Source organism: Pantherophis guttatus, chromosome 1 (genome assembly GCF_059756535.1).
Source record: "Pantherophis guttatus breed Tessera chromosome 1, ASM5975653v1, whole genome shotgun sequence".
NCBI lineage: Eukaryota > Metazoa > Chordata > Lepidosauria > Squamata > Colubridae > Pantherophis > Pantherophis guttatus.
In genome coordinates, this window is record NC_142063.1 from 266,756,757 (window position 1) to 266,900,935 (window position 144,179).

Consider the following 144,179-nt stretch of genomic DNA (forward strand, 5'->3'; position numbering starts at 1 on the left):
TCAGTTGTTAAATGTCTTAGAGATAAGTAATTTGCTACCCTGTCAAAGAGCAAAATTGTCAATTTTCCATGGAAGCAAAGAACAAGCAGAGATCTTCCTATTTGCACAAGGTTCATGCTGTGAATTCAAAGTGCATTCTCATTCCTTGATTATGCACTGTTTGTTAGAGTTATTTTGTGTTAGCTAATGAAGACAGGTTGTTTAAGATCACAATCCAACCCAAAAGTTTAATACTTGTTCTTCATTATGTGATTAAAAGGATGTTGCTTCTTATGTTACTTCACTTAGACTAACAGAGATGGACACGTTAATATTATTCCCAAAGCTGCAGAAGAAGTACTTCAGATTTGAACAAGCACAGCACTTCAGCATTATTCATTAAAACACAAGTGATGCTTTTCAGGATTGAACATGAGCCAGGAAAAAAAAAAGAGTTGCAAATACTTTAAGATCACTTCTGTTTCAAATCTCTTAAGAAAAACTACAGTTTATTTTCAGGCGCACCAAAGGCGTGAATCACTTCTAAATTTTTCTGGGAACTACAAAATTTATACTGCGTTTAGCGAGTCTTCTTAACAATTGAGAAATGTGATTGTAACACTCTCTATGCTACAGCTAGGTATATTTTCTAGGTTTTTTTAAAAAAAATGACGTTGCTTTTACAATGAACTCAAGGAAGAAGTGTTATCTATTATTTATCACTTTGCTAGACTTGTGAGAAATTGGCTTAACTAATTCACTGCATGAAGGGTATGGTCTTAAGAAAAACAACTTGATAATTGGTTATTTCCAATACCAAACAAACATATTGCAGGCTCCCATACTTATTTAACTAGATATTGGACTAAAGTAATCAAGCTAACAACTCCTTAATGATGGAGATGGCCAATGTCTAGAAGCAATATAAATTTTGGTATCTCATCTGGGAATTTTTGGTTTAGCCAGTCATGGATGATCAGACAAGTTCAGCATGCAAAGCCTTTTTTTCTTGTATATCTAAGAGGAATTAATGCACTTTTCTTGTTTTAAGTGATCTCAGTTTCACATGTCATTCAAAAGCAAAGCAGTTGTTTAATTTAAGGATAGTTAGCTAAATAAATCAGCTTCAAAATTCATTGAGATATGCTAAGTTGCAAACAAACCACATGCTGGTTTAGTGAGACATTTGATAGCTTTTCGAAAACTTAATCTACGTTTTATCCACAGTTTCTAGTTTCAGAAAATCTGGCATATTTCAAGTAACAAGGCAAAACATTCAGATCTGCTTATCCCCAAACTCATAAGTTTAAAGCTAGAGGAAAGCAAACAAAGAAATGCTGGAAATCTGACAATCAATCTGTCAATCACAGCTTAGCTGAGTAATGGAAAGATGCTTCATTAACCTGTCTTGAACCAATAAAGAAGCCTTCATTACAATGGGACCTCACGATTACCATGTAAGACCAAGAAAGAGATGGGTCTTCTTTAATGAGCATGAGTACAATCATGCAAGATCCAGAGCAGTGGTGGTTTGCTACCGGTTCACCCCAGTTCAAGAGAACCGGAAGCAGTGGAAGCGAGAGGCTCCGCCTACCCTCCCAGGCGTCATCAAATAAGATTTGCGCATGTGAAGAAGTGGCACACACGCGAGCAAACCGGTAGCAAAGGTAAGTGAAACCCACCCCTGATCCAAAGCATTTTCCCCATTTTGGATCCAAGTACTGCACAGTATACAAGAGAATGGGATCTTTCCTAGAGAAAGATCCATGCTACATTTTTTTTCCTGGAGAATTTTTGAAGCTTTTCTTTGATTCAAGTTTTTTTTTTATTTCTGTACATTCTATTAAACCAAGAATGGGCAACAGATAGCAGTCCAGACACAGACCAGTTTCTATTCACTTTAGCCAGTACAGTACAGTCACATATCAATGCGAACGTATCACACTTTGGGTTTTAATATGATATGCAATATCACCAGTAAACACCCACATTTACAAATTGATAAAGGTGTTTTGTCTGATGTATTCCTCAATAAGGTCTTTATGAGTCAGCTTTTCAACATATTTGTTCCTTCTTTTTTCCCCAAAAAGTAATTACCATACTTTTCAGACTATAAGACGCACTGGTATATAAGACACACCAAGATTTCGAAGAGGTAAGTAAGAAAAGAAAAATTTTGCCCTCCCTGGCCCTCAGGAGCACTCTGCAGGCCTCCCAAACCCTCTGCACGGCCCATTTTTGCAAAAATGGGGCTGGGGGCTGGGGGAGGGCAAGAACACCCCCATTTTAGTGAAAAATGGACCCTTTTTTGCAAAAAACAGGGCACACAGAGGGTTTGGGAGGCCTGCAGAGTGCTCCTGGGGGCTGGGGGAGGGCAAAAATGCCCTGTTTTTGCAAAAATCAGGTGAAAAACTGGCCTGTTTTACGCAAAAATGGAACGAGTGGGGCAGGGCTTCGGGAGGCCAAAAATGGCTGTATTTGGTGTATAAGATGCACCAACATTTCCACCTTCTTTTAGGAGGGGAAAAGGTTCATCCTATACTCTGAAAAATACAGTACTCTCAGATTAAGCTCCATTCAGGTGGCTTCATGAAAACTTTCTTGTAGTATCCTTGTCAAGAATATGGAATTGATGTGTCATGGCTTCCTTCCAGAATGCTCTTTCAAACTCCCAACCCAGCCTAAAGACTTTAGATTTTCTGATGATTCCTTCATCAAGTATATCTTGCTTAGATTAGCCAGGATTGACTGCCTAAACTGTCTATATTATTATATATTTCATAAACATTTATAAATAGTACAAATGTTCCCATTTCTAACAATCTTATTTAAGGAAACCAAAATCCTGGGTAAATCTTCAAATGTCTGATGTTCTCATGGAATACAAGCTCCTAACTTTTGATTAGATTACATCATATACATCATTCAGTACATTTTTCAGCTAAAACCACAGCTAGCATTTCTTTAGTTTTTATTTATTTACTTATTAAATTTATTGACTGCTCATCTTACCACAAAGTAACTCAGGGCAGTTTACGATATTAAAAAGATAACATTTTACAAAACCTACACACAATAGAGACTAAATTATAAAAAGGATAAATACACAACCTTAACTAAAATATGAAGAGGGAGGGAATAGGATGAGCAGGAGCGGAGGTAGGATCTGTTATTGGTTTGTCAATTGCTCCCAATGTGAAGATTCACTGGAGCCCCAAGCCAGCTGGTAGAGGCAGGTCTTTAAGCAATTGTCAGGAGGGTTGAAGCCAACCTCTTTCCAAGGGATAAAATGTTCCAAAGGGTAGGAGCAATGGCAGAGAAAGCTCTTCTCCTGGACCCCTCCTGCTAGAATACCGTGGCTGATGGGGCCATCAGCATGCCTCCTCAGCCAGCACAGGTGGGGCAGGCCAATCCAATGGGATGAGACAATCCCACAAATATGGCTTTATTGTATCCATATAAACTGACCCAATTTATCTTGTTTCTCTAACATTGTCACTGGCAAGGGTTTAAAGCCCTAGAGAGACACATTTAAAGCCCTAAAGAGATTCCTGAGGAGACATGTTCTCCAGCCCTCCTTCTATTGACCGAAACTGCACAACATAACATTGGTTGTTCTCATTGTTGAAAGAATAAAGATCGGCTTCTGCCTCAGATAACCTGCTTCAACAGACCCTGTTTGAAGCCATGGCAGTCAGTTCACTTTCCCCTCTAGCAATAGATTATACATACCTTGACCGTGTCACAATAAGGAGGAAAATATTTGTTCAACACCAATAGAGCTAAGCATGACTTAAGCCTGTTTCACCGACAGGCTTGAGGACAAGGTGAAGGCAACGTCATGGAGAGCAGCAGGACAGAAGAAAAGTATGGTCCATTGCCAAGTCATATTTGTCTTGTGGTTAGATTTTCAAGGGGGAAAAGTCCTCTCTTCTGCTGTTCTTAAACCCACACAATGTGGCTTAATGAATGACTCATCCAACCCATTTGATCACAGAGAGACCTCCCCAGGTGGAATGATTCAGACAACATGTTGTCCTCTCTTTTGACATCTCCAGATGACCAAGTCACCCCCACCTACCACTGGAATATCAATAGAAACTAAAGTCACCCACCAACTTTAAAAAGTTGCCTCTTCAGGAAATTCACATCATTCAAACGTGGGCAGTTCCAAACCTAAACAGGTTGTTCTGTTTCAAACTCACTTTTTCCACCAGAAGATTATTAATACTTAAGATCATGGGACAGATCTAACTTTTTCCCTCTCTCCTCCTAATGGTATTCACAGAGGACGCCCCTGACTATGTAGTGGGGAGGGAGCTAGTGATAAGTTTCATTAGAGATAATGATAAAGAGGAAATGTTTAATCCTCTCACCCGGGCAATTTTCCTAATAGCAATAGCACTTAGACTTATATACCACTTCACAATGCTTTATAGCCCTCTCTAAGCAGTTAACAGGGACGTGGTGGCTCAGTGGCTAAGACGCTGAGCTTGTTGATCGAAAGGTTGGCAGTTCAGCGGTTCAAATCCCTAGTGCTGCATAACAGGGTGAGCTCCTGTTATTTGTCCCATCTTCTGCCAACCTAGCAGTTTGAAAGCACGTAAAAAATGCAAGTAGAAAAATAGGGACCGCCTTTGGTGGGAAGGTAACAGCATTCCGTGCGCCTTTGGCGTTTAGTCATGCCAACCACATGACCACGGAGACATCTTTGGACAGCACTGGCTCTCCGGCTTTGAAACGGAGATGAGAACCACCCCTTAGAGTCGGGAACGACTAGCACGTATGTGCGAGGGGAACCTTTACCTTTACCTTTACCTTTAAGCGGTTTACAGAGTCAGCATATTGCCCCCAACAATCTGGGTCCTCATTTTACCAACTTCAGAAGGATGGAAGACTGAGTCAACCTCAGTTATCCATGCATAAATAAACACCCTATAGGGCACAGGTGTCAAACTCGCCAAACTCACCACGTCACATTGATGTCACGTGACATATTGCAACTTTTTTTGTCTCCGCAGAGCTGGGGTGGGCGTAGCCTGCGTGTGATGCATCCAACCAGTGGCCACCAGTTTGACACCCCTGCTATAGGTAATTAATCCAATTGCTTGACTGTATTGTGATGCTAGATATTTCACACATTACATAAAATCTGCTTGGCTATTTGGTGAATCAGTGCCTTGTGTGAAGGCAGCACTTGAACTGGGTACTGGTAGCCTTACTGAGGAAAATCTCATGGATAAGTAGATTTCAAGTTCATGGTATCTATTATTTTTTTACTTTTTATTCTCTAATCAATGGAAGTGTTTCAGACATTTAAAGTGTACAGTGCTGTTCTTGAATATTTGAACAACAAAAATATACATTTACAAAGTTGTGACTCCTTTATTTTTTTTTTTAAAGTAATGCAACTTCTAACTATAGTATTCAGATATATTTCACGATGGAACTTTATAAACTTTGAAGTTTTCCAAATTTAACATTGAAACCTTGTCTTTTTCACTAAAGTAAATAAATTTCCATTTCTGTAAGTGGCAATGGTTTAGTATGTTGTATAAATTTAAATGTTAAGTCACACAATGACAGCATTTATATATGTTTGAAATTCTGTGCGCACACTAAAGAACATATAAGCACATAATTAAAGATTTTCTTTTCCAATTGTGAACTGGGCACTGTGCTTTTAGAAGTTATATCACCTTTACTATATTAATTTTTTCAGAATATATATAAACCATTTCCTTTTTATTTTATTTTCATCTGTCAAACTTCACATTAGTATTTATAAACATTCAGCTATTTTTTTGAAAAGGCATGAATTAGATTTTAAGCACTTTATCTATTTTATAGTCCTGAAAATATCAACAAAGGACCACAATTATTTTTTAATATGTCTGTTATTTGCATTCATGAACTGTTATTAAAATAATAATACAGAAATTTAAATACAGGTAGTCCTTGACTTACAACAGTTCATTTAGTGACTGTTTGAAGTTATAACGGCACTGGAAAAAGCAACTGTTTTTTACAGTTATGACCTTTGAAGCATCCTCATGATCATGTGATCAAAATTCAGAAACTTAGCAGCTGGTTCATACTTATGACCATTGCTGTGTTGCAAGGTCAAATGTTCCTCTTTTGCGACCTTCTGACAAGCAAAATCAATGGGGAAGCCAGATTCACTTAATAACCATGTTGCTTAACAATTGCAGTGATTCACTTAACAACTGTGGCAAGGAAGGTCGTAAAATGGGGAAAATCTTACTTAACAAATGTTTCACTTAACAACAGAAATTTTGGGCTCAATTGTGATAATAACTTGAGGCCTACCTGTACTGCTTTAGGTCCTTCCTATATTTTCCACAAGGTGGCAGTGTCTACTTTATGGAATCCAATAGCTTCCATGTTTAGCTAAGAGAGTTTACAATATTTCTCTGAACAGAAGCAGCAAAGTGATGTATAGAAAACAAGAGCCAGAAGCTAGTTACTAAATACCAAAGCACTGTAAACATTCTAGATTGGGAAAATAGTGACCTCAATTCAACCAACGTTAGTAATTTGAAAGGGGAAGATGTAAGTAGGTAGAGAATCAGAGGGAAAAGTAAAACACTTACACTAGATCAATCCAAATATCTATAATTTCAATCCAGCATCTGACCTTCTCTGGACTCAGAAGCTAAGCAGATCCAGCTTGGTTGGTACTTGAATGGGAAATCACCAGGAATTGTCAGAGCTATAGGTTAATCCGGGAAGCAGAAAAGCATCTCAGAAGACAAAGCAAAGCATTTCCATACTGAAGAAAGAAAAGGATTATTCATTGATTTGATTTGATTTATATGGACCTATCTATGAAGTTATAAGGAAGGAGAAGAAGAGGATGACCAGGAACAAGATGGATGGATTCAGTTACAGTAGTGATAGGTATATATCAGAGGTGGGTTTCAGCAGGTTCTGACCAGTTCTGGAGTACTGGTAGCAGAAATTTTGAGTAGTTCGGAGAACCGGTAGTAAAAATTCTGACTGGCCCCACCCCCATCTATTCTCTGCCTCCTGAGTCTCAGCTGATCGAGAGGAAATGGGGATTTTGCACTAATCTTCCCCTGGAGTGGGGAGGGACTAAATTAGGAGCAATTCATTGTGGGGGAAAATCTATACGGTCACTAAGAGTCAACCTTGATTTAATGGCACGTGATCAATCAATCTTCTATAAAATTATCAAGAGCTGAGGACAGCTAGAAGGAAACTTTATCTTTTGTACAGTTGATGGCTTCTTTGCTCTGAAGGAATTGGTTATGACACTGGTTTACTTACAAACTCTGTGTGGCCAACTTAATTCATAAGATATCCCCATAGAGGTTATTTAAGACAAAACTATACTGAGGCCACCTTTATCAGAGTATTCAAAGATATATTTAGAATTCTGTCATTACATCATAGAAGTTAATTCATATTAACAATTGCTTCCCAACTAAAGGCAGCTACGTTTCTTTTCAGAAACAGCTAAATAATCTTCCCTTCCATCTCCCAAAAATTCATTACCTCCGTTGACATATTTTTCTTGGAAGGGATTGATAAAAATGATTTTCATTTTCTTAAAATATAAAATTGAGATATATAAACATAAGACAGATTCACAATGTACATAAGTTTCAAGCTGTCTTCCTGAACCTAATGCAGGGGTGTTGAACCTTTTTGGACTCAGTGTGTCAAAAATTTGGAAAATACCTAATTTGACTCTGCTGGCATGCTACAGAGAGAGAGAGAAAGAGACTCTCTCTCTCTCTCTCTCTCTCTCTCTCTCTCTCTCTCTCTCTCTCTCTCTCTCACACACACACACACACACACACACACACACACACACACACACACACACACACCAATATCTAAGGAGCTGCCACAAAAAAGAGCAGGTCAAGCTATTCTCCAAAGCACCTGAAGGCAGGACTAGAAGCAATGGATGGAAACTGATCAAGGAGAGAAGCAATCTAAAACTAAGGAGAAATGTCCTAATAGTGAGAACAATTAACCAGTGGAATGACTTGCCTTCAGAAGCTGTGGATCCTTCATCACTGGAGGGCTTTAAGAAGAGATTGGGCAATGATTTGCCTGAAATGGTTTAGGAACTTCTGCTTGAGTAGTGGGTTGAACTAGAGGATGACCAAGCTGTCTCTTCCAATTCTGTTTTTCTGTTACTCTCTTTCAGCCTAACCTATCTCACAAGGGAAAATAGGAGAAGGATGGAAGGTTGTATGTAAACTGCCTTGAGTTGCGATAAAGAATGGTAGGATATAACTACAACACAACAATTTGTAAGGGTAGGGACAAATTTTGGTAAGGTGTTACCATTTAAAATTATTTGGAAATGCCAAGATTCAGTAATATACTGTATGCACACCAAAATACTGTTACAGTGAACAGGCAAAGCTAAAACGCTGGGTGTTTTTTTTCCCCTTCTTTCGTTCATGTTATGCTACAATTTGAGCATGCCTTTGATCACATTTGTCACCAGTATTAGTAAATCACAGCAAGTGTGAATTTGAAGGGATTTGATAGGTCATTTAATAGGCCAATTGTTTAGGTTCTTCTTCTATTTCCTTTTCCTTGGATAACAGCCCAATACATAACAGTTGAATTTTCCTGACTTTCAGAGGTAGTAAGCCTTTGAAGTTGAGTGTGTAAAAATAGTTGACACCTTGGGCTGAATTCTGAGGGTTATGAACCAGCTTGTGTTAACAGCCATTATTAGCTAAGTGAAGTAACCATGTTATCAACTTCATATCTGTGAGGCAAACGTCTTCAGTAAGCACTGTAGGGTCTATTCAAGAGCTGGCTGATTAAGTGTTCCATTTAAAAGCCCTACCACAAGACACAACACCCAGAAAATAAATAACCAGTCTTCAGGACATCCCTCGCTCTATGACTTATGATAATGCTTCCCAAAATAGATTCTAATGGTAAAGCCAAAAGGATTTTGTGAACAAACATGCTGATGTAAGAAGAAAAAATAATTGCCTTGTTATTAAATTCAACTTTGTGTTTATGGAAATATTCAGAGTGGCTTACAAAAGTCATAAGGCAATATTGGGGAAATCTCTATATGGAAAAAGATTGCTTGCAGTGTGGGTACAGCAACTGAAAGTCTGCATTGCGTGTTTACTTAGAATGATGGCTGCTGTCAACAATGTCAGGTGAAGATTTAGGCACCAGTACAGAAATAAGGAGAATTATTCCTGCTCTAGGTTAATTATTTGCATTTAGCAGAAGGAAAGAACAGCATTCCTCGCAGGATTTTCTCTATAACCAATAAGAGAAGCATAGAATTGGGAATGGCATTTGATTGTCTTTCAACTTTTTCAAATCAAGACCTTTGACTCTCTTGCTCCTTTCCAGTGATTTCTGGGTAAGAATTTCAACCAGGACACAGTGAAGAATTCAAAATGGGCAAATTGAAAATGGATCCAGACAAGAGAGAGCCATTCCTAATAAACTGCTCACTGAATAAGTTTTGCATTTACACATTATTATATTGATATCCTTCCTTACTTTCCTCTGGGAATAGAGATTCAACTTGTATTGAATAGGACTGCATATCCTTTAAAATTACAGGTTTGAAAGTTTGGGTGCTTTTACATAATGGACAAGCCATCTTTCAGCCCCATCCAGCACAGAAAAGATAATCCTAGCCTTACATTTGAAGCAGAGACTATTTGCATTTTCCCTCGGCTTTCAAATTATTACATGTCATTTCTGAGAACCACAGATCTGGCCATGGCAACTCGGGTCTTAGTTTCCATCACTATTTCAATGTGGGATTGTCTAAACCTGCAGCCAAGGTTGCTAAATGTCCTTGTAGAAAGAGCTGCTTTGGCTCCTGAATTTTGGAAGCAATTCAGCATGGGGGTAAAACTCTTTAAAGCAATTTATGTTTTGTTCCTACAGTTTCTGAAGGATTGCCTATACATTTTGCCTACAGATTGCATATAACACACATGCACACACAGAGACACAGACACAGACACTCTCTCTCTCTCTCTCTCTCTCTCACACACACACACACACACACACACACACACTTTATTTACCGTTTTGTTTCCAAAGCACCTGATCCCCTCCCCTTCCAAGATTCCACGGCCAACATTTGATGGCCAATATGCTGGTGTTTGATGGCGTGGTATCCTGTTTATTCTTAAATAAAATAAATCGCAACACAGATAATTGTGCAGGACAGCTAATGTGGTTGATCCAGTTCTATCTCCTTGCACCTCACCACCAACCCAACCCCAGCTATCTGAGGCAGTTGCTTCCTTCTGCCTTGTGGCAGTGCCAGGGCTCCACTGGAAAAATCCAAGATGCCCCTCTCTCTCCACCGCTTAGTCAGATCAGAAGCTCTTCAGCATTAGCTACTTCCTTTTCAATCCTTAGAGTTTCACATTCAGCAAGTCATACCCCCCCATTTCTCCAACCATCAGGCGTTCCAGAGTTACCACTACAGAGATTTAATTTCCTTTATGTGAGAGAGTACTGGAAATCTGGAAACTGACTTTATTTACAGCCTCTCAGGCAGAGCATAAGTAGAGGCAAACAGGCATTCCTTCTGTACCGCAGGCAGATGATCCCTAGATAACAAGTGAGGCTCACTGCCAAGACAGCACCCGCCCTCCCCAACAAGTTTACACTAATTCCACCAAGGAGCCCTCCATTCTCTCTCTCGTCCTGCCCATTCCAGCTCCAAATTCTTTCTCACGCATACAGGCTGTGTCTCTCCCTTCTCCAAAGCCATCATAGCAAGAGAACTGCCTGCATGTGAGACCCTCCTTGTTCATTCAAAAGCACCATTCTTACCCCTATGGTATAAAGTGACCTTTAGCAAAAGGAAATTTCTCCATGGTCAAGATCTGGCCACTGCTAAGGGATGCCGCCTCTTCTAGATAAAATTTATCTTTTCTTTTTAAAAAAAAATAAAGACTCTTCTAGAAAGAGTGCAAAGAAGAGCAATAAAGATAATTAAGGGACTGGAAGCTAAAACATATGAAGAGTGGTTACAGGAATTGGGTACGTCTAGTTTAATAAAGAGAAGAACTAGGAGTGATGTGATGGCAGAGTTCCAATATCTAAGGGGCTGCCACAAAGAGGAGGTGATCAACCTATTTGTCACCTGAAGGCAGGACAAAAATGGATGGAAACTGATCAAAGAGACAACCAAACTAGAACTAAGGAGAAATTTCCTTGCACTCAGAACAATGAATCAGTGGAACAACTTGCCTCCAGAAGTTCCAACACTGGAGTTTTTAAAGAAGAGATTGGATAACCATATGTCTGAAATGGTATAGGGTTGGTTGAGCAGGGTTTGGACTAAAAGACTTCCAAGTCCCTTCCTACTTTGTTATTCTATTATTCTGTTCTGTTATTTGGTAGCAGAACAGCCAAGGGCGTGGACTGAATTATTCATTTATTCATTCATTCTAATTCCAATTTAAAATGCCTTTAAAGTTGATTTTGGAGACGTCTCAGTTTTCTCGTACCCAGTCCTACAGATAAATAGATAGTCTTACTTATATGTATTTCCTAACCACAGGAGATGCAAATGCAGAAAGCAATTTTTTGAATGATCCCCTCACCCATGAAATAAGAACAACTACAAATACAAAAGTTAAATTAATTTCGAAGGCACTGTGGCCAATAATAATAAAATAAAAGTCAATGCAAGAAATGCAAAAATTACAATCATTTCAGGAAAACGTGATCACCAATAACAAAAGTACCTGAATGAAATAATTAATACAGCGTTGAATTGTCCTGTGGCGAGTTGGCCACAGTAAGTTGGTCATGGTGAGTTGTCCTAGACCCCTCTATTATCTTAGAGTTGAAGGTATGGCTACTTCCCCTATTCCCACTGCAGAATTCAGTATTTAAAACCCCAAATGGGGTACATCAAAAAAGGAAGAATTCTTTATTTAACCACTGGTAAATGCCATCTTTTTTATATACCCCAATAAACTGGACTACTCTTCAAAGCATTCCGCACAAATATAATTGACGATGGTCTCCCAGAAGAGCTCCTACAGGCCACCACCTAAAAGCTTGGAAGGAGCTATGGCATTTATCCAGGTTTACACAATCAACAGATTACATTTATCCATATTGCCAAGAACGACAGAGGCTGCTCACATGGAAAATAAATATTTTTGAGAGCAGGCCTAACACTTTCCAGAATGTAGACTAAAGCTGAGAAGGTTGTTTATTCCCAGGCTGTGATTCCAGGTTTTAATCAGCTCTAAGTCCTCTTATCTGAGCCAAGGAGATTTTTACATCATTTTCTCTCTGATCTGCCCTTCCCCCGTTTGTATTTTTCTTTCTTTCTTTCAGACTTTCCAGTTGGTTTTATTTATGTAGACATGCAAGCATGCTAAATTTCAGAGCTTTAATTTGTGGCTTCCTGTCTCCAAGATTGTTCTGAAGTAGTTCTCATGTGGCCATTCTTCCAGTTAAATATTTACACACACATAAACTGCACATAACTTTTACTTAGGGGCAAACACTCAATGTAGCTTTGCTTCACTCTTCAAGTTCTACATGTGGTTCTTATCATGACAACATATTGAAAATATGCGCCTAGCAAACACATTTTAGATATATTTATACAAGCCATTATGTGCTTATCTTTGAGGCATTTACTATATATAGAAAAAAATGGAAGATTAGATTTCCTGTTCTCGTTGCTTGCCTCAAGAGCCCCTTCTGTATATTCATCATGTCCAGCCTCTTGTTTTAGAGTCAAGTCTCCCTTTTCTTTTTTTTCTAGCTGTAGCTACAATCTTCATAGTCAGTTAAGCACCGGTAGTCCTCAACTTCCAACAGTTCATTTAGTGACCATTCAAAGTTACAACAGCACTGAAAAAACTGACTTATGGCCATTTTTCACACTTACAACCATTGCAGCATCCCCATGGTCATGTGATCTTTAGACATTTGTCAATTGGCCTGTAGTTATGACCGTTGCTGGGTCCCAAAGTCATGTGATCCACTTTTGGGACCTTCTTACAAGCAAAGTCAATGGGGAAGCCAGGTTCACTTAACCACTGTGTTATTAATTAACAACTGCAGTGTGCATTTTAATTTTTGTACAGGTAGTCCTCAATCTACAATAGTTTATTTAGTGACCATTTAAAGTTACAACGGCACTGAAAAAAAGGTGACTAATGACCTTTTTTTCACTCTTATGACCATCATAGCAGAGGTGGGTTTCAGCAGGTTCTGACCAGTTCTGGAGAACCAGTAACGGAAATTTTGAATAGTTCAGAGAACCGGTAGTAAAAATTCTGACTCGCCCTGCCCCCATCTATTCTCTGCCTCCGGAGTCCCAGCTGATCGGGAGGAAATGGGGATTTTGCAGTAACCTTCCCCTGGATTGGGGAGGGAATGAAGATTTTATAGTATCCTTCCCCTGCCACGCCCACCAAGCCACACCCACCAAGCCATGCCACGCCCACCAAGCTACACCCACAGAACCGGTAGTAAAAAAAATTTGAAACCCACCACTGCATCATAGTATAGCATTCTGATGGACTCGTGAACAAAATTCAGACGCTTGGCAACTAACTCATATTTATGATGGTTGCAGTGTCCCAGGGCTCATGTGATCACCTTTTGCAACCTTCTGACAGTGGGGAAACCTTTAACAACCAGGTTAGTAACTGAACGACTACAGTGGTTCACTTAACAACTGTGGCAATAAAGGTCATAAAATGAGGCAAAATTCAATTAACAACCGTTTTGCTTAGCAAACAGAAAGTTTGGGCTCGATTGTGATCTTAAGTTGAGGACTTCCTGTATGTTATTGATACACTGACTGCTTATGACACGGCCTTCTGATTAAATCAAGCAAGATAATGAAGAAACCCCTAGAAACACAGATGATTCTTTGCATATTGGAACAATATTTTTGATTCCCTCAAAAAGTATTAGATTACAGATGTTCTCATCTTCACATCAATGCCAGCTAGGTCTAATGAGGGTTAAAATTTATCATACCTATATGGGCAAAGCTGAGTTAGAAACCACTGGAACATTTTTGTCTTAGGGCAGTGTTTCTCAACCTTGGTAGCTTGAAGTTGGGTGGACTTCAACTCCCAGAATCCCCCAGCCAGCGTTGCTGGCTGGGGGATTCTGGGAGTTGAAGTCCACCCAATTTCAAGCTTCCAAGGTTGAGAAACACTGTCCTAAGGTATTATTTATTCATTCAATTTGTACTGAATAGCCATCTATCTCAACAAGTGACTATGGGTGGTGAACAATTGTAAAATAATTTAAAAACAATTTTCATCTTAATTACAGGTGGTCTTCGACTTATGACCACAATTGACCCTAAAATTTATGTTGTTAAGTGAGGCAGTTATTAAGTGAATTTTACCCCATTTTACGACCTTTATTGCCACAGTTGTTAAGTGTGTTGTTCAGTTAGTAACCTCGTTGTTAAGGTTTCCCCACTGACTTTGCTTGTCAGAAGGTCACAAAAGGCAATTACATGAGCCCTGGGACACTGCAACCGTCATAACTATGAATCAGTTGCCAAGGTCTGAATTTTGTTCACGAATCCATCAGGATGCTATGCTATGATGGTCATAAGAGTGAAAAAAAGGTCATTTAGTCACCTTTTTTTCAGTGCTGTTTTAACTTCAAATGGTCACTAAATAAACTGTTGTAGATTGAGAACTACCTGTACATAAAATTAAAATGCACACAGCATTAACCCAACCAGGAGACAGAATCCTTTACACATTTGGGGACCCAGGCATATAACAGGTCTTTAAAATTTTATGAAAAGCCAGCAAGGTTGGGGTCATCCTAACTCTGGGGGAGGATGCTCTGTAGGGCATCCTCCTTTCTGGGCCATGCCAGCTGGGATTTCCTGGTTGATGGGATCCAGAGCATGCCCTTCCTATCAGACTGGATTGGACAGATAACAAACACAGTCCCAAGCCATGAAGAGATATAAAGGTGGCATCCAGCATTTTGAAGTACACCCGGAACCACACTGACAGCCAATACAACTCATGGAGTAATGGGGTTACATGTGCCAAGGAACTGTCACTATTTACTGCCCATGCAACTACATTCTGTTCCAGTTGAAACTTCCAAATGTTCTTTCGCGGGCAGCCATATGTAAAGCATGTTGCAGCAATATAGATTTTCTCTATTTCTACAAGCCTTAGAACAGGGATGTCAAATTGGTGGCCCACAGGCCAGATGCGTTACATGCAGGCCACGCCCACCCCAGCTCCGCGAAGGGGAAAAAAGTCACAAAATGTCATGTGACACCACAAGTTTGACATCGTGCCTTAGAAGGTAAATCTCCAGTTTTACCAGATGCAGCTTCCCAGTAAAGAATGAGCCTTCCAATCAGAAATACGTGGTAGCAACCTAAATATTACCCCAAGTAAAACTCTTCTGACTTGGGGAAATGGCTGTGCACAGAAGCCTGGAAGTCAGGTAGAGGGGATGGTAGGGCAGAAATCCCAGGCAGAGATATGGCAGGTTTGTATATAAATAAATAAATAAATAAAGGTTTGTATTATGCATTTTTGCCAGAGACACTGCTACAACAATCCTTATGTAGGTAGTCCTTGACTTACGACCACAACTGAGCCCCAATTTTTTGTTGCTACAAAAAACATTTGTTAAGTGAGTTTTGCTCCATTTTACGATCTTTTGTGCCATAGTTGTTAAGTGAATGACATGGTTATTGACATGATTGTTAAGTGAATCTGGCTTCCCCATTGACTTTGCTTGTTAAGGAAGTCACAAAAGGTGATCACATGACCTTGGGACCCAGCAACGGTCATAAATACATGCCAGTTGAAAAGTGTTCGAATTTTGTTCACATGACTACGGATATACTGCAACGGTCATAAGTCACTTTTTGCAGTGCCATTGTAACTTTGAACAGTCATTAAATAAACTGTTGTAAGTCCTGGACTGCCTATATAGAAGCTTCCTGCTCCTGATGCATCTTTTTTTCCTACTATAAAACAACTAAAGAGACCCAGAAGTCACACAACATGCAATGTGCTTTTCATGCCTAAAGAAGTGCCTCTGATCACATACTACTAATTCTGTGGTGAAAGGATTTTTCCGGTGACATCACTGGGGAACACCCAGTTGGGGGCTCCTCTGTGTCCCCATTAAGTTGCCCACTGAAGTGGTACCCATTTATCTACATGTGGTCACCCGCTTTCGAACTACTGGGTTGGCAGGAGCTAGATCCTGTGACGGGAGCTCACCCCGCCCCACGGCAGCAACAGATCTCGAACGCAATCCTGTCAATCATCAGCCCAACGTTCTAACCTCATGAGCCACCGCACTCCTCTCTGATCATGTGAAGATGCCTCAGGGTAAGAATACTCATGATGACTCATGGTAAGAATACATTAAATTAACATGTCCACTCAATCCTGTGCAAAGCGTTTATATCAGAACATGTCTTGAAGAGTTCAGGTGCACCTAGCAGAAAGACTGCACAGAACAACTCTGTGTATTTCTACTCATAAGTAAATCATTCATTGTTCAATTGGGCTTCTGTGTAAGGGTATACAGAGGGCTGCAGAGCTGCTCACAGGTGTTCTTTGCACCTTTAATTTGCATTCCTCATTCATCTAGTTTGTTCCTTTTGCACAAAGGAAAAGCCCAAAATACTAAAAGCCATATGCAGGAAAAGTAAAGCGGAGCCAAAAAATGGAGTCCCATTTTATTCAAACTACAGTATGTATCTGTTTTTTTTCCTCACTTGAACTTTACAGAAAAACACACACACACAAATAAGGCTTTGTGCTGCCCTGAATGCGGTCCACAGTTACTGGTCCAAGTAAATATCAGCACCGTGTCTATTTAGGAAACAGAGAAAGAGCTTGTTGAATGGGCAGCCAGTAGCTGATTCTGGTAAAAGCATGAGATCTGCAGATTTATCAGACCAAAATTCTATTAATCTTGTTCAATTCCCTACCAGGGCAGCCTAGACAGTCTGTTTCATTACTGCTAATAAACTACACCACTGCTAAGGTCCTACTGTCATCACTGGAGTTTAAGAGACATAGCATTTGGGATTATAAACTTTGCATTTGTGGTTTGAATTTATGTTATTGCCATACTTATAAAGCTGCCATCACATACCCACTTGCCTGAAAGTAAATCTCTACTGAAATAAGAATATATGTTGTAGATCAGCGACTCCCAACTTTTTGGGCACTAGGGAGCAGTTCCGTGGAGAGAGATTTTTTTCACAGATTGGAGGGGGCATGGTATTGTGTGCTCCTGCATTCTGCAGTAGAGGCTCCACTTGTTTGTGCGGCCCGGTTTCTGGCATCCCATGGACTGTGTCAATACACGGACTTGGGGTTGGTGACCTCTGTTGTAGATAATTCCCTTGCCTGGATATTATATAGACATTACATTAGAATAATCTATATGTGCGGTATGGATGGATGGGTGTATACTTTTTATGCTATCTGAATATGGCTAACTCTAAGCAGCTCACAATAATCAAGAAGCCACCAATACAAGTAAAAGAAATAATAACAAAGAAGAACATCACATCATACAACATTAAATCCACAGTGCCATCATTCTAAGGCTTTGTTTTGTTTTGTTTTGTTTTCATGTTTTTAGATATACAGTATATGTCTTTCCACCTATACCAGTGGTGGGTTGCCCCCTGGTTCGCACCGGTTCTATAGAACCGGTAGTAAAACCGGCAGAAGGCTCCACCCACTGACCCTGACGTCATCAGAATGCTTCTGCACACGTGCGGTCCTGTTGTGAACTGGTAGTAAAAGTAAGTAGAACCCACCCCTGACCTATACCCCTTGTTCTTACTTTGTTTCTCACATATACATAAATTGCACATGCTTCAACTGTTTTATTTAGCAGGGAGAGATAATATTTTCTTGTAAATGGTTAACAAAATGTTGTTCTCCAAGTATTCCCTTAGGTCAAGTTAAGACTATACACCTGATCCCACAGTTAGGAAAACAATGTCAGAGCTAAGGCTTAGATGCAAACAATGTCTGACTTACAAAGAACAAAATACAAACATGTGTGGATGACTTCAGGGAAGAAACGGTAAATTGAAGACAGCTCCACTAAAAGAAAAGTCACTGTTGCAATATTTTCAGGATCAGACTCAATAAGATTATCAAGAGTTAAAGATTTAACTATATATTCTTTTATTTACATTAGGCATTCTATATTCACTGAATATTCACAGATAGAAGCAAGGAAAAGGGTGTAGGTAGCTCCTTATATATACAATGGGTGGAGCTATATGTGGGAGTGGTGAATTATGAATACATTAAGAAGTGAAGAATAAGTTAACCCCTGATACCCTGTTTGTACACTATTTACACATTAGAGAATAAGGCATTTACATCTAACAAATCCCCCTCTAAATGCCGATTCGTCATACAACACCAGTTACACTCAGATTCAGGACAATACAAAACATACAACTTAGAGGTTAAATATTTGTGCTGCTTAGAAGGTAAAGGCTTTGTCAATATATCAGCTAATTGTTCTGAAGTGTCACAATGCACTGCTTTAATAAATCCATCCTGAGATAATTGTCTCACATGTTTAAATTTTATATCTATATGTCTGGACCTTTGTCCAATGGCATCAGATCTAGATATTTCAATGGCTGCTTTATTGTCTTCATGCATGACAAAGGGCAGAGCAGGTTTTTTCCAGACATCTGAAATTAAATCATTAAACCATACAAGGTTATTTGCGGCTTTGGATAAACAAACATATTCCGCTTCTGTCGTTGAAGTGGCCACTAGTTCTTGTTTACCAGTGTACCAGTAAACTGGACAATCATTTAAGAGAAATACATAACCAGATGTACTTTTTCTGCATGAGGTGTCTCCAGCCCAATCTGCATCTGCATAACACGTAAGCTTTGGTTCTTTAATATCATTAGGCTCTAACATTAAACAAAAGTCTAGTGTACTTTTTAGATATCTTAAAATTCTTTTAACAGCTTCCCAGTGATACATTGTTGGTTTGCTGACATGCCTAGATAATAAATTGAGTGGTAAAGCGATATCTGGTCTAGTCCAATTAGATATGTAAAGGAGTGAACCTATGATTGATCTATAGAATGTATTGTCCTTGAACTCGGGAGAAGATTCATCAGAATTTCTTAGAAAGTCAGTTTGCATAGGGGTATCACAAGGTTTGGCATTGTTTAAGTTGCATTTATTTAGAAGTTCTATGATCTTATCTCTCTGGGTAAGTTTGAATCCCCTTTTTGTTTTATTAATTTGGACACCAAGGTATTTGTTTACCTTGCCTAAAGATTTCAATGAGAAATGCTCATTTAGTTTAGTTACAAAAGTTTCTCTTCTTTCTTTATGTTTTCCTATGTATAAAATGTCATCCACATAAATCAATACAAATTCAATGTAATCATCACCCCTCTTGACAAAGAAACAATTATCAGCAGTGGTAGCGTTGAAGTCCATGGTCTCAAGTACTTTTACTAAACAATCATACCACCGTTTACCAGATTGTTTTAGCCCGTATAAACTCTTGTTTAACAACCAAGTCTCATTTCTGTTTGTGTATTGACTATGAGGTGCTCTCACGTATATTTCTTTATCTAATTTTGCGTGTAGGTACGCAGTCTGTATGTCATATTGGAATACATCAAGATTGAGTGCTGATGCTACCACTAGAGCTGTTTTGACACTCTCTGTTCTTACAGTGGGGGAATACGTGTCAGTATAATCCTCCGGATATTTCTGTGCATAACCCTGTGCAACTAATCTAGCTTTGTATAGAGTATTTCCTCCCTCTAAATTCTTAATTTTATATATCCACCTGGTACCAATAATTGTCTTATCTTTAGGTGCAATTGCAGGTGTAAATACATTTAGTCTTTGTAAACTTTCCATCTCTTTCTTCATTGCTAATTCCCATTTTTCTTTTTCTTCGTGAGGAAGTTTTAACACTTCCTCATATGTATTGGGTGTTGTTGGTTCACCCTCCATGTGCATTACATAATCCTTGTATTTATTTGGCATTTGATTTCTGGTGTTTCTAATGATTTTTTCGGGTTTACTATCGTTATCATGCAAATATCTTGCTTCCTTTTTTGTTAGTGTGTCTGTCTTTATTTTGTGTTGGCTATTTGTCCAAGTTTTGGTTTTGTTTTTATATTTGTTGGTATTTTGCTTCTCTATAGTCCCTTTCTCATGAGGTTTTGTATCTTCATGTTTATTTGGGAATATCTCATTAAGATGTAATTTAGACCAGTTAGCTTGTTCATGGAATACAGCTGTTCTGGAGACTATAAATTTGTTGTTACTATCAATGAATCTGTATCCTTTAGTGCCAGTCTCATATCCCATAAATCTGAGTCTTCTGGACACATTTTCTCCCTTTCTTCTTAATTGTTTAGGTATGTGTACGTCTGCTGTGACTCCAAATATATGCATGTGTGCTAATTTTGGTTTTCTATTATACATCACTTCATATGGTGTCTTATTTACAATGCTGGACCATGTTCTATTTTGTGTGTAATTTGAATAATGTAAGGCTTCTGACCAGAATTGTTTGCTTAAGCCAGCATCTTCCAATGTGCATCTAATCATGGTTTGTAATGTGGAATTTTTTCTCTCTGCAATCCCGTTTTGGAACGCAGAAAATGGGCTAGATGTGTAATGTAACATTCCTTTGTCTTTTAACCATTGTGAGAATTCTTTAGACATGAATTCACATCCTCTGTCTGTCATAATTTGTTTTATTTTGATGTTGTGTTGTGTTTCTATGCGTTTGTAAAATTCTTTAAATTTTTGAAATGTTTCATCTTTGTGTTTTAATGTATAAACAAATCCATAACGGCTATAATCGTCCACTATTGTCAGGAAGTAACGTTTTCTATAAGTGATTGATGGAGTTAATGGACCAACTAAGTCCATGTGTACTAAATCAAAAATTTTGTTAGTTGATCTGGTAGATTTTTTTGGCCTGGGACTAGTTTTTAGTTTTGTTGATTTACATACTGAGCATTCCAGATAATTTTCACAATTTTTTATTTTAACACCTTCTGCGTGTTCAGTCATTTTTTGCACTACAGGAAAACTGGCATGTCCTAACTTCCTATGCAATATGTGAGCACACTCATCATGAATTGGTTTACCTATCTTTGGCTTCTTATCGTTGTGTGCATCTGTGTGATCATGAGATATTTTACATTCATCATTGTCACTGTTGCTAACATTCTCATCATCTATTTCAATACAATCTTCCATATTTGAATCAATGTTATGTAACCATTTTTCTTTTGTTATCAGATAAGGTAGGCCTCCTTTAGTCACCACAGTGCCCACATTTATTTTATTCTTTTCCAAAGTTGCCTTTCCTTTTGAAAAGACAATGTTAATGTCAGAATCTCTGCTTAGTTTTATGGCACTTAATATGTTATGAGGTATTTCAGGTATTAGTAATACCCCCTCTATTTTTCCTAGACCAGGCAAGGTTACATTTCCTCTACCTAATACTTGAACCTTTTCTTGGTTAGCTACCTTAATTACAAATTTATCTTCTGCAAATGAAGACAATATACTTTTGTTATTAGTGGTGTGATTAGTTGCTCCAGAATCAATAAGCCAATTATTGTTCTCACTTTGTTGTGTGTTAGTGTTGTCTTGTTTATTTAATCCATTCAGTGAGCCAGACTTTCTATCTTTTGAATTGTCTCTGCCCCCTCTATTCTCTCTGTGATTTGGTGGGTTCCTATATCTATGCCTTTCTATGGAAGGCTGTCTATAATCGTATTTGTTTCTGTATTCTGATCTATATCTTTCTTTTAAGAATTTTGGGCAATCTCTTCTATTGTGTTCCCTGGATCCACAATTATGACATTTAAATGTTCCACTATATTTTTCTTGGAAAGCTACTTTCCTGTATGGTTTATGTTCTGTGTGATTGTTAGAGCGATTCCTTCTAGAATTATCTTCTGTTATCAATTTGTTAGATAGACTTTCTATGGATAAGTATCCTAGATTGATTGTGTCTAAATGTGACATAAAATTGTCCCATGATGGATCAAGTGAGTTGATAATAACACTTTTCATTGTTTGGTCTGAAATCACCTCCCCCCTCAAATGCAATTCAGCTCTTATTTTGTTCAAAGATATTAAATGTTCACTTATGGAAACCCCTGGTTTTATCCTAGATGAAAAGAAGTCTTTAGATATCCTTGTGGTGGTAGCTACACTGTCACTGTGAAACAAATTAAACATGCATTGAATAATTTCTGAAACAGTCAAATTTGGCTTAATGCTGTGATACATTGCAGGAGACACACTAGATATTATTAAGAAAAAAGCTCTATGGTGTAAACAATCTATTTTTAGTGTCCAAGGTCTTTTTGGGGGACTAGTGATAAAAAACAGTAAGTTTTCCTTCATAAAGACAACCTGGAGCTGTTGATACCATTCTTGTAAATTAATGCCATCAACCCTTAGTTTTGGGAAGTCACTGGGTAAATTTCCGACATTATTGGGTCCATTACTTACAACCTGAGGTAGTCCGTGGTCTCGTAAATGCAGAAAATTGCAAAACGGCGTGGGGATGCTCGCTACGAGTCTGCATGATCTTCTTTCCAGTTCATGTCTTCCCGGATCGTCAGCGTAGTTTCGCGCATGCGCGTTACTCATTTCTTCTTCGGCGTCGTCGTGGAAGGTTCTCCTCATTGCGGCTTGCTCGCTCTGTTCTTCTTCAGACGAGTCGGTCTCTGGTTCGGCTTTGGGGGTTCTGACGACGGTGGCTGTTCTTCCTCTTCTATTGAGAGCGTTGGTGCTTGCTTCGGTCTGCGGCGTAGGACGGTATCGGCAGGGCTCTCTGGGTTCTGGCGTCAGCGCTCTAGTAGTCAGGATGGGAGCGGGCAGGTCTTGAGGCATTGGTTTGCTCGCTCGCTTTTTCGGCATCTTTTTAGTAATTTTCAGTTTTGGCCCAAATGCAGCAAAGAGCGTTTTCATCGCTGATTTTATTTGGTGTTTTGTTGGATCTTCCTCACTTTCTGGTTCTGATTCTTCTGAGGTGTTTGAGTCTTCTTTTTCGTTTTCGGTGTCTGATAACATTTTTCGCGCCAGAAATTTTGAATTGAGCTTGCTGATTGGTTCTGCTTCGTTCATCTTGGAGGCTGGTTGAAACCAAGATGGCCGCCATTCAAATTTTCGCGCGGGATCATCGTTTTTCTTCTTTGTAATGATTTTCTCCGCAGTCATATCACTCACAATTTTTGGATCTTTAGGTTTTTCATTGGTGATGTTTTTCTCTCTCGCTGCTCCGCTGTTCTTCAGCATATCTTGGAGGTTCGCGATGAGGCTTTCATCATTCTTCTGGCTTTTTAATAGTTTTAATATCTCTGACCTGAGTTCGTTATTTTCTATTTCGATTTCCTCCTGGTCATCAATTATTTCTTCGTCTTCAGTGGCGTATTCTTCGGATTCCCTCGAAATTGCATTCGTGGATTCGTTGATTATTTCTTGTTCCGTTTCCATTTCTTTGCTGTAGGCCCTGGTGTTGGGCCTATCTTTCTTAGACATTTTAAAGTTTTTTTTTATTGAGTCAATTAACCATCCTCTGCTACCAGATTGTTGCAATATTTTCAGGATCAGACTCAATAAGATTATCAAGAGTTAAAGATTTAACTATATATTCTTTTATTTACATTAGGCATTCTATATTCACTGAATATTCACAGATAGAAGCAAGGAAAAGGGTGTAGGTAGCTCCTTATATATACAATGGGTGGAGCTATATGTGGGAGTGGTGAATTATGAATACATTAAGAAGTGAAGAATAAGTTAACCCCTGATACCCTGTTTGTACACTATTTACACATTAGAGAATAAGGCATTTACATCTAACAGTCACCAACCACAGTTGGTGACATAATTCCTCTCTCTGGACAAGAAAAGGACTAGAAATCACCCACAGGTGCTCCAGATAGTTGCTTCTTTTGAGGGGATCACAAGACAGTGGTACCAAGAAAGTGATTTTGATAATTTTCTATATTGGGTTTACAAAAGAGGCTTGTTAAAACTTTGAAGAATTTTCTGAGAAGGTACAAAGAAAAAATGAAAAGCAATCAAGTTCTAAGACATTATTTGAAGGGACTAAAGATTAAGATTGTAAAGAAAAGGAAGGAATATAAAGTTGGTTTACACTGTTATCTCAGGTAACCTTAATGAAACTTTGTTGATCGGGTCAGAATTGACCTGGTTTTAAGGATTTGTTTATGGATAAGACATAAGATATGGGAAGAAAAGATCATTTATTGTATTTTAGAAGAAAGTGATAAGTTACTAACATTATTTTTACTTGTGATGAATGGGAAAATCGTGTCCTTATAGATTTCTTAATATTGTTAAGTTATGAATTTACAATGATATTGTCCAAAATAGGAGCTACAATTTATGTAGGTATATAGTTCGCTGATGTTTAAATTCTCCTTGAGCTGCTGTTCTAACAGGAGAACTAATTTTGCTGCAAGTCAACTTAATGTTTGCAGCCAGAAATACTTTATCACTCCTCAAAACTCCAGCAGTTCAATACAACAGTGATGAAAAGAAAAACAGCCTTTAATAAATCATTATAATCTCTTGCCAAGTTAAACAAATCCTGGCATGTGTAACATAGCCCTCAACCTTGAAGGCACCTCTCACATGGATGATCAGTGACCTTGTTACTTCACTCCACAAATCTTTTTGAACTGTCAGGTAATCCACAACACACTGTAATAGCCACATTTTGTGTTATTTCCTATGAATATGGCCTTGTATCAAAATATTCTGCTAACCACTTTGGAAAATGATGTTTGCCTAGGCCAAGATTTGAACAGACCATGACATTTTATACAGTGACTATTGTTATGCTGAACATTTATCACGGTGAGGGGGGTGGTGGTGTCTTTTTCTTGCATCAATAATAACTTTGGTTACCATACAAAGATACAAACATGCATTTCTTTCTCATTTCTCTTGCTGAAAGTTGTAGAAATAGCAGTATGTCATTTTACCTTTAGCTATGGAATTCTTATTCCTTCCATATCAATATATGGAATTCTCATTCCTTCCATATTAAGCAAATTACCTCAGAGTTGAATATCCATAGCTGCTCTGGAAATGAGGAAACAGGTGCAGCTAACCATGGCTCTATCCAGGGGTGAGCTTCAAAAATTTTAGCAAGGGTTCTCTGCGTGGCTGCTGGGTGGGCATGGCCATGGTGAGCGTGGCCTAGTCAGCCTCCTGCACCATGGCGGGGGGGTGTTTCCCTTTCCGGGCTCTGGAGGCTTTCCTTGAGATTCTGGGAGGGCAAAAACAGCCTCCCCAGGCTCCAGAGACCCTCTGGAGGCTGGAAATGGGTCCGTTTCTGGCCTTCCTGAACTTCTGGTAGGCCTGTTTTCACCCTCCCCGAGCCTCCACGCATGCCCTGCACTTACCTGCAACCAAAACGGACCGTGTGGGGACTCCTGGTAGGGGTGGCGTGGGTGGGGCAGGACCACCCAGGAGCGGGATTTGTGGATTCTCCAAACTGCACAGAATCTTAGCTAGAGGTTCTCCCGAACCCCTGCAAACCTCCAGCAACCCACCCCTGGCTCTATCTTGCATTTGCTACCAGTTATAAAGTTACTTGGACTCCTTTTCCTTGATAGTATCCATATGCTAGAAACAGGGAACACAATTGGAGTACATCCCAATCTTCCAAAAAAAAGGGGGGGTAGGGTAAAAAATAAGGCCAAGCAGCAACAAGAAAAGAAAGAGCAAATTTTAGGATGAGATTAAATAAACTGAAGAAAAGTGTATAATAATCTAATTCTGCTTAGGGTGGAAAAGCTTTTCTCCACCCAACCTTCAGGGGAAAGCAGATGAAGAACATTGGGTGATGGCGAGTGAAGCCAGAACTTGAAGTGAGCAAGGCCCAAAGAAATCTATCCATACAAAAGCAAATTGTTATAAGAAGATAGTTTGTGCCACTAAATTCACCGAAAAGTCCCGGGGAAAAGTAATCCCATTTCCTTCTAAAATAGGCACATGACAAATGTTTTTTTTTCTTTCTCTTCCTATCTAAACATGAAAGAATGGGCATTTGTTACGTTCCTTTCAAATTCAAGCTGAATTCTCAATCTCGTTCTGCAGACAACACTGTTCTATTTTTAAAGCTAACACAGTAACTTAGGTGTCTCCTGAGTTGCATTACATTCAATATTAAGATTTAGCCTCACCTGTCTGTATTATGGCTATCGTTTGACTGAACAAGCTAGACCATACAAGTAAACAAAAATGGAGCAAACTTGGAGAACTGGTGATTAATTTATTGACTGGTTGGTTGTTTGACTATATTTGTTAAATGCTTCAATCCAATATCCCTGGACTATTTCCATGTCTATTTTAACTTGAGCTGAATAAGGAAGCAGAACACCATGTTGTGTTAAAGGCTACTTTGAGGAAGGCTAAAATATTTCATTTATATTTAGCCATGGTAGATTTTCTACCACTTGTTTCTTTCTTCCAAAATGTTATCTCTGGCATGATTTGCAGGGTGAATCTGACAAAAAGAAAAAGAAAAAGGAAGGCACTGAATTAGGAACATAACTTGACATCACTTGATTTCATACCATTGCTCATCAGGACGCTATGAATATTCAGAGCTGGATAAGAAATTCAGCAATGGAAGTGATGCTTTTCTGACTTTTGACCCTTCTTCCTACACTATATCCAGTGTGATGTATTATGGCTGATGTATGTTTAATTTTAGAGCGAAGCTGGGTAATGTGCAGACATTCAGATGGGAACTGGAATGTATCATCTGGAGGGAAACTTTTTCCTGAATTTGTTTTCAAGGCCTTGCTTCATGCTGATATATAACTGCGAGAAATTTTGAAAAACAATTCAAAGAAGAACAGTTGCAAAGCAAAAACTAATCTCAATTTTATTGTTTAATCTCACAGGCTTGTAATTTATAAACTTTGTTTTAATCTTTGGAGAAGTCTTTGTATTTCATTTGCTTTTTGAGAAAGGTGCAAAGATGGAACTGAATGGATCCATTCAGATAATGTCACTGAAAAAGCTGTGAGCAATCCCTTCCTTTCTAAGCTGGTGATGTCACTGAAAAGACTTCTCTACTATATACAATTGTGCCAGGAAGTAGCTGTCCACCACTCCCAAGTATTAAACTCAACATATGAACTCCAAAAGCCTCTGTGAGGTTGCTAAGGATTTCAAAACATAATTCCAGTCTCCCACATTAGGAAGGAGTTTATTTACAGGAATTTATTTTAAAAACTGGTATGCTTTGTTGACAATTTTATTGTCCAGAAGGTGAAGGATGGAACAAGAGGGTCAGCTGAATTGATTTTAATATTTACCAAGAGGGAAGAAGTGGTAAGAGAAGTGGAAGCAGTAGGAACCTTGGGTGAAGGTGAAGACACCTTTGGGTTTGTGCAGAAGACAACAAAAATCAAGGAAATGGGTGCCCATCAACTGAAGAAGACTGCAAGATGGTAATGGGGAACAGGGCAAAGGCTGAATTGCTTAATTTATGTCTTTTTACAAAAGGAAAAATGGTCCATCCTGTCAGGAACTGCACCATTGGGAGCGAAAGAGAAATGCAGGTCAATATAGGTAAGGGATTGCAAGAGAACACCTAACTGCTTTGAAGGAATTCAAATCTCCCATACTGGATGGAGCCTGTGGTGGTAACAGAACTGCTGGATGTTGTCTTAGGGCAGAGGTCTTCAAACTTGGCTGGCTGGAGAATTCTGGGAGCTGAAGTCCACAAGTCTTAAAGCTGCCAAGTTTGAAGACCTCTGTCTTAGAGCCACGGAGAGAAAGGACCAAACCCAGAGCACAGGGTAAGTGCCAGAAGATTGGAGAAGAGACAATATTGTTCCAAATGGGAAAAAGGAAACTATAGACCATTTAGCAGGATACTAATAGCTTGGAAAATTCTAAAAAGAATCAAGTAGTGGGCTTTCAATTATTTAGAAATAAATAAAGCCATTACTTGAATTAGCATGGGTTTATTAAAAACAACTTGCACCAGACAATGTATCTTTCTTTCATATTGTGACTAGATTAGCTGGCCAAGGAAATGTTGTAAGTGTAGTGTACTTAGACTTCTGTAGGGCATCTGATAAAATAGATTATAGTCTCCATCTTAATAAACTAGATCTATTTGGGATGGTTGGCACTACTACCAGATGGATTTGTGGTTGGCTAAACAATCATAGGCAACACATGGTTCTTAATAGGTCTATGATCACATAGTGGGAAATATACAGTTGAGTTTATTTTATTTTATTTATTTGTCAACAAGTACAAGGAAACAAGTAACAGTATAGACATAGGCATAGACACATGAAAAAAAATTGGCACAAATAAAAGGAAATAAATAAGCAAAATACAGCCATAAACACATAAAATGAGTACATATAAATGGGAACAGTAGGACAGGGACGGTAGGCACGCTGGTGCGCTTATGCACACCCCCTTAGGGACCTCTTAAAAAACATGAAAGGTCTATGGTAGACAGTTTAAGGTAAAAGGAATGGGGGTTAGAGAGACTAACAACCAAATCAGGTAGAGTGTGGTGCAGTGGTTAGAGTGCAGTACTGCAGGCTACTTCTGCTGATCACCGGTTGCCAGGAGTTTGGCAGGTCGAATCTCAGCATGCTCAAGATTGACTCAGCCTTCCATCCTTCTGAGGTCGGTAAAATGAGGACCCAGATTGTTGGGGGCAATATGCTGACTCTGTAAATTGCTTAGAGAGGGCTGTAAAGCACTATGAAGTGGTATATAAGTTTAAGTGCTATTGCTAAGTGCTATTGCTAATAGAAGGGGTGCTCATAACATTGCAGAAGGTACAAAGCCAAGGCGTGTATATTGCTAACAGTTCAGAAAGCTCAAAATTCAGCATGATCTCAAGAGACTTGGTTGCCCTATCCAACAAAGTTCAATGGCGATTCTGCAATTTGGCAGGAAAAACCAGATGCCAAAATACAAGGCATGTGATACGTGACTCAACAGTAACACTTGCCAAATGAATCAGAGTGCCCTTGTAAACCGTAGTTTTAAGTGGAACCCAGTAGTTTGCTACAGCTGCAAAAAGAGCCAATGTAATGGGATTATGGGCATCAGTTCGCTGAACCGGTAGTAATTACCCCTCTTTGGCTCCACCCATGCCCGGCCTGTCGCTGCTCACCTCTTCCAGCTGCTCGATATTCCACAGAATTCAATGTTAAGTGCAGCCGAGAGAATGCTAACTTTTCCCCCTCCATTCAGAACAGAGCTACTGCAGCCTGTCCCCTTAACCTAGTCCCCAGGAGTGGGGGGGGGGCAGAGGGAACCATAAAGGGAGCAGCAGCTCCGTTCTGAATGGAGGGAGAAAAGTTAGCATTCTCTCTGCCACAGAATTCAATGTTAAATGCAGCAGAGAGAATGCTAACTTTTCTTCCTCCATTCACAATGGAGCTGCTGCAGCCTGTCCCTTTTAAGGTAGTCCCCAGGAGGGAGAGGGAGGGGGGAGCAGCTGAAATGGAGCCCCTGCCAGCCACTCCTTGTCGTGAATGACAGGAAAATGGGGAAGGGGATTTTTCTGCCTGTCATCCATTCCTCAATCTCAGCACAGACTGAGGGAAGGATGGTAGGCAGGAATATTCCCCTCCCCATTTTCCTGCCATTCACGACAAGGAGTGGCTGGCAGGGGAGGGGTCGGTGAGGAGCCCCTTGATGTGAGTGATGTTAAGTTGGCCACACCCACCCAGTCACATGACCTCCCCCAACAAGTCACGCCCACAGAACCGCTACCTTGCTTTTATGTTGTCACAATACAAGTAAGGTGCTGAGGAACTAGAAAGAATGCAGAGAAAATGGACAAAGTAATGGGCTTGGAAGCTAAATCCTATGAAGAGAGGTTAAAGGAACTTGATATGTTTAGGCTAAAGAAGAGGAGGCTAAAGGGAGCCATGATAACAATCTTCCAATACATAAAGGGATGTCAGAGCAGAGGGCATGATTTTATTCCACATAAGACTCGTGGGTAAGATTTAAACCAGCTGATGGAAGCTTTATAGGGGACATTCAAACTTGAAATAGGAGGAATTTTCTAACTATTACAGCTATTAGATAGTAGAGCAGCTTGTCTCCTGAAGTTGTGTGTGTTCCATCACCAGAAGTTTTCAAGAGATGTTTGGATAGCTACTTGTCTAAGATATGTGAATTCTTACACTGGGCAGGATGCTGGACTGGAAGACCTCCACAATCTCTTTCAACCCTCTGATTTTATGAAACTTGGTGTTTCTATGAAAGATTCAAATAAATGTAGCTCCGAAGCTGACATTTGAAACCAATTCTGCCTCTTCTGAATATCTTTAAGATTTTTTTTTTTTTAGAAAAAAAACCAATGGAATAAAATGTTTTACAATAGGAAAGGTCCATTTTTACCATCCATTTCCTAATTTGGTAGAAAATCCAAACTGATTCCCTCTCCCCCAGATATTGTACAAATGTTGTTTTAAAACCTTTTTTCAGAGACAAAATGTTAATTCATTTCCATGATTCTGAGGATGCCAACGTACTACTGGTTTTTATACTTTTCTTCTGTAATGAGCTTTTCTATAACCATTAAAAGTAAATGTATCTTCCGTTTTTCTTACGCAGTTTAATAATTCCTTTCTCCCCATTAGGTCAGTTCCAAACTTATTTGCCTAGTGGGCAACATTTAAATAATGGACTTTCTAATCCATATTTTCAGTTCCTGGGCACTCAAAAGGCTATATGTGCACATTTAGAAAAGTTTATTTTTAAACTTATTTTTAAACTTATTTCTTAATATTTAAAACTGACCTTCTTATAGTAATGTATCTGCTATTTCTAAGTTAGTTTGAAATAAGATAAACTAGGTTAAAACAAATATACACTTTTTATATATTTATAGGATCTGGATCCAAACATTTAATTAATGAGACAAATTCAGACTTGAATTCCAAAACAAGGCATTTTTTTAAAAAGATGGAGAAATCATATTCTCCTTCTGCTACCTTTTGCTTGGCAGAGAAAAAGGGAGCAAACCAAAATTAAAAGTGATTACTTTTGATTACTTAACTCAAAAGTTTGGCATGAAAATAATCTCCTCAGGAGAAGGAATAATGAGATGAGTATGCAATTAAATTATCATTTAATGTCTTCCCTTTGGAAAGAATTTACAAAGCAAAGCAGCTCATTAAGGCTCCAACTAAATACTAAGTCAGGTTTAATGGAAAAGCCTGTTTGTTTAACCATCTTGCCGATTAAGAAAATGCCAAGTAAACAGACTCTCATCCAAGTTATATCAACCAAGATTTGCTGCAATTTTAGTTTTGTGGGGCACTTTGGTGGAACTTTTCCAGAATTGTTTTAAAATATCTCTATCTATCTATCTATCTATCTATCTATCTATCTATCTATCTATCTATCTATCTATCTATCTATCTATCTACCTACCTACCTACCTACCTACCTATCATCTATCTATCTATCTATCTATCTTATTCCTGTTTTAGTGTCTCATCTTAGGATATGGACAACCTGGTGCCATAAAATTTGTATTCATATGTGTACTCTGAACTTTACATGTACAAATTAAGTCAAATTAGGAAATTTGCTCCATTTCCACATATATATTTTACTTATACAGTACATGTGTTGCTTCTTTGTTATAACGTATTTCATGCAAAGGAAGCAACAAGGTCACTAGAGCTCCATGCCTTGAGTGGAAATGTTATTTAGGATTTTTCGGAATTCAAGAAACTTCATCTATATTTTTATTGGAGTCAGGTACAAGAGCTAGAAGCATGCTTTCCATATTTAAAAGTGGAGATTGCCAGAAATTTAAATTCTGCACCAAGGACCTTGTTTTTTATCTTTCAATTCTCATGGTTCTGAATATGTACCTCTGTAATGGGTCGAACTGAAACAACAGTTCTCCTAACTAATGACAATTACACGATGAACAAGGAATTGGAGGGAGATGGTTTTCACTCCCATTTCATTATGGTTCTGGAAAGTGTGGGAAATTTCCACACTTTCATCTCCTTGGGCAGTCTTTCCAGGGAGCAGATTTTGGGGGTGCAGGGTAGAATAAATCTGCTTATACTGTGATGAATTGTTTTAAATGTAAGTGTGAAAACTTAGACAAAGTTTAGGGTAACAAGAGTGGAGTCACTCAGTGGTGGGTTGCTCCCGGTTCTGTCCGGTTCTTGCGAACTGGTAGTAAAAGCGGTGGGAGGCTCCGCCCACCCACCCAGACATCATAATGGACGATCTGCACATGTGCTCCTGTTGCAAACCGGTAGTAAAGGTAAGCAGAACCCACCCCTGGTGTCACTGGTTTCAATACTCCACAAAATGCAAACACCCACTTAAAACTGTCGGTATCTACTTGAACACTTTTTTTTTTGATGATCCCAAAATAGTCACTTCCTTTGGATGCAGACTTCATAGCAGGGTCCATTTGTTACTTTATCACTCACTTCAGCAAAATTAAAGTAAAACTGCTTTTTCACACATACAAAAAAGGACAAGCTGATTTTGAATTCTAAATGAACCTAGAAGGACCTGTGAAGTCGGGGTCAGATATAACCCAGGCAGGAATATGCAGTTACCGTAATTATAAAGGAGGCTGGCAAACCTCATTTTTAAAATCTTGTATTAGAACTGCAATATTTAATTGGCTTCCACTTCTCATTAAGTTAAATTTATTCTGCAGTAAAGCTATGGCCTTCTCTGTAACCAGAGAATCAGCACTATAGAACTGAACGTATCTTGCAAATTACAGCAACCACATAAAGGTTAATTTTATGGCTGGTTCCCACGAAGAGTGGCACCCCAAGGGTAGGCAGATTCTGACCAACTGGGAAAGCCTCATAGGCCCCCATTCACTCATATGTTTTGTCCTACTTCTCATTGTGGAACTGTAGCACTTAGGAACTGCTCCCTTACTAGTGTGTACAAGAAAGTACATAAATGCTTAGGGTTAAACACAGTTGAACTTTACTACGTGCATGATTATATCCAAAGATGCTTTTTCAAAAGGCAACTGGACTTGGGTTTTTCCTTGAAGATGTTTCACTTCTCATCCAAGAAGCTTCTTTGGTTCTTGGATGAAGAACTGAATGGAACGGAAGAAGTTTCTTAGATCAGAAGCGAAACATCTTCAATAAAAAATGAAGTATAGTTGCCTTTTGAAAAAGCACCTTTTGGACAATCATGACCTGGATGACTGAGAATCTCCATGGATATGCATGATTACACAGGCAGCAAAGCCATGAATTTTTCTGGTATATTTGCTGCATAAAATGTAAAAAGACTATATTATAGTTTAGATCTGCAAGACCTCCTACTGTATCTAGTCACTTTCCATGTACACATATTCTTTGCAATGGGTAATTGTGAGCGGTTATTTTTTTCTCCTTTTCATTGATGCAAAGAATTCAAACGCAGTTGGCCTGGGCGGGACAATTGTTCTGCTTTCTGTATTTTCTAAAATAGAAGAAATATAACTGAAATTTCCATGCCTACTGCCTTCTAAAGCGGTGGTATCTATTTCTAAAGAATTCTGTTAGGAGATCCTTGAAATATACCCTAGAGAAAAAAACTATTACGGGCACTGAATTCATTCAAACATAGTTCCAAGATTACCTCAGAGTTCATGTACTTCTAGATTTCTCCAACTCTGCTTCTGTGGGTAGATGATATTTTATGAGATTAATGGACTTTGGCTCATCATCAGATTCCAAGAAATTTCTCTTTAAAACATCTGGGAAATTCCAGGGCCTGAAAGTTTGAAATTCCTAATCGAGTCCAATTTAATGTCAGTTTTTCTAGTCAGCTTTAGATGGCTCTCCAGACTCTGTTTGAAGACTTCCAGTGAAAAAGAACATACCAGTTCATGAAGCAAGCCATTATACTTGTTGACAGCACTTACCACCAGGAAATTTCCCATATCTATGATTCTATGATTCTATTTCTTCCCATTGGTTTAGTCTTGCCCTTTGGGGAAACCAAATAGTCCGCTCCCTCCTCTATATCACAGCATTTTAGGCTGTTGTTATATGCTCTTCTCTTAGTCTTTTCTTCTGGAGCAACATACCTAATTCCTTTAACCACCATCTATAAATTATAACCCATTAATATAAATGCTGGTAGATCTTGACGTATGACCACAATTGAGCCCAAAATTTCTGCTGCTAAGCAAGACAGTTGTTGGGTTTTGCAGCTCCATCTTACAGTCTTTCTTCCCACAGTTGTTAAATGAATCATTGCAGTTACGACAATTTTTATGACATGGCAGGTCATAAAAAAAGATGATCACATGACCACAGGACACTCCAACCTTCGTAAAGACAGGGCAAATTTTGACCGCATGGGAATGCTGCAACAGTTGTGTGAAAAATGTCACTTTTTTTTCCAGTGCCACTGTAACTTCAAACGGTCACTAAGTAAGTCAAGGACTACCTGTACGTTAATCAATGGCCCCGAAGTCGGAATAGTGAAAAGTAGACTTGTTTTTTGCACCGTTTTCAATCTGTACTCTATACCCCATCAAAGGAAACACACTGCTTGAATGATGCAAACATCCCCATAATAATTCTCCCTGCCTCCCCTCAGAATGACTTTTGAATTCTTTTTCAGAACTTTTCATCTAAAAACAGTAAAATCATGACTCCGCCATGCCTCATCGGTCTATTTACAAATGAAAATAGACAAATCTTCATTCAGTGTAACCATGTCCAGCATTACCCCACTCTTGCAGATGGAAGGCAAAGGCTAAATCCAATCAGTCCAATCAGGATTACACATCAGGTAACATCTGAACTCAGGACTTTTTGACTTACAATCAGTAGCACAATCACCTTTTTCTCTCTTATTATTTTCAGTATGTACCTTCCATTACCTGCTAGCTAAGCTGAGAAAGGTTTTAAGAAACAAGATTCCTTCTTTTGCCACAGCAGTGGTTTCTGTCTCAACTTGCAGAGAAATTATCAGCTTGATTAAACAGATATATCAAAAGCATGTTAGGTGCCTTGTCCAACTTGTTGAAACCCTTTGCTAATCTTAGAAACATCCTCCTCTATCATTGTATTTGAACTGTTTACATTTTATGAGAATTCTCTGTGGTAGACTTATCCAAACCTTTATAGACAGTTCTGAATTTCAGTTCCATTTGAGTTTTTGGGGAAAGGTGCATGGAGGAAGTGTCTTTCCCTTTATAAAAGTAGAATACAGGTAGTTCTCGACTTAAGACCACAACTGAGCCCAAAATTTTTGTTGTTAAATGAAAAGTTTGTTAAGTGAGCTTTACCCCATTTTATGACTTTTCTTGCCACGATTGTTAAACAAATCACTGCAGTTGTGAATTTGGCTTCCTCATTTCACTTTGCTTGCCAGATACTTACAAAAGGTAATCAATCACATGATCCCAGGATGTTGGGACCATCATAGATATGAGTCAGTTGCCAAGTGTCTGAAGCCTTGGTGGTGCAGCGGACTAAGTGCTGTTATGTAGCACTTAGCTGCCTGGAATTAGTGCGAGTTCAATTCTCACCAGGCTCAAGGTTGACTCAGCCTTCCATCCTTCCGAGGTAGGTAAATTGAGGACCCGGATTGTGGGGGCAATAAGCTGACTTTGTAGAAACACCGCTTATGGGGGGCCAAAAGCCCTAATAAGCAGGTATATACAAGAAGAATGAAGGCTATTGCTATGAGTGCATTGTAAGCCGCTCTGAGTCTTTGGAGGAGGGCGGCATATAAATTGAACTAATAAATAAATAAATAATTTTGATCACATGACCATGGGGATACTACAACAGTCATAAGTGTGAAATACAGCCATAAGTGACATGTCTATAGAGATTCTCAGTCGTCCACGTCATGGTTGTCCCAAAGGTGCTGGAATGCAGTCCTTCCATTCCCCATCATTAAGTCAGAACTGAAGAAGCTTCTTGGATGAGAAGTGAAACATCTTCAAAGAAAAACCAGAAAGTCCAGTTGCTTCTTGAAAATGCACTTTTGGGACAGCCATAAGTCACTTTTTCGGGGCCGTTTAGTAACTTTGAACAGTCACTAAATGAACTGTTGTAAGTCGAGGACTACTTGTGAATATTTTTGATATAATGGTAAAACAAACAAAATAAGGCATGATGACTCCAGCATTACTGGAGTTTATTGAACTGATACCACTATCAGATTGGGTGTGAAAGAAATATTGCTGTCTCCTTTTTGGTTCTTGCCTACAAGGCATATTATCATCAGCTCCATTTAGCAGTTTGAATAGAATCTAAATTGTTTTGGCTTCATAGATAATGTGAGGCCTATTTTCCAAATGTAAAAAAAAAGCCTTATTAGTTTCAAAACTAACATTTTTAGTTGATAAATTTGTCATGAACTGCTCAGCACAAGCTGTGGAAGTCAATCCAATATTTGAAAGCAATGTAAAATCTACCTTTTTCTTTTTCATTGCATATACCCCAAAAGAGGTTTTTGGAGTAAATGACCATGACAAATCTAATAACAATGACACCTTCACAGATGTCCTGATATCATCTAAATGAGTTAGTTAAGTGAGATAAGGTAACAATAGGTCCATAGTCATTAGTAATCTTAACTAAGGGAGTAAACACAGAATGACCTCTAAATCCAAATAAATAAACTTTAAAGAGAAAAAATACAGCACAATGTCATGTTTAAATTATTTTAAAAATGAACGCTCTTTGTGGAACTATACCAATACTCTTTTCTACATTAAAAACAACAACACATTCTTAGTGGTTTTGCAAATACTTCCTTCCATAAATGATTTCCATTCCAACCCAATGCTATAGAAATAATTGGGACAGACACGATTTTGTCTACCAGTGTTTTAACATAGCAAACTGTTTTAACAACATTGTCATTTATCAGAACTCAATCTTTACAACACAAACAACATCAAACCAGTTCATCCTTGACCCTCCATTATGCTCCAGAAGTCTGCAGGGTTTTAAAACACCACTTTGGTTAACAGCTATTCAATCTTTTTTTTTTCCCCCACAAGAAAAGATATATTCCTTTAGTTTTTACCATTGTCACTAAAAAGGCATATCTGTGACATGTGGTGCCAATCTATGTAAAGGGGATCAAGGCTGCAGCAGTTAAGGCAAGGATAATTCAAAACGGCACTGAGGTTTTAATAATTGGGATTGTACCCAAAACAGTGATATTTGTGGTGAACCAGAAGAACGGGAGAAAGCCTTCTCTTTCCATAGAGCTGTGTTTTCCGCAGGCACTTGCAAGTTGCATAGTTTTGAAGCAGAATGACACCTTCTTCTTTCATCTTCCTTGGTCAGAATTGTAGCTTGGAGGTTTTTCTCTCAGTGCTACAAAGCCTCCACATCTGAGTAGCTGCATAGCATTTGAGCAAATGAAAGGCCATCTGACCTTAGGCCAAAGCAGAGACTGCTTCTGCCCAGAATCCATTGATTTCACATTAGCAGTGACTCCTGAAGTTCTCAACCTGGACTGATTTCTCTGGAGGTCTACACGGAAGTTCTCTTCATAGGCCGGCGTTTTTTATTTGTTTTAAACATCTTGAGATCTCCTCTGCCTCTCCATTAACTTCCCGTCCCCTCCCCCAGGTCCACCAGTGAATCTGAGCAACATCAGGAAAAAGAAGGATTCTCTGAAGGGGTGGGTGGGTGGGAAACAAAAGACGTAGTCACTAAATAACTCTTTAGGAAATAAAGATCCCTCTGACTGGAGAATAAAAGAAGGCACTTGGTGAGACATTCAGCCACTTTCCATCCAATCTACTCAATGAGTCAATAACCTCAACCTTGTGATCCAGCTAACCAGCAAAGAGGGTTCTGTGGAGGAAGATTTCGTGGACGTGGTCACAGGCGGCCTTTTAGCAGCATCCTCCTGGAAAGGGATGGTTGCGCTGTTGTGGAGATCCACATTAACAAAACACCGGCTTCCCCTGATGTAGTCGGCGCCTTTTACTAACTGTTTTTCTGCCACTGGTCTGGGAAACGGATGCTGCAAAGGGGAGTTTTCTTCAATAATGGGTGGGATTCTTTCATTGCTGAAGTATCGGCAGAGGACATTTTCAGCTGAAAAACCAAGCAGAAGAGTCTTATAAGCATTCACATTCAAAAAGTCTGCAAAGACTGAGCAGCTTTTAATATTACGCCACTCTCCAGCAGATGTGGTAAAAATTATTTTCTCAGTCAGTTGTGCAGAAGGAATATAATCTGAACTGGCCTCCACATTTTTTTTTAATACTGACATTCTTTTTCTTAATCCGCTAAAACCTGAATCATCGGGAACAGAACCAGCCCAAATTTAAATTAATGAGTAAAGTTTCTACTTTAGGAATGAATAAACTATACATAAATACATTCATTCTTAAAATCCCATTGTTGTTTCATTTAGGAAAGAAAATAAACTTAGTAAGGGACAAATTGAAACATACGAATTGCCAGGGAAATGTTTCTCTCATTTACCACTACTGTTATCTCCATGTCTTTTTCTTCAGAAGCTTCTACAAGCTTCTGAAATACAGCAAACTGAGATTGCTTCAAAATCTGACACAGATACAGTGATGTAAAGATGCACACTTGCATTCTAATGTTTGCTGCAATCATGCAAGTTACACTTTCTGCATCATGGTGCATGTTTTGGACCTGAACACATACAAATATATACACACATCCCTTGCAAACACTAATGCTCTGACAAGCTCTAGGAGACAGACATTTTCCTATTTTGGCCCAGTATTTAAGATTTGCTAGCTGTGAGCATTTTAAACAGTATTTTAGCAACTATGGAATATCCCAACTCAGTATTCAACTCAAATGGGACATTAAAACCAGTGCTTGTGCAGAAGTCCACAATTTCTGCTAGGCTAAGGGCCACAATATGGGTGACATCAAACTATATTGTGATTTCATTTACCCTTCATTAAAATTAAACATAGGTCTGGATGTTATTACTCTCCAATCAAGCATTTCATAATTTCCGCAACCTATCACATTAAAGATTAAAATTTGGTAAGCATTTCCAGAGGTGTCTGATGCATATACCAAGGGCTTTCGGGAGTCACAGGCAGCCAGGGTTGTGCACTTTTACTCTCAGTATAATAACAGGTTATTACATTAATATCTGGAGTATAAAGTATCATCAAAAGCACCTCTCCTATTATATTAACGTAATATAAACTAAGACTCAAATATTGCTTTGACATTTGCCATAACAATGTCTAGTTTGCTGACCCCAGGGAGGCTATCTGGTTAAATGAATATGACGCCTGTTCCTCTCTGCTTGGCAAATGCACAGAGGGAAATCTAACATTAAACTGCAACGTGGACCATGAACAGACATCCTCATTGGGAAAAGCAATTGAACTTCAATGAGTTCCTTACCTTTTCTCCCCATCGCTCGTGGCTTAGAGAAAGATTCTGCAGCTCCTGACCAATTTCCATCAGCAGGCATAGACAGTGGGCGAGGTTTTCCTAAAAACCACAGATAGTGTTACTGCAAAGATATTATTAAGTTATGTGTAGGTTCTTGGTGCTTTTTCAGCTTGATTGTTTTCTTGCAGACATTTAATTACCAGGCTAGGTAACACCATCAGTGTAAGAGGGGGATATTTTTGCCTTGATGATAACAAGAACCCAACACTTCAACTCTGAGCTACCTATACTCTCCTCCATGTGATCTGTGTGATGGCAATTATTGTGAACTTTAAACAAGTTCATCTAAGGCCAGCATCTCCCATCAAGAGACCACTGGATTTTCACAAGCAAGACCTCTTTACTTCCTAATATCTAAAGTTAGACTACTTCAGTATATGGAAGTTTATTTAAATTAACAAAATTCATAGATATTGATTTACTAGTTATTAATAATCTGCAGATGAACTGATAGTTATTTTTTCGTTTATTACATTAATTTGTATGCTATCCTAGTTATCCTACAGCAAATAACATAATAAAAATACATTAAAAGCCATTATGCCTACCCATAATGTCCCTCAGGTACCACAGCTTGAAATAATTCCCAGGTCTAAAAAGTTGCATTTATCCCATGCAACTCAAAGTGAACCAAGTAATTTTATACATACAGAAAAATCTAGTTAATATATAAGAGCAGTCTGCAGGAGAATCCTCTAGTCTGTTCTTGTCCAACAGGTAGCAAATAACCTTAAACAGAGCCATTGGATGAATTTCTATGCATGCAATAAGTGTGGAGAAGTGTGACATTCACCACTCTTATCACCACATTCTAGACCTAAACAGGAGCATGCAGTTGTATTCAATTACGTTTCATTCTTCACCTTCTGCCACCATTATTGTCCATGTCCATGCGGTTGTTCTGTTTCTCACAATTTCTTGGTAAGCCACTTATTCCACTCTATCTCCATATTCCTAGACTTATGTGGCACAACTGACTTGTCTTCCGAGGTTGGTAAAATGAGGACCTAGATTGTTGGGGGCAATATGCTGACTCTGTAAATCGCTTAGAGAAGGCTATAAAAGCACTATGAAGCGGTATATAAGTCTAAGTGCTATTGCTATTAAAGGATCCAGGCACCTGAGATGGACCACCCTCTATTTTTGTCTCTTTGGCAGAGGGTGAAAACAGAACTAATTATTTTGAGTTAAATTTCAGCAACACATGATTTTGCAGGTCTACTCAGAAACCGCCTAATCAGTTCAATGGGAATTGTTCCTATGCCAGTGAGTATAAGACCGCAAATGAAAAGTTATAAACTGTAGATACATAGCAGAGCTTATATTTTAAAAAACCTTTTCATAATTTTTCATAATACAGTATTTCCATCAGTTACAGATTCTCTCTGTTTTAATCTTCTAAAAAGGAAGAGTTTTTAAAAGACTTTTTTAAAAAGGTGGGGGTTAACTCTCGGAAAAAGAAAAACCAAAATATAGGTTCAGAGTTTTCTCACCATAAGATGGAGTTTTCTCCCTCATCTTTGCTAGCGGAATATTTGTTTCTCTGGGATAGGCAGGCAATGGATCAGAATCTATCAGAGTAAACCTTCGTCTTCTACATTCCTGATCAAGGAAAGAATTGGGAGATTCTGCACCTTTAGAACCAGGGAGAGGCTGTCTAGGTTTATTGCCTCCTCCATAAATGAAGTTCCCCTTCTCGTCCCTGAAAAGATAATTAGATTCAATTAGCAACATAAACGAAGGGCCTGCAACCCTGAACCCTGAACAATTCTAATGCTATTCAGTTGCCACCTGAGAGATACTGAAAAGAGTAAACAAAGAAGGAAAACAAAAGGAACTCAGAGTACATATTCATGCTGCAATTTTGCAAGTTGCCGAGAAAAGGAGAAAATGTGGGACAGCCCCAGAATTACATTTTCTTCTTTTCTGTTTTCTTTATGAACTCCCCAGCTTTTATGGTGCAAGCAACAGCATGTTTAAAGATAACTCAAGATATTATCACATGGTACTCAGACAGGCGGCTGAATAAATCTCTGTGATCAGAAGAATGGTCTAAGTATTCTGCAATTCAATTGTTCTTCCCTAATATTGGCGGCAACCCAATAAATCATGCAAGAGACCTGACTCATATTTTTTCAATAAATTACACAATGGGAACCTATGTATCATTTCCTAATTTATACCAAGCAGAAGAACTCAAATGTTTTACCTTCCTTTAGTGTTCGATTAATGTTATATAAGATTTTTTAAAAAACAAGGGAATTACTGGTTAGTACTCCTGTCAAGTATTATAAGGATTTTTTTTTTTAAATAAAAATAAAACCTTTATTCTTTTTATAGGAAGAAATGCTATGCACTTTTCCATCAGTATCTTCAAGGTGGATTACTTTTTCCTTTTACAATATGTAAAAAAACAGTATTCAAAACCAATTAAAATGACATCCCAAGCTAGCAAATTCAAGTAATAAATAAAAAGTTGAGAAGGAAAGACAGAATGATTTGTTATCAAAAGCTGGAAAGAATGAAGCCATTTCAACAAATCATTTAGAGATGTCATAGAACTACTCCGTAAGATTGATTCTGACATCTTACATTTATTTTAAGTTATTGCTGAATATCCAGGTGAGAATATCCATATGCAAGAGTAAAACAATACTTAAAGAGTAATTTGCTTCTGGGGACATAAATGATTGAGCTAGACCTCTCCCCCTCCCACTCATATGACAGAAATGTATTTGACAAATCTCTGAAAAGTAGAATCTAAATGGAGTGTTCAACATGTAGACTTTTTCTCCAAAGCAAAAAATTCCAATTGAAACTTTACCATGTTGCAAGTGTTGTGCATGAATATGGTGCTTAATGTAAATCTCCACACTAACACCAGAAGACAATTATCCCTTTGCACTTTTAGTGACTTTGGCATGGCTATTTTGTTTCCCAATTCACAGTCTTAGCATACAGCATTCTGTATCTCTGGAAGACGGGTGATTAGTAAGTCAAGATGGCAGGCATCCGTGTGATCAAAGCTCCACCCCCGGAATAGAAGTGGGACCTTCTGAGTCTTCCCAGTAAAATGGACAGGAAACACAATCTGATGATTTAATTCTACTTTATTGGAAGGCTACATTAACAGAATCCAGCAAGTCTAAAAGTACAAACTACCCACTGCCACTTTTAACTGTTTGATCCATTAGACTGGGTTCTTCCTACGTTTTTCTCTGATCATTAAGCCACTGGGGGCTCCTCCCTCTCTTGTCTGACTATTTCCTAGACAAGACTTCTTTCCCCTTGTTCCTCAAGACCATCTACACATTCCACTACACCATCTTTTCTGCAATCATGCTCGCACCTTGGCTTTCTGACATGCCCCAAGAATGCCCTTCCCGGTTTTTCTTCATTCTGAAAAGCAAAACCAACGCTAGCTCTAAACATAAACTATTTAAAACTTTTACGAGTGAAGAGATGCACAGATATTTGCATCTCTTTTTATTTGCACATGCTTTTTTTAATTTGAGTATAAATAAATGTGGCCTCCACTAAAGTCTACTGCAATCAGGCCACTGCAAATGCTCACGTCCTTTGAGCCTTGATGAAGCAACTTAAATCATTTCAACTGCTTAAAGTTATTTTGGCAGACCAACTTGGATCCAAAAGCTTTAGAGGCACAATCATTTAGAAAAGAGAAATAAAAACATCTAGTGGCTAGACAGGAACATTTTAGGAAGCAGAGATACATATTGGACAAAATTTAAGAGTTTTGCCAAACACTACCCCTAACCAATATAAGCTGGGTTAACAAAATCATAAATGAAGAGGTGATAAGCCGCCTGGGAAAGCAAAGGGAAATCATCAAAGCCATTAAAAAGCGAAAGTTAGAATATTTTGGACATGTGACGTGACACCCAGAAAAATACAGCATCCTTCACTTAATCCTCCAGGGAAAGACTGAAGGCAAATGAGGTCCAGGCAGAAGAAGAACATCATGGCTTCAAAACCTAAGGGACTGGTTTGGACAAAACTCAGCAGCACTTTTTCATGTGGCTGTTGACAAAAATAGGATCGCCAACATCCAATGATGGATATGGCACAAGAAGAAGAAGACGACCCCTAACCAAATAATCTTCTACCGTGTTTCCCCAAAAACAAGACCCTGTCTTATATTTTTTTGAACCCTGAAATAAGCGCTTGGCCTTATTGCCATGCGCTCAAAAGCCCGATTGGGCTTATTATCAAGGGATGTCTTATTTTGGGGAAACGGGGTACTAAACATTTTCTAAGAATTTCTCCTTGTAGCAAAAACCTGTGCTGTAATTCTATCAACAAAGACTTTTTCAGCCACCAGAAAATAACACTGCCATACATTTAAGAGCTCAAAACTGTACGAAATACAAAGTAAATGCTGATTACAACGAAGTAATTCATCTGGAGAATGAATGCAAAATAGCCAGATAATAATGAGCGGCTCTTTTAAGTAATATGTAGCTGCTGGCATACCGAGGTGCATAGGGAACAGCTGGCGGTGGAGGTATGTAAAGATCCAGAATGGCTGGTTTCTCTTTCTTTAGTGATGTCTCCTTGGTGTTTTCCGATGACTGAGCTGGGTGTAGACTGGTCTACAGGGAGAAGATACAACAGTTCTTAAGTAATTTTAAAACTACAAAATGCAGTCAGGCCAGTTCCTCTACCATATGCTTACGTTATTCTCCATTCCTATTTTTTATCTGATTCACTGAAAACTGGAAACATTTCTTTAAATACTTTATTTTAGGATAATTATTCTTGGAATTTTATCATATGCTAACTACCTAGGATTGTTGACAATAAGGAATGCACAATATTTTAAAAATAAATAACCCGTCCCACACACAGGTGCCTTTCATTTTTTGTGTTCTATCATATTGGATTTAGGTTTGGCCAAAGTCTTTAAATCAAACAGAACTACAGAAGCAGTTTTAGGAATTACTGTTTTATACAGAATTGCTTTAAAAAATTAGGCATAAATTAAGATTGAAGCATTGGGCAGACGTTCAGGTTCTACCCTGCTAGAGATAGATGCTGTCTGTAGATGGTTCAAGATTGTTTATCAACATGGAAGCCATTTCCCCAATGTGATCTTTCCCCAAACCTCCTCGAGCATTCAAATCAGTGGTGGGATTCAGCCAGTTTGGCCCAGTTTGGGTGAACTGGTAGTTAAATTGCTGGCTGGCCCCCGCCCCTTCCTCCCCCGCCCCTTTCAAGAGTCCCCACGTGCCACATTTTGGCTCTCAGGTAAGTGCAGGGAGGCCTCCTAGGCCCAAAACGGGGCACTGGGAACGACACGTTCCCCCCCCTCCAGCCCATTTTTGTTCCCAGGTGGTGCAGGAGGCCGAGTGCTGCCTGTCATACCCCCTGGCCATGCCCACCAAGCCATGCCCACAGAACCTGTAGTAAAAAATTTTGTTTTCCACCATTGATTCAAATGATTAATCTCATAGGGTGATTCAGTTAGATAGTAAGTATTTCCTCTACATATGGTTCAGATCCTAAGTAACTTGCAGAAGAATATCAGTTTTGTTCCATTTATAGCATGAATATTGTAAAAACAAGATACTGTATTTTAATTTTTAAGACACACTGTTTTCCTCCCTGGATTCTTTCTTAGAGATATCGAAGTCCCCCTTCCCTTGCCATTATCTGCTTAGACCCCAATGAAATTCTCTTTGAAAAGATTTTAATCCCCATATCTTCCACACCCTTTTTCCCTCCCAGGTTTCATAATGCCTCCAATTTTGCTAATATCAGCAATTGGCACTTCAAGGGGAAACAGCATAATTCAGTACATCAGCATAATTCAGATAGGTTATAAAGATTAATCTTTGACAAATGCAATATTTGGTCACAATTTTTCTACTCTGCACGAATTCAACTTTTCCAAAGGAGTATAAACAATTCAGCTCAAATAGCCTTTTAGATATCCAGCCCAGTTAAGAATGTCCTGGGAGTCGAGGAAAAAAAATTATACTTCCCTATTCTTTTATTTCTTTTGTGCAGTAAAATGAGATTACTATAAAAGGAGATTTCACTAATTCATTACAATTTTTTTTAAAAAAAATGACTGAAAAACTATTTTGATAAAATCAGTTGTTATGATTTACCAATTATTAAATTAGTTTTTGGTATTATTTATTTATAAACATACACACACTTGCTAATAATTATACTAATGATACTAATATATCTCAGTACATTTCAGACCTTTCCACTGGCTCTCTATTGGAGACAACGCCTAGTTTAAACAATAAAGTTTTGTCTTTAGAACCCTTTGATCATAAACTCCTTGGATTTGTCTGCCCTTATTTCTTCCCACAATGCAGTTTGTTCTTTATATTCCCCCTTTTTCAGTACCTCTTTCCAAGGTCAATGTTTTCAAGTTTTAGCTTTTTAATAACCTGGCCCTGCAAGTTTGTAAATCAGTATCCTCTTTTTCTCCATTTCTGTAGAAATGTGATGTTTTAAAGGTATTTAAACTACCCCCCTTTAAAAAAAAAAAAGATTAGTCACTTAGGTTAAGATTTGACTCTTCTATCCTATTCTTGCTTTGTTGACAATTCTAGGTTAACATCTGCTTTAAATTAGTATGGATGTATATCAGATTGGCCTAACACTGCTTGCCTGAGGTCATGACTATGTTCCCAGGTGTTGGACCACAGTATCTGTTGGACCCCATGAATTAGTTTTATTTAAATATGCATCTTAAATGAATATTGATGGGTGGATTTTATCTCAACTGCTGATTATATATTTATTTTGTGTTTTTTGTTGATTTCCTTGCTGGTTTTTTTTTTAAATTGTTATTAGCCACCCAGATTCATTTAAAATGGGCAATCATATTAAGTAAATAAATACTTCATCCTATCTCAGGGAACTGTTTCAATGTACTGTTTTTGTCTTAGTTATCTTAGAATTAATATCTATTTACTGGGAATTGAGCTAATTTGACTGGGTTGATTTGTATTTACTATATTGTATTTTTTATACTCTGATTTTTTAAAACAGGTGTAATAAATCATCTTCTTAGCTTAATTGAAAAATTCTGTTAGAACTAATAATACTCTAAAATGTTTCAATCGCAGAGACTGCTTCATTTCCACATCCCATTATAATCTATAACAGTGGGTCTCAACCTTCCTAATGCCGCGACCCTCATGTTGTGATGACCCCCAACCATAAAATTATTCCTAAAACCATTGAAAATATGTGTTTTCCGATGGTCTTAGGCAACCCCTGTGAAAGGGTCGTTTGACCCCCAAAGGGGTCCCGACCCACGGGTTGAGAACCACTGATCTATAACAACCAAGTATAGTACTTTAAGTATGCTATCATTAGAGTTGACTTTTTTTCCCTTTCATTTTCATTTTCTGAGATCAAAGTTTTGAACATTTTAAGTAGTTCCAAAGGAAATAGGGGAAGTGAGATATAAACAATTCAAAATTGTGTTATGTAGGACAGTCCTTCCTGCAGGAATGTATGTAGATCAAAGATCACAGAGTCAAATTCCCGTGATTAAAAAATCAAAAATCCCAATCCCCAAAACTGCATTCGGGGAAACTGGAATATAAGAATCACAGCTAATCTAAAAATCTTAGTTTCTGATATCCTAATTTTTCATGTTCTGAGAAGCTAATTTTTTTTTGTTTTATTTTTTTTAAAGTGAGGATCACCAGATATCAAACAACTTCAAGCAGTAGCACTATGAAAAGTAACAATTCAATAAGGATTCTATCAAGTGCTTATTTTGCATGTTTACATGGATCATAAAAAAAGAGTACATATTTTTACAATATGAAAACTGTCTGCAGGTCCCTCAAGACTAGGTAGTGTACAGTTTCATTATGGAACATTAAATAATTATTTTTTGAAATAATTGCTATGCAGGTTTAAACTTTTTTAATGATAAAAAATCCCTATTAAAACAATATGAAAACTGTATTTATGACATTTCTATCCTACCTTAGCTTTGTAAAATCCAAGGCAGTTTGCATAATAGCAAAATATAATTAAAAAGTGACTAACTATGACCAATTATGGAGACAAAGTATACGTAATCACTAAATAAATAAATAAATGAGAAAGGGTATATGTAAAAGGGAAACAAAAACTTTGTGTAACTTCATATTACCTGTACAAGTGGTGGTTTCCACCTCAGATTTTTAAGTGGTGCGGGGGTAAAATTAAAAGACCCTGTATGGCGTTTCTTTACTAGGAGAGTAACTCCAGAAGGATTCTCACGGAGCTTCCTTACGAGATTCTTCAACTGCCATCCCACCTTTTAAATACACAACATATCAATCATTTCATTAAATCCAATTTAAGAAATGAATTTAAAATAAGGGCATCTTCAATACATCAGAAGAAAGTCAAAATGTTTCCCATTGCTATGTTTTTATTGTTTTATTATTTTGCATGCTTTCAATAGTGTAAGTGCAAAGTCTCAATGGATACAGTCTTCTCCTTTGAGATGAAACAGTTATGGACAAATAGGATATCACTAGTCTTAGGTACACTGTTTCTGTGAATCCCTTGGATGTCAAATGTTGAATGGCTTTAGAGCAGGGGTGTCAAACTCAAGGTTCGGGGGCTGGATCTGGCCGCGGGGCTGCCTCTGGCAGCAAAAACAGAGCTTGGGAGGGCCGTGTGCGGCTCTCCCAGGCTCCATTTTCAGCCACGACAGCCTCCTGCCACCTCCTGCCAATGAAAACAGAGCTCCATTATCACTGGCAGAAAGCAGCAGGACACCATCGCAGCTGAAAACGGAGCTTGGAAGTCCATTTCGCTGGCAGAGTGCTCAGGCCACCACAGACGCCTCCGAAACGAGTGATGTCAAGCTGGCCATGCCCACACTGGCCATGTTCACCCCGGCCCCAAGTCAAACACAATCCTGATGCGGCCCTCAATGAAATCGAGTTTGACACCCCTGCTTTAGAGGAAGAACCATTGTGGAACAAATAATATATCTATGGGGTCTATGTCACCCCAAGTAGGTAGATATGATTAATTCATGTGGAAGATGAAGCGTTACACTAATAAACTCTCTCCAGTTTTCCTGAGGATATTAAGTATTTTTCTCTTAACAGACCACTTCCATTAGTTTTATAAACTTTCAAGCCATTTGGACATTTTAAGAAGCAAAAAAATTAGCCCATACAAGAAAAAGTAGGTTTACATTTTGTCTTTTTTAACCCCTAACCATATCATCTTGGTGTTTCTTTTTTCTTGTTTTAGCAGAGACTATGATTACTGTTAGGTTAGGGAAGGCAAATAATAAACAGGGAAGAATTCCTCCTATCCTAGGGCAAAGGAGAAATAAGGATGGGGATGATGATGGCAATTAAACCTGAATACAATTTCAAAATGGAAATTGCCACCCAAATTCCTGTTCCTCCAAAGCCCTCTGTGCATCCTTGGTTACAATGGAAAGGCACAAAGCATTTTTTGATTAACTGGCCAAGAATATAATATTTAGTGTTTGTGCTGCTTGACTATATTGGTCAAAACCTTGTAGGCTGCCAGACAACCGGCAGAGGCACAAAATCACATAAGGCAGAGAGAAACTGTAAAGCGATGAATAAGAATCCTCTCTCTGAAGTGGAAATATTTCCCATAATAAAATGCTAATTCTCCTAAATATAGATACATTTATTTATAAAGTTTACTATTCATCATAATTGTAATGATTTGTAATTGTAAAGATGCCAGAGGCTGCATTTATGAACATTTACAACATTCCTTGCATAATGATCTTAAGACATCTCACTTGGATAAATTCATAAAACACTTAATAATCCATGAAATGTTCTCAGCAGCCAACATTCAAGAAGAATATTATTCCTCTAAGTATCCCTATTTTTTTTTAAAAGAATCAACTATTCAAACCTGTGTTTTTCTTTAACCAAAGTGGTTTGTGACATTTCATTCTTTTTTTAACAGATGGTTTTGCTACTGAATGCCTTAAAGTATAAGCAGCGTTTCAGTATAAAAATAAAGGAATACAATAGAAAATCAGGCTAAATTTTGGTTCTAAGTGGTATGTTTTGAACCACTTTTGCTGTGGTTATCTACTTACCACTGTCTGCCGGTTCACCTGAATCACTTCATCACCAGCATGGATTTTCTGAGACCGATCAGCAGGAGACTACATAGTATAAAAACAAAGCGAACAAACATTTCCAATTTAAAAACCTTCAAATGGTACACCACTCTTGGCAGAAAAGCTATGGAAATGGAAATGTCTGCAGTGCTTCTGTGTGAGCTACAAAGGCAGGGTCTCCCTACAACTAACTAGTCATTAAATAACTAGCCAATTGTTAAAAACCAAACAGGACTTTTCTTATACTGAGCCAAAGGCTAGCAATTGAGCAGGGGAAGAAAGGAGGGAGGTCATTTCAGTCTGCAGAATTTCTTTTCTACTTCTCTAATAAGACACCTGTAATTTAATTAGGCATCCCTAACAGAGTGAATGAAGCCACTTGTCTCGATTCCTAACAACATACAACCTGAAAGAGAGAAGTGTTAAAAACTTTGATAGTTCAGATATCCTAAGAAAAGAAGGTGAGTTGTTTGATTCTCTATTAGCAGGCAGCTTTGGAGTCCATCAACATTTCATGTGATGGAAAATATTTTAGCTGAAGAAACAGGAGGGAGATCATTCCAGAACTCCTTTATGTGCCTTTAAAGTCTGCTGCAGAGGGACTCCCATCAGGGTGTGGGATGAAAAGGAGAAAGTTCTGCTGTGCTGGCAAAGTTAGTAAGAATATTAGGAGAATTTTTGCTCAGTTCTACACTACAAGAAAATGGCTCTGCGGCTGCAAATCTGTTCCAGTGATTCTCTGACAGTTCACATCATAGAGAAAGAAAAAAGGTCCTGAGCTGACCTGTGTGACTCAAATCAGCTGAAACAAATGGCTCATTTCCCTTGTTCCCTTATCAGGTGCAATGCAGGGCAAGAAAAAAAATCCCCTTCGGGCCACCTGAGATGGAAAATCTTACTAGGAAAGAGATCCCCACCATCATTGGCATTCCAATCTTACACATCAGCATTAAAGAGGCAAAACTATACATGTTGCGTTTTCGTAAATGGAAGCTCTGGCGAAAGAGAGGAGAGACATTGAGAAACATACAGACTCCAAGATAACTTCCTTTTCTTAGTAACAACATTCCTTTCAGGGACCTAGCCGATCTCTCTCTGAACAGACAATTGTAGACATTGTGTATCCAAAACACATTCTTTCTGAATTGAGAATTAATTTGTTAATAAACAAAAGAGGTGGGGGAGAAGCCCACTTAGCTTTCATCACTAGGATTTTGGAAAGTGACTGGAAATTTTTGTTTGGGTCAAAACATTCCCACCAAAAGCAGGAAATCACAAGTCATTAACAACTTGGAAATCCTGTCACCTGACAGGAATTGGACACATCTCTCCATGGCATTAAGAGCTGCTATGTCAGAGATGCAGCTGGATAGATACCAAATGACAGGAAGCCACCAGAGGCAAGACGCTGTCATTATACTGCTACAAAGAAGGGAAAGGGCGCTTATCTTAGCAACATGACTCCTCAGCAGAGATCTGGAAACCCAAGAAAAGAAGGTTACATGCTTGTGAACGCCAACTAAGGTTCCCAGCACTGAGTTCATTCAAACAGAAAACATAACAGTAAATCTAAAAAGCCAGTTTGGCATGGTTAGGAGAAAGATTTGAACATTTGCATTGCTTAGGTATTTTAAATGTTTGGGATAGGAGGCAAAACAATATTCTCAAATGACCAATGGCCGTACTGGCTGTGGAGAATGGGAATTGTCATCCAGTTCTATATCTGCAGGTCAATGGGACAGGACAGGGTATGTAAAAGAGAATGATTATCTTTCTATTAAGGCAAAAATGAAACTGGAGCTCATAATTAGTTTTCCCACCCATTATTTATATCTCCATGGCTTTTCCTTTTCAATTCTAGAAACACTTTGCATTTAAAGAACTCTCTTTCTCTTATTTTAATAAGTTCCTTTGATTCCCAGGAAGCATATGGACTCTTCTATGCCCAGTCTAAATATCCTGCTGGTGTTTTCAGAAGGAAGAGAGTGCACTACATAAGCGTGTATTTGCTGAGCCTGCATTTACAGTCTAAGCATTTTGCTCATTCTGGGAATTCCAGTTGGTACAACCCCAATTAGCATTTAGAAACACTTTTACTGATTTGCATACCACGAACTGAACTAAAGGGTAAATATAGAAGAGATAGAGTCAGTCATGCACATACCAAATTATCGCTGTCAGCAATAGGATAATGATAACATTGTGAAACCGAAAAAATTGAAAATATAACAAGAATCTGCTTTCTATTCCCTTTTTGCCACTTTGGGGAGAACAAATGGCACAACTGAAAACAGAGGAGCTGATGACCGCAGTAGACTGAAGTTCCAACAAATGGGCCAGCTCTTCAGGATTCTGGACTAAGAGAGAACTTGGAATTGACCACAAGTACTCCAGACGATGATGGTGGTCTCCAGCAGCTTTAGAGCTCTAGTTGAGGGATCCCAATCTTTGCCCAAACTGTGGGTTTGTGCCTTTATGTTCATAGAGTTCAAATACTTCCTTTTGTAACCAATTTTGGAATTTGCTTGTTAACTACTTTTCAGGTTTTATCAACCTTCAAATGGCAAGATTTACTATACCAAATGAGTTTCCTATAAATACAAATTTAAGGACCGTGTTTGGAAGATGATATGGAAGAGGAACACATTTTAAAGGATAGGATTGAGACTGAACTGAAAGTGGATTTTAAAATGACAAAGGGCTGTGGAAATAATGTAAGGAGACACTACCTTGCATATACAAATGAAACTGGCCGATGGTTTAACAAACTAAAAGAATGATCTGGATAACTTTCTTATGCTAGATTTACAAAAGAGACCTATTAAAGTTTTTTTTTTTAATTTGTTAAGATGGGACAAGGAACAAATGAAAAGAAATCAAGTTCTAGGACATTTCTGAGGGGATTAAGGATCAAGATTGTTGAAAATAAAGGGAAGAAATATAAAAATATCAAGTAAAGTAAAAGGAATATAAAGTTGGTTTATTTGACCAAGATTAAAATAGACATGCTGTTATCTCTGGTAATTCTTAATGTTCTTTTGCTGACCAGGACTGAATGCCAAGGCTTTAAAGATTTATGTATAAAGAGATGGAACATGTGGAAAAGAGAAGGTGATAACTTACTAAATATATAAATTATTAAATAAGTTACTAAAATTATTTATATATGTTATGAAGGAAAAAGTTATTTCTTTATATATTCCATTTTTAAAATTTCTTATCTATTCTTTTTCTTTTCTGCACTTTCTTTTTCCAGTTTCTATTAGTTCTTATCTTTTTAATTATAATATTTACTAAAACTATTATTTTAAAAAAGGTTTTGCCTTGGGTTCAATTTTATCACAAATAGTTTATGTTAATTTCCCTTTGATGAAGTCATTAAGAATACTTACATTTTCTGTTGTCCCAGTAACAACATGTAAACCATCATAAGTAGATTTTATGTACATTCCCTAAATTGAGAAATCGAAAGATAAAATAAGCATCAAAAATAATTACAGCACATCCACAGTTATACCTCAAATGTTTTTCAGACAATTATTTCTGAGGAACAGCGTGGCTGATAATACCATGCTGGAGCCTGCCCCAAACCAGTCCTGTTGAATTGTGTAAACAGAATATAGTCTCCTTTTGGAGAGAGAAAAAAAAGGGAGGGGAACCCCTCCTCACCTATGGAGGTGAGAATCTAAACAAAAACCACTTAACACCAAGACCCTCCAAATCAATCAAGGAGGAAAAGTGATCTCAATTTATTTTTTAGGAGAACGTCACAAAGTGAAAATTCTTGAATGGCCGAAGGGAACAACTGTTTAATTTTATCTTTAACATGGGGAATAAAAAGGAATCTTTATGTTTAGTCAAGGTGGCTTGCTTATTATTTATTTATTTATTTATTTATTTATTTATTTATTTATTTATTTATTTATTTATTTATTTATTTATTTATTTATTTATTTATTTATTTATTTATTTATTTATTTATTATATTTCTATACCACCTTTCTCCCGTAGGACTCAAGGCGGTGTACAGTCAAGAAAAATATAGACACACAAACATCATAAAATTGCTAATTAAAATTATTACTTAGTTTGGTCAATCAAATAAAACCCAGAATTAGATAACATTTAAAAAATCATTCACATGTTCGTATGTTTAGCCCCGCCTGTTGGAACATCAGGGTCTTGAGGGCATGGCGGAAAGCACGGAGATCAGGGATATTCCGTATCTCCGGGGGCAGTTCATTCCAAAGGGTTGGAGCCCCCATAGAGAAGGCCCTCCCCCTGGGAGTCGCCAGTCAACATAATTTGACTGACGGTACCCTGAGTAGTCCCTCCCTGTGAGAACGAACTGGTCGGTGGGAGGCTATTGGTGGCAAAAGACGGTCTCGTAGGTACCCACGTCCTAAGCCATGGAGCACTTTAAAGGTGATAACTAACACCTTGAATCACACCCGGAAGACCACCGGGAGCCAGTGCAGCTCGCGTAGGAGAGGTGTTACATGGGCGTAACGAGCTGCGCCCATAATCACCCGCGCGGCTACGTTCTGGACCAGTTGGAGCCTCCGGGTGCTTTTCAAGGGGAGCCCCATGTAGAGAGCATTACAGTAGTCCATACGGGAGGTAACTAGGGCATGAGTGACCGTGCGCAAGGCGTCCCGATCCAGAAAGGGACGCAACTGGCGGATCAGGCGAACCTGATAAAAGGCACCCCTGGCCACGGCTGTCAAATGATCTTCTAAAGATAACCGTGAATCCAGGAGGACACCCAAGTTGCGGGCCCTCTCTGTGGGGAGCAAGATCTCATCCCCTATTGTCAGTGATGGTACTAGCTGACTATACCGGGACGCCGGAAGCCACAGCCACTCGGTCTTGAAGGGGTTGAGTCTGAGCTTGTTTCTCCCCATCCAGATCCGCACGGCCTCCAGGCAACGGGACATCATAGCAAGGGCATCATTGGGGTGGTCTGGGGTGGAGATGTATAGCTGTGTGTCATCACAGCTTGATGTTTTGTTTATCTATTTTTCACATTTCTGAATCGCCCATCTCCCTCAGTGTCCCCCATGTTATTTTAGTATGGTATTGTTTTATTGAATCTGTGCTGGCAGTACTTACTCCTACTTTTGTTATTATTGACTGGAATTGGGCGGCCTTAGGTAATCTAATGAATAAATAAGCATAACATTATTTATCTGTTTATAAAAGTTGATAAATTTTGATTTATCGTAAGATACTATATGCATTACTTGTTATGCTCAAAGTCACTTTGAATCATATAATTGAAGCAGTATATAAGCGTATGTGATGAATAAATAAAATAAATATACAAAGATAATTTCCCCCCATATTATGTATCTCAGTATTTAGATGAGGGACACAACATGAGTGTGGGTCTTGTGAGAATAGCTGAAAATCTTTAGTCTGAATATAGTTTAGAAAACTCTTCAAAATGTATATATGGTACATGCTGGTTGTCAAATTTAGCTTTTTAATATGTTTTTCTAAGCTAGAGCATAGACCACCTAGAGGTTCGTAATATTTCAAACGTTCCTCTAAAACAAATCAATTTTAATATAATTAGTCTTTAATATTAATAACACAATCCTCTCTTGATATTCACATTTTTAGCAATGACAAATCTTAATGGGACTCCATAATGACCTTTCAGGGTCAATACAAAGAACCCTGTTTTAAAGTGTTTCTCTGTTCTCTTGTATATAGTAGGATACTTCATGTGGGAATTCCCTACTGGAAAAAAATTTAAAATCCTGGTCATGAAGAATTACAGCTTTTATATTTCAGATTGCAATGTAAACTAATTATTCAAACTAATTAAGAGGGTGCTTGTGCTCTCAGTCAAAATACTATCATAAATAGGAATGTCCACGATCTGTCTGTCTCTCGGTCTCTCTCTCTCTCTCTCTCTGTGTGTGTGTGTGAGAGAGAGAGAGAGAGAGGCAGACAGTGAAACAGAAATGTCAAGATGGTGGCCCACTCCTTTTCATATGTGCATGCATGCATTCTGGCTTAAGATGAAATTTTTAATTGTTTTTAAATGTTTTAAACATTTTAATTGGTAATGAGTTTTAACTGGCCCAAATTTATATATCTTTTAATTGTTTTTTAATATTTGTCCTGCATGTTTTTTAATTTTGGCTGTACACCGCCCTGAGTCCTCAGGGAGAAGGGCGGTATAGAAATTCAATAATAAATAATAAATAAAATAAATAAATGTTGTGGACAAGATGCATATAAAAAATGGGCAGGATTTCAATTGTGCAATTATAGCCTCCATGTTGACCTTTTTTTTTTTTAACTCTTCCTGCTTTGAGAAAATAAAGTAGACTTTGTTATTTTAAATAAACTTTATAGTAGTAGCTGGGAGCAATTTAGAAGAGCAAGGAAATGCAAATATTCTTACCAAGCCTTCCCCAGGTTTGATATTGTTTAAGTGAACTTCTTCGAGACAGGCACCCTGACTCATCAACGGATCAGTTGTTGACCTGATTGTCTTATCACAGATTCCATTCAAAACCTTAGACTAGAAAAAAAAATAAGAACATGCTTTACACATTATTTCAGGAGGTGGGGTGCTTGTCTCATGCACAGCCCCTCCAACAAAGAAAGTAACACCTAAATTAAGAATGTTTAACATTATTTCAAGGAGATGGGATCCTGGTCTCATGCACAGCCCGTCCAACAAAGAAAATAACAACCTAAATTGAGAAGAGCTTTAGTGCTAGTTCCAGATTCATAGGATACAGCATCTGCTCAAAGTTAACTTTCATTAACTTCATTGGTAACAAAGCTGTGGTACTTTATTTCAAACTAAAAATTCTATAACCATAATTCAAGTCCTTTTTTAATTTTGGACACAAATGATCCAAAATGGCTGTAACTGTTTATCATTCACAAGCTTGGAAGATAGTAAATAATATTTACTGGCAATCTTCTGGGACAGATGATAACATATAGGCTGAGTCCAATTAACCTGAAAACCCTGAATTAATCAGGAGATTCTCCTCTCCTGTATCTAAGTCAGCTTTCCCTTCCCTATGCCCATCAGATGTACTGCGAATTTCCAAGCAGGACGGACAACAGCTAGGAATTACTAGATTTATAATCTCATCACATACGGAGAAAATCAAGTTAGAGGAGAAAATTTTCAAAAAGTTTGGTCATCAACATTAACCAAAAACCTGATTTTTTTTCTAAAGAAAAAAAAGTTAGTCTAATTATCTTAGTGGTTATTAAATTATAGAATTTATTTCCTAAAATATGCCAAGAAAATCCAATATTAATCATTTAATACGCATTTAAATGCAATTTAAGGGATTTTTGTTTGAGTTGGCAATGTTAATATTTAAGATTTAACATTTATACTATTTACTTATTTCAAAAATAATGAGATTAGTTGCCTTGGATTCCCAAATATGGTTGCATATGAAAATGAAAAGAACATTTTATTGCTTTGTTTGGAATCCCAAACTTTTGGCTTGGAGATGCAAATTTAACAATACGGGGGGGCGGGGAATCAAAATTAGAGCAAACTGAAGCTGGGCAAGGAGAAGCTGATTTAGAAAGGCATTGAAGAACAAAGTCTTCCCATTGTGGAATTTTGCTATTGTGATCCCTGCTTCTCAGTTGCTATTTACCTCTCTTCAGCAGGATATTTACAGCATGAAATGGAGAAAAAAAGTCAAACTTCTCTCTTCCATCAAATGCATAGTGTACAATTTTCTTTTTAAAAAATACATAACCACAGATCAAGATCATAGAGAAAATTTCTTCTCTTCCCTACTCTTTACATATATTGAATGGCTAAGCTATTAATATACGATTCTTTCCTCTAGAAACATGCCGTTCCTTCTGAACTAAAAAGCTCTCCCAAAGTAATTTGAGAGAATATTAACAGTCATAGAATGCTCAATGGAAGGATCTAAGGAGAGTTTTTCTCCTGTCAAGTAATAAGGAAAAACACTCGTGGTGGTGACGTGATGGTTAGAATGCAGGCTAACTGCAGGCTAACTCTGCTGGCTGCCAACAGTTGCCAGTCATAAAAGGCATATTGTAACGGTGAAGTAAGAAAACAAACTTCAAAGATCCTTGTGAAACATTATTTCAGAATAATCAAGAAGAGGAATGAGCTTTGAGATCTGCTGAAGTCAGTTTATAAATACAAACATCCCAGAAGTTAAAGAAAAGATGTTCCATTTATTTACGGCCCACTATAACAAATGAATGTCATCACCCTACATGTGCATCTCCACTATCAGTCAGAATAATCTATTAATCCCAATAATCAATCAACTGAAATTTGATTGTCTTATCTAATACCTATCCAGCCTTGTACTTCCAGCTTCTCCTTGCTATCAGTGCCCAGTTTTTATCCCTTATTCACCAATATGTACATAAAATTTCAAACCTAACACTGTATTGTTGCAAGCTCCACCTCCATAATTCATTAGAGGAACAGCATTTATCTGTGCCTTGCATCTAGTAGAAACAATTACAGACTCAGTAATATTCACTCCTGGCACCTCATATTGCAAAAGCCAGGAACAGTGTATTACAAATGTTGTTGGAATTTGACTAATAAGTTGACTCTTACCTACTATTTTGGAGAATTGCCCTAAAGCCAAAACCCACCACAGCATCTCCTTTGTGGGGAATGTTACTACAATGGGTGGATAAAAATCAATGATTTTTTTTATAAATTAAAAATAAATCTGATTTTTTTTTAAATTTAAATCGGATTTTTTTATTTTTATCAAATTTATTTTAATAAAATGCTTTTGGAGTAAAAATCTATTTAAAGATAGTTTTCTACTTAAGATACATTAATAATTTAGTTTATTCAGCATGAAATGGAGCTTGGTTATGTAGCATAAGGCTGTATATTCTGCAATATTTACATTTTTGGTAAACTCATTCAATGAATCCAAGCTCTGCAAGCTGAGATAACATGCACTGCACTGATGCATTCACACAATTTCACAGTAACCATGAGATAAATCATAAAACAAAGTTCAGGAATATTCCTTTATCCCATTGTTTTGCAATCCATGTACACTACAAACGGTGTGATTGTTTGAAGAGAAATGCATCTGTACCACCAGGCTCTTAAGTGTGAGGAGGAAGGGCAAGCAGTAAAAATGAAAGTGAAACTTTCTAAGCAGCTTATAAATATAATTTTAAAGAGCACCTGTCATTTCAGATCCATCATGGCAGCAGGCATCCACTCACCTGCTGCCTGCCACATCCCTCACCTTGTTGTGTCACTGCCACATCACCAGCCGTCCCATTAAAGTGAATGGGGCTGTCGGTGAGTCAACAGTGGGTCCCCCTCTGTGGGACAGAGATGGCAGTTACTCTTTAAAAACTATGATTTAAATCGAGTTGATTTCAGTCAAGTCTTTTTACTAGTGATTTAAATCATGATTTAAATAGTGATTTAAACCAATTTAATTTAAATCAAATCCACCCTGCTACCGATACAGGAAGAGTGTCAGGTGCACCTCTAAAGGTCCAACCCAACACACACTATGACACTAATTAAACAATCATGGCTACTAGACCAGAAAGGGATATGGGGCAGTGAAAAGGAGCCAGTGAGCCAGATAGACATGCTTTGTAAGCTTCTCATGTTGTTAGTACACAGTTGCTGAAAGCAATTAAACTTACACACAGACACACACCAAACAATGTTTCCATAAAAAGTAAGAGTATTGAAAGAACCATAATGCATAAATAGAAGGGCGTATGGATTTTTTTTTTTTTTATGGAGGGTAATCAACAATTGTTCTGTTTTGAATGGAGGTGTGAGTATTTTTAGATACTGTGAATTCCTCCCCATCTCTCTGGCAGGCGGAAGGTCTTATCAAAGAACACAGCCTGATTCATGTCAAAAGGAGGAAGCAATGATTAACCATTACAAAATATTGAACGCAGGTCACTGCATCCCTATTCCAGTCACAAGACTGCCTCAAACGTATTTGGAAAATTCTCTTTTCACATCACTTCTGATTCAAAAGAGCGTTTTTCTACTGTTGTAATGTATTGTTGTGTATTTCCCTTAAAAGTTCCGTCCCCAGAACAGTGAGCTCTGAGCTCTATTGAAGCAAAACTCTTCCCCTCCTACTTCCATTGGAGACCTCAAAACACACTGCCACACTATCTGCCAGCACCTCTTTGCACCAGCAATTGTGACTAAAATAAAAAAGAACAGAATTCCTTTCCATCTATATTACATTAATAATACTATTCATTGGGATTTATATGCCACTGCGGTCCAGTGAGACTCTGAATGTGTAGTATTCTCTTCTTTCAGTAAGACGTTTAAAACAATAAAGCCATATGACAAGAGCCACAGCAGGAAAAAGAATTACAAAGACAACTATGGCTATTGAAAGAACCACAAAGAAGCATCCATACAACCTAGGCTGGAGGTCCCCAACTTACAACAGATCCATGGTTCTATTAAAGAGCCAGGTTTGACAGCTCTCCTGAAACTCAGCAGGGTTGAGTAGATTGAAGGAAGAGCAGAAACAATGCAACTGGACAAGAATCTTTCATTTGCTTGCTCTGTGGGTCACATTACAAGCAGCTTCCATTGTTTTCCATTTCCTGTCCTGAAATTTCTCTGCTCACACAGAAAAGGAATATAAACTCCCCCATTTGATGGGCCAATATCCTTCATATTCAACCTAGTCATGAGTCTTGCAATGACAGGATAGGAGTCTATATACATTTCTTTGAAAAACAAAAAAATGCTATCAACTGAGCTGGAATCCAGAATAATGTACAGATTTGTATTTGCATTTCAGAGCAGATGAAAACCAAACTGAATCAGCAGCAGAAAGAATGTAGGGAAATGCTTGAACGTAGCCTCCACTTTGTCCCATTTTTAGCCTTCAACTAGGCAAGCTACATATCAAAACAGGGCTTTTGGATCATCCAAAAATAGTTTGGACTTTCTCATTTTAGGCGATTAGATAAGCCTGGAAACTATGCAATAAGGAGCCATAGATGCCTGCTGTTCCTATTGACCTTCGTAATAAGTAAAGCTGCTTTCAATCATAAAAAAAAGTCCTTTACAGAAAGGAATTCAAAAAATGAATTAAACATAAACATTTATACTTACTACATTGAGAACTTTATCTTCCATTTCAGCTATGAGGCAGTCCTTTAAAAAGAAAAGAACGTATTCTATTACTGGAAGATCCTTATATAGCATCAAACTGTAATTTCGACTTGACAGTCAGTAAAATATGTCTGGAGCATAGAGGACAATGCAGAAGTTTTTTTACAATGATCCAAAAATTTAATTCTCTGCAGAAGCTTCAGCAAGAATCTTAACTGTTCATTTTTAAATGTTTTCATAAGCCGTTTAATCAAAGCCTCACATAAAATAAAATAGTTGGTTAAAGGAAGCATAAAGTTAAACTATTAGTTCTTCAATAGACTGGCAACTAAAAATCAACGTTGATTTTAAGATGTGTGGACTTCAACTCCCAGAATTCCTCCGACGGCATGCTGGAAGTCCACACATCTTTAAATTGACACAGGTGAGAAACATTACTGTAAGTCAAAGAAAAGGGAAGCACCAATAAAGGAGAATACTTAAAAACTTAGGGCTGAAATGAGTGGTCCTTAATGGTCTCTGAGCTTGGTTGTTTCCTTGCAGATGTTCCATAACCCAAACTAGGTAACATTCCAGGGCTTCAGAAGCAAGTATTTCCCAATTCTAACCAGAGATGCTAAGGAAGGATCAGGACAACGGAACAAGGCACTTAATCTACCATGTAAGATAGTGCTCTGCAACTACAATAATGCCTATCCATCTTCAGAACACACAATGTAGAAAAAGTAATGTAAAACACAATGATTTGCATCTAAATAAGGGCCTCTTATGTGTAAATCATCCATCCACTTAAAAATAATGGGCAGCAGCTTCAGTGATTCATTGCCAAATCAATCCCACTCAATTGAGAAGGTTTGATCAAGCCAGATTTGCTAGTTGAAGGACACAGGAAAGTAATGGGAAGCAAGCAAAGGGTAGGAAGGCCTATTTGTTATGTAGATTTCCAGCTAAAGTTTTCTGCATCTCGTCCATCCAGTAGTGCTTCTATTATCTTCATCTGTTCTACTATAGTTAAAAAAAAATGTGATTCGCAATGTATTCTCATAGAAAGTTTTTTGGCTTTGCAAATATTACCTGCAAAGACGCTGGGCTGAAAGGACGACATCCAACAGAGGCATCATTTATTCAACAGGAGCAATGAGGAATTAGAAGATTACACTTGCTTCTCCTTTTAAGGAACTGTCTGAGCCAGAATGGCAAAGTAGACATGCTAGCAAGCACAACATTTTAAGGTAGCATCCAATTAAGTGTTGTATCCCAGAGGAAGACTCTGGGATGCAACATCAAGAACCATCAGAGATTTCTGTCACTGGAAGAAGAAAGCTGATTTTTGGGAGGGGGAGGGGCTATTTTCCTCTCCCTACTGCACACACAATATACTGACAACAGATATGGGGGTTAAGGAGATAAAAATAGTCTTTATTTCTTGTTCCGATGGCAAAAATCTCACCTGCATCAACTGATGGTCACTGTCAGCAGTCATCTTAATTGGTTACAGCTTAAAATAATTTATCTTGAGCCAAACAGAAGAAATGACCATGCCATTACTAAGAAAAGAAAAGGCCCTAAAATGTGCAGTTCTGGAAAGATGGCTTCAGCTAAAAATAGCTATAATCACACCTATATTTAGAGTATAGTCTTTTTAATCCTGTATGTGTCTACTGTAGAAAGTGACAATAAAGGCACGGGTGGCTGGAGAAAAAAACAAATATTAGCAGCCACTGAATAGAGCGACCTACACATTCAGAGACAGGTTTTTAGACCCAGCCGTGAGTTAAAATATTTATTGGATCTTTCAGCTGTTATGTTTAGTCTGACTCTAAACTGTTTCTACATTTGAATGCATCTCTTATTTCAGGGGAGTCAAACTCTTATTTCATTGAGGGCCGCATCAGGGTGGTGTTTGACTTCGGGGGGCGGGGATGGGCATGGCCAGGTGGAAATGGCCAGCTCAATGTCATTTGTGTCAGTGGTACCTGTGGTGGCCCGACCACTCTGCCAGTGAAAATGGGCTCCCGAGCTCCGTTTTCACTGGCAGAGGCACTGTGGGCCAGTCCTTTGCTGTTTCCAGGGTGGCCCTGTGGATCAGATCTAAGCACCCCATGGGCTATATCCACCCCCTGGCCTTGAGTTAGACACCCGTCTTATTTCTTTCTGCCTTTCTTTTTTGGATCAATATATAGGTAGTCCTCGACTTACAACAACTGAGTCCCAAGTTTCCGTTGCTAAACAATGCAGTTGTTACGTGAATTTTGCCTCATTTTATGGCCTTTCTTGCCACAATTGTTAAGTGAATCATTGCAGTTGTTAAGTTAGTAACACAGCTGTTAAATAAATCTGGCTTCCCACTGACTCTGCTTGTCAGAATATCGCAAAAGGGGAGCACATAACCCTGGGACACTGCGACGGTCATAAATACATGCCAGTTGCCAAGCAACCAAATTTTTATCACGTGACCATGGGGATGCTGCAATGATTGTTAAGTGTGAAAAACTTAAATCAGTGATGTTTTTTCAGTGATTTTGGAACTTCAAATTGACACTAAGTGAATGGTTGTAAGTCGAGGACCTTCTTAATTCCAGTTCTTGCTTCCTTCTGTGTATTTATCTCTCTTCTGGTTTTATAGATCCCACAACTATAAGTTGCTGCTAGCAAAAATGAGCTGCTATGTATAAATTACTCAGGGCTGTAACTGCCTTGCTTTATGGCATGCCTCCTACCATTCTGGCCTTTTTTTAAAAAAAAAGTAAGAGGAATTACCAGTAAAAACCTGGAGAAAATTATATGTTAAGGCCTTATGTTTTTATAGATTCTAACATTGGTGGGTTATTAGCAACAAACGGCTGCTACAAAGGTACTGTTAGAATTAAAAATCTAATAATGAACTTATAAATTCCAAAGTAACTAGTTAATTTAAAAAATCCTTGTTAAAATAATAGTATTAGCTTTGGGAGACCAAAACAATAATACCAGGGAACAGTTTAAACCAAAGCTGCTTGATCTGATCATACAAAATCCAAAACTCACATGTATCACTAAGCTGCTCATAAAATTATATTACAATTATTTCTGTACATCTACTGTTCTGCATTCCTTTGGGAAATTTTAGGAAGAATAACAGCAGAGAAAGAGAACAGACATACACACTCTCTTAACTGACCTTCTGAACAGTGGTGGTAAGATCCAAACACAGCTGAATGATTTTATTCTTTGTCACAGAAAAGTCAGCTATCCCAGTAAATGGAGTCCTGTAGTAAGACAAGAATGAGCCTTTAAGGAAAGAAGAGGCCACACAACAACAGTCATTACTAGAATCTTACTTTGTATGAGAGTGCTACTATGTGTTGATTGTCATATATTGGTTTGCGCAGGGTCACCATATCACTTTTCATGGCTATTTACAATAAGTTATAATCAGAGTTTCAACTGGGGATTTGCTGAAGATTACTACATCTGAGGAAAGGCAAGGTCTGTTTTACTGTAGTTTTCCAACTAAGATATCTTTTGTGCAGAAACCGAGTAGTTCAGAAGAAACAAAAAGGCACAAGTTCTAATTCTAATTCTTTCTCCAACTTCCATATTTGTGGAGTTGTTCATTGGAAAGGATACACTCCTCTTGTAGGCCTTTCCAAAGCCTACATTAAGGGTTAAAGATGACTTTCCTTATGCTATTGCAAGCTCAAGAGACCAACCTTCATACAGGTACCGATAGTCCTCAATTTATGACCATAATTAAGCCCAAAATTTCTGCTGCTAAGAGGTTAAATGACTTTTTTCCCATTTTACAAACTTTCTTGTTTATTAAGTGAATCACTGCAGTTGTTAAGTTAGTAACCCAGTTGTTAAAGGAATCTGGTTTCTCCATTGACTTTGTTGTCAGAAGGTCACAAAAGGTGATCACATGACCCCGGGACATTGCAACCATCATAAATATGGACCAGTTGCCAATTTTGATCACATGACTATGAGGATGCTGCAATGGTTGTAAGTGTGAAAAACGATCCTAAGTCAACTTTTTTTCAGTGCTATTGTAACTTCAAATGGTCACTAAGCGAATGGTTGTAAGTCGAGGGCTACCTATATTATGTGTAGTGAAAGAGAAGGGAGCTACTTCTAGTAATACGCTACACAGATCAGTGAAACACTGATCAAAACTTATGAGGCATGACAAGGAATTTCCATAGATGAATAGGGGAAAAACAAAAATAGAAGCAATTGTTCTAAGGATGTAATTACTCTCTAAAAGCTAAGCTTGTTAAAATGCAAACTTCGGTTCAGATTAATAGTTATTTTTAAAACTAATTTAACACGTAATACCAAGAAAGTATCGATGCCACCCAGGGGAAAAGAAAGGTATTTTCTCACCCTGGTTAGAACAAGTTATAACCACAGTCTGTAATAGGGTGTTTTGAGAAGCAGAGACCTCTGACTGGGAACAGATCTCCCCATCATCCTTGACCCCAGCAGCTGAATAGGGAATAGCTTTCTTACAAACATAAGACATTCACATGGGTGGTATCTGTCTGGAGTTGGAACCTAAGCAATACTGGACTTTGTTAGCAGCTGGATAAGAGTCGACAAAGAAATCCCAGGGTTAAAGTTTAAACTGGGAAGGAACTGAAATACAACCTCCACCACACCCACCCAAAAAAAAAGAAAATTCCAGAAGAGGAGAGTGACAAACTATTTCCATATTACTACCTTTATGGAAATGCTCATGAGGTCACCAACAGTTGAGCCTAAATTGAAGAAGTCTACCTACAGCATTCATCTTGAGTCAGTACTGTCTATTTGGACTGATTCTGGCTTTCTGATCTCAGATAAACTCCCACTACAATCTTCCAATGAATTATAGCCTCTTCCCATTTAAATCTTACTTCAGGCCTATCTATGTGTGCCTACAGTTAGTTCACATTGGCTATTGCAATGCCTGTTAGGAAATCAATACACTTGACTGAATAAATCAAAGTCCAGCATTCTTAAGACAAAAAAAATACAAGAATCAAAAAAGATTTACTTTGGAGGTAGCCAATGGTGGGTTTCAAAAATTTTTTACTACTGATTCTGTGGGTGTCGCTTGGTGGGCATGGCATGGCTTGGTAGGCATGGCAGGGGAAGGGTACTGTAAAATCTCCATTCCCTCCACAATCCAGGGAAGGTTACTGCAAAATCCCGATTTCCTCCCGATCAGCTGGGATTTGGGAGGCAGAGAATAGATGGGGGCGGGGCCAGTCAGAATTTTTACTACCGGTTCTCCGAACTACTCAAGATTTCTGCTACCGGTTCTCCAGAACTGGTCAGAACCTGCAGAAACCCACCTCTGGAGGTAGCCCACCAAAAACAGCTATTATTGTGATACGAACCAAAGTGACAGGATAGTATTTGGAAGGAGTGACACATTTCACAAACCAAATTCCTCTCCATTTTCTAGTCCATATTTATATACACAATTTCCTGATGCCGAACATCTCGTTAATGAAAGAGAATCTTGTTATGTGAAGCCGCTGGGCGAGATCATCCGTGGTTTCGGGGTGAAGTACCACCAGTACGCTGACGACACCCAGCTGTACATCTCCACCCCAGACCACCCCAACGATGCCCTTGAAGTGATATCCCAGTGCCTGGAGGCCGTGCGGATCTGGATGCGGAGGAATAGGGTCAGGCTCAACCCATCCAAGACCGAGTGGCTGTGGTTTCCGACGTCCCGATATAGTCAGTTGGTGCCATCATTGACTATTGGGGGCGAATCATTGGCCCCCACGGAGAGGGCGCGCAACTTGGGTGTCCTCCTGGATTCACAGCTGTCTTTAGAAGAGCACTTGACGGCCGTGACCGGGAGGATTTTTCATCAGATTCGCCTGATTCGCCAGTTGCATCCCTTTCTGGATCGGGACTCCTTACGCACGGTCACTCATGCCCTCGTCACCTCCCGCCTGGACTATTGTAACGCTCTCTACATGGGGCTCCCCTTGAGGAGCATCTGGAGGCTCCAACTGGCGCAGAGTGCGGCCGTGCGGATGGTAATGGGAGCGACATGGTGCTCCCATGTAACACCCTCTTGCGTGAGCTGCACTGGCTCCCTATCTGAAGAGGCTGCATTACAGCTTGTTGCACAAAGTTGGATACATTGCAACTGAAAAAGGAGAAGAAGCTATGTTTACAATAGGCAGCCAATATAGATCAAGAAAGAAAAAAAAAACAGGCAGAAAAATGAGAAAAAAGGGAATCCAGCAGAAAATAGTAGGTATTTGTAGTACATGTCTGTTTACTCAGTATACTCAGCTGGCTATTGGGGGTGAATCACTCGCCCCCACGGAGAGGGCTCGTAACTTGGGCGTCCTCCTGGATGCACGGCTGTCTTTGGAAGATCATTTGACGGCCGTGGCCAGGGGGGCTTTCTATCAGGTTCGCCTGATACGCCAGTTGCGCCCCTTTCTAGATCGGGACTCCCTACGCACAGTCACTCAGGCACTCGTCACTTCCCGCCTGGACTACTGCAACGCTCTCTACATGGGGCTCCCCCTGGGGTGCACCCGGAGGCTTCAGCTGGTCCAGAACGCGACCACGCGGGGGATTATGGGGGCGACGAGGCGCTCCCATGTGACACCTCTCCTGCGCGAGCTGCACTGGCTCCCGGTGGTCTTCCGGGTGCGCTTCAAGGTGTTGGTGACCACCTTTAAAGCGCTCCATGGCTTAGGGCCGGGGTACTTACGAGACCGCCTTCTGCCACCAATAGCCTCCCACCGGCCAGTGCGCTCACACAGAGTGGGCCTCCTCAGGGTGCCGTCCGCCAGACAATGTTGGCTGGCGACCCCCAGGGGGAGAGCCTTCTCTGTGGTGGCGCCCACCCTCTGGAACAAACTCCCCCCAGAGTTACGGATAATAACAGACCTCCGGATTTTTCGTCGGGCCCTGAAAACCCATTTATTTCAACTAGCTGGGCTGGCTTGAGTCAAATTTTAAACTGATTTTAAATTGGAATTGTTTTAATTACGGCCAAAAGATTTAATTATTTTAATCAGTTTTTAGATTTTGTATGTTTTGTATGTATGTCTTGTTTTTTGGCTGTTCACCGCCCTGAGTCCTATATTGGAGAAGGGCGGTATAGAAATTTAAACAAATAAAATAAAAATAAATAATAATCTCTTTTTATGGTCATTTCATGGGTATCATGACATGGTATATAGTATCAGCTCAACTGGATGGCTTAATGGTACAATGAACCTTTGTCCACCAACAAGAGTCCTTGAGCCTACTATAATTACGAATCTACAAAGTAGGTCAGTAATCTCTCCATCTTGCAGGGTTTTTTAATGTTCTAACAAGTGCTTCCCTGCCAGTAATCTATCTGGTGTATTTCATTCCTTTCTGTAAGCCAGTGTTTCTCAATCTTGTCGATTATAAGAAGTATGGACTTCAACTCCCAGAATTCCCCAGACAGCATGCTGGACGTTGAAGTCCACACATCTTCAAATTGACAAGGATGAGGGAAGCTCTGTACAGGGAAGTATCAATAAAGGAGAATATTTGCAGCCTAGAGTTGAAATGCTTGGTGGTCTCTGAGCTTGGTTGTTTCATTACCCAAACTAGGTAACATCATTGATGTGCAGCACTGATGATGTTACATTTGGGTAATAAAACGTCTGTAAGAAAAAAGCCAAGCTCAGAGAGCAGCAAGGAGCCCTCAAAGAGAAGTATTTTCTAACCACGGATCCAGAGATTATTTGCTCCCAAATTAGGCATTAAAAATGCTCCCGCTGCCATAGCATCACCAATTGCCCCTCACTCTACTTTTTCACATAGGAACAAATGATTCTGACTGATCTGTGGGAGAAAATAAACAAAGATGAACGCTTGGCTAGGCCAGAGACGAAAACATCACTTATCTCTTGGCAGCAAAACCAAGGGATACAAATTAATGAACGCCAACATCCACTGAGCGTGTTTGGTTTGAAAGTCAATTCTCATAGCAATTTATGAACAGCCCACAGAATCGCAAGGTCCTGCATCAAAACACAAAGTTACTTTTTAAAGATAATATTTGTATTTAATCTCATTCTAAAATAGAATTGGGTTGGAAAACAAAAGGCTTTTAGAGAGCCAGTCACCTGATTCTCTCAGTATTTGCAGAAGAGGTCAAGGCAGAGACAAAATCAGCCTGGGAGGTAGCGATGGTATATGAGCTGCCTTTCATCCTGCAGAAACATCTATCTCTTTATAAATCCAGGGGAAACAATTGTACCAGGAAGCTCCCAACACTCTAAACTGGAGTGGGGCGTCTGCTCTGATGCAGCAGCTATCCCGCTAAAAATGGCTGCTCTGAAATCCAGAGAAAGAACAACATGGACTCCTTAGTGCTCTCTGAGTTTGGTTGCTTGTTGTAAAGAAAAATCCCATGCCATCTATCCCCTTAGTTTTAGTTCTTAAATTAAGTATTGATCTTATCTCTTTTTATGTTTATATTTTTACTATTTTGGAATCCACCCAGAGTCATTTTATTGGTGAGTTGGGTGGCCTATAAATGTAACAAATAAATAAAGTTATCCAACTTTATCATCATTAGTGCTGGTGAGTGTCAGGTTTGCTCCATGTATATATATAGTACCCTGCCCTGCCACTTCCTACTGATGTGTGTGTGTGTTTGTGTGTATGTGTATACACAGAAAAAAAAGAATATACTGCAAAATGCAAAGGTAAAGATATTTCCCTGTAGCCCCTTTGTACTCAAACAGCAATTTTATGTGAGTGAGAAGCTGAATGGGATCCCTGCAAAACACTGTTTAAACTGATGGATTACAACTTGGAAGACCCAGGATCAACTTTTCATTCATCTATGAAGTTCACCAAAGGATCTGATGCAGGAAGCTTTTCTGTCAGCAGCATAAATTGCTGCAGAAGGCTCTTGAGAGGACAATATGATATGAGCAAAGTTTGGATTTGAAGCAATCAAAGTGCTAAGGGTTAAGACTGAGTCCCTTGCTGTACTTTTTTTGCAGCTCCTTGAAGGAATCACAATCTTTCCTGGGATGATAAGGTTTGGGCTCCAGAAAATATTCAAGTTAAGAATATTCCTGAACTGAACTATTTTCCTAAATTTGCACAGCTGCTGATTGAGGAAAAAGCAGTTCCTTGAAGGAATAGCCAACAGTGATGCCGGATCTGAAATACCATTGGCTGCTTCACCTCCCAATATTGCACACCAATGGTTGTATTGAATGTTAACTCTTTTGTCTTTGTTTGGTTATGTCTAGTCTAATCTTTGAATGTAGTTTGCAATCACAAAAATGCAAGCATATTTCTCTGCTTGCAAAAGGACATTTCAGCCTTCTAGATACGTAGGCAGGTACGTAAGTAGACACAGGTAGAAAGGAAGGAACAACAAATATGACCCAAGTCTGGGAACGAAGTCCAACTGAAGGACACCCTGAAGTCTCTCTCAGAATGTCTGCAGGTCTGGTCCTCCAACAGTCTGAGGGACCGTGAATTGGCCCCGTTTAAAAAGTTTGAGGACCACTGCTGTAATCCATAATATTAGCTAGAAATTAAAGACATTTCTCTTAATGTATTTCTCTTTAGGCCTCTGACTTGGTTTCCTTTCATGCCTTGGTGAGGAATCAGGCAATCCAGGCTACAATCTTGCATCTTTTCACCTGGGAACAATCTCTACTGCACACAATCATACTGCCTTCTGAATATTCCCATATGCCTGTTTAAGAATCAATTGCAAAATGTAAAGCCAGCCTAGTAACCATCATAAGGAATTTGGTCACAGTTAACTGTGTTAACTGGAAATGCCTTATATAAAAAGGGAGATTTTTTAAAAAAAGTACTTTTGTTGGCTCACTCAAATATCTGCCTTGGCAAAAAGATGGGCAAAGAGGAAAAAAAAAACATTGCTACTAAGCCAGGAATAGATCACCCCAGACACATGAATTACCTCCTTGTTTGCAGAGTTTAACAGGATACAGACTCCTACCTGTCCAGCCATGTCAGCAGAGCCTTAGCAGCACCAATGAGTTCTACCACGGAGGTAAGGAATTCATTAGGAGGTTTGCGTGAGCTATTTCCATCGTAGTTTGAACTCTTCCTCCGGGTGCCAATGTAGTTTTGCAGATTGTTGGATGCAGCTCGTAATTTAAGAATCAAGTTCTTCATGTTGTCTGTTTCAAGGCCATAATTCTACAGAAAAGAGAATATTTTTTAAAAAATGAGTGTCCTGGTCCCTCAAAATGTTCACTGAGTGCCCAAGGTGGAAGCAAAGGTAGATTATTGGGAGGCACCTATCATGCTCCATAAACCTGCATACAAGGTAGTCCTGAACTTGCAACAGTTTGTTTAGTGAACGTTCGAAGTTACAACGGCACTGAAAAAGTGACCTATGACTATTTTTTCATGCTTACAACCATTGCAGTATCCCCATGGTCAGATGATCAAACTTCAGACGCTTGGCAACTGACTCATAAATATGACAGTTGCAGGGTCTCAGAATCATGTGATCAGCTGGTAATGGAGAAGCCAGATTCGCTTAACAAATGGGTTACTAACTTATCAAGTGCAGTGATTCACTTAACAATTCTGGCAAGAAAGGCCATAAAATGGGGCAAAATTCACTAAACAGTCTCACTTAGGAACATAAATTTTGGGCTCAATCGTGGTCGTAAGTTGAGGACTACCTGTATTATCTGAACGCAACTCCTTAAGTGGTACACATCTTTTCCAATGATGTCACTACAGCTGTGGGGAAGGGCGGGCACAGATGCATGATTTACAGGAAAGATGCAGATGTGTTAAGGTACCATGTGGCCACCCCTTAGACACTGTGAAATACCATTTAGCCTTTGAAACCAAAGAACTGCACAGCCTACACTCAAAACCATCTCATGAGCTGGTAATCAAACTTATATCATGTATTTTCAGACCTTCTACATCAGGGGTGTCAAACTCGATTTCATTGAGGGCCGCATCAGGGTTGTGTTTGACATCGAGGGGCCAAGCAGGGGTGGTCAGGGTGGGCGTGGCCAGCTCAACATCCTACAGCCTGCACACAGTTCTCCTGGGCTCCGTTTTTGGCTGCGACGGCCTCCTGCAGCCCTCTGCCAGTGTAAAAGGAGCCTGGGAGGGCCACCGGCTGCCTCCCGAGCTCAGTTTTTGCTGACATAGGCACCGCGGGCCGGTCCTTCACTGTTTCCAGGGCGGCCCTGCGGGCCAGATCTAAACACCCTGTGGTCCAGATCCAGCCCGCAAGCCTTGAGTTTGACACCCCCAGTTCTACATGGATTGATTTGGTATTTTAAAGGTGGTAATCTAATATCTACTTCCTTGGAAAAAAACTCCTCTGAATTTAATAGGACTCACTTCTAAACAGTTATGAATAGGATCATCCTGCCAAGTCAGCAGTTGAAAATTACCAATACTAGAAATGCTAGTTTTAATAAGTTAATTAAAATCATACTTTTCATTTCCAGTATATGCTATTCCAAACATTGTCATATTAAGTCTTTTTACAAGGGAATAATTATATATGCAATTCAATGATGTGTTTCTATTACTGCATGTCCCCATGCATATTATTACATGTAAATATTTTTATGCTCACATCAAAAGATGCTCACAAAGAGAGTTAGCTAAACACAAGCAAACAAAGCTAGTTTAGTGCTAAAACCTTTCAGAAGCAGGAATGCCAATTAACTGATAATATTTTGGATAGAATATTATCAGATTTATAGACATAGATTAATCACAAATTCCCTCCTGCTGCCCCCACAAAAAGACATGAGGCACTACACTATATTCTTGCTTTTCTTTTTAAAAATAAAAATAACATTTAAAAAAAACCAGTTGTATGTATGCTCAGGCATTCAGTTTAAAGAGGAAACTAAATAATTTATACTTGTCTCAGCATTATATTTAAACATCCTTTTAAATCAGAGAACTTGATTTAAATAATTTCACAAAGTGCTTTCAATCAGTTTTTGTTCATCTATTTAACCATAATTAAGTTGCATTTCATATATGACATTTGATTGATTGATCAATGCACACTGCTTCAGACACTCACATATGTTTAAATTCATCCCTGGAGGATGAACGTAATCTTCTTAGGGGGATTAAAATAATGGTTATTAGTTCAAAATCAGCACGACAATTCTGTCACCCAAAATATTTTGTCTCAAACTACAATATGGGCCTCCATGAAGAATGAAAGAAAGTACAGGAAGATGCTGAGAGAGAAAGTAATACTTACATTTTTTTTTCTACCAAACTATGCATGTCTGCATTCTCAAGTGCAAAGCAGGGGTGAAATGCTCCCGGTTCCAACCGGATCACCCGATCCGGTAGCGATGGTGGCAAGTGGTTCGGCGAACTGGTAGCAAAATCTCCTGCCCCCACCCACCCACCCAGCTGAGCCGCACGATCATCAGAGGCTTTTTTTTTTAACCTTTAAAAGCATTCGGCTGAAGAGGTTGTTAAAAAAATGCTTTTAAAAAATAAAAAAAAGCCTCTGACGATCACAGCTGAGCCGCGCGATCGTCAGAGGCTTTTTTTAAAAGCAATGCTTTTAAAAGTAAAAAAAAAGATTGCACGCCACAGCTGATCACCCCCCCCCCACGCGCTGTTCTACTTACCGCATGCCTCCTTTTGGCGTGCACTGCACACCTCGCATTTGGTGCGTGGTACACACTGTGCATGCGCAGCCAGCGAACTGGTAGTAAACCGGTTCAGATTTCACCACTGGTGCAAAGCATAAACACTAGAAAAATCTTAAACCTATAGTAGTTTTAAAAACATCTGGGGCATGTGGGCTGAAGCAGGTTAATCTACAGGTACCCACTCCAACTAGCAATAATTGCACCAAGGAGCAGTTAGGCACTAGGGGTTAACTATATAGAAATAGCACTTAGACTTATATACCGCTTCACAGTGCTTTACAGCCCTCTCTAAACTGTTTACAGAGTCAGCATATTGCCCCCAACAATCTGAGTCCTCATTTTACCATTTTACTGACTTCAGAAGGATGGAAGGCTCAGTCAACCTTGAGCTGGCAATCAGCAGAATTTGCCTGCAATACTGCATTCCAACCACTGCACCACCATGCCTATATATGGCTAAACAGAAGTTGCCTCTTTCCTCTTTGGCAGGATATCTTTACTACTGAGTTTGATCTTAATGTTTGTTTGTTATGTGCACATGTACTGGCAAATGCATTTGCTAAAGTCTAAGTAATAAGTAAAAAACAAACACAGCTACACATGTAGCTGTGCCTTTAGATCAGAGGTGCACATTTGCTTGTGTATATAATCTTCCATCATTTTCATTTCTCTTTATTACTAGTCATGCTTTCTGAAAGTAGGTTTTCTTTCTTCAGGGTACAATTAAAGAGCAATAAAAGGTAAAGGTTCCCTTGAATCAAGTCAGTTCCTTGTTACCTTACAGATATGTCCATGTATTTTGCTTAGTATCAATTTGGAAGTAGTGGGCTATTACCATCTTCTAGAATGTTGTTTACAACTTCCCAGGACAGCCTGCAGATTTGGGCCTTGTGGGTGGTCTTGCATCCAAATAATAAGCAAATTATACTGCTTAGCTTTTTCTGTATCAGCCAAGTGTGCCCAGGCTGTTATGGATTAATCCAGAGGTCTTCAAACTTGGCAGCTTTAAGACTTGTGGACTTCAACTCCCAGAATTCTCCAGCCAGCATAGCTATGCTGGCTGGAGAATTCTGGGAGTTGAAGTCCACAAGTCTTAAAGCTGCCAAGTTTGAAGACCTCTGGATTAAGCAATAAAAACACCTCAAACTGGATTGACCACAACCTCCAATCCTCTACCTAACCAAATTCTCTGATGGTAGTTCATCAACCCTCTATTGGCTCTCTTTCTGCTTCACATGTCAATCGTTGTCTTGCTTGCTTGACCTCCACACCAATGATGATTAATTAACATGGAATAACTTAGGTACAAAATGGTCTAAATTAACATTATTGCCGGAAGACACTTGAAGCCTTTTCCAATGATCAGATCTGCTGTCTCATTGTGCACCTAATTCTTTGGAATTAAAAGCTGACTCGGCACCATTGTCCCTAATAGCATCTCCTACATTACGTTTCTCAGGGAGAACTCCCTAGCTATCTCAGGAGCATCAGCAATGGAAACAGCACACCTAAAGTGACATTTGCAGAAAAGAAAGAGTGAATGAATGGTTGCACCATGGAATCATGGCAATAGCAGCAGTGAAGCAGATTTATTTCTTCATTTTTATTGGGCCTGCAGTATAGCAATAGCATTTAGACTTACATACCGCTTCGTAGTGATTTACAGCATTCTCTGGGCAGTTTGCAATGTCAGCCTATTGCCCCCAACAATCTGGATCTTCATTTTACTAACCTCGGAAAGATGGAAGGCTGAGTCAACTTTGAGCTGGTCAGGATTGAACTCCAGGCAGAATCAGCCTGCAATACTATATTCTAACCTGCACCACTACTTGGCCACTGAGCCAGGGCTCAGTAATTTCACTCGTATTATTCAATAACTATATGAAATTTCAGGATTGATACTTCAGGAGTGAAATATCATTGGTATTCACTGGTCTTCAACTACAGACAAACCTGGGATTATATGGAGATCTTGACTCTGCAATGATAATAATAATAATTTGTGATAATTTGAGTCTACATAGGTCAAACCAAAATCAGATTGAATCCCTGAGAGGAGGAGGTACTGCCTCTAGGTGATCAAACAGATTTCATCTTGATCCCTAAATCAGTTCTAGACGAAGCTGCCCTAACCTTGAAAGAAAAGATCCTTGTTTTGGGGGCCCTCCTGTACCTGCAGTTACTGCTTGAGCAACTGTGTATGTTTTTTTCTGGATGAAAACTCCCTAGAAATTATTCATGTTCTCATCACTTCAAGGTTAGATTATTGCAACAGTCCCTACATAAGGCTACTTTTAAAGATAGCCCAGAAGCTACAACTGATTCAAAACTCAGTGGCTTGATTAGGAGATTCAGCCATACTGAAGTCATTGATTACGAACAGGCTTCTGAGTCAATTCAAAGGACTGATTTTAACTTTCAAAGCATTAAAGGGATTGGCACCCATGTTTTAGCAGAGTCATCTAGATAAGAATCTCTGGTCAAGAATCAGCTCACCCTATGTATGCGTCCTGAGAAGGGCACTCCAGATCTCCAACTCGTGTGAGTTAAAAAGCATAGAGTCCAAAGACAACCCCTCTATACCTTACTCCCTGAAGTACAAGGAGCTCCAGCTTTACTTGTACTTCATAATGCAGTTAAAATCATCCTGTTCAGATGGGCTCTTGGTATGAACTATGGAACTGGGCTATATTTGTAATTGTTTAGGCTCTTGTTCCTTTATGGTTTTATTTTTTAGTTTAGTTTTGTGTACACTACTATATTGCGCTGTTTTGAAGTAGGCCTATTCATTATATTAATATAAATAAATAAGTGGTGGTTGAGAGAAGAAAGAAACTGTAGCATTCAGACAGGAATAATGTGTGAAACAAGCCCTTAAAATATCTCTTTGCTCAACAGAGAACTCCATGCTCATGCTGAACTCCATCATTTTCATGGTGAAAAGTCTGCAGAGTGTCAGAATGGAGTTTATATGCATGTCCTCAATCCACTCTATGCAAAATATGCCATTTCTAGAAATATTTTCCCCCTTATTTATGTGGGCAGTTGCATAGCACATCTCAGAAGCTCAATACACCTTTTCATCACACGGAGAAAAACACACACATCACTGGGAACACACGAAGGTCAAACATTCCTGTCTTGTTAATCATTAATCCAAGTAACTGTGGATCAAGTTGCATTTGACAGGGTTTCCATAAAGCTTATTAGAATTTACCCGGGCATAATGCAGAGGGCTGTAATCCATGTATCTGATGCATCTTACCAGACAGGACAGTGAAAAGTGGACATTGCCTTTTAATATTGTGTTTTAAAAGATAGCCAGGAAAAACAACCTGCACCCCGTGTGATGATGATGATGATGATGATGATGATGATGATGATGATGATATTATTATTATTATTATTATTATTATTATTATTATTATTATTTAGCAGTTACAAAGCATTTCAAATCTGCAGGCTGAACTCAGCAGTTTGTATTATAGTCACCCTTAACAGTCAACCAGCCATCAGTGTATTGCTATTATTTCCACTCTCTCCTCCCAAGGGAATGAAACTAATTTTCTCTTAAGGCCATCCGTGGGTAAGTAGGGATTAACAAGATAACACTCCAATCCTCTTAAATTTCTCATAGAGGTTCTTAGAAGGTAGGGAGAGTTATGTGGCCCTGAATTCTGTCTGTCTATCTACCTACCCACCCACACATCAATTACCTTCAAGTTGATTCTTTTATCAACTGCCTAGACAGTCTCTTAAATCTTCTTGGCAAGATTTTTGCCTTCTATCTTGGGCTAAGAAAGAAGGTCACCCAGGGCCAAGGTCACCCAGCTGGCTTAGTGTCTAAAGCAAGAGCAGAAAACACAGTCTCCGGGTTTGTAGTCTAGTGCAGGGGTCTCCAACCTTGGCAACTTTAAGACTTGTGGACTTCAAATCCCAAAGCTCAGTTCTGGGAGTTGAAGTCCACAAGTCTTAAAGTTGCCAAGGTTGGAGACCCCTGGTCTAATGCCTTAAGCACTGCACCAAGCTATCTATCTTAATATATACCCACTTTTTCAATTGTTCAGCAGATGGAATAGAGTAGAAGCTGGGCAGGAGTGGCCTACACAATTTTTGGGAGGAGAAACTGAATAGACGATTTCTTTGAATTTCTCCAAGGGGAGAAGATGCCCCTTTAATGAGGATAGTAACCCCACCACTGAAAAACCCAATGGGAAGAACCACTGTACATCTTCCAAGCCAGGGAAGCAGGTAAGCCATGTTCTGCTGGAGAGGTGACTGTACAATGAATGGCAGGACATCAACACAAGCTCTTGACCATCTCATAACTAACTAAATCCAAGAATGCTGTTTATTTTTCTGAAATTCCGTTTCTCCAGCTTGAATGGCCATTCATAAGAAAAAATGCAGAATTTCTCTATGCATATTAGATAGATTTAACCTAAACAATATCAATTATTGAACCAACTTCAAAACAGATGAACAGGACATCTTGTACATGGACAACATTTGATAATACTTCTACCAGAACTGATTTATCACTCACAGAACACATCTCCAATGATTTGCATGGCACCAACCCCAGTATGTTCTAAGCAGGAGATAAGAACATTTCTAATTGTCTACAAATTTTTTGGGAGCTGGTCTTTCTTGCTGACGCAAGGAATATGAATCACAGAGTGGTTTGACGTAATAGTAACTGTAAATTTAACACAGTGTTTCTCAATTTCTGCAACGTTAAGGGTATATGGACTTCAAGCTGGCTGGGGGAAGTCTAGAAGTTGAAGTCCACACATCTTGAAGATGCAATGGCTGAGAAACTCTGGATTAGTATCCTTTCTGTTTTAGATTAATGACAGCTTCTCATCATCCAAACTTGGACAAAATGTGTTTAATTACAATGATTCAGAAAAGGAAACCCAGTTCAGACTATAGTTTATGGGAGTACTAGGTGTCTTGTCATTTTCTAGTATTTCTAAAAGGAGCATTACAACAGGACAAGGACTCTTGAGTGAAGAGGAGTTGACTTACAAACATTTGTTCATGTGCTCATCAGGCTCTCTACCTCTGAACTTTTTATAAATTTAGATGTTCTTCATCATAACTTTCTAGAAAACAAAAATGGAATGTGATTACAGTCTACCAACTCTGGAAAAAGGAAGAGGAAGAGGAAGAGTGAGCTAGAATGGATCAAGAGAGGAGAGCAAGAACAACCTCATCCATTTGTCTTCTGGTAAATGAGCATTTTGTGACTGCCCATGACTAGTTCTTCTGAAAATGAGTAAACCACAACCCCAATAGCAGCCATTTTATGAGGGCATCCAGGAGAGCTAAAAAATTTCAGGCACAGATCCATCTCAAAATAGCTGTCTGCCTCTGAAGTAATACAAAATGACTAACTTATACCACACCAGGTTATAGCATAGCTTCTTTTTTTTTTGTGGCTTACATTGAGGGTTCAACTCAGCCTCTGTAATACAAAAAACATGGTTTATGGCTTGGGGAACTATGATTTGTTCAATAAACAAAATCATGGATATATATGTATATGTATATATATATATATATGCATATAACTCATGAATTCTGCTTTACACAGGAGATGGAATGGTATTTCGACTAATTCTGCCTAATGCATTAAGCAAGAAAGATTAAGTTGAAGGGCCAAACTGAAGAAGGAACACTATTTTGACAAATGCTGGTTTCTTTTCAATCTATATCCCTGATTAAAAACTAGAACAGAAGAATGTCCTATGATCAGGGGTGTCAAACTCAAGGTCTGGGGGCTGGATCCGGCCCATGGGGTGCTTAGATCTGGCCCATGGGGTCACCCTGGAAAAGCAAAGGATCGGCCCACAGTGCCTCTGCCAGGGAATTTTCGCTGGCAGAGTGCTCAGGCCACCACAGGCGCCCCCAACACTAGTGACATCAAACTAGCCATGCCCACCCTGGGCCCCCAAGGTCAAACCCCTGCCTGATAAGGGGCAATGAAATTGAGTTTGACACCCCTGCCTTAGATGGATGCCATAGATATTATTCAAAACAAGATTGTATTCAATAATTTCAGTATGACAGGCATATGTTTAATCGTATAACCCTAAACTCCCTTACTCCAAATGGAGAGTTGTATTTATTGAAAATTGCCAGGTTAAATATGTTTCCTTAGCACCTTTTAACCCAAATTATCTGCAATTGTGTAACTGCAAGGAATGGGATTGATTTAAGTCAATAGTTGCAGGTCTAATGCATCTGTTCCAGAACAAAAAGCATCTCAAAGCTTCCAGTTGATCAAGTGCAAATTATTTCTGTCCTAGTCCTCTGAATGCAATTTGCAAAGGGAATCCAAAGCTCTGCCCATTTTAAGAATACACTTAAATGCAAGAGGTGTTACATAATAAATGGAATGCAGCCGATTAAGGGCAAAAATGTGATGAAAAATTCTTTCCCACCATTCTCACTGGTGAAACCGTATATGCTTTTGGCACTGGCTCACAGGATTGAACAAGCACTTCATCCAAATGTATTCCTACCGTGAAATAAACTGCACGAGCGCAACAGCTATTAATGAAAAGAGTGGGGGGTGGGTGGAGGAAAGCATCTTACTTTAAATATTTAGAGACAACCCTGTATAATATATATTTTTGCATGAGGGAAAGAGGTGAAAAAGTCATCCGTGAAAGATTTTCCTTTTCGATGAACTTGCTTTGTCATAAAAGCTGAAAAGCTCCAAACCCTTTCCAGGAAAAGAAAATGATCCTTCCCAATCCTCAAAATACACAATTCCCCATATAAACACTTCCCAGAACCCCCCCCCCCCCTGTCAGTGGTGAAATCTGAACTGGTTTACTACCGGTTCACTGGCTGCATATGCGCAGTGTGCACCACGCACCAAATGCGAGGTGCGCACATACAGTGCATGCGAAAAGGAGGCATGCGGTAAGTAGAACAGCACGCGAGGGGGGTGATCAGCTGTGGCGCACAATTTTTTTTTTTACTTTTAAAAGTAAAAAAAAGCCTCTGATGATCGCGCTGCTCAGCTGGGATCGTCAGAGGCTTTTTTTTAACCTTTTAAAAGATTAAAAAGGTTAAAAACCTTTTAACCTTTTAAATTTTTTCTAAAACCTCTTCAGCCGATTGTGCGGCTCAGCTGGGCATGGGGGGGAAGGGCTTTTTGCTACCGGTTCTCCGAACCACCTGCCTCCATCGCTACCGGATCAGGCAATTTGATCTAAACCGGGAGCATTTCACCCCTGCCCCTAGGCCTTCTCACTCACGCATTACTTAGAACGTGGAATGCAAACTCCTGCATGCCTTCAACAGGATAGCCCCTTTATAATAGATGAACAAGGTATGACAAACAAGATATGACCAAATCACAATCCCTATCATCCCTCACCATTAGGCCAGCTGAAAAATGCTGGAAAGGTAATATTTGGAGGCCCGTTAGCCACCCCTGCTATGCACTCCATAGAAAACTCAAGATTTTCCATGGTCATCTTCTTTGATTTGAATGGGAAGCATGCAGGAGGCTATATGAATTAATATCAGAATGACTGGATAACGCATGTATAACAACTTCTCCATCCAGTTAATCCACTTGCAACCATAATACCACCCTAAGTGTAAAAAAGATATACTGATTACATTGAGAAAGGATTTGGCAAAGTTGCTCAACCTTTCTCAGCGCAATCAGTATCTCTCTTCTGACAAATATTATTCAAGCTGAGAAAAATGAGAAAGGATGACAAGGTCAACAATGCATCTCGACATTGATTTTATCAACTGACCAGTGCACAGAGGAGATCCACAGCCTCTAAAACAAGCTCTTGGTGTCCAATCCGGGTGACCCCCAATTCTTCAAGATCCTGGTGGGAAATCTGTAACAGCTGAGCACCATTTATCTTCTCTCGTTCAAACTTTTGGACATACTGCTGAAGACAATCATCCAGACCTACATTAAAAACAAAAACAAAAACAAAAACAGAGTCTATGTAATTGTATTTCTTTATTTAGTTTTAATTTAAAATCATGCACATCAAATTTCCACACAACTCTTACCCTGGTTAATATTTAATATTACCTAAATAAAACATTCCATGTACCTCTTGTGTCAAATTAAAAACACTTTAAAAATGAAAGCAAGAGAGGCAAAAAAATAATAATCATGAAAGCAGAGAAACACAGTATTTTTTAATACAAATGTTATTTGGGGGGGGCAGGGGGAAGCTTACTTGGGATAACCTTGTTGGATAATTCTCTAAGTGTCCCATATTCATATAGCCCTGCACCTTTCCTTTGTCTCCATTTTATATCACTTCTACATCTACCTCCACTACTTTCATATACAGGTACTGTGTTTCCCCGAAAATAAGACCCTGTCTTATATTTTTTTTTAAGCCCCGAAATAAGTGCTTGGCTTTATTTTCGGGGAGGTCTTATTATTTTGGGGCACATTGAGCAAGATGGGGCTCCTCTTGCCATCTTACCTGATTTCCAGCCAATTCCCTAACAGAGGAATTAAATATTTTTGGGGAGGGCTTATTTTCCGGGAGGGGGAGGCTTATTTTAGCACATGTGTTCAAAAGCCGATTGGGCTTATTATCAGGGGATGTCTTATTTTCCAGGAAACAGGGTAGTCTTCGACTTACAACCATTCATTTAGTGACTGTTCAAAATTACAACAGCACTGAAAAAAGCTATTTTTTTCCCCACACAACCATTACAGCATCCTCATGGCCACGTGATCAAAATTTGAATGCTTGGCAAGTGGCATGTATTTATTATGATGGGTGCAGTATCCTGGGGTCATGTGATCCACCTTTTGCGACCTTCTAACAAGCAAAGTCAATGGGGAAGCCAGATTTACTTAACAACTGTGTTACTAACTTAACACCTGCAGCGATTCATTTAAAAATCTGTGGGAAGAAAGGTCTCACACTGGGGCAAAACTCACTTAACAGCTGTCTTGCTTAGCAACGGAAATTTGGGGCTCAATTGTGGTCATACATTGAGGTCTACCTGTATTACAATCAAATTGCACAGATCATGACATGAGGTACTAGTTTTAGTGATGTGATACAATGGAAAGTAATGAGAGGGACAGAGCAACCCTTGATTTCCAATTTCCAAAGTTGGCAAGAAACAACCTTCATCACCGCTGTTATTACAGACTGAATTTTTAATTTTTAATACCAACAAATACCAAGATAAGAATAGAACATCCAGTTTTTCTGGTCATCCAAGGGGCCAGGTGACCACAGCATTCTCACTCATAAGGAAACCAAAGGGAAGTGAACTTTAAGCAGTGATGGGATTTAAAGGGCTGATTGCTGGCATTCTCTTCCCCAATTAAGTATGTTAATAAAACAGGAAGATTTCAGTTAAGGACCTGAACTGGGTTGCTTGTGAATAGTTTTGTGATTCCATCACTTCAGGTGCCTGTGAAACAGGCAGATTCTACAAATGCACAACTATTTCGTGCCTGGAGGTTGCAGGAGGATAGCACCCAAGACAATAGGTTACAAAAACAGAAAGGAATAGGGAAAGGATTTGGTCTTTGTACCAGAGCAAAACCATTATTTTTTTATTCCCCCACTGGGTTCAAAAAGGAGATTTTTTTTAAAATGATTTCTTTTAGCATTTATAATGCAACTTTAATGGACTTACCGCCACAATATTGTATGGTTAATTTTTACAGCTAGGGTTGGGAAAGTCCTGGAGAAAACCAAAAAGAGAGAGGGGGGGAGAGGGAGGGAAAGAGAGAGAGAAGGGGGGAGGGAAAGAAAGACAAGAGACAGAGAGAGGGGGGAGGGAAAGAGAGACAACAGACACAGAGTGAGGGGGATAGAAAGAAAGACAAGAGAGGGAGAGAGAGAAAGAGACAAGACACACAGAGAGAGAGAGAGAGAGAGATGAGAGAGAGAGATGAGTGAGGGGATGAGAGAGAGAAAGAGAGAGGGAGAGATGAGAAACAGAGAGAGGGAGAAAGAAAGAAAGATGAGAGAGATAAGAGAGATAAGAGAGATAGGGAGAAAGAGATGAGAGAGGGAGAAAGAGAGAGATGAGAACGAGAGGCAGAGAGGGAGAAAAGAGAGAGACGGAGAGAGAGAGATACCCATTTGGAAGAAAATAGAAAAATGGCTCTTTGATTGTTTAAGGTTGCAGACCCCTGAGTTAGGAAACACCATGGACGTTAAGTGAACTTTGTGGTCATTAAGCGAACACCATGATTGTTAAACAAGTCCATTTTCCCCAATGGGCATTTTTAAACTGAAACCAGGAGGAATTGTTGGAAACTGGCAAAAAACCCAGAAAATCTCAGTCACATGACTGTGTGGGATGTTGTAACTGGTCATAAATGTGTGTGTGTGTGTGTGTGTGTGTGTGTGTGTGTGTGTGTGTGTGGCTGTCAAAACTCAAAAAACAGTTCAAGTAGCTCTGGGGAGGTCAGTCGTAAATTTGAACACTTGCTAAGCAACCGGCTTAAGTGAGGACCACTTTTATTTGGTTTGCCTTAAGGGTTCAGAGCTGTATCTAGTTTCCTATGAGCCTTTGGGGGATTGCAAAAGGTCCGGATGCAGGAATCCTCGTAGGAGGAATTAGGATCGTGACCACCTAGCCATGCCCACCCAGTCACATGACCACCTAGCCATGCCCACAGAACCAGTAGTAAAAAAATTTGAATACCACCACTGACACACGTGTGTGTACGTGTGCACACACACATACAAATCTTATCTAAAACTCTCTATAATGAACACTGGTTGAACACAGTTTTGGCATTGCCACCCAATTTATTACTTCTGCTCTGAAGGGCACAAGGTCAAATTGTGTGAAGCCTGAATAGTTAAATAAAACTTTGGGTTAGTTATCAGTCTTTAAAAGTGCAGGAGTTTGTGCCTTATTTCATTTAGCACCCTACAGATAACAAAGAAATGGGATAAAATGAAACTCTGGAATGCCAAAGAAAACAATGAAACTGTTATTAATCCATTAGTTCAATGTGCTAAAAGCTTCTTTGTCTGAATAAAATTCTTTTCCAGGGCAACAATCAGATAATCAAAATAGGCCACCTAACAAAGAATCTTTCAACAGTTTAGTTCAGCAAAAACCAAGTATCTAACTTTAATTCTTAGGCAAGTTATACAATATATGTGGGAGGCACAAAAATCCAGAACTCTGTGTTTCAGTACAGTATAAGCAGTGAATATAAACTCGGGCACATCATCCTCAAACAGGTGAGTATGGAAGAAATCATATCTCATCCAAACGCTAAGTAAAGGGGAAGTACCATCCTAGCTGTTTTTATTAAAATGCAGTGCATTGTAAAATGTTGCTTTACAAAAGAACTGCAAAAACCACCTTTCTCTCTAGACGCTTGATCCAAAAAATGACAAAATGCAAATGTTTTGGATATGTAAATAACTACTTCTTGGATATTTTAAGGAAAACGACATTCCTCACTTCTCCACCCCCCACCCCCATCCCCCAAAGCACACTTTCCCAGCCCTGCACAAAATTCCACCTTTGCACTGTAGCTGAATTAATAACATTAGAGTACACAATTGCTTCCAGGCCTATACAATTGTTACGGGAATAATTTACATTAACACTAATTCATATGTGTGTTTTGAGGAGGATGTTAACACAGAAAGAACTGCTTTGCTTCTAATATCAGGGTACGCTTTTGAGGAAACTGAATGGATCTCTGCAAAGAGATCTAAATTGAGATGTTCAGAATCCATATCCACATCAAAATCATGCCTACTATAATATTGCTGCAATCACATAAACTGGAAGTCCCTTCAAGTAGACCCTAATGCTTGACAATTTCATGGATCCTTCCTTGCAATTTTCTTTACAACGATGAGGAATGTGTTCGTTAAAGCTTACTTCTAGTAAAGACTGTTCCTAGATTAATTTCATTCCCAGGAAGTTCCTACCATAAGAAAAGAGAAGAAATGTCCATGTACTATGGAGTTCTTGGAAACAAGATGGCAACAGTTTTCAACTGTTGCCTTTTGGGATGTTCTTCAACATCCCAGGATAAGTTAAACGCTTGATATATTGGAGAGGTGTCCCATCTATGCTTTAGCCCAATTTGACCCATTTAGTTTTTCAGTATCAGCCAAAACTAATTTATTAAATTTATTATGCTACCCAATCTCAATGACTACGGGTACCTCACAATAATAACAAAAATAAAACGATTAAAAGATAAAAGACAGAAGATAATGATGGTAAATGAGATAGATATATGCAATGAAGGGATGGGTCTCACTCTCCTTCACCAAAGGCCTGGATGAAACAAGAGTAGAGTAGGGGGCATCTGGATCAGGGGTGAAATTCAGCAGGTTCTGGAGAACCGGTAGCGGAAATTTTGAGTAGTTTGGAGAACTGGCAAATACCACCTCTGGCTGGCCCCAGAGTGGGGTGGGAATGGAGATTTTGCAGTACCCTTGCCATGCCCACCAAGCCACGCCCACAGAACCTGTAGGGAAAAAATTCGAATTTCACCGCTGATCTAGATCCCTAATTCCAGAAGTCAGATGCTACTACAGAGAAGATGCATTTCCAGGGTTCCACTAGATTACATTGTTTAATGGAAGGAATTCAAAGGACAGCAACGCTGTAGGGTCTATTTGGTCAGATAGATGTTATGGGACACAGGTGGTAACCAGGCTCTATTCCACATAGATTTTATAGATAATAACCAGTCCCTTGAAATAACTTGGCAACCAGTGTAGCTCATGAAGCAAGATGCTGCATCAATACTGCCAATGCATTCTACATCAGCTGAAGTTTCTGAGTGATTTTCAGGAGCAGAGCCAAGTACATTGCAATATATTCAAATAACCACTTGTGTACGAGTCACTTTGCGGCTTGAGGAATGGTGGATATATATATTTCATGTTTCTAGACCACCATCTCCTCAAGCCGCAAAGTGACTCGTACACAAGTGGTTATCTGAAGTCCCCCCTGATTTAGGAGAAGGCATAATAACTCCAAATGGAGTTGCATGAAGGTCTCCCTGGCCATAGCAGACCCCTGTTCTTCAGGGAACAGAAATTAAAAATGATGTATGGTTAATATTTAGAGCAAATCCTTTAGCTTACTCCTTCTTGCAGAATGAACGTACATGCATTCAAGAACATATACTGAATCACACTTTTTTGCTCATCACTTATACGTCATTGTTGTGATGGACCAGTGCATATATAGGATTGATAAAATAACAGGGTTTAAACACTGTGCTGATTCAGGAAGCTTTGCTAATCATGATTTATTTCACTGGCTGAGTCCATAAATCATGCTAAGGCAAAGACTATGGCTTTCAAAGCATAGCTTGTTATGTCTGAATGACACAGTTGAAAGCACAGGGTAACCCAAATGGAATTCTAACTTCTGAGTAATTTCTATGACTGAACCAGACTACACTAACATAACAGATTTAAAGGAACAGGACATGAAACCACTGCTGATCCAGTGTGCTAGTTCCCTCAATGAGTAACAGCTGAAAATGTCATCTGAGCTTTCTCACCAAGAAAACTGGAAGAGACTAGTAGCAGCAGCAGACTAATTTTAAAAGAGAAAATGCTGACGTTTCATAAATTCTAGTAGCCTCCATGTGCAACTCCCTTCACTGAAGGGAAATTATCATTCAACAATGCCAGATTAGTTAGGTCATGTAAATTACAATGTCAAATGACTTGGGGAAAAACTTCCCATTTGATTATTTCAAAGCAGAAAAAAAATGTGTTTTCTAACTCAACAATTTACACAGAGGCAAACTGGTTGTTGTTACTAATATTATAACTATTAGTATGTATAAGGACTGTGCAGCTGAAACAGTCATTAGTCTTACTTTTGACTAAGAAGCGATGAGCCTCATGTACATATATTTATTTGGAAACCCAGTGAGGTCATTTAAAACTGTGACACTCCCTTCACCAGTGGTGGGTTCCTCCCGGTTCTGCCGAGCCGGTAGCGGTGACGATATGACATCACCGAACCAGTTCTCCCCCCCGCCCCTTCCCCCGCGTTATTCTTACCTTTTGTTTGGCCCCACCCCCAATCTATTGCTGCCTCCTGAGTCCCAGCTGATCGGCTAGAAGGAAAAAAACTGTTTAAACTCTTGCCGCGGGGCTTCAAAGGGCCGCCCTACAGCTGATTAGTGTTAAAACGCAGTGTGGTGGTAGACCGGTGCCTCCAAAAACAAATGCCTGCAAAAATAAATGAGTAGACCGGTGCATCCAAAAACAACTGGGTAGACCGGTGCCTGCAAAAATAAATGGGTAGACCGGTGCCTCCAAAAACAAATGAGTAGATCGGTACAGCTCTGCAAGCAATTAAAAGCCTGGTAGACCAGTACCTCTGCTAAATCCTAAAGAATTGTCACATGACCATCAAGCCATGCCCACAAAATAAGACATGCCCACAGAACTGGTAGTAAAAAAATTTAGAGCCCACCCCTGCCCTTTACCCTCCTAAAGCAGGCGTATTCTTCGAAAAGGCCTAACTATACATCAACTCTAGGAATAAACAAAAGAGAAATTACAAGTAGTCATCAACGTAGGACCGCAACAGAGCCCAAAATTTATGTTGCTAAGTGAGAAATTTGTTGAGTGAGTTTTGCCCCATTTTATGACTTTCCTTGCCACATTCTTTAAGTGAACCATTGCAGTTGTTAAATTAGTAACACAGTTGTTAAGTGAACCTGGCTTTCCCCACTGACTTTGCTTGTCAGAAGGTTGCAAAAGGGGATCACGACCCCAGGACACTGCAACCGTCATAAATATGAACCAGTTGTCAAGCATCCAAATGTAAATCACATGACCATGGGGATGCTGCAAAGGTCAAAAGTGTAAAAAATGGTCAAAAGTCTTCCCCCCCCCGGTGCCGTTGTAACTTCAAATGGTCACAGCCAGCCAGAGGTTACTATAACTCTTACTATTCCTCATGATAATAAGACATTTATAATACAACAATAATAAAAGTTTTTACTAGGGATCTCTTATAGAAAATTATACCAAGGAAATACATTATTTGATACTACATATATTGACAGCAGCCCGCATAGCCTATGCGCAAAATTGGAAGAAGGAAAATCCGCCATCAGAAGATGATTTAATTAGGAAAATTTTAGAATGCGCAGATGGACAAATTAACAAAAGAACTCAAGGAGAAAGAGGAAACAGAATATTACAAAGTGTGGTATAGATGGTATGAATGGTTGGAAAATAAGAAAAATGAGGAAGAGGAATAAAGGGAAGAGGGGGAAAAAAGTGTTGAAGATCAATGTACAGGGTAGACAAAATAAAGAAAGATGGAAATTAAGTGTTGAATAAGATATAGTTAAAATATGTGAAAACAGATGTATATAGAAAGAAAGGATCAGTTCGAAAAAGCTGTAAGAAAAAGTGATATGTATATAAATGTTGTGTGTCTGTGTCTTGTTTTAATGTACTTAAAATAAAAAACTTTTTATTATAATACAACAATAATTGATGTTAATATTAAGTCTGGTGGGAAATGTAAATCAGCACCATTTGTAGGATGCAAGTTCCCCATAACTGCAATGTGATCCCAGAGTAATAAGGGACAGAAATGGGATTTGAATAAGGCCTGTTATGTTTGTGATTTTGACTTCTGGTTTACTTAATAAAATGAGCTTTGGAAGTACACTTCTGTAGTAACTGCAAGATTCGGAATAGTTCACCAACCTGCCATATTTGACCAACACGTAATCTTTCAGCATGGCACATGAGCTGGAGTTGAACAAACAAAATAGAAACAAAAGCACATTCACCGATTTTTTGCAGACACCTGGTATTTCAAGTTTCAACAAAATCATATACAAAGGCTGGTGGCTTGCAACTAACAGATGCTGTATCAACTGAACTAAAGAAACACCTGCCCAGAGAAGCAAGTCTGGGCAGTGTTTGTGCCACCACAAAAACCATCTGGATGGGTATTGCTGAAATATGACACCCATTTAAAGCTAAATGTTGCCTTGTCAGAAAAAGATCCCAAACTGGTAGCTTGCATTCTTTCAGGATTTCTTGAAAAAGGAGAACAGCCAAATTGGGGGGGGGGGAATACTTCAAATTCCTCATTCTGTATCATTCAGGAGAAAATGTGATTTAATTTTACCTCTTGCATTTTGTAGTGAAAAGAAAGATATTCGTTGAAATATTTGAAGTACAACAAGAATCTGAAGACTCAATAAAATCAGTCAAAGCAAGTATAAACTAGCAGGTAAAACTAAGCCATAACTTACAAACCACAATGGCTCAACAGTACAAAACAGCACACTAAACCCAACTTGGCAGAAACTTCACCATGCAACATTACTGCTCATACACTGTGGCGTTGCAAAGAACCACATTACGATTTCAGTACATTAGAATTAAATGCTTGAGCGAACAGCCACATTGGCACCAACCTCCAAAGAAAGAGCATTCCTTTACTCAGTGCCACATAATATAGCACTCTCAACAATGGGAGGTAAAAGAGCCTCTCCCTGACAAATTGTAATAGCAAAAGCAATAGCACTTAGGTTTATATACCGCTTCACAGTGCTTTACTGCCCTCTCTAAGCAGTTTACAGAGTCACCATGTTGCCCCCAACAATCTGGCTCCTCATTTTACCCACCTCGGAAAGATGGAAGGCTGAGTCAACTTTCAGCCTGGTGAGATTTGAACTGCCAAATTGCAGGCAGCCGGCAGGCAGCAGAAGCAGCCTGCAGTACTGCACTCTAACCACTGCGCCACCGCATAATACATGTAGAGTTCTCCTTCAGTGACCACAAATGGGACTGGTAACTCAGTCACTAAGCAAAGCGGTCATTAAATAAAACCGTGACAACGCTTACAATCTTACTTCAGCTTCTCTTTGTTTTACAGGACTGCAAAATGTTAAATGTGGGCATTGGTCACAAAGTTATGTTTTCATCACCATTATAACTGCAAACAGTCATTGTCCAAGGCAGTTGTTAAACAAAGACTACCTGTATATGGGTAGGTGGAGAGCCTGTCTCTCAAATATCCTGGCTCTCAGTTGTTTTAAACTAAAAAATTTAGTTCAGGATCGGTCCTGATCAGTGGTGGGATTCAAAATTTTTTACTACCGCTTCTGTGGGTGTGGCTTGGTGGGCGTGGCATGGCTTGGTGGTGTGGCTTGATGGGCATGGCAGGGGAAGGATACTGTAAAATCTCCATTCCCACCCCACTCCAGGGGAAGATTACTGCAAAATCCCCATTCCCCCCCCCATCAGCTGGGACTTGGGAGGCAGAGAATAGATGGGGACAGGGCCAGTAAGAGGTGGTATTTACCGGTTCTCCGAACTACTCAAAATTTCCGCTATCGGTTCTCCAGAACTGGTCAGAACCTACTGAAACCTACCTCTAGTCCTGATCCTGTTAAGCCAGTTAAAGCCTAGACTCACATATCAGGCTAAGCCATAATGTTGTTTGATTTTGACTGGGTGTATTATGAGAACCCATAGCCAACTATGACTTATTTAAGAATCCATGGCTTAGACTGTTTTGACAACTTCAAGATCCAGATCATTAAACTGTCTATTATACAATCCAGCACTTATAAAGCCTCAAACATTTTATTGATATTGGCTTTCTATTCTAAACAGTGATACACTGTTTAGTGTAGGATATACGTCCTCGACGTAGGATATACATCCTCGACGTATTAGCACAATTGACCCCTAAGGTTTTGTTGCTAAGCGAGACAGTTGCTAAGTGAGTTTAGCCCCATTTTACAATCTTTCTTGCCGCTGTTGTTAAGTGAATCACTGCAGTTATTTTTTTATTTTATTTTTAAATTTGATTTATATGCCGCCCTTCTCCGGAGACTCAGGGCAGCTTACAATGCGTTAAGCAATAGCCTTCATACTTTTGTATATTTGCACAAAGTTAGCTTATTGCCTCCACAAACTGGGTCCTCAATATACCTACCTTAGAAAGGATGGAAGGCTGAGTCAACCTTGAGCCTGGCAAGGTTATTTAGTAACACAGTTGTTAAGTGAATCTGGCTTCCCCATTCACTTTGCTTATCACTAGGCTGCAAAAGGTGATCCTGGGACACTGGAACCGTCATAAATATGAGTCAGTTGCTAAGCATCTGAATTTTGATTCAGATGAATTGTGACCATGGGGATGCTATGACAGTTGTAAGTGTGAAAAATAGTCATACATCACTTTTTTCAGTGCTATTGTAACTTGGAATGGTCACTAAATGAATTGTTGCAAATTGAAGATTACTTGTACTTTCTGTCAGGTTCCGGAATGGCACTTTGAAATAAGACTCCAGGCAACTGGGTTCCTAGTTGTAGAGATCTTTATCAGGCCCTCCAGCACATTCCAACAGTCACCAATTTTCCAAGTGAGATACTGTCAGCGCTTTTGCGCAGTGCTCCCCACCACCGTTTTAAAGGCTCCTGCCCTCCACCCGTGACTCCACCCCTTGGCCACACCCCATCTCACGTTTCTTCTACAGTTAACCCACATCTGACCAATCAAGCCAACCTACACCAAACCTAGCCTGCTTTAACTCCATTTTTCCTCTCGGCTCATCAGATCAGCCGAGGCTTGGCTTGGCTTGGCTCTGCTCAGGCAAGGCCCCGAACTTCAGCTGCTTCCGGGGCCTGCCTCTCAGCTATGCAGCGGCAGTGCAGACTTTGGTGGCAATCACAGCAGTGGCAGCAGGCTTCTGAAGCCTAGGCTGGGTGAGCGGACATACTTCTGAGTGTCGCCAGGTCAGCTCCCCGGTCCTGCCTGAATGACAGTCCCAAGGCGCGGCGCGGCGCAGTGGGACTGACACTTTCATCAAGTAGCTTTATTTAGATATTAAAGAAAAAGGAAAAAAGGTTAGAGTCTCGCAGCAACTCCCTACTCAACTGCTGTAGAGCCAAGCTCCGGTGAAGTATCTTTAGAACTGACTCTGTACGTAATGCCTCTCATCCCTAAACTCATTTTAATTGGCAAGCAAATTTACATGTTCTAGAAAAAGAAAATGCAATTTTGTCCTGTTGGTACCAATTCAATGTTTGCACACTAGCAGGATTTCGGGAACCTCCCTCCTTCAAATCAGACCAACACTCCTAACTTCGGTATTTGAAAGCTCCTTCAGTATACTTTTGTTTATAAACATTAATGTGGTTTGAGTAATTACTCAGCTGGGATGACCAAAGAGGAAGTGAAGTATTTTTTTTAAAAAACCAGAGCATCCCCACCTCTGCTGCCTACGTTACCATCATTTGTCTCACAAAATAAACCAGTCCCACCCAGCCTGAAATGTGGAAACCAATATTCAATATTTAGATTCTAGGAGATTTAGCTCTATTATACTTTGGACTAGTCTATGGGTCAAGAATCTGGAAATGCTGCATACAGAAACAAAAAAGTAAACATACTCAAATGTCCACACTGCACTTTTTCAGTGTACATTTCTATATCCATATGTTTTTTGTTTAAATCCAAATACAGAAGTACAAACAGATTAATCCATGAAGGATTATGTCATCTTTTTTTTTTAATGCCATATTTTAACAGGCCATAAGGTACTTTGCGGCTCATTTTTGCTGCAACAGGATAAAAAAGATGATCTCTTTGAAAATTAAGAAAAAAATATGACTTTAGAAACAAGGTTTTTTGATGTGGAATACATCATTTAGAAAATAATCCCAAGTAATTTAATTTTGTTTTGTTGAAAACTGTTTTAAGGAACTACCAGATTTTGAAAAAAGATAAAAAAAACAAACAAAGAGTAAGTCATTCTTTTTAAATGCTTTGTTTATTTCTAGAGTTGCCTATGAAACATTTGAGTTTCACTAGTGCCATCCAGGAAGACCAGGTTCAACCTTTCCAACTAGACTTTTATTTATAGTACCAAGCAAACATCTGTTAAGTCAACGAATGTTCTACATTTTCGTTGGTCAAGCCCAAGTTTATTTTAATGTTTAACAGCAACAGCAGAGATTTGTTTATCCTATTACAAACTGCTATTTGTACTTCACTCGTATGAGAGTTGGGTATCACCAAACATATCCTGCTTAGAGTTGAACGTTCACACCCTCTCATCCAAGATCATATGTGGCCTGCCATTGAAAGTGGATGTTACAAGACTTGTTTATGAATCGCAAGGACTCCTTTGGCTGAACTCTAATAATTAATAGGTTGGCACTTATTCCCATAACGAAATCAGGAAGCTATGTTGCAATGTTACTTGACGTGAGGAAACACCTGGGTTGGTGTGGGGTATCTACCCCTGCAGCGTGACACAGTTTGGAAGATTGCAACAGAAGAATTGTTCAAATCGCCATAATGTCTGCCTTCCCAATTTGATGTGATTGCAGATTATGCACATATGTATGAATGCCCACAGAAACTGTGGTAATGCCAATGAACAAGTCAGAAGAGCGCCACAGGAAGTGCACATTTGCATGTAATGATTTTGAAATCAAAGAAGAAAAAAAAACCCATGCAAAATAGATGCAATAAGTAGGTCTGTGAATAACACCTGTCTACAGCACCTTAAAGCAAAATTCCATCTTTTTCCAGGGTTCTTTCAAGGTGATATATTGTAAACACTCCGCAGCCCTTCATGGTCCAAAGCTCCTTTTGGAGATGAAACCCTTAGAATACACTAGAGTGCAGGCAGTCTCTGACTTACAACCATTTGTTTATTGACCATTCGAAGTTACAACAGCACTGAAAAAAGTGACTTATGACTGATTTTCCTACTTATGACCATTGCAGCATCGTCGTGGTCACATGATGAAAATTTGGGCACTTGGCTACTGACTCCTATTTATGACGATTGAAGTGTCCCAGGATCATGTGATCACGATTTCTAATATTCCCAGTTGGCTTCGACAAGCAAAGTCAATGGGGGAAGCCAGATTCGCTTAACAACCACATGATTCACTTAAGAACTGTGGCAAAAAGGTCATAAAATAGTGCATGACTTACTTAACAACTGTCTTGCATAGCAATAGAAATTTGGAGCTCAATTGTGGTTATAAACCAAGAACTACCTATAATAAGTATTTCCAAGCTCTGAATCCTTCAATATTACCATTTCACCACCATGCTGAGACCAAAACTTATATGTGTGAATTAAATTCATCCTCAGCCAGAAATTACAGTTCTGCCTTAATGTGAGATATGAGTGTAAGATATAGACCAGGCCACAAATCATAGTTCCATCAATCATAGTTAAAACTAATGCTTAATGTAATATTTCGTCCCAGTCAATCTAGTTTTCCTAACCTGCAATAGATATATAATTTTCAATCAATTTCAGCCCCATTCTTATTTCCTGCAAAAAGAATTACTGGATAAACTACACTTTGTATTTAACAGAACATGGTCTGTTAAATTGCTCACTGAAGCAATTTAAGTTCTTGCAGTTATGCAAGCTCCATTAATGCAAGCATAAATCATTAGGTTCCCAAGAAAGTTGTGGGAAGTGAATGAGAGGTAAATAAAAGACCTGGTGTGCCAGATATGGGACTCTATTATCGGGAGTTAACGTTCTTCTCCACTTATACTTTAATTTTATGCAAGCACAATTTCTGCTTGGCTAAAAACCTGCAGGAAAATACAGCTAGCACCCCACCATGCTCCTACTAGATCTGCCTAAATAAGTCAATGAGCAGCTTAACAATGCAAAATTTGTACACCTTTGGAAGCAACTGATTAGAGTGGGGGTGGGGAAATCAAGGATAGGGCCACACTTCAGAGCACCTGTTAGCCATATTATGTGTGTGAAAATGAGCCAGTTTGGTGTAGATGTTAAAGGCACCTAGAAACCAGGAGATTGGGAGCTCTAGTCCTGCCTAGACCTAGAAACCAGGAGATTGGGAGCTCTAGTCCTGCCTGGGGCAAAAAGCCAGCTGGGTGACCTAGGACCAATTACCCAAGGTCTTTGAGTCCTAGGAAGAAAGCAATGGCAAACTAGTTCCAGAACCATGCCAAGAAAGTAGATTCATCCAGGCAGTTCTAGGAGTCAATACAGATTCAAAGTCACGAAAAGGAGGCGAGGGATCAAAGAGATGCAATAGTTGGGACTGCCATGTTGCAATTTAGCCTACATAAGGTGACTCCCATTGCTTCATGCTAATAAATAATGTCGTTCACCATATTGTGGCAACACCATCTGCCTTCTTACACAATTTGCATAAGAAGAATGTAGTTCCTCTTTCCAAGCTAGGGCATTCACAGAACCTTGGTTGGATGGGTAGTTGTCAGAAGCTGCAGCAGAAAAGAACGAAGCAAACTGAACCAAAGCAGCAACTTCAGAGAAGTGAAGCGACCTCATTCAGGGGTGAAATGCTCCCAGTTCGGACCGGATCACCCGATCTGATAGTGATGGCGGCAGGTGGTTGGGAGAACCGGTAGCAAAAATCCCTGCCTCACCCCCACCCCCTCGCCCATGCCCAGCTGAGCCGCACGATCATCAGAGGCTTTTTTTTTTGTACTTTTAAAAGCATTTTTTTCTACAATCTCTTCGGCCGAAGAGGTTGTTAAAAATGCTTTTAAAAGGCTCTGATGATCCCAGCTGAGTTGTAGAAAAAAATGCTTTTAAAAGAAAAAAAAGCCTCTGACGATCCCAGCTGAGCAGCGAGATCGTCAGAGGCTTTTTTTTTTACTTGTAAAAGCAATGCTTTTAAAAGTGAAAAAAAAGATTGTGCGCCACAGCTGATGACCCCCCCTTGCGCGCTGTTCTACTTACCGCATGCCTCCTTTTGGCGTGCACTGCACGCACGCACCTCGCATTTGGTGCGTGGTGCGCACTGCGCAGCCAGCGAACTGGTAGTAAACCGGTTCAGATTTCACCACTGACCTCACTGCTTTACCACACAGTGGCAAAACAGCTGCTTCGTTGAAATCCCAAAGGTGCTTTTTTTCAAGAGGCAGCTGGACTTTCTGGTTTTTCTTTGAAGACATTTCGCTTCTTGATGACCTGAATGACTGAGAATCTCCACAGTCTTCATTTAAATCTTTGTCAAGGCAAAGAGCCCCTTTGAAGCTTGTACAGCCCCTTTCTTATCATAGTGAAATACTGTATTGAAAACTTGATCCGTGTATTTATCCAATAATTTTAAAAACCGAGGAGCAGAACCAATAAAACCAATATAGGCAGTTCTCAACTTACAATCAGTTACTTAACAACTAGATATGACGGACTTTTTAAAAAGTTACTTATGACCCATCCTCAAAGTTATGACTGCTGCACTATCCTCATGATTGTGTGATCACACACTCCAGGTGCTTGGAAACCAGCTCATATTTACAACCAGCTGTAGCGTCCTTTAGTCATGTGATAGCCTTTTGAGACTTTTTTGCCATATTCTGGCAAAAAAACACCCATTAGATAAGCTTTCGGACATACAACATGATTTGCTTGACAATCACGAGATTTGCTTAACAATCATAGTGATTCTCTTAACAAACATCATAAAAATAGCAATAAAATTGAGTTAAATCAGATGACTTGACTTAGAACTGCATTGATTATGCAGTTCTGCATTGATTATACATTGATCATTAATGATCAAATTTCCAGGCTCTACTATGATCCTAAGTGGAGGATTACTATATATATATATATATAGAGAGAGAGAGAGAGACTGCTATATTGGATAAGGTAAAATAAAATTCTGGAATTAAGTTTACAATAATCAGAAAGAAAAGTATTTTGGCACACTCCAGGCTTAAAAATATTTTCAGCCATCAGTTGGTTGAGTATTTGTGCTTACTTCAAGAGAACATTGTACTATAAAAATACTCTTTAAAATAAAATGCAGGCAACAAGAGATAGTATAGTCTAGTGGTTAAAGTGCCTGGCTAAGACTGAAAAGACTCAGGTCTAAATCCACCCTTAGCCATGGGAGAGAGTGTCACGAGGGATTAATTTTCTCAGTAACTTTAACAGACAAAGCGAATGATGGTAGTTACAGTTTAAGACCTCCATGTCTGCCTTAAAGCCTACTATTTTTTTTTTTCGAAGAAAAAATATGAATTAAATTTCCAAACAAATAAATTTGAGAACTTGGAAATCATTGTGCATTCCACAAATAGTTTCTCAGATTGCCAAAAGCCTAAAACTAACCCACAAGAGAATGATTTTGTATATACTAATTTAGAAATACCAAATGCATTTGTGCAAAGTAAGTCTATTTTCTCTTTCCATGCTTTACATTATGTATTTTCCGTTCCATGCTGTTCTAACTCTGAATTAAGTATAAACACTGCATGGGCCTCTAGATGTTTCAGAAAGGTCCTCAACATACTTAATAAGCCAGGGTTCCTGGAAGTTAAAGTAAGTAAACATCTGGAGGGCCACAAACTGACTATACTTGAAGGCTATCATTTGGTGCTTTACTGCCCCACATGGCATATAAGCCTCCTATTTTATTATCCCAATGTCACCCTACTCCCTTCAAACAGTATTTATTTTATTCTGGATACCAGCAGGAAGAGCTGCTGCTTACAGATGTTGCTGTATGACAACTCCCAGCATGTATTATTACTGGCCACACTGGCTGGAGCTGCCAGGCATTTCATAGATACCCATGAATTTCATAGAAATCTAATTGCAGATAAAGTAAGAAGCTCTTTATTTGCTCTCTTGCTTTTTCAACTTCTCAACATCAGAAAAACCAATTTCTGACTTCAGAAATTCTCTGGAAGAACAATCCCAGCTTCACGTTAGGTTTAGTAGAAAAACCAGACTTGTCTCTATTCGGCTCATCATAGGCAGCCTGCACTACTTCTCAGGAAAAGTTACTTTACTATAGTATTGTACACACCCCATCCTACACATAGCAGACACTCAGAAATTATTTAATGCAGGCAACAGATATTCTTGCCCCAAACATCAAATCTTCAATTTTATATCTCCAAGTTATTCACATTGAAGTATTTAAAAAAATCAACTTTCTCTCTTATTTAGTAAGCTTTGAGCATTCACTCTTATTAAGAAATCCTTGAATCTGTGTCAACAATAAAAATTAAATGCTTCACACCAATGTAAAAAAAAAAAAGTATTATTCTATACAACTTTTTAGGGGGAATGGAACTCATGTTTATGTACATTCACAGATCATATGATACTCAGTGGGATTAAAGCAGGTGACATAGGACTTGACGGAAATATTCCATTTCCTTTTAAAATATTTCTAATGAAGCTAATCCAACCCCATTGCTTTTTTTCCTCCTAAATATCTCTGTCTCTTACAAACTGTCTGCTACTAGTGACAGATTTGTTTCTAATTTACATTCTTTAGGCATGCCTCAACTTGTTCTACTCACAATAGTCTTCTGGCAAAGGAGGTAACAAACAATGACAAAAGCTCCCACTTACACACAGTTTTCATGACAGCACTGAGGTAAGCTCTCTAAGGATGTCTCAGGATCTACAGCTGCCTGCCAATTAATGGTGAAGACATTAGGCTAGAAAACATGAGATTGTGAGTTCAAGTCCCGCCTTAGCCATGCAAACTGACTGGTTGATCTTGGGCCATTCTCTCTCAGCCCAACTCACCTCACAGAGTTGTTGTGGGAAAAACAGGTGGACGAAGGTATGCTGGCTATATTTGCTGCCTTGACTTATTTGTGAAAGTAATAATAAATAAATAAAGTAATTGCATCCCTTTCTAGATCGGGACTCCTTACGCATGGTCACTCATGCTCTCGTCACCTCCCGTCTGGACTATTGTAATGCTCTCTACATGGGGCTCCCCTTGAGGAGCACTCGGAGGCTCCAACTGGCGCAGAGTGCGGCCGCGCGGGTGGTGACGGGAGCGACGTGGTGCTTCTATGTAACGCCTCTCCTGCGTGAGCTGCACTGGCTCCCGGTGATCTTCCGAGTGCGCTTCAAGGTTTTGGTTATCACCTTTAGAGCGCTCCATGGCTTAGGACCTGGTTATTTACGGGACCACCTGCTACCACCAATAGCCTCCCACCGACCAGTACACTCCCACAGAGAGGGGCTCCTCCAGGTGCCGTCGGCCAAACAATGTTGACTGGCGGCCCCCAGGGGGAGAGCCTTCTCTGTGGGGTCACCTACTATCTGGAACGAGCTCCCCCCGGAGATACGGAGGATCCTGGATCTGCATACCTTCCGTCGCGCGCTCAAGACTTTCTTATTTCATCAAGCTGGCCTGACCTAAGTTTTTCCCCTTTTTAAATGGAAATTTTAAATTTGGTTTTAAATTATTGGGGTTTTAAATTTGTTCAGCCAAATTATTTAATTCGTTTTTATTCTATTTTAAATTTTATATTTATATGTTTTATTCTATGGCTGTTCACCGCCCTGAGTCCTTCGGGAGTAGGGCGGTATACAAATTCAATAAAATAAAATAAATAAATAAAATAAATAAAGGCAGGGTGCAAATAAATGGATACAAATTTAAAAAATATTAAATCTTATTAATACCACCAAAGGCAAGGCATCTTAAGCAGAGATTAAGTTACCATGCAGTCATTGCTACAGATCCCATATACTTGTTCATATAGACTAGAAAGTCATGATAGACTTTATTGACTTTCCCCTCTTCCCAAAATTTCCCTTGTTTATGATCATTCCACGGACAGCCAAGGTTGAATATTATGGGGGTTAGTTAACTAAAAAGTTCTACAATATTGGTTAGTTGACAGAAGCCTTTCAATTAACTCCCCTCGGTTTTAATTTGTAATTGGTTTTAATCCGGGTTGTTTTAAATGGATAGCCAAAATTATTTAATGTTTTTAAACTGCTTTTAAATTTTATATGTTATGTTTTACCATGGCTGTTCACCGCCCTGAGTCCAAATTAATACAAATTAAATAAATAAATAAATAAATAATAACTGCAACATCCATCAAATCACTGAGACTGATAGAGTCATGACAGACTCACAAGACTATCTGCCAAATATACATGCAGAGGATTCAATGAAATGCAGATCAGAGATCATATTTGGGGTGCTTTATTTTCCCACAGTGATAAGGAGCTTCTGAATATCCTAGGACAAAAGACAATGCAACAATGGGAGCACTGACTATTTGATTATCTGAAACCGATCATCCTTTCTCCTTTGCATCAGTAACATTAATAGCATGTCAAATCTGTCTTCCAAATTCTTGAATGTTTTCTCCGCTGACAAAAGAGATTTTATTTTTATTCATTTCAGGTTGATTTGGAATGTAAAAGACATTTTTTTTAATCTGTCTCTGATTACTATAAAGTGATAGAGATTATCAGAGATAGGTTCTGTTGGTGTTTGTCACAAATCTTTCCATCCCTCTGATGTTATTGGTGGCTGCATGGTTCCTGAACAAAAAGACCTATATATGGAATGCCCTCGTTATGTGTTCCTTACAATTTAGTTGAACTGTGGAAAGCCAGAAATGAAAGGATTATTTAATAAAGGACATTTACATACATTCTGCCCACCTTATATAACTAAGCAAAGAGCCTTCCACCTCACTCATGAAAATTCCAGCAAATTTTTCTTATTTTTCGGAGGGGAAAAAAATAAATCCCATTTCTCTTTCACCAAACAGAATTAAAGTGGTTGAAAGACACATACTGCAGTCCTTCACTAATAAATCTGAAACCTTACAATAAAGATCCAAGGAAAATATAGATAACAAGCTGGCAGCAATCTGTAATTTCAACATATGGTTAGTTTCAACACTATGCATGACAATTCTATATTTGCAAAACTGGAGCCAGAATAGTAAATCAACCACTTAGTATTCTCTCTGGGTACATACATGTCCCAAGCGAATGGGGTCATGTTCTAAGGACTTTGCTTAATTTCCCCGTGGTACCCTAGTGAAGGATGGCTATTGCCCATGAAGCTACACTGAGCCACAGTACTTTATCAATACACTACAATAGTTTGACAGATACCTATACTTTCTTTCATATGTGTTGGGGATTAAGTCAAAGGTTTCTTAGCCAGCAAAGGCTACAGTTGCTGGGAATTCTGAGAGTAGCAGACCTAATAGATCTGGAGGATCTGCTTTGTAGTAGTAGCAGATATACATTGCCCATACCAATGCAACATTCTTAACCAGTGCTGTGGAGTCAGAGTCGGAGTCGAGGAGTCGGAGTCGGAGGAAATTTTGGGTACCTGGAGTCGGAGTCGAAACATTTATCTCCCGACTCCACAGCCCTGTTCTTAACACAGCTATTTTTCTGGATTTTTCACAATATATTGAACCATAATCTTAATCCTTTTGTGTGAACCATTTGTCTGAAATGGTATAGGATTTCATGCCTGAGCAGGGGGTTGGATTAAAAGACCTCCAAGGTCCCTTCCAACTCTCTCTTCTCTTCTCTTCTCTTCTCTTCTCTTCTCTTCTCTTCTCACTACTCTACAATATTCCTTTATTTGGCCAAGTGTGATTAAACACACAAATATCTTCCAAATGCATTGATTTAAACATGAGTGATCAGAAAAGAAAGCTAATCTCAAAACCAACTAAGTTTACCATGCTGTACCTATTACTTTTAATTGACTTCACTAAATGTATTATCTGAGTACTGCCATTATACTGTGTCTTATCTACTGTAATTAAAGGTTTGCATCTTAAAAGCATGCATAAGCCATGAATGCAGATAAATTCCACTACAAACCTATACTACTTCTCTTAGACTTTATTATTAGTAGAGAAACATATTTAAGTCAAGAAGAAAAGCTCTCCAATGCTTGAGGATGTTGCTCCCACCATTTATTTTATGGGTCTTCTACTTGATAGCCAAAAAGAACTGGACGGTCCAAGAAAGCAAACCATCCACATTTTAGAGAACTTAAAGCAATATGCAAAAGGCTGTTGATTTTCCTGGAGACTTGTCTATGAAGTCTACAAGAATAAAATATATACCTCCACAGTGCACAAGTTAATGGATGTACCCATTGATTTCCTTTTTTGAAGGACACACAACAAACTAGCCAGTCTCTAATTAATTGGCATTTCATCCAAACCAGGAAACGATGGATGACATAATTAAATTTTTACACTATTTTCATGCCCAGATGCTATAAAGTGTTTCAAATAACATAAATGGTGATGGTATAATTATGCAAATAAATTATATATATTTGGATATCACAACATTCAAATGTAATAGATACCTTCCCTCACCTTTGGTTGGTTAAAACAAGGTTTTACAATATCTGATAACCTGTTTTTTCCATTCATTCTTTCTATTTTCTTCCTGCCACAGAAATAATTACTGAAATGTAACAACTTTTTATAGGATGAAATATAAGGATCTGAAAAAATTCCTTAACAAAAAAGCAAACTATAATTTTTCCCATCCTGAAATCTGTTTTGTGACACAAGTCTTAAGCAACACCCAAATGGTTAAGATACAAATTATTCTTCCCCTGCATTAAACAGTTACTTTATTTCAAGAATGGAAAATGGATAGTGACTGAATAAAATAAATGGAATAGAAAATAAATGTAATAATAAAATGTAATAATAAAATAAAAAAAAATGTAATAGTGAAAGAACACCCAACTTCTCTACAGCAGAACTGAAACAGGGCTAGCTTTCAATGTCAAAAGGATGGAAAACAAACTTTCCAATTTTCAGAGTGTGTGAAAGTGCCCTCACAAATTGGGAACACAAGTTAAAGGATCATGATGCAGAATGCAAGGAAATAAAAAAAAAATTATCTTTGTCCCATATAAATTTTGCAACTTTTTGGAAGAAAAAACTATGATGTAATTGTCTCAAAGGAGGCAATAAACGCTAACTATCCATCTGTGCAACTTTGTACCTTTATGGTAAAACATGCTTACTTTGGGGGAGTTTTTGTGTCGGTTTCTAGTTGGATAAAGTTAAAAAGGAAGAAAAGATCTTTAGTTAGGACTATGTAGTGGTTCAAAATCAAAGGGAAAGAGATGCTTTGGAGCACCCTGTATTATAGCTGCAGTGCAACCATAAAACACATTTGGTTTAAGAAAGTGCTAATAAATACTACAAAAACACCCTTTCAAGTGCTCCAAAGCAGCTTTTTCCCTTTGAATTCAAAGCATTGCATAGTTCTAATTTTGAACTGTTGAGTTGCAGCACACCGACTCTTTAATTAAAAAATATTAGGAGATTTGTCTTCAAATCCTTCCTTTATCCAGAACCTCACTGGATAACCTCAGATTAATTGATTTAACTTTCCTTGCTGGATTGTTTGTGAAAAGGAAAGAAAAGGATCTCACAAATGCCATCTGAGCAATCCCAATAAATCGTTATACACCTAAAAATGTATGTGCACATTCGTGCAGGCAAAGCCAAAAAAAGAATCTTGTATCTGTTTTATAAGTAGTGTCCTTTGGTTGACAAAGAAGAACAATTTGCTCACTAAGAAATACAAGGCTACCAGGGGTGAGTTCTACTTATCTTTACTACCGGTTCGCATTGTCATGCGCAGATCACTTACGATGACATCCAGGTCAGTGGGCGGAGCCTCCTGCCGGTTTTATTACCAGTTCTTGTGAACCGGTCCGAACTGGGGGAAACCCACCACTGATGCATACTATCTTTTTAAATATCTAAAGTGGTTGATTCAAATATTGCCCATCTGGCCATTTTTGCTGAAAAGGGGTGGGGGGGGTGAGAAAGCCTTTACTTGAATGTGTCTGAGAAAACAGATAACTAATGTGTAGACTTTAAGTTGTTTGCATATATTAAATTCATATTTAATTGAAAAAGTATTTTAGAGAAAAGAACATATTTTATATTTAATTCTTCCCACTTCATATTATCTAACAGATTTTTTATTGTGCATTATTACTATTTTGTTACTTTTTAGGATCTACTACTTTACCTCACTTAGCCCAATTATATTGTAAACACATTTCTGGCAATAAAATAGGAAATTCAAAAAGTAGGCATAATTAACTGCCAGCCCATGTGCTAAATCCAGTCACTGTTTCATTTGGCCCAACGTTTGCTCTAAGTATTTACTCCACAATTCTCCAAGATATCCACATCCAATAAGAAAAAAAGAGGGGATCAGTGAAATATATTCTTGTTCACAGGCTGACAGCCAATGAGTATGGGCAGCCTATGGATGTCAGACTGATTATCTTCTAAATTTGGCTTGTACCTTAACCAATCTTATAAAGTCAAATGAAGACCAGAGGTGGGAAGGAAAGAGATTGGAGAAGGAAATGATAAAGGCACTACTGTAGAATCACACTGCAAGCTCCATTCTTTGTATATCATGTCGTACATATCACATGTCATAATATCACAGCCATATATGAAAGAGTTGTTTTGAAGAAAGCATCCCATAGATACCTCCGACAGCACTAACATCTATAGCTTTTTTTCATTTCATTTTTTTTTCACTCATTCCAAAGCAAGGCAGCAATAACAACTGTTTCTGCAGATGTTTAATGAGATACAGGCTGAATTCACATTTCCCTTTAACTTCCATATTGAAGTTTCTTTAATTGCGATCCAGCCATATATTGTTTAAAGTGTGGTTAAAGAAACGATGGCTTAGCACCCTGTGTGAGCTCAGTTACAAACATAAGAACCAAACCACACAGCTGGCCCAGATGCAGTTTCACAACTAATTTATTTAGTTAAGACTCTTGTAGGACCTAATTATACCTTTTGTAACATCAGGGGATTGCCCTTCTGCCTATTTCCCAAGATGTATATATTTTCATTTGCCAGTAATGCTATTGCATTAGACAAACAGGCTAGTGTACAATCCTCCCACCCCTCAAATACAGGGGTGAAATCCAGCAAGTTCTGACAGGTTCTGGAGAACCGGTAGCAGAAATTTTGAGTAGTTCGGAGAACCGGCAAATGCCACCTCTGGATGGCCCCAGTGTGGGGTGGGAATGGAGATTTTGCAATATCCTTCCCCCAGGAGTGGGGAGGGAATGGGGATTTTGCAGTATCCTTCCCCCAGGAGTGGGGTGGAAGTGGAGATTTTGCAATATCCTTCCCCCAGGAGTGGGGCGGGAATGGGGATTTTGCAGTATCCTTCCCCTGCCACGCCCACCAAGCCACGCTCACCAAGCCAAACCATGCCCACCAAGCCACGCCCACAGAGCCGGTAGTAAAAAAAATTGGATTTCACCACTGCTCAAATAGAAATGTTGGGAATGTCAATCTTCATTAAAGCAGGAATATATCACAACGAGGTTTCATAAATAACCACAGTTTATCACCGTGCTTTCTGCATTCTTTTTTTCAGACTTCACTGTTTACCAATCATTCTTTAAACAACTCCTAACCATGCTTCATGAATGTAATACAATGTGCAACCCATAGAAATGTATGGCCTGCTTCACATTTTTTAACTTTAATGTTTTGTCAAAGTCGGACATAAACTATGGTTTACAAACCACATGTCAGTTAAAATCTAAACAAGTTATAACATGGCCTGGGGCAGTATTTTTTAAATTGTGGTCCTATGATTTCTGAGGTTCTCCAAGACACTCTCAGGGAACCACAAGGTCAAATTGATTTCCTAGCCTGCATTGAAAAATAATGGTATAATATTCACAATTGTGAAAAGCTTTAACAGCAGGGAATGCATCAATTTTAATTTGGTTCTATTTATCTATCTCAACATACTAAAAAGCAGAGACATCACCCTGTCAACAAAAGTGCGTACAGTCAAGGCTATGGTTTTCCCAGTTGCAATGTATGGCTGTGAAAGTTGGACCATAAGAAAGGCTGAGCGCCAAAGAACTGAGGCCTTTGAACTATGGTGCTGGAGAAGACCCCTGCGAGTCCCTTGGACTGCAAGGTGATCAAACCAGTCAGTCCTAGAGGAGATCAACCCTGACTTCTCCTTAGAAGGCCAGATCCTGAAGATGAAACTCAAATACTTTGGCCACCTAATGAGAAGGAAGGGTTCACTGGAGAAGAGCCTAATGCTGGGAAAGATTGAGGGCAAAAGGAGACGTCAGTGAACGAGGTGGCTGGATGGAGTCACTGAAGCAGTAGGCGTGAGCTTAAATGGACTCCAGGAGATGGTAGAGGACAGGAAGGCCTGGAGGAACGTTGTCCATGGGGTCGCGATGGGTCGGACACGACTTCGCAACTAACAACAACAAATCTATTTATCTATCTATCTATCTATCTATCTATCTATCTATCTATCTATCATTTATCTAGCCATCCATTCATTCATCCATCCAGCCCCCACCCCTGCTCTAGAAAGAATGCAGAGAAGAACAACAAAGATGATTTGGGGACTGGAGGCTAAAACGTGTAAAGAACAGTTGCTGGAATTGAGTATGTCTAGTTTAATGAAAAGAAGGACTGGGCTGACATGATAGCAGTGTTCCAATATTTCAAGGCCGCCACAAAGAAGAGGAAGTCAAGCAATTCTTCAAAGCACCTGAGGGCAGGACAAGAAGCAATGGGTGGAAACTAATCAAGGAGAGAAGCAACCTAGAATTAAGGAGAAATTTCCTGACAGAACAATTAATCAGTGGAACTCTAGAAGTTGTAAATGCTCCAACACCGGAAGTTTTTAAGAAGAGATTGGATAACTATTTGTCTGAAGTGGTGTAGGGTTTCCTGCTTAAGCAGGGGGTTGGACTAGAAGACCTCCAAGGTACATTTCAACTCTGTTATTCTATTCTATTCCATTCCATTCCATTCCATTCCATTTTGAGTCACACAGTGTTTAGAATGCAGTATTGCAGTCTAATTCTGATGACTGCTGACTGCTAGCAGTTTGACAGTTCAATTCTGACCGGCTCAAGGTTGACTCAGCCTTCCATCCTTCTGAGATCGGTGAAATGAGGACCCAGATTGTTAGGGGCAATATGCTGACTCTATAAACTGCTTAGAGAGGGCTGTAAAGCACCATGAAGCGGTACAAAAGTCTAAGTGCTATTGCTATTAAGTAAAAGTTAAAAGAAAAACCTTGCCAATGCCCCAGATTTAGATGGATATTTAAGGCTACCAACAACTGATGACACACCAAGATGTAAGTGTTGTAGCGCCATCAAATACTCTTCCCATTTTAGTTCACACGTAAAATGTCCTTTGGCAAGCACTCAAGTCTCATTAATACCTAACTTTTACCATCTTTGGTTGTGAATTATGTTAATGTGACAAAAACATACAGATTAATCTCTTTATCCAGAAGAAATCTCAACCTACCCATATGGTATCAATCAGAGAAAAGGATTGGCAGACAAGTTTGGCCACCCTTTAAAAACATATGCTGCAGATTAGCAACTGCGAATGCAAAAATTTATTCAAAGTAATTACTGTTAATTAGTCTTTCCCAAACTGGTGTCCTCCAGATGTGCTAGATCTCAACACTCAGATGTTCTGCTGGGAATTCTGGGAGTTGGAGTCCCAGTTCATCTGGATGTGCTCATTTGCAAGATGATTTAATGAAATATCATTTTCCATATGCATCATGAAAGGAATGTTACAGCAATTTACAATCTGAAGCCATTAAGGCTTATTTTTAAGACACACAAATAGACATTTTTACAGAATGTCCATTTGTGTGTCTTAGAAAAACAGGCCAATATAAACTTTCTCAAAAATTAAAATTTCCAACCCTTGTTACATTTGCTTAGAAAGCAAACAATAGAATTTCCCCCCCAAATTAGTGATTCAACTAGAGGCAATGCTTGTTTGAATGCTTTTGAAACAAACAGGTTTCAAAGGATAGCATGTTTTGGCACATCTTAAAAAAAACCTTAAAAGCAGATGGGTTTTAGCAGCTCTCATTTAGTTGTTCCACAACACAAAAATGAATGTAGTCACTCCCAACATTTCCTTTAGCTGATACATTCCTAAAGTATTTTCATCTTGTACTGTACAACTCTGATGTAGCCCACTCTCCATCCCAGAATTCCCAAGAGAATCCTTAGGGTGTGAACTGAGCCTCTCTGAGGGGGATACTCATGGTGTATCATGATCTCACAAGGAATGTGAGCTTCTGAGATCTTGGGCTGTACAGATGGATAAGGTTTCTCTTTATCACTTCTGAAAGACAACACAGGAACTTTTTAATAATACATCATTATGTTTCTGGGTGTACACAGAGTTGGTCTCCTCCAGGTCCCGTCAGCTAAACAATGCCGGCTGGCGGGCCCGCGGGGGAAGGCCTTCTCTGTGGCTGCGCTGGCTCTCTGGAACCAGTTACCTCCTGAGGTCCGGACCATCCCCACCCTATTGGCCTTCCAAAAAGCAGTGAAGACTTGGCTTTTCTGGCAGGCCTGGGGCCGTTGATCTCGCTCTTGCGATCCGGCGAGATCCGGCCATGAATGGTGTGAATGAGTTTTTAATGTTTTTAATTCTTAAATGTTTTTATACTGATTTTAAATGGATTGTGAGCTGCCCTGAGTCTTCGGAGAGGGGCGGCATACAAACTGAATTAATAAATAAATTGAATTAATAAATAATAAATAAATGAGCCTAAAAGGGCATTTCACTTTCTAATCCTAATTTAACCTGGACTTTATATTGGACGTTAGTTTTGGAATCCTACAATTCTTTAAACAACCTTCCCCAAGCAGATGTCTTATGCACAGTGATAGAAACACTTAGGTTCTCACAATGGAAGAAAGGATGGTGAAGTTTCCCCCCATCTCCTTATTCCTTTGCACTATCCCCTTCCTGATTTTTCCCCTTCCTAATTCCTTTGTTTGTGTTTTATGTTTGAACTTTTGCAAAAATTTAAGATATATATTTTTAAAAAATAAATTTATTAAATCACCCCCCCCAAAAGGAACAACATAGATTATAATGGTCATCAAGAACAGGAGGGGAAACTATATAGACGTTGAAGACACAATCCAGATTTCTCTAGGGACTAAATCAGGGATGACTGAGAAAAACATGGGACAGGAGCACATTTGGATTTTGACATAAGCACTCTCCCAAAATGATTGCCAGGGCAAGTCTGACCAATTATAAAGCAGAAAACAAAATCTTTGTTGCCACCTGCCATTTTATTTTCTGGTACCAGTCTATGGCAGTGGTTCTCAACCTGGGGGTCGTGACCCCTTTGGGGGTCAAACAGCCATTTCACAGGGGTCGCCAAAGCCCTCTCTCGTCCCCCCGCCCACGCCTTCACTCACCCTCACCCTCTGCCTCTGTTGGATCACCGGTTGCCATTCGCTTACCCCACCCACTCCCAATCTATTGCTGCCTCCGGAGTCCCAGCTGATGGCTAGAGGGAAAAGAACTTTAAATTCTTGCTGCAGGGCTTCAAAGAGCCGCCCTACTCTCAGCTGTTTTGCGGAGGGCTCTGTTGCTAGCTAGCTTTAAAGAGGTAAATTCCTGGAGCAGATTTTTTTTCCCCTAGCTATGCTGAAAAACGAAACTGAAAGTAAGCAGGGTCTTTGCTGCAACGTGACAAAATGAGAGATTTCTTTTTCTTTTTCCTCACCAAAAAAGGTAGGTGCAAAACTGCAAACAATGGGAAATTTAGGGCAAAAGAGGAGGTTCAAGATTTTAAAACACAAAAGAAAAAAAGCTCTATTTAACTAGGGAATTGTAATAATTGAGATACTATTCATTGTATATTGTGTTGAAAGCAGAAATGGTTAAGTTGTGGTTTGGAGGAATATATGGGGAAAATTATTTGGTTTATTATTATTGGTAAATATAATTAATTGATTTGTAAGAAATTGGATTGCATGGAAATAATTGGAATATTCATGTTCATATTGATTAGTATACAAAAAAGATAGTTATATAACTAATTGATCTATAATAAAAAGGTTGAATTTGTATTAAACAACTGTATTACATAATTACATAATTAACCAATGTGAGGATGGATATAAAAATAGATGACAATGGGAAGGGGTATAATATAGAATAGAAGGGAAAAATTGAATTTGATTAAGATTAGAGATGAGGATGAAGGGTAATATTGGTTTTTTTAAAAAACAGATGAGGAATAAATATGGTAAAAAGGAAATATAGAAATTGTAAATTTAATTGAAATGACTAAACACTGTGTTGGAAGAAATATCCTTCTGGGTTCTGCTCCAAGTGATGAAAAAGACACTGGAAACATGGAGACTGCTTGGAAAGATGGTTTAATGGTGGACAGGATCACATGGCTTGAGTTCCTGAACAGAAAAGGGGCAGATATAGTAAATCCTCGGGTTTTTATGCTCTCTCTGGCTTTGCATTTCTTGGGGCCCCGAAAGAGTATCCTGATTGGTTGTCAGACTCCCAGGGGGTGGGGGTCTTAGCTAGCCTTGCTGGCTGATGGTCACATGTGCTTCCCAGGTCACATGCTTCCCAGGTCATGTGTGGTGAGTTTCGGTTGCTAGATGGGGCCCATTGTGTTAGTTTCTGTTGCTATTGTGTTGCAAATGTCCTTTGACAAAGGATTGACTTTCTGCCTCTGGCCCATTAACAAAGGGTGGGGGGCAGGAAGATGGGAGCTTCTTTGTCTGTAATATATGCTTCTCCATTTCTCATCCAGGGAAATACAATATTCTGCCTTTTTAATATTTCATTCTTCTAGGAAAGGGGTGGGTGCTAACCTCCTACAACTGTTTAAATTTGTGAACCGGCCAAATACTCTGTTCAAAGAAAATACGTTGTATGTTTGTATGTGTGTTTCTAATTATTGCTATTTATTCCTATTTGTTCTCTTTTATTCTTTAAAGTTTAATAATTCATTCTTTATCTTAATATTTTTATATTTGTTTGGGGTTGGCTTTCTTCCGTTTCATCTTTTTTATTGTACAGCAATCTTTCTCCTCAAACCTACCACCTCTGTCTTTTCTTTCCTTCTTATTTTCTCTTCCCCCCATCTTCTTCTTCTCCCTACTTCCTCTTCCTTTCTCCTTCTCCTCCTCTCTTCCTCCCTCTCTTACCCTCACTCCTACTCTAATTTCCCTTCCCTTCCTTCATCCCTCTCTATTGCTGTATCCTTTTATGCATATGGACTACTCAGAGGGCTGAAAAAGTTATTTTTGACTGGTCCTCGCACTTTTGACCAGTCCTCGAACTTACGACTGTCTTCACAATTTACGTTTTTGCCCTATCTTGTCACCATGGTGAAGAGAAGCAGTTGTGAAATGAGTGACACGGTTGTTAAGAATGCTACAATGGGCATAAATGATGACCAGTCATAACTGAGAAGACCGGTCAAAAGTGCGAGGACCTGTCAGAAATCACTTTTTTCAGCCCTCTGGGTAGTCCTTTTGTGCACAGGGACTACTCAGAGGGCTGAAAAAGTTATTTTTGACTGGTCCTCGCACTTTTGACCAGTCCTCGAATTTACGACTATCCTCACATTCTACGTTTTTTATCCTCGCATAAATGTGAGGATGGTCATAAGTGTGAGGACCAGTCAAAAGTCCGAGGACCTGTCAGAAATGACTTTTTTCAGCCCTCTGAGTAGTCCCTATACACATAGCCATGGCCACCCGGTCACATGACCAGCTAGCTACGCCCACCCAGTCACATGACCTCCAAGCCACGCCCACAAAATAAGCCACGCCCACAGAACCGGTAGTAAAAAAAAATTAGAACCCACCCCTGGTTGGGGGTCACCACAACATGAGGAACTGTATTAAAGGGTCGCGGCATTAGGAAGGTTGAGAACCACTGGTCTAAGGGAATATAGACTGATAATTGGTTCTGCACTGTTGGAAATACAAGTTTTTGTTTCAGGTTGGTGTTCTACTCTAAAATATGCTATTTTCTAGGAATGTGAGCTTCTGAGATCCAAAACAGGAAAAATGCTTCAGAACTGGTGTGGATATAACTGGGTATATACGAGACCACCTTCTGCCACCGACAGCCTCCCACCGGCCAATACGCTCCCACAGAGAGGGGCTCCTCAGGGTGCTGTCGGCCAAACAATGCCGACTGGCGACACCCAGGGGGAGAGCCTTCTCTGTGGGGGCACCAGCCCTCTGGAATGAGCTGCCCCTAGAGGTTCGTATGATCCCTGACCTGCGTACCTTTTACCGCGCCCTGAAGACCCTTTTGTTCCAACAAGCCGGGCTGGCGTAATATGAATTTTATAATGGGTGTATGTTAGTTTTTAATTTATGGGCCAAATTTTTTATACATTCGATTTTAAATTGTTTTTAAATTTTGTAAATCTATATGTGTTTTAATATGGCTGTACACCGCCCTGAGTCCTTCGGGAGAAGGGCGGTATAGAAGTCCAATGAAAGTAAAGTAAAATAAAGAATGTGGTTCCGGAAAGAAAAATGAACTTGAGTTAAGAACATGCCTTATCCCTCAATTCAGATGTGTGTATATTCCTGGTTATCAAAAGAGCCCAGGAAAAAGTCCAGTTGCTGGCACATATAATAAGTATACTCGTGTTGTATCTGAAGCACCATTTATTTTTCTAGGGGGGGGGGAAATTGGAGCTTCAAAAATAATCTGCAAGGAGTGCTTGTGACTTCACAGAAGCACAGTATATATTCATTAAGGCAATCCCTTTTTTTCCTGGGAGTGTCTGGAAAAAAAAGTTGCAAAGAGTTGTTGTACTCGGATGAGGATTAAAGTCCTTGTGAATCATCTTCAATGCATGCTCTAAAAAGACCTTTAAAAGGTAAATTTGGGTAGGATAGTACACTTGGCAGTCAGAAAGGGACATGCCAGGAACCTGAACCAATAAACCTTTAGAATTTAGGGAAAGCTTTCACAGAACAACCTGGTAGGCACTAACCCAGCAAGTGAAGTTTAGTAGGAACAACTGTCATACATTTCTTCAACAAGACACACTTCAATTATCTAGCACAGTGTAGGAGAAAGAGTGGCAGAACCTGGGGCTGGAGTGAAAAGAGGAATCAGCCTAGAATCTTTAGGTAATCACAATGAAAGTCCAACACTTCTTGAATGCTGTTGACACTTATCTAGCTACCAAAACAGAGCTAACTATTAGTTAAGTACCTTAACAGTTAGTTGAGTAGATTCCTGTGCATAGACATGAGTAACAAATCAATTTAACTGCAACTTCATGTGTGGTCCTGCTCTTTTGCACCTGATAAAAGGCTGTGAAACACCATAATACTAATCTGGGATTTTTAACACAGAATTTCTAACACTGGATGAATAAACCTTTATTTTTGAACAAGGAAGGGGGGGGTCAATCTGTCCTTTAGATTAAGTACTAATGGGTCACTTTGTACACCACCAAAATCCAAAACCAAACAAACCACATAATGGTTTAGCTTAAGGTATGAGCCTGCTTCCCTCCAATCTGCAAAGTGTTTTCTTCTTTACTCTTAAATGCCACTTCAAAATATTAATTGCTTTGTACTTTATATTATGCTACGTCCCATTAAAAACAACAACAACCCTGTAACATTCATGTATAGCATTCACTTTGGCCAAATACAATGAAAATCTAAGAACTGTAGATGGAAATCAAAGCTGAGATAATACCCAGTTTTTCTTAATTTAAACAATTTAAAATGTAACTTAACACCTGTGTATTTAACCAGCTGTTGACTTGGTTTTAAATGACTCCTATGAAATCCAAAAGCAATGAAATAAAAGCATGCAGTGTAGTTAGTCCCAGCCTTGATTAATTGGTGGAAGCTCAGCTTAAATAAACAGCAGAAGAAAGCAAGTCGAAGTACATATTATAACAAATATAAAGGGTTTTTTCCCCTGTAGGACAGAGGTTCAATCAGAATAGAGCTGGAAGGGATCTTGGAGGTCTTCTAATCCCTGCTCAAGCAGGAGATTCTAATCTATACCATTTCAGATAAGTGGCTGTCCAGTCTTTTCTTAAAAACCTCTAGTGATGAAACACCTTCAACTTCTGGAGGCAAGCTGTTCCACTGGTTAATTGTCCTCACTGTTGTTTTTCCATAATTCCAGGTTGCTTTTCTCCCCTTGATTAGTTTCCAGCCACTTTTTCTTGTCTTGCCTTCTAGTGCTTTGGAAAATAAGTTGATCCCCTCTTCTTTGTGGCAGCCCCTCAAATACTAGAATACTGCTATCATGTCCCCCATAGTCTTTTTCTCTAGACTGGCCATATCCAATTCCTGCAATTGTTCTTCATATATTTTTGTCTCCAGGCCCTTAATCTTAGTTGCTCTTCTTTGCATTTTTTCCAAAGTCTCAACATTGTTTTTTGTAGTGTGGTAACCAAAATTGATTGATACTGCAAGTTTTTGTTGGCCTTCCTGAGCTGTAATTTTCATTAACCTTACCCAGCATGGCTAGTATCAGAGAGAGATGGTTACTGCAGTCCAGCAACAATGTTAAGGATATATTACCGATCTTATTTTATTTATTGGGTTTTGCTTCAGCTTCTATTACTTGTCTAAATAATGCAAAGCAGCAAACATACACAATGCCCTTACTCCTCCTCTTTTCCCCAATAACTCTATGAGGTAGGTTGGGTTGAGAGAGAATGACTGGCCCAAGGTCACCAGCCAGTTTTGATGCCTCAGGTGGGACTAGAACTCACAATCTCCCAGTTTCTAGGCCAGCACCTTAACCGCTACACCAAAATGGCTGTCTCTATTAGGATAAATAACAAACTTCGGGGCAAGTAGCTAAGATTGCCGATGATGAAAGAACCTGCATGGAGTCATTGCATCTATAGTGGAGATCTACAAGAGGATTCATACTTACATTATGGTGCAAGTGAAAGTCTGCTTACAGATAAGAAAATTGAAGCTTATCTCTGAGGCTACACCACCTTCAGAACCAGACAGGTTGCCCTGTTTTATTCTGATTGGAGTTCCTTGGGTTTTATGGATTGCAACTCCCAATACGTTCAGTCAAAGATAGAGTTTTGGATCTCAAGGTATGAGGCTTAAGTAAGGATTAAGTTTCTTTTCCTTTCTTAGCTTCTGAAGAAGGGGATACAAACTGTAGTTCTCAAATTTTCCTAACTCTCAGATTCCATTTCTCTTCCAAATCTTTTTTCTTTTAAATTGTACATCTTATGTATGCAAATTTATCCTGCCATTAATGAATTGCTCTCTGGGCTGGCTAGTAGTGACAAAGAGTTGTGGGTCCATATCCCAGAAGCACGAGAGTGAAGAAATCAGTTTTCAGAATTGCTCAGAAGAAAAGAACCCTGAAGTCCTTCAAATTGTACATTTCCCATAATTCTTCCCAATTTAGAATAATGGAGATCTACTTTGGAGTAGCCAGAGGACATTTGATCATGCCCTAATGCAGTGGTTCTCAACCTGTGGGTTGCGACCCCTTTGGGGGTCGAATGACCCTTTCAGAGGGGTCGCCTAAGACCATCGGAAAACACATTTTCAATGGTTTTAGGAATAATTTTATGGTTGGGGGTCACCACAACATGAGGAACTGTATTAAAGGGTCATGGCATTAGGAAGGTTGAGAACTACTGCCCTAATGGAATATATGAACAGTAAATATCGCCATTTTGCAGAAAGGATAACAAGGAGAAACCACAAGACTATAAAAAAAAGTAGCCAGAGGTGACTTACTAAGTCTCATGACTTCAGTGAAACTTAAATTGAGAGTGCCCTAGCTGAAGTGCCCAAGTCTTTTTATGTTATTGAATTATTTTGTAACCGGAACAGATATCTTGTTACAGTGACACTTAAATAAGCCATTGAACGCAGCTCTTGTATAAACAGATCACTATCTAACTGGACCAGTAACATTTGCATAATTCATGCTTATAACATGCATACTGTATGTTTTCTGGCTTGCAGATGTCAGAATGTGGTCTAAAAAAAAATTCAAAATTATGTTTTAATCATTAAACAATAATTTATGGGTATGTATAATTTCAAATTTGAACATTCTGAATGTATTCTGCATATATTGCATTGTTTCTCCATGAAATAATCTGGATTTTTTTAAAAAAAACTGACAGTGTGACCACTGGCACACAAAGTTGGTCAAATACTGAAAATGTAAAGATAGCTACAACTATTAAAATAATTTTTCCACTCAGTGTCTGGGTTCACAATGTGCTAATAATATAATTTGATGGGTTTCATTCATTTTGGTTTGCATAAGGGATAAATCAAGTCAAAGCTGCTGTGACCTTGTAGTTAAACAAACTACTTGTGCAGTTTATTTAACTAACAATGCAGAGAGAAGACTGAAGCCTCCCTTCCATGCCCTGAGTTATCCAGCTGGACTATTTTCGGGATTACAAATGAACTCCCACCCTGAAAAAGTTCTAAGTATGCTTTGGTGACTGTATGATTCCTAAGAGGGTGGAAACTTTCCCAACCAGAAACGCTGATGCCATCTCTGTGGCTGAAGTATTGTTACAATAGGGTGAACCCAGCCATTGTCTGCAAATCATTGTTAAAAATACAACTGAAACATTACTATTGTTCATTCAATAAACTATGATTAAAACCCACCATGACTTAATATGATACAGAACCCAGGTACTGACAAAGCACCTAGAGTTTTTTAATAAGGAAATAACATTGTAATGAGTTTAATGCTGTTTAAAAAAACACCAGATTTCTCATTTTGGAATGTTAACATTCCACATATACATATGTTTTATATACATATAAAACAGCTGAATTCACAGAAGATGCTTGGCTAGATAAATTACAGTTCACTAAATAAACTACAATTAACTACATACACGTAGTCCTCAAGTTACAACAGTTCATTTAGTGACGTTCAAAGTTACAACGGTGCTGAAAAGTGACATGACCATTTTTCACTTATGACCTTTGTAGCAGCCTCATAATCATGTGATCAAAATTCAGATGCTTGGCAACTGGTTCATACTTAGGACGGTTTCTGTGTCCCAAAGTCATGTAAATCGCCTTTTGCTACCTTTTCACAAGCAAAATCAATGGGGTAGCCAGATTCACTTATCAACTGCATTACTAATTTAAGCAGTGATTAACTTAACAACTGTGGCAAGAAAAGTCACAAAAATGGGCCAAAACTCACTTAACAAGTGTCTCAGTTAAGAACAGAAATTTTGGGCTCAATTGTGGGCGTAAATCAAGGACTCCCTGTATATGTAACAATCTGAAACATAAGTATTGATTCATGTGGTATGCTAAGATGCAAACAACTTTGGCTTAGACTGTTGCATCAACCCAGCCACAGACTGATTTCACATATCACACTAAGCCATTATTTATAATCCACAACAGATTGGTTCATGCAATCCACTGGAAACATTGCACTAGGCCAAAATGGACCATACCACACAATTAAAGTGAATGATAGTGCAAATGTTAACCTGTTCTTCTGACATGACTTTTCTATAAACAATTAAAGTGGCTGAGGGACTTGTGACAATGCAGGCCAGCAAACCTTGGGCATATTGAGATCTTATTCCTTAGCTGAACTATAACCCATCCAAAGTGATGGTACCTTTCCTATGGTAGGAACTGTTACACTAATGGCAACTCAGAAAATCAGATTTCTACTGTTGGGATGCAGCTGCCTGCATTGTTGTCTAGCCTGGTACAAGATCAGCTGTGAAATATTCAATTCCCTTTTTAAAGCAGCATGACAAAACAGCCACATTTCCCTTTTATATAGATAGATCCTCCATCCAATCGCCTCTTATTTCCCTATTCCTTTGACCCTCCTTTAAAAGCCTTCCATAATTTCTTCTTTTGAAGAAGTTTTTTTTTCCAGAAAAAGAAAGATATGCACAGAAAACAAGGGACCTCTCACATATGAGGCAAGGGATAAAGCCACAAAATAAGCACAAGCATTTTCAGAGCCATAATATCCATTTTCATGCAAGCTATGGCAATTTTTACCATTTGTTGTAGCCAGTAATGATACAGGAGCTAGATAAATATTCCAAGACTCCATTTACAAAAACAAATTTTAAAAGTTTTCAGATCATTTTCTATTCAGAGTGAAAGAACTCAGCCACATTTACATGTATTTTCACATATCTGAAAGACATTTTAAATGAACAAGATCATCGCATGTTCTCTTTTAACAGGCCAGGCATAAATGGTGTACAAGTGCAAAGGGAAAAGAAAGGATTAACATTCAAGTCAACCTGAATGAAATGTAAAAGATGTTTTAGTGGTAACCTCCACTAAAGCCCATGAGCCAAGAGAGTAAAATCATGTAACAAAAATGCAGAAAGAGCCACAAGATAATGGTTTCTGACTGGCATACATATCCTTTCATGTTTTCCTTTCAAAGTTTTCAAAATAATGACTTCACACAAATAATTAAAATTATAGTACTCTTTTAACTCAGGTGTTTTTTCTACAGTGACCTTTGAGGATTCTTATTTGCAGTCACCACACTAAATGTATCTTTCTTTGAAATGGCAATCTATTATTTTTAAATGTTCTGGAAACAAATGTACATTATCCCAATGTACTGAGTATCCAATATTCATGAAGATTAAGTTAGAAAATAGTGGAGGGGAAACTAGGAAGGCTCTACACTACAGCACAACTCAAGATTGTTTATCATTAATGAAGATCTTTGACAATACCAAGTAGTTGATAAATATCCTTAACCAAATATCCTAGAAGCTGAGCAGATCAAAGAAAACTGCTGATTAAAAAAAGCAGAAGTCCTAAAAAGCATTTCTGCAATATCAGGATTGCACTCATCCTTAACCTATGCTGTGCTGCCTAGCCAGTCTTCCCCAAACTGATACATCCCCCATTATCTCCAATCCAACAGGGCCACTCTGACAGCTACCATATCTCAAAATTATGGAAGTGGTGTGGTTCTGCACATCCAGTTAGATCAGCCTGATCTAAACAGACAGATGGTGCATTATTTGGGGGGGGGGATGAGTGTTTATAAAGGTTTGGGAATGCTGCCAACCAACTAATGCACCCTTAGGATTCACTTTTCTCTTAGAATCAAGTGGCGCCTACAGTTGAAATGTTCTGGAGCACTGCATGTTTGGGCAGAAGCACATCGGGCAACGTTCATTCAGACTGGCATTTTACCTAGGAGGTAGCTGCAAAACCTACCACCTCAACGTTTAGCAGTAATACGCAAGATAACTTATTATTTCTTTCTTTAAACACCCTCAATTGCTAACAGGACATCCGTTCAAAAGGGAAGCTCTGGAATCTCGCATATTTCTCAGGCTCCAAATGACGCACATCTGTGGTTCCTGGCCATTTTTTGAACCCTGGTTCGCTTCAAGCGTTAAATGGGCAGCTCGTAGGTGGGGGAGAGGGGTCACTTTAGATTGAGATCTTCGCCTTCAATGAACCGCTACGCCTCATTATTATCCTTCAAGAGCACCCAAACGTGCAACCGACACGCGTTGTGTTCTCCACTAACTCTGGCCAACGCTTGGCGGAGTGTGGTTTTTTTTTTTTTTTGCTTGAACATCAAAAGCTGGAAAGCAGTGAACTCTCGCGATCGGCTCCCGGAGCCCAAGCCTTCATCATCCCAAACTACCATAAGGCGCTCAGGGCCGCGGAGAGCTGGCTTGTTTGTTTACCCGCGCGGGAGGCCAGGCTTGCCTGCTAGAGATAGGCGAATATGTGCGCGCGTGTGTTTTGCTCGTAGCCAAGGAACTGGGGTTCTGCAGTAGCCCTCCTCAGATTAAGAGCGACAAAACAACGGCAGGCACGATCCCTCCGTGATCTACCGTCCACCTCGGTAGAACCCGGGAATCGGGAGCAAAGGGGCGGCAGGAGAGATCGAGAGACCCGGGGAAAAGAAGGAACAAAGATGGGAAGTTAGCAGAGAAAGTTTGGAGAGAAGCAGAAGGCGGCTGGAAGCGTCCTAACCAAACAGCTGCGCCGGAGAAAGATCCAAGCGCGGAGGTGCAGTCGGAATCCTCTTTCTTACCCTTGGTCCACTCCACAACTTGCTTAGGATTCCACTTGGTTACGGGCTCCATCCTCTATTTCTCGGTCCAGCCTTTGCTCTGTCCCAACACCCGGCAGATCCGGATTCCAGCAAGGGACAGTTGCCCGGAGCTCCAACTAGCTCTTTCCTCTCTGTCCCCAACCACGGATTTCCCCCTTTCGGGTTCCCATCAGAGCGGGCAGCCCGCGAGCCGCCCGCCCTCCCAGCTCCGCCCTTCGGCCCAGGCCGGCCTCTCCTGCGCGTCCAGCCCCTCCTCCACGTGCTTGGCACTCTTGCCAGGAGACCCGCGCGGAGGCGCTGCCTCTCTCTCGCTCGCTCTCGCCCTTGGCGGCTCCGGGGCTTCGTCTCTCCCGCGCCCCCTGCAGGACGGAAGGGCTCGGGCTGCTTAGCTCAGGTTACAAAAGTGTGTATGTGGGGCGGGGGGGGGGGGTGTTTGGTTGCAGTCGTGGGGACCCGCCCGTTTTTCGCAGCTCTTTCAACCTCCAGCTCTGCGCGGGGGCTGGAGCGAAACTCCTGAAAGGCAAAAGAAGCCCAACCCGGCATGGGCCGGCGGCGCCCACGCAGGCTCCCTGCTCCGGCGGGTGTATTTTGTTTTGCAATGTGAAGCCTGCTGGAAGTGGTTGCCAAGCGTGCACATCTGCGGGGTGGGGGAGGACAGGGGACGGACCCAAAAATATGAACAGAAAACCACGCGTGGATTTCTTGTCCCTCGTTTAAACAGAACTTGGAAATCTGTGTGGAAGCGCCTACAGTATTCCCAGCATTCCCCCAATTCAGGTGTTTGCAAGGTTTAGAGAAGAGCAGTCCTGTTCCCCTTCCTGTCCCCAGATGTGCTTTTCCAACATAGAATTTGGGTTGGGTCACCTTGCCCAAACGTCGTTTTTAGTCATTAAAAAGAAAAGACACTTAGCCAACACTAGTACAAGGGTCAGTACATGCAGCTACTCAAAAGATGTCAAAATTGAGGCCTGCATAAATGCTGCAATTTATCTACCTGTGATGTTCACAGTGGATTTATCTAGGGCTCCTTGTTATAAGAGGATCATAATTCTAATCTTTCCGGGCTGGGAAAAACTGATTTTTATATGTTGGAAATGTAGCTTCAGCTGATGACCCCTTTTATTTTGCTTTCTTGCTTGGTTTTAATACTAGTGAGTTGGCTAGATCATGAGTGGCAAACTCAAGACCCGCAGGCCAGATTCAGCCCGTGGGGTGCTTAAATCTAGCCTGCGGGGCCGGCCTCGAAATAGAAATAGCAGTGCCTCTGGCAGCCAAAATATCGACTTTTCCATATATTTTCCAACTCAAGTAATAAAGGTCACATTCTGTGCCATATGCATGGATAGGGGTGGGGAAGGGATGAAATGTGCCTCAAAAATTGCTACTTAGGCATTTGCGCCAAACATTGGAATATAAGGAGGTAGCAATGTGGATTTTGTTATGATGCTCCTATGTGTGTCATTTGGATGAAGTATTGGTTTGCTGCAGGCAGTAATAATGGAGATGATGATTAATTAGAAATAATTATTAATAATAAAATAAGAATTAAATGTATATGCCACGTGACTCCCACTACCCCCTGTGGTTTGCAAACTTGTTAAAAAACATGCAAAACAAAGAAACTGCAAAAAACAAAACAGACAGCAGAAATGATGAAACCAGACAGAAATAAAGAGAAAAAGGAGCTTTAGTCATGCTTGCCAAAGGCCTGGGTGTAGAACCAGATCTTCAGGGCCATTTGAATTTTGAGAGTACCTCATTTAATTTGATATAGAAAAAGCATGTTTCCAGACTCCCAATGGATGGCATTGTTTAATTGAAGGAACATGGACCCTGGACCGCTTCAACCCTGCCAGATCTGACCAGCCAGGCAGATGCTTAAGGGAGACAGGCAGCCCCCCTTAAATAACCAGGTCCTATGCTACAGCTCTGATCTGATCACCCTGCATGTGGCCTGTTTCACATATCATTTCTTTTAGTTCTGCCTTCTACCAGAGTTTGGTGTCTTTTAGGCTGTCAGGTACAATGTGTCTGGTGTCCAACAGACTGCAGATAGCAGAATGGCCATTTAATATAACTAAGAGCTGTGTAATAAAGCATGTTGAATAAGCAGTCATGGCAGCAATACTCAACAGGATGCAACACCAGTAACGTAGAAAATAATATAACAATAATGCTGATTTTCAGTGGTGACTTTTTTTAATCTCACAAGTAATACCAATAGGAAATACGTATATCCCTGGTACAGTTGTGTTTCCAACAAATCAGGATAGTCTGGAACAAGTCTGGAGATGCAGCTTATTTATTCCACAATGTAATAACAATGTGGAAGGCAGTGGAAAATCATTAGTATGTATTGACCCTAAAAAGGTATTGGTGGCTGAATACAGTAACATTGCATATCATACTATGCATTAATAACATGATTTGATTTTGGCCTAGCCCAATATATGTAACCACTTCCGAAAATGTTGCCAAGAAAACTAGGGACTTGTCCATGTAGTTTCCAGGAGCCACGATTGATGCAAACGTGGACATAAACATATACCCAACAGATTATAAACAATGATTTATGGTGTAGCAGAACTCTCCCAGGCTTCAAAGTCCAGATTTTTTATTTTATTTATTTAGAAATTTTATATTGCCGCCTATTTGCACATGGAGACTCAAGGCGGCCTACAAAGACATGTATGATACATATATAAATGAAACTATGGAACCTGAATAACAAAGTTTTGGAACAAAAGCTCTACCTTAATTATATATTCTAGGTTCTTAGTTCATATGACATGCTAGTTTTTAACTTGACTTGTGAATGCACAAATGCAACTATTCATATATTTTTACCAAAAAAATCACATAGAAAATAAAGCCAACGCCAAGAAAGACAAAAATCTCAGAAAGAAGTTAACAAAGAGTTTCAGAGAACTGTTAAAAGAGATAAGAAGCAGTATTACAATTTCATCTGTAAAGACATTGAGAATGGAAATAGACATGGAAAAAACAAGGGAAGTCTTTGAAAAGTTCTCTGAAATTCAGTATTAAATTGGTGTGCTAAAGGATGCCAATGGATTGATAGTAACTGATTCATAGATAGATGATAGATAGATAGATAGATAGATAGATAGATAGATAGATAGATAGATAGATAGATGATAGATAGATAGATAGATAGATAGATAGATAGATAGATAGATAGATAGATGATAGATAGATAGATGATAGAGTGAGTAGTGGCCAAAATTGTGGAAACCTTTTAGGAAAAGTATATTTTCTAAAACTAGCTAATAACACCCCTTTTTTTTTTGAGTAGTACCATAAAATTATGTATCAATGGAAAGATAATTTAATCAAGAATGTAATCCAATAACATCTATGAAGGATTTGCTATTAGAATAGCAGTTACAGTATAAAGAAGAAAAGTGAAACATGTAGAAAAAACGAGATATACAAAAATTATCACCATGTCAGTTAATACTTAGTTGGGTAACCTTTAGCATGAGTTATAGCCTTACAATGTCTTCCCATGGAGTGAACCAAGTCTTTTAGTTCTGCAGCTGTTATAATGTGAAACCAAGATTGAATGATTGCTTCTATTAACTGGGTTTTAGTGCTGGGTTGCTTCTGACTAGCAAGTTTCTTTAGTCAGTTCCATAGATTTTCAATTGGGTTAAGGTGTGAGCTATTCCCAGGCCATTTCAGCAGTGGAATATGATTATCTTGAAACTCCAAAAACAAATGGTGTTATTAGCCATCAAACCTCAAAAATACAAAAGGTTTCCACAATTTTGGCCACTACTGTAGATAGATTGATTTATAAAATTTATTACCGCTCACCTTATCACAGGGTAACTCAAACAAAGAGATGGAAGATCAAACAAAAATGAAAGGACAATATTGAAATTTTGTACAATAGAGATGTCAACATCCAAGATATCTTAAAAGATATTCCTTACTTACAAGAACCTCTAGGACTAGAAGACGAAATTAGATCACCACGCTAGTCATTACCAGTTTGGAAGGCTGCAGGAACCACTAAAATATGGAGTTCAAATGCAATGATGTCTCTACACTTACAAACTTCAGTAATGTGCAACCATAGTGTTCCTGTAACTCTCTGGAAGCAAAAGTTGGGCTTTGAAGAAGCAAAATAGGAAGAGTATTGATGCTTTTGAACTTTGGTTCTATTGGAGAAGATTTCTGAGAATACCATGGCCAGCCAAGAAAACTAATGGATTGTCTGACAAATCAACCCAGAATTCATACGCAAGGTGCAATTTACCATGTCCAAATTATTCTACTTCAGACTCATTTTGCAAACACCTATCTCTCTGGAGAAGGCTCTGATGCTGGGAAAATTGGAAGGAAAGAGAAGAAGAGACCAACCAACAACAAGGTGGATAGTCTCAGCGACAGTCATTATGAGTGCACTGCTGAAAAAGCTGAAGGACCAAATTAGGGACAGATCATCATGGGGAAAAAACCTATTGTGGTCATTATGAGCTGACAATGACTCGATGGCATATTATCGTCATCATAATCAAACCATTTCAGTCTTTCCGCTGAAAGATTGATATGTTTATATCTGTTTACTAAGATTTAAGCCCCATTTTACTGAGTATAAATAAAATTGTAACTTCAGAAATAAAGTTTCCATATCCCCCGAAATATTTTAGCATGTTTGTTTTAAAATGTGTTTATTCTGGTGGTTTTTTAACATCACTTGAAGACACTGAGAGGAAAATCCTTTCAAGCTTGCTTTAATCAACAAAAGTATGTCAATCAGTACTTTCTTCAAATCTAAAACCGAAACCTGGCACAGGCTTCAAATACCTCAGGCCTCACTTTTGTTGACATATTTTCCTGCCAACTGGTAGACTTACTAACATGACTGTGTTGGCAGACGTGGCAAAACATTTCCCCACTCCCATCACACGATGTGCATGCATGCATACGCACAGACGTACATACTAGGAATTGTTTATTAATGTCTTTCTGGCCTAAAGCTCAAAGCATTTGGAGGTTGGGAGGAGCTGGTATTTCAATGGCACATTTTATAAACTGGGCCAAATGTTTTGAGTAGTAAGGGGATGAGAAATAAGTTGTAAATGCAGAACAGTGGTTTTGTACACATCCTGGGTGATATGGTATATCTTTTGTAAAAGGGAAAACTAGCCATGTTAAAGCAATGGTCCTATTCTTGCACTTAGACCAGGGGTGTCAAACTCAAGGCCTCGGGCTGGATGCTTAGATCTGGCCTGTGGGACTACCCTGGAAACAGCAAAGGACTGGCCCACAGTGCCTCTGCCAATGAAAACAGAGGCCCTCCAGAGTTCCGTTTTCATTGGCAGAGGATTGCAGGAGACCATCACAGAGAGCCTGTTTTTACTGGCAGAGCACTCGGGCCACCACAGGTGCCCCCAACATGAGTAACGTCAAGCTGGCCATGCCCACCCTGGCCACACCCACTCTGTCACCCTGAGGTCAAACTCAGTCCTGATGCAGCCCCCAATGAAATTGAGTTTGACACCCCTGATTTAGACTGCAGTTTGATACCAGCTGAAAATAAGGTCCATTGAACTCAGTGGGACTAACTTCTTAGGAGACGTGTATAATTCTCTGCACACCTTTGTCCTTTCTTTGGTATGTTGCAAAGCTGGAACTCTGATCAGTTGAAGCAGGTTGGGAAGAGGATGCACATGGCAAGGAACAGGCAGGAAAGAGAAATGTCTGTTGATCCCTATGCTATATGAGAAGCGGTGAAGGTGTGCAACAGGTAAGTCTTCGATTTCGACCCACAGTTGAGCTCAAAATTTCTGTTACTAAGCAAGGCAGTTTGGTAAGTGAGTTGTGCCTCATCCTATGACCTTTCTGCCACAGTTATTAAGCAAATCACTGCATTTGTTAAGTGAATCATGTCATTAAACTAATCTGCCTTCCCCGGTTGACTTTGCTTGTCGGAATTACCTGGAAAGGATACAAATGGCGATCACGTGATCCTAGGACTGTGTAACTATCATAAATGCATGCCAGTTGCCAAGCGCCCAAATTTTGATCACATGACCATAAGGATACTGTAATGGTCATAAGTGTGGAAAATGATCATAAGTCACTTTTATCAGTGCTGTTGGTCACTAAACAAATGGTTGTACCTCAAGGACTACCTGGATTTATTTGTATGTACAAGTATATCATTTATTTGGTTATAGGTACCCTCTGTTTGAATTGGGAATTTCTCAGAGGATATGTTGTGCCAGGGAAATCTTCTAGAGCTGTTTTTCTCAACTCTCAACTCCCAGAATCCCCAGCCAGCATGATAGTTTTATTGCCCAACTCATAGAGACATACAGTACATGCTTTTAAAGAGGAATCTCCCTCGGTGGTTCACCACTAAGGACAATGATGGAAGAACATTTTAACCTGCCAAATGGAAGGAAGTTAGGTACATTGGAGCTTACATTTGCTTAGAGTAAACCAAAGAGAGATTAAGAGTGCTATAGAAGCCAGACTGGCCCTCAACATTCATTATTTACTGCTTTAGAAGTGATCTGGCCTGCTCACAGCCCAAGAAACCCAGTCCAAGTCTAACCTTATAATCATAGTGGCAAGAATGACTATTCCTCTGTAAGTATGTGCAAGGGTTAGTTTAGTTACAAAATGGGATCATTCTAATTTTTCCACACAAATTAAATACTTTCAAATGTGGAGAGGAGCAGATGCATCTACTGTATATGTAGGGACTCAAAGGGAACAACTAATGAAATCATGCGATCACAATGCAAACTCTGCTCCTTTTGTATGTATGAAAAAGATAGAGCTGACTGCATGAAATTGCTTTTTTGCACTTTGACAAAAGCATCAGATCCTGAAAATGCCTCTGTAGGACATTGGCCAATCCTGAATTAGGTAGAACATTATATCCACTTAATTGAAAATTCCTTGAACTGTAGTTAGTAATTATTGGACCTCAATTCCTATTAGTCCCAGGCTGGAAGGCCAATGGTCAGATGATGTAGTCCCACAACTTTGGAAGACCACAAATTCTTCATCCCTGATCTATACTGACTGTTGGGAGTTGCTCTCCAGATTTCTAAATCATGTTTCCTGGCATCTGCTTAGAAATGCCAGGATGAACTTAGAACCTTTTGTACGAAAAACCAAAGTGATATAGCTCTGTTTTCCATAGGCAGGTGTGATTCACTCTACAGAACTTGGAAAACCTAGCTCTTATAAAAAATGATTAATGCAAAATGTATAGTAAATCTCAGCTAAGGGCTTGGTCTACTTATTTCTCTCTTCTTCCAGGAAACAAATTTTCTATTCTGCAGAAACAGATAAAAATCTTTACCAATTTAAGGTCAACATATTAACATATGCATTTTCATCTTGTTCTATTCCTCCATGAAGTTTATTTCAGACACATGGCTGTTATTTATTTGGGTCTTTGATATGTTTTGATGGTTTAGATACTTAATATAGCATTCAGAGTAGAACCCCAAATTCTGTATGAGAAAGAGAAACAAGAGTCAGCTCTTTGGGGTGTAATTTTGGACAACCACAATAATTAATTATTCCCTCTTTTTCTTCGTTGTCTGAGTTATAAACCAGATTTGCAAAGGAGTTCCTTTGTTTTCAACCTGGAATAATATGGTCTTTGTGTAAGCAAGTTATATTGTCTTTCCCATTCTACTATATAGAATGAAGTCAGTGAGTTCAGTCTATTCAGGAAATAAAAGGTCCTCATTGTGTCTCATGGTGGCATCATCTTCATTAGTTCATATTCATTCATAGCTCTCCTGGGACAGTCAGTGCTAGAGGAGTAGGGTGTGACAGAAGATGAACTGACTCATTGTGTTAGAAACAAAACTAGATTTAAGACCAAGGGGCATCTTCCCCATTGTGAGAGTCTTCCATTGTGGGAATGCTGGAGCTGCATCACAAAACATCTGAGGATGCCAGGTTGGAAAAAGCTATCTGAAATGATTCTCTAAGTTCTCCAAGACTACAGTTGTGGGGTGGCTGATGAATCCCACTTTACTGATTTGGAGTATGGACATAGAATGAATAAGTGACTAAATGAATGTTCAGCCTGCAGAAAATAAAACCAGAAAATTAAAAAAAAGAAGAGGGGGATAAAGGATAGTGCCATGGTAGTGCTTGGCTATAAGGGAATGGGAATTTGAACTCTTTCATTAGGAAATGAAGGGAATAAATTCCCAATTATATTTGCATCACATGTTGGAGGGAACTCAGTGGTGGGTTTTTACTGGTTTGCTCCGGTTTGGGCAAACCGGTAGTGGCGGCGGCAGGAGGCTCCGCCTACCCACCCAGACATTATCACGGATGCTCTGTGCATGCGCAGAAGTGCTGCACACAAGCGAAGCAAGCACACATACACACACTCACAGTTCTGAACTAGTAGCGAAGGTAAATGGAACCCACTACTGAGGGAACTTACATCAAAGGTGCAGAAAATCCTGGGCCTGAATTCAAATACAAACTGTACAGATCTATAAGAGGTCTGGCCATCTATAGAAACTGGACAGGTCTTGGGGCATTTTCCTTTCACTTTCAAAAACTCAGTGCTCCATTATTTAATGCCAAGAATACATAGAAGGATCCTTACCAAGGCAGAAAAGTCAGAGTTTCATAAAGATTTCCCAGATTCAAAATGGATCTAAATGGATCAAGATTCTGATCTCTGGATTGATACCAGTTTCAGACTGAATCCTGAATGCTCTGAGGCATTATATTAGCCTTAGATTTAGATGTCTGGGTAAACCAATGCTATATAATTCATTCATGGGGGGAGGGGGGTGTTACACAAAGTTGGATTTGTGTAGGAAAAAAGGAGGGATAGAAACCTGATTTCATTGTTTTCAATTGTCTTACAGTATTGCATTCATTAATGTAATAATTTTATCCAGAATAAGACCACACCTTCTGCATTAAATAATTGCCCTCTGCTGTCCCATTCATCAGTGGCATGATTTGGAATCTCTTGAGAACCATACCCAAGTCTTTTGTTGGGGGGATGCAGGAGCTGTAGGGATGCATCCCAGGTAAAAGCCACAGGAAGTTAAGAGATATCAAAATAATTGGATTTGTTTTACTCAGGCTGCCCGAACATGCCAAATTAAAGTTCTAATTCAGGGTGCATACCAATGTGACTAGCAATTTCTCATAATACACAGGCTACCGGATTGGAACCAGGTGCTGTCAAGCTCAAATCACAAACAGTCTGTAGAGATTCTCAGTCATCCAGGTCATGGTTGTCCCAAAGGTGCTTTTTCAGGAAGCAACTGGACTTTATATTAGACTTTATATTTATATTCCATATATAAATGACCAGCTGTCTGCAAGGAATATGAATCTTTCCACTCCCCGCTATCCTGTCAGAGCTGAAGAAACTTCTTGGATGAGAAGCGAAACATCTTCAAAGAAAAAACATGGAAGTCCAGTTGCCTCCTGAAAAAAACGTTTGGGTCAAATCACAACAGCAAACTAAGAAGATTTAGTATTTATCTTGATACAAATGGGTGGAGAACGATGGGAAGAAAGGAACTTATCTTCATGTCCAGATATGATTTAGAAGTTGAAATCAGATGGAAGTGGCGATTTTACAATCTGGGGCCCTTGGGGATCATAATACACTATACCAGGGATCAGCAGCCTGCAGCTCCAGAGCTACATGCGGCTCTTTGGGCCCTCTACCGTGGCTCCCTGTCAGGTGATCCCACCACTGGTTGGCCCTGCCCCTCGCCCTCCTCTCCCAGTCACTCCTCGCCTGGCCTGAGAAGGTAAGAGTGACAGCGGGGGATGGAGAAGCAGCCAGGGCAGAGACAGAAAAATACAGAGAGGGGGAGAGAGCGAGACATAGAGAGATACAGAGGGGGGGAGTGGGGGGAAGGAGGGAGGGAGGGGAGAGAGAGAGATGTCAAAAGGGTTTTGTGGTTCCTGGTGTTTTTTAACAACTGGTTGTCTGCCCTAATGACTGGCTGCGTAGGCGTGACTAGGTGGTCATGTGACTGGTGGAAGTGAGTGACATCGAATTGGCCATGCCCAGCCAGGTTTTGTGGCTCCCGGTGTTTTCTTCTCTGTGGGAAATGGGTCCAAATGGCTCTCTGAGTGTTTAAGATTGCAGACCCCTGCACTATACTGATTCAGAATGGGAGGCTCTCAGCCCTCCTCCTTTTGTTGTTGTGACAGTGGTGGTATCACCTTCAAGTCAGTCTTGACTCCTGGCAACTGCCTGGACCAGTCCCTGCAGTTTTCCTGGCAAGATTTTTTTTTGGGAAGTGGTTTGCCCTTGCCTCTTTCCTAAGGTTGAGAAAAAGTCATTGGCCCAAGGTCACTTAGCTGGCTTTGTAACCTTAGGAAAGTAACTCACAGCCTTCAGTGTCTAGTTTGGTGCTTTAAACCACCACATCAAACTGACTCCACAGCAATAAATTAGTATTGTATGGTGCCTGGGTTAGTTTATAAGTGGTCTGCACCAATTTCATGCGTTGTTGTTATTGTTCAGTCGCTAAGTCGTGTCTGGCTCTTTGCAACCCCATGTCCCCCCTATCCTCCACGGTCTCCCTGAGTCTGCCCAAATTCATGTTCACTGCATTGATGATCCTATCTAACCATCTCATCCTATGGTGTCCCTTTTGCCTTCTGTCTTTCCCAACACCAGGGCCTTTTCCAATGATTCTTTTTCCCGAACCCCATCACTCTGCTAAACAAATAATTCCCTCAACACTACCAAACTATTCACTAAGACTGCGTTACTATTACTAGTAGTCTTCTCATCATTCCTATCATCCATCTCCCCCCACTTATGACTGCATGACTGTAACTTTGTTGCTTGTATCCCTACGATTTATATTGATATTGTTTCCTGATTGCTTATTTATACCCTATGACTATCATTAAGTGTTGTACCTTATGATTCTTGACGAATGTATCTTGTCTTTTTATGTACACTGAGAGCATATGTACCAAAGACAAATTCCTTGTGTGTCCAATCACACTTGGCCAATAAAGAATTCTATTCTATTCTATTCTATTCTATTCTATTCTATTCTATTCTATCCTATCCTATCCTATCCTATCCTATCCTATCCTATCCTATTCCTCTCTTCTTATTTGGTGGCCAAACTATTTGAGCTTCAGCTTCAATATCTGTCCTTCCAAAGGACAGCCAGAGGTGATTTCCTTTAGGATTGAAATTTCATGGGTAGTTCAACTATATTACAGTTGATTCTGTAAAATGTTTTGGTAATCTTTTAAAAAAGCATTCACATTGGTAGGCAACTTTCTAGAACATAGTTTCTAGTATGGATGCACTTTCTCCTTAATATATGTTTTTTGTATGTAGTTTCTGAACTACAAACAGCATCACAACATATGGGCAAACGCAAAACATGATCTGCTCTGTTCCTTCTATATATTAATCTAGGAAGGGCAAATGAGGTTAGTTTCTATAAAAATTACTGGCACCCTTTGTGCCTGTTTATGCATTTCTGGCTTGTACAATAAAAAAGTATTATGGAGCAACTCGACAAGTCTTCACTATTGTTTTAGTCACAAGAAATCTGGCAAGCGGTCCTGAATCACCTCATCACTTGGAAAGTTGGGCATGCCAAGCAATATTCATTTGGGTTTTTCACAAAAAAAAACAAAACCCTAAACCAGTTGTGTTTGTGTTTGTTTGCAAGTTTATGAAACGTGGCTGATGCGATCTATGGTGTGAAAAGTATGTCCATTATTTGTTAATCACATGTTCGTTCTGTCTTTCTTAATTTCTTTAATTCCTTTATTTCTTTTCCTGGCTTTTAACATTTTTCATCTTTTGCTGAATCCAACACCAGGTCAGCAAATCTGGAAGAGGGTAGTCTCTGTTTTCTCAACTGCAACCATCTGTCAGTGGCTGGCTGGATTTTTGTAGAAGGCAATGTAAACTGTCAGTGAATAGCCTAAATTTAACTAATGACATGGAAAGGACACTTTTTTAAAATAAAGAATGATAAAGCATATTAAAGGTGGAAAATTATCTTTTCAAAATATGTCTGATTTCTGACGTAGATTTAGTGGTCCCTAATAGGGTAGTAATTTTCTTAGCAGAAGTCTGGCCGCTTTTCCTTTCAGAATAAAAACCCACAAAAAATAACAAAAAAACCTCCAATACTGCTACATACAAAACCAGAATTCCCTGGTTCTTCAATAAGAAAGTGATTGTATTTCCTTTCTCATTTTAGAAAGACTAACTCAAGTCTGACAATATAATTAAATGATCTAAGACTTGGGAAAAAATGGAAACTTGCAAGAAACCATTGGACGTCGAGAATTTTGTTCATGCCCTTAACACATTGTAGTGTGGTAAAGTTGCAAATATACTGTAGCTTCATAAAGGAAGAGTCAAGAACAATTATGATAATATATTTTGCTGATGTTGGGAGTCAAATAATCTCATTAGAAACTGATGTTTTGCAATATTTTATTCTTTTTAAAGGGTGACTTTCCTCAGGTGTTAGAATGTAACTGAGGGGGATGTCATGGCAAAATTGAAGTCTTAATAAAGAGGTTCTATAATTGTAAATCAAGAAAATGGGATTGGTTAAGGCTACCAGACCCAGGTTGGAAAAAATCCAGGTGGCCACTAATGTCAGGAAAAAGTACATGGTAGTGCTTTTCTGCTGTCTAGTGCAGTGTTTCTCAAGCTTGGCAGATTTAAGATGCGTGGACCTCAATTCCCAGAATGATAGCTAGGAAATTCTGGGAGTTGAAATCCACACATCTTAAAGCAGCCAACACTGAGAAACTGTGGTCTAGTAACTATCTGAATTTTTGCAGCCCAGATTTAACAGTCTTGTCCCTCACCTACCGTAGGAAAACTAGGTAATATTCTACTTGAGGTATACAGCATATTTTATGCAAACCTCAGCAAAGAAATGGATAAATGTCTACTGTTACAAATTCATTTATTAATTCAGTTTATATATATAGCTGCCTATCTCACATTCATGATTCTGGATATTTCATAATTTAAACAATATCAAAAATACAAAATAAAATAAATCATAAAAAATACAAAATATAGAAACAATTTAAAACAAAGCCATGCAACACGTTTATTGGAAAAACACAATAATTCACGAACTGTACACTTTATGGGATTCTACATCTCTGTGATCTCCAGGCCTGATGGCAAAACCAAATCTTCAAGTCCTTCTGAAGGTCATCAAGGTCAGCTTAGGGTTTAGTCGCAGTGACAACCTTGGTATGAATGATGTTCCTTGTTCTGATTGAATTCATCTTAAAGTGACCCTTGAAAATGCTAGAAAATGCTAAAAGTATTCACGCATTTAATGCCTAGTGTAATTTTTTCAATAAGGTACTCTAAATGGTTTGTAACAATGTTTAACTTAACTCAAAAAAGTAGCCCGAAGCATTAAACAGAACGCTAATTAATACCTCTAATGTAGAACAACTTTCCTGCAGCTACTACATATGGACTGCCAAAAGCCAATCACTAGATGGCAAGAAACAGCTAAGGGTTTTTTAAAAAATCTCTTTGCTGCCCTCTAGTGTCACCTGAATTTTGGCAGCCTAAATGTGTAAACATGCCTGACTTATTCCCTGCCAGATGGGTTTTGGTGTACACGATAACATGTTTAAGCATTAAACAAATGAGAGTATCATTAGCAGTTTAGCTAAAGGCATTTTTACCAGATGGGATTTAATTGTGGTGTTTTCCATTGTGGATTCTTCCTTCATTGTCTTCTTGCCTGCAGCCTTAATATGAAGCCAAGTAAATACATTTGCCACTGGGTAAGTAGGAACCATTTCGCAGTAATGCTTTATGTTTTTTTTACTTCAAACTAAATGCAGCTTTGAGATTTTTGAATCATTTGAAAATGTTAGGATGATATAGAAAAAAAAAGAAGTGTATCGATTACTTAAAAAGACCCATGTAAGTTGTAAATAGAGAGGAGCTGTTGCACTAAAGCAAGAGAATGCTTTGGGATACTAGATATGAATTGCAAAATTGCAATTGCAATTGCAAAATCTGGATAACAATTGCAGTGGTATCATATATTTGTTGTCCCGCCTTAGTATATTGTACAAACCCAGATATTTAATAAACCATGATTAAACAACCCATAGTTTAGTTCAATGTGTTGAAGTCAGTTTGTCTTTCAGTTTCTCATTTATTGCCCAAATCTAGGCATTCTTACTCAGTGGACAGTATCACTGAGTTCTAAGGAGTTTCTTCCCAAGAAATCAGATCAGGCCAGCAAATTTAATTGTTTCTTTGGGGCATCAAAGAAGTGATACTGAAATGAAATTCATGAAATATTCATGAAACATTTTTTAATATCTGGTTTGCATGTTTGATTAATATTCAAGTGCATTATTATACTTTTTAATTTCAGAAGATATTAAGATCATATTGATATAATGAAAGTAAGTTACTAAAATTGTACAATTAATGTTCAATTTAATATTTACAAAGGTTGACTATACCAAAGTACATTGATTTTTTTATGAAATATATATATATATATATATATTGCTCAAAAAAATAAAGGGCAGTGTATAAACTACTGTATGTAAAGAACAAAGTATTTAATAAGGCTATTTCATTTATTCAGATCTCAGATGTCTTCTGCTTGTGTTCCCTTTATTTTTTTGAGCAGTGTATATTCTTCCATTTGGGTACTCCAACCAGTTTACAGTACTGTATTTATAAAACTAAATTTTAGAAACCATAATATAGGTCATTCTCAAGTTACAACAGTTGGTTTAGTGACCATTCAAAGTTACAACGGCACTGAAAAAAGTGATTTATGACTGTTTTTCACACATATGGCCATTGCAGTTTCCCCACAGTCACATGATCAAAATTCAGACACTTGGAAACTGATTCATATTTATGATGATTGCAATATTCCAGGGTCATGTGATCACCTTTTTCCCAGTCAGTGGGAAAGACAGGTTCACTTTATAATCACATTACTAACTTAACAACTTCAGTGATTCACTTGAAAAGAAAGGTCGTAAAATGAGGTAAAATTCACTTTAACACCCATCTTGCTTAGCACAGAAATTTCGGGCTCAGTTAGAGTTATAAGTCAAGGAAAATACCTATAAGTGTTTGTATTTGCCAAATTTGCTCGCAATTTGGGTGTCCTCCTAGACTCACAGCTAAGATTAGAGCAACATCTGACAACTGTGGCTAGGGGGGGACCTTTGCACAGGTTCGCCTGGTACACCAATTGCGACCCTACTTGGATCAGGAGGCTCTCCTCACAGTCATTCATGCCCTTGTCATCTCACAGTTAGATTATTGCAACGCACTCTATATGGGGCTACCCTGTGTTCGGAGACTACAGTTGGTCCAGAATGCAGCCACGTGAGCTGTTGTGGGTGCACCTAGATACACCCACATTACACCAATTCTCCGCGAGTTGCACTGGCTCCCTATTAGTCTCCAGTCACAATTCAAGGTGTTGGTTATTACCTTTAAAGCCCTACATGGCTCAGGGTCGCATAGCTCCCAGCGACCGGTAAGATCCCACAGAGTTGGTCTCCTCCGGGTCCCGTCAGCTAAACAATGCTGGCTGGCGGGCCCGCAGGGGAGGGCCTTCTCTGTGGCTGTCCCAGCTCTCTGGAACCAGTTACCTCCTGAGGTCCAGACCATCCCCACCCTATTGGCCTTCCAAAAAGTGGTGAAGACCTGGCTTTTCCAGCAGGCCTGGGGCCATTGATCTCGCTCTTGTGATCTGGCGAGATCCGGCCATGAATGGTGTGAATGAGTTTTTAATGTTTTTAATTTTTATATGTTTTTTTATAATGATTTTTTAAAATGTATTGTGAGCTGCCCTGAGTCTTCAGAGAGGGGCAGCATATAAATTGAATTAATTAAATTAAATTAAACTAATCCTCTTCGGCCGAAAAAATGCTTTTAAAAGTAAAAAAAAAAAAAGCCTCTGATGATCGTGCGGCTCAGCTGAGATCGTCAAAGGCTTTTAAAAGAAAAAAAACCCTTTTTCAGATCCAAGCTGAGTTGCCTGAAAGGCAGAGGCTTTTTAAAAAACTCAGCTGGGATTGTCAGAGCCTTTTGAAAGCATTTTTTTACAACCTCTTCATTGAAGAGGTTGTAGAAAAAATGGTTTTAAAAGTAAAAAAAAAAAATTGGCCACACCCACCCAGTCACATTACCCCACCACCACCACCAAACCACGCCCACAGAACTGATAGTAACAAATTTTAGATTTCACCATTGCTTAACTCTATAGCCTTTTTCAATTAATTAGATATATAGGCTAGAGGGACGCAGTGCCTCAGCGACTAAAGTGCTGAGCTTGTTGATCAAAAGGTCGGCAGTTCAGCGGTTTGAATCCCTAGTGCCGTGTAATGGGTGACCTCCTGTTACTTGTCCCAGCTTCTGCCAACCTAACAGTTCAAAAGCACATAAAAAATGCAAGTAGGAAATAGGGACCACCTTTGGTGGGAAGGTGACAGCATTCTGTGTGCCTTTGGCATTTAATCATGCCAGCCACATGACCACAGAGACATCTTCTGACAGCGCTGGCTCTTTGGCCTTGAAACGGAGATAAGCACCACCCACTAGAGTCGGCAAGAACTAGCATATATGTGCGATGGGAACCTTTATCTTTTATGTTGTTGTTAGTTGCAAAGTCGTGTCTGACCCATTGCAACCCCATGGACAATGTTCCTCCAGGCCTTCCTGTCCTCTACCATCCTCTGGAATCCATTTAAGCTCACGCCTACTGCTTCAGTGACTCTATCCAACCACCCGCTTCTCTGTCATCCAGTTCTTCTTTTGCCCTCAATCTTTCCTAACATTAGGCTCTTCTCCAGTAAGTCCTTCCTTCTCATTAGGTGGCCAAAATATTTGAGTTTCATCTTCAGGATCTGGCCTTCTAAGGAGAAGTCAGGGTTGATCCCCTCTAGGACTGACTGGTTTGATCACCTCACAGTCCAAGGGACACGCAGGAGTCTTCTCCAGCACCATAGTTCAAAGGCCTCAATTCTTTGGCGCTCAGCTTTTCTTATGGTCCAACTTTCTTACCTTTTATAAATATAGGCATCAGCTGTGTATACTGTATTCAGCTAGATTTTTCCCATGTACAGACACCCAAAAGCTACATTAAAAGACATGATGAAAAGGCTGGATTTAAATCTTAGGAACGAATCTTCTTTCCTCCTTTTTTATCATGAGTGCATGGACAGGAATAAATAAATGAGGTAGCGTTTCAGCATTCGTCCTAATCTCTTAGGCTGAAAGAGACAATTACTTTGGGCAGCGAATGGTAGGAAGTGGCAGTAAGACATGGATGAACCTATGGTACTCTTTGTGTCCTCAGAATTACACTGTTCATTTCAAATTACAGTGGAGAAGGTGAAGGAAAAGGAAGAGAAGGAGAAGGATGCTCTTCAATCCAATTGCTTTTGTAGACCAAATGGACATGGGCATCTTGCCATTTTGCCCCCCCCCCTGCATAGCAAAGAACCATCCCTTGAGCATAGTATTAGGGATAGCAACTCCATAGACACTGAATGCTTCCTCTCCTTCATCTTTGAAAGAAAAAAGGGTACATTTATCTACCAGCAGAAAGTATGAGGAGAAGTGGAAACATTCAGGAATGTTCTGCATCATGATTGTTCCCAATTTATTAGGTCATTCTTCCAAATGTTCCTTTCAAAAAGACACTCCACAGAAATAGAGAAAAAACAGAGAGCTGCTTCAAACTAATTAGAAAACCTGTGTCTATTGAGCTCAATAGCAAGTAGTCCTTGACTTACAATCATAACTTTGAGGAGGGATCATGGCTTTTCTTAAATCCATCATAACTTTGAGCGGTCATTAAGCAATCAATCGTAAGTTGAGGATATTTGTTCTCTACTCAAGGAAGAAACAACTTGTAAAATCTGTTTCAGATGAGCTAAATATCCAACGTTTTAGAAATACATGCTGTATTTGGACAGCTTCTGCCAGGATTGTGCCAATATATATGCCTTGCTTCGCTTGCTTTTCAGATAGCTCCAGTTTTTCAAAATTGAAATACTTTCCAAATCCATTAAAGCTGCAGTGAAACTATATCAAACTCCAATTAATCGTTACAATTCTTTTCTCTGCAACTTCAAATGAAACTGCCATAAATATGCATATACAAACATAAGTCAGTGTGTATGCAGACAAATATATATTGTGGCAGTTGAAAAACATACCTTACTCTGTAGTTACTCTGAGTGGAAATATGTGGGTTGCACTATATGAATTCACCAGTAATTATCTTTGTCATTTTTTTTTCAAGAAGTAAATATCTTGACATAAAATGGCATTATTATAGCAAATAAAGGAAAATGACAGAAAGTATAACTGGGAATAATTACATTAACAGTGATGATTCACAAACCAGCTGTTGCTGCTAAATTATCTGTTTGGTTCTCTCAAGTTCAAAACTTGCCTGAAGCTTTCAAAAGGAATGTTGTGCCCATATTGATCAGTTGGAATTTAATATTTAAATAAAGGAAGCAAATAAAATAAGAAATTACAGACCATGTAAACAGGACAACAGGGCTCAGACTGACTGTTAGAGAAAAATTATTTCTCTATAGCTTTGCCTATTGATAGCTTTTGGAATGTACAGATACATGGGCCAATCAGAGGGCAGCTAGTGTGTTTGAATCTCCCGGGCCCTCCCCTAACTGTCTCAGTTAACAGTAAAAAAGGTGATTCTTAACAGAAACCTTTGCTCTTCACCTTGCTGTTCAGTTTGCTCTTCTGTCTAGTATTGTATTGCATTCTAGGATCTTCCTTTAGATAACTGTGAGCAGTCTGGAAGTCCGTTAGAAGAGCAGTTCTGTGGTATAAAGTGGTATTTCTTCTGAGGAAGAATATTCATAGATAGCCTAGCTTAGAGAGAATAGATATGTATATAGATAGATAGCTGACAGTATAATTTATAATAGTAAATTAGTGATGTTTATTAATTGTATATATATTATTATGTTTTTATTGTGTAAATAAAAACATTTGTTGTAGTCTGCTTCAGAGGCTCATTTGTTTAAGTAGAATTTCATAGAGATAAAGGTTCATGTTTCATTGATTTAATAACCTCCACAACACTGACAAACTAACTCAGTGGGCCAGTTTGGTCTAGTGGTTAAGGCACTAGGCTACAAAATGGAAGACAACGATTTCAAATCCCTCCTTAGCCATGAAAGCCAGCTGGATGACCTTGGACCAGTCACTCACTCTTAGTGCAACCATCTAACAGGATAGTTGTGGGAAAATAGGAAGAGGAAGGTGTGTTGAATATCTTTTGCCAACTTGAGTTATTTATAAAAATAGTAAGAGTATGATCATGAATGAATGAATGAATGAATGAATGAATGAATGAATGAATGAATGAATGAATGATCAGAAGCATTGGTATATCACAATGAAAGCCCCATATCTCTCCTGCCTGCATTGCAATGTCACACGCATGCCCCAAACAGGCACAACACTGCTTTAGTCATTCAGAAACTCTTGCCACAACTTGTGTCCGACCTCAAGGGTTTCCGCCAGAGGAAAGATGTCTTGACAGCTTTGCAGCTCCCCTAAAAAGAAGCTGCTCAGATTTTTAAAAATGCAATAAAATGAATGACCATCCCCATTCAAGATGGGGGGATACCTGTCATTTTTTTCTATTTCTCTTTTCATGGAGAAGGCAAGGGAATATTAGTTTTCAGACCTGTAGCAACTGTAAAGAAATGGTGAATGTTTTGCTTCTTCTTCCCTGTGTTGTGAGGTCAGCAAGACAGTCACGGATCATATACACTTATAGCCTTCCTTTGAGGGACGGAAGAAATGCCATGGTAGGACTACCAAAGATTTAATAACCCATAGAATTAGATTAACAGGTCATTTCCAATTCCCTGAAACCTTTGCACACTGCCATTATCTACGCTTGAGAAGAGACCTTAAATGGAGAACCCTTATTATCTTCAGAAAAAGAAAATTCTGACTGAAGTTTAAGGGAAACATTGATATTTAATCTGGCCTAAAACTTTTATCCATTTATAACACAGACAAACCGGGTTCTTCCTTAAAATAACCTCTTCTCTATTCTGTTTGCTCATCTACTGTGATTCCCATTTAGCATTAAACCAGCTCTTAAGTATTCTGCTGTCTGGATACAGCTGCAGTTCTTCTTTCTCATTCCCTGTATATTACTTTCCCTGGCCAGGCAAGTACTCCAGTATTTTCTTCCAGGGTTGCAGCTAAAAAGATTATTTTATGTGCATGGAGTACTGTTAATTATCATTCCAAATGTTCTAATAGGGCTCCAGTTACTATTCAAAAGATTGAATCTCCTGCTGAAATCCACACCACTTAATGCTAATGGGACTGAAATGACTTAAACCGTATTCCCAATTCTGAGGACATCCTGTTTGTTTTTCAAGGAAAGTTCACATTCTAGAGCGTATATATGTTATAAAATGGAAATAACACTAGCTTTGCTTTCCCAGTTTGATGCACAATGATAATTGGTTTAAGTAATTCCTAGAATAGGCTGTGCTTGCACTTTCAGTAAGGTAAGATAAAACACTGAAAAAAATACAAGTTTTTTTTAATCCCTTAAAGAGAGCCAAATTAAACCGCCCCCAGTTACTTGGATTGTGAAAGGGGCGATATTTAAATTTGATGAGTGAATAAATAAATAAAAATGGATCCAAATACTTAAAAGTAAGTTTCTGATACCCCTGCCAACAGAAATTCCTATAGGCATGGACAACTGATACAAACATATTTCTGTCAACACAGAAACAATTAAAGGGTGCCTGAATGTATTTGGGAAACTTCAGGGGCCTAGATTAGATTATTGTACAAATTTGCTTCTAGTTTCAGGACCTGATATTAAAGTACATTAATATTTGAGGAGTTATCTCCTCTCCTGTTAGCATGCAGCAGCAATAACATACTTAGACATTAAACAAGCAAACCAAACATTACATATTGTTATTTGAGAGTGCCCATACTGGGGTATATGGGTAGAAGTTGGGATAGTGATTCTAAATCAGTTACTACCAGTCAGTGGTAGTAAAAAATTCAAAACATTTTTACTACCAGTTCTGTGGGTGTGGCTTGGTGGGTGTGGCATGGCTTGGTGGGCGTGGCTTGGTGGGCATGGCAGGGGAAGGATACTGTAAAATCTTCATTCCCACCCCACTCCAGGGGAAGGTTACTGCAAAATCCCCATTTCCTCCCTATCAGCTGGAATTTGGGAGGCAGAGAATAGAGGGGGCAGGGCCAGTCAGAATTTTTATTACCGGTTCTCCTAACTACTCAAAATTTCCACTACCAGTTCTCCAGAACTGGTCAGAACCTGCTGAAACCCATCTCTGCTACCAGTATATAAAGATTACTTCAGCGATTTAGCTCAGCTTCAAACTTAATTTAGTCTTCCTACTTCACAACAGTAGCAGTATTTTCAACTGAAACATGCATAATACAAGCCCAATGCATTGGCCACCTCAAAAGTACTGGAGATCTTTTCTCATTTGACAGAATCCATGATGGAAGTTAAATGCGCAACATATCTGTAAGAAAAGTTCAAGAACATTTTTAAAGTGGATATCACTTACAGATTAAAGAAATGGAACTTCCAATAATACTACATCAGTGGTCATAAGTCTTTAAGAAAATTAAATTTGTATTGACTGATTTGAAACTGAAATTGATTACAGATTGTTGAAGACTATACGAGCCTGACTTACAGTTGTAAGTCATGCCGGTTGTTAAGTGGACCGCCATGTAACCATGCCTGATTGTGTGACCTTTCTTGCAACAGTTATTAAGCAAACATACAATCCAGATTTGAAGTTCTGACAGTCACACCCCACTGCTTTCATGTAACCACATTTGGAATACTTGGCACCTTTCCTTTATCTACCACCATTATATGTATATGTTTCATGTGGTCTTGAAATCCGAAATCAGAAGTAGTTTTCTGTTCCACAGAATATATTCACTGTTAAACTATAGGAGAGTTATAGAAAATGACACATTAGTTATCTAGATAGTATAAACAAGCACCACATTTTTAAAAATAGATTTTCATACATAAATATGATCAGTAAGTATCTCGTGTGTAGTACCAATGTAATTTCACCAAATCATGAGACATGCATAAGTGTAAACACATCAAAGACGGAAAGAGCTGACAAGACTTGAAAATCTGTGACCTGGTCACATGAATTAAAACAGAGAATTACGGTGGTTTTCCGCTTCAGTGCTTTAGGTTATCTCCACTTTTGTATCTCTTGTCAACTCAAGTCAGATCAGTATCTGAGTATCTAATCTAGTTTCTGAGAAAAAAAGAATCACACTTTAATTTATTTTTGTTTAAAAAATAAATCTGCTGTATACCACCATATATTGTTATGATTATTTCCTGGCTGCCTTTCTGATCAAGTTAGAAAGCAGAAATTCAGACAATTGGCTAAACTATATTAGGAAAAGTCTGAGTTGGTCTAAATGTTGTAAAAATGATGATGTAAAAATCTCAGTGGATTTTAGACAGAGATAGAAGTATTAGAAGAAAGATTTAAAACAGAAGATGTCTACAGTATGTGTGCCTAAATCTGGTTCCCTGCCAAAATATTTAAACACAGAACTGGACAAGTTATCTTTCAGAATCTCACTCTGTTCTTGTTGAAAACACAATGGCCAATTTTCTAATTTTTATTTTAATTCATTAAGAATCTTCATTCAATTGGCATACCAGTATCTCAGATAATATGGAAGGCCACCTGCTAAAAACCGTAAATGCAAGGTAAGAATTAATGCAGTGGTGGGATTCAAATAATTTAACAACTGGTTCTCTGCCCTAATGACCGGCTGGGTGGGCGTGGCCATGGTGGGTGTGGCCAGGGGATGTGACAGGCACCACCCGTTCTCCTGCACCCCCTGAGAGAAAAACGGGCTATGGGCGCTGCCACTCCCATGCCCCATTTTGGGCCTAGTAAATCTCCCTGCAACCTCCTGGGAGCAAAAATGAGCCACAGGGAGCCGCGCTGCACCCTCCCATGCCCCATTTTCGGCCTAGTAGGCCTCCCTGCACATATCTGGGAGCCAAAATGGGGTGCGTGGGGACTCCTGGAAGGGGCAGAGCAGGGCAGGGAGGGGCAGGGCCAGCAGCAATTTAACAACCGGTTCGCCTGAACCGGCCCAAACTGGCTGAATCCCATCACTGAATTAATGTAGATAAAAGAAGTCTTGATCATTTTTATCTGGAGCTAATCTTCTCAGTCTAGCGCTAGTCCTTCCATAATTCATATTAATTTAAGGCTTTTTCCAACAACTTTTTAAACTTGATATACAATGTGTTCAGAAGATAATAGCATTCCTGAGCAATTTCAAATGATAGAAGCTTCCTTCTCAAGCCTATCTTTAAAAATCTGGGTATTTACAGTTCCGTCTGCCTATTTCTCATGGCCTTTGTCCACTAGATCTGGAAGAGAAGGCTATCTGCAGATCCCAACCCTAAACGATCCCAGGAGACAACAATCCATTAAGGTTCGCAGTAAAGGCTTTCTCTGGAAGACTTTCCCTCTGATATGTTTTCTTCTGGTTTTCCCTCAAGGTTCTTAAGGACTGGCTGTTTCAACAAGCTTATGAGGTCTGAGGTGTTGTATTTGTTTTGTTCCTTCCTGCTAGGAGGGAACATTCCTAGTGTGGGGAAATGTTGTTCTTATTGTTCTTACAGATACCATTCTATATAGTTTAATCTTATTATTGGCTGTAGATCTGTAAGATGCTCAGCTATGACTGGAGTAGCATTTAAATGAAATAAACAATCGATTCAAGACTTTCTGAGATTTAAGTTGCAGCAATTTAAGATCAGCAATATGCCTCCTGAGATCAGTGGGGCAGTGATAATAAATTCCTGGGTATAA

General features: G+C 39.2%; 1 protein-coding gene across 1 annotated transcript; it reads right to left on the reverse strand.

Annotated features, from left to right (window-relative positions):
* Positions 1 to 36,922: 36,922 nt before the first annotated feature.
* On the reverse strand, positions 36,923 to 120,626 carry CNKSR3 (CNKSR family member 3). The gene is made up of 13 exons (XM_060692291.2): positions 120,195 to 120,626; positions 81,233 to 81,396; positions 70,772 to 70,974; positions 63,956 to 64,043; positions 60,796 to 60,837; positions 56,074 to 56,193; positions 53,048 to 53,107; positions 49,632 to 49,700; positions 47,688 to 47,834; positions 44,024 to 44,142; positions 41,023 to 41,231; positions 39,479 to 39,568; positions 36,923 to 38,167 (listed from the first exon to the last, which is right to left on the reverse strand). Exons 1-13 carry the CDS (start codon positions 120,244 to 120,246, stop codon positions 37,869 to 37,871), a joined length of 1,662 nt encoding a protein of 553 aa, XP_060548274.2. The 5' UTR covers positions 120,247 to 120,626; the 3' UTR covers positions 36,923 to 37,868.
* Positions 120,627 to 144,179: the final 23,553 nt, after the last annotated feature.

Excerpts from the sequence above, each read along its gene's own strand:
- CNKSR3 (XM_060692291.2), bottom strand. The coding sequence starts at position 120,246 with ATGGAGCCCGTAACCAAGTGGAATCCTAAGCAAGTTGTGGAGTGGACC. Across the intron at positions 64,044-70,771 it reads CTGCTGACATGGCTGGACAG|GACTCCATTTACTGGGATAG; the intron begins GTAGGAGTCTGT and ends GTCTTACTACAG. Across the intron at positions 49,701-53,047 it reads TTACTGGGACAACAGAAAAT|TCTCCTGCTGATCGGTCTCA; the intron begins GTAAGTATTCTT and ends TATACTATGTAG.